At 38.7% G+C, this 125,011-nt stretch overlaps 1 protein-coding gene across 7 annotated transcripts; it reads left to right on the forward strand.

Moving 5' to 3' along the window:
• The first annotated feature begins 17,100 nt into the window (after positions 1-17,100).
• Positions 17,101-111,638, forward strand: COA1 (cytochrome c oxidase assembly factor 1). 7 transcript variants are annotated; one of them, XM_028108876.2, is made up of 7 exons: positions 17,101-17,186; positions 74,653-74,805; positions 100,953-101,004; positions 103,140-103,239; positions 105,303-105,451; positions 109,409-109,485; positions 110,396-111,638. In XM_028108876.2, the coding sequence occupies exons 4-7, from the start codon at positions 103,155-103,157 to the stop codon at positions 110,493-110,495; spliced, it is 411 nt and encodes a 136-aa protein (XP_027964677.2). In that variant the 5' UTR covers positions 17,101-17,186; positions 74,653-74,805; positions 100,953-101,004; positions 103,140-103,154; the 3' UTR covers positions 110,496-111,638. The 7 variants fall into 7 exon arrangements, with proteins under 7 accessions (XP_027964677.2, XP_087874613.1, XP_087874612.1 ...); XM_088018487.1 differs by lacking the exon at positions 74,653-74,805 and adding an exon at positions 86,383-86,579; XM_088018486.1 differs by lacking the exon at positions 74,653-74,805 and adding an exon at positions 86,383-86,546.
• The last annotated feature ends 13,373 nt before the right edge of the window (positions 111,639-125,011 follow it).

Below are 125,011 nucleotides of genomic sequence, written 5' to 3' on the forward strand. Positions count from 1 at the left end.
TCTTTCAAGATTCTCTTATTGTCTTTGCCTTTTGAAAGTTTGATTACAATGTTTCTTGCTGTGGGTCTCTTTGAGTTCATCATACTTGGAGTTCATTGAGTTTCTTGGAAATTTATATTTATGTCTTTCATCAAATTTGGGAAGTTTTCAGCCAGAATTTCTTCAAATATTCCCTCTGCCCCTTTCTCTAGTCTCCTTCTGGGACTTCCATGTTGCGTATATTGTTCTGTTTAATCCATTAGGTTTTGTTCACTTTTCTTTAGTGTTTTTCTCTGTTTCTCATCCTCATTATTTTCAAGTTTGCTAATTCTTTCTTCTGTTTGCTCAAGCCTGTCTTTGAATCCCTCTAGTGAATTTTCCATTTCAGTTATTGTAGTTTTCAGCTCTAGAATTTCTTCTTGGTTTCTTTTTAGGTTTTCTGTCTCTTTAGTGGTGTTTCCATTTTGTTCACATATCATTTTATTTTCTTTATCTGCAGCTTCCTTTAGTTCTCTGAACATATTTAAGACAATTGTTTTAAAGATTTTTCCAGTATATCTACATTTTCAAGGACAATTTCTGTTATATTTTTTCCTTTGAATGAGCCATACTTTCCAATTTCTTTGTATGCCTTATGATTTTTTTGTGTGTGCAACACTGATCATTTGAATCTAATAGTGTGGCAATGCTGGAAATCAGATCCTCCCCCTTCCCTAGGGCTTGCTGATTTTAGTTATTTTTATTATTTTTTAAAATTTTCATAGGTTGCTTTGTGGTGAGGATCAGGCTGAGGTGTAAATTTAAGGTCTTCTCAGGTCTTTTTTGAGGCTTTTCGTAGAAATGTGCAACCACTTTCTAATTTTCCCATAGACGCTGTTGTTTTTTATGCCCTAGTCTTTAATGTCTGGCCCCCCCAAAAGGGAAAAGGCAAAAGAGGAATGGGGGGAAAGGTATTGGCCCTATAATTCCCCTGAAAGTCACTTCAGTTGAGGTGGACAGGGCTTGCAACAATGAAGGGAATTGCAACAATAACGGCTACCCACCTCTTAGTCTGAACTTCTGTGATTTTAATAGGCAATCAGTGATCAGAGTACAGATATTTTGCAGACAGACTCCTGGCTTCTGCAAGCTGCACATAAGCTGCTACAGGGACACATGACTAGCTGCCTGCCATGTGGCTGGGGATAGGGGATGGGGAGCTACTACAATGCTAAGAGCTGAAATTAGCACAATTTACCAAATCCAAGTCTTCCCCTGTATGTTGCAAGCCTTCATCAGACTCTAGAATTCCAAAAATAGTTGCCTCAGACAGATTCTGCCAGTGCACTTATTGTCCAAGTGGGGAAACTGATTTCTGATTCTTCCTATTCTACCATCTTCCAAGAATCAGGACTCTGGCCAATAAGGTTGACTGTTTTTTTTTTTTTTCCCTCAACAAAGAGTTCTTATCCTTAACCCAAGACCTAAACAGCCTGCTTAACTAAATGAGGTTTTCATTCAGTGTGGAAAGAGAAGGCAAGCCTCTTTATCTTGGCTTTAAATTTTTATCCCCAGCCCATACCTGTCTCCTGAACTCCATACTATTCTATCCAGCTCTCTACTTAATATCACCTCTTGGATATCTAAAATATGTGTCAATCACAACATGTCCTAATCTGTGCCCCTGAATTTTCCTCCCAAATTCATCCTTCCCATATTATCACCACGTCATTGGCAACTTCCGCCTTCCAATTGATGTTATCCTTGACTCACCTTTCTTTTTTATCCCACATTCATGGGTCAGGAAGTTCTTCTGGCTGGATCTTCCTAGCATATTTAGAATCTGATTACCCTTATCCATACCTCCATCATCTTTCACTTGAGTCACTGAAGTCTCTTCTCTGGCCTTCCTGCATTTTATCCCCATGCAAGACAAGAATGACCTTGAAAAAAAATGAAAGATCATGTCCCTTCTTTGCTCAAACCCTCCAGTGGTTTCCCATTTAATTCGGGGGTAGAAGCCAAAACACTTAAAAGGCCCTACAAGGCCTTACATGATCTGCTTCTCTGTTACTCCTGTAGTCTCATCTACTAACTATGACCCTCCCCTTGGATTACTCTGGTTCAGTCACTCTGGACTTCATGCTCTTCCTTGAACAACACAGGCAGGCTTCTGCTGTAAGGCCTTTGCACTGGCTGATCCCTCTCAGGAATGCATGGCTGATTCCCACTCTTTCTGATCTTTGCTCAAATTTCACCTCAGTGAGAACTACTCTGACCTCTCTATTCAAAATTATCACCTGCCCTTCTCCCGACTTCCTTAGTTTGCTATACTTCTTCCCATAGCACTTACACCTTCTAATGTATTCTATTATTTATTTATGATGCTTATTGTTTATTGGCTATCTCTTCTATCCACCTTAATACTTCCTCTTGTGTCATGATATACCCTTTCTTAAAAAAAATAACTGCATAAAAAGGATGCCATATTTTCACTGGCAAGGCCTCGGTCACTCTGAATGCAAGAACACTTTAAATAAACTATGTGGAGAAGAGGTGTTTCCCCACAACAGAATCCTGAACTCTGTTACTAGAAGGAGAGATGCTGGCTAAGCAAAACCCACAGATATTCACTTGCTGAGTCAGACTAGCATACCCAGAGAAACTTTGAAAAAGCCTCATGAGAGGGGCCACATGTGTCCTCGAATATAGAGTGTAAGGATGGAACCACTAACACCCTAACTTTCTGGAAATGATATGTTATAAATGTGTTAGTTTGGGGCACCTGAGTGGCTCAGTCGTTAAGCGTCTGCCTTCGGCTCAGGTCATGATCCCAGGGTCCTGGGACTGAGCCCCACATCGGGCTCCCTGCTTGACAGGGAGCCTTGTCCCTCTCCCACTCCCCCTGCTTGTGTTCTTGCTCTCACTATCTCTCTCTCTGTCAAATAAATAAAATCTTTTAAAATAAAAAAAAGTATTAGTTTACTTAATCCTTGTGAAGTCTGATTTTATGTTCAGTTTCTACTCCTTTTTTGAATAAGAACTTCCCATTGTACAAAATAGTAGCCCTCTCTGGCCGGAAGGACTCTGTAGGTAGGTTGTGGGGACAGTGACAGACTATCTTAGTCCACAAGTAACAGAAGAACCCCACTCAAACATCATTAAACAAATAAGGAGCTATGTTAGAGCTCCAGTGCTGTTTCTCTCTCATTCTCTTTGCACATTTCCCCCCTCTATGAGTAACAGATTTTGTGTAGATTTTGATTAAAACAACAGGATACACTGAATGTAAAATTCTGGGATGAGATCTCCAAGGATATAAGAAGTTATCCAAGTGGAGAGAAGATTTGGTGAAGAAATCTCTGATGAGTTCTTCTTGTGCTGTGAGTTCCCCTTCTTCACATTTGAGAAACACTGCAGCTAGCCTGTTTCCCTCATATCGCGCCTACGGGCAGCAGAGTCTGGCTGGGGAACCAGAATACCAGAGTCAGTACACTTGGAGGACTCTCTGGACTGTTACCTATCTCCCACCAGGGAGAGGCAGGCCTCAGACAGCTGGGGGAGATAAGCCACCTATGTGCTGCTGTGCTGAACTTGGTCAGCATGCATATAGGGTCAGCAGTTCATAGGACACATTTGTGTTTCCCAGGGTCAGGTGTGGGCCATGTACGAGAGACAGTTCTCTTGGGTCCAGTCCAATAAACCTGCCTGAAGGGACAAATGGATCCCCTCAGCAAGAAGTTGGAGGTGAATGTCAGATTTGACCTTGCCTATACAAAGCTTCCTCTAGACTTAGCCCCACCTTTGATAACTTCATTTTAGAGCAGATCAAAACACATTAACTGCAAGCTCCAGCTCCCTCCATTTAAAGTCATCTGAATGCAATTTTAAGGCTCTGTGGCCAGGGGCGCCTGAGTGGCTCAGTCGTTGGGCTGCCTTCTGCTCGGGTCATGGTCCCAGGGTCCTAGGATCGAGTCCCACGTCGGGCTCCCTGCTCTGCGGGGAGCCTGCTTCTCCCTCTCCCACTCCCCCTGCTTGTGTTCCTGCTCTCGCTGTCTCTCTCTCTGTCAAATAAATAAATAAAATCTTTAAAAAAAAAAAAAGGCTCTGTAGCCTATTGGTTAAAACTAGTCCCATGGCTCCATCTAACTGCAGGACAGACTGGAGAATATAGGGGACCAAATGGAATGTTTAGTAGGTCATACTCTGCCATCTAAGGCCAATATTTATTGGGCATATACTGTGAGCACTGGCACTAGGAAAATATGTTAAAGAAATAGTTCTAGATGACAGAGCTTTGAGGGTGTTATAGTTTTGGATCATGTCAGGCAAAATCAGGAGAGTGCAATATCCAGCGTATACTGGCCTGATTATGAACCTTCTAAGATACCACCAGAGGAGGGGGGCACTGCATAAGGTCTTGCATATGTGGGTAGGAGTGATCATCTTGAAAAACATGGGGAATAAATGCAAATGTGACCTTATTTATAGAAACAGGCAGGGAAAATTTGAGGATATGAGAAACATATCTATATATTCTAAAAATTTTGAATGTGAGGAACACACAGCTGGGAAGGATTACCACATTGTCCATTATAACAGTAAAACCCTTATGCCTTTGAAAGAGTTACATATGGATCCCCTTTAAGATTTGGAGGGATTCCTCCTTTCCTGGGAATACTTCTTAGGAAAACTGCCTCCATTTTATGCTATTTAAATTACCTACCCAGAGAAATGGATCAACTACCTGCCTCATCATTTACCTCTCTACCCCTTCAGTTTCTTCCACAACTGACATTGGGCTTTCTTTATTGACTCCTTGTATTGGCCCATATTTTCTTTACTTTCTGCAAAATGGACTGACTAATGCTAAATACTCACAGCTCTAGTATGGCACACCCATTTTTGTACCCACCACCTGGGCAATGTTTACCAAGTAATGAGTGAACTGTTATGGGTCTCAACCCCTAAAAAGGGGGGTATGTTATGTCCCCTAAAAAAGATCTATTGAAGTCTTAACTCCCCGTAGCTCAGAATGTGACCTTATTTGGAGAAAGAGTCTTTAGAGGTATTCAGGTTAAAACTAGGTCACTAGGGTAGGCTCTAATCCAATATCACTGGTGTTCTTATGAAAAAGGGGAATTTGGACACGGAGATAGACATACACAGAGAGAAGACAGCCATGTGAAAGCAAAGAATTGGAGTAATGCATCTATAAGCCAAGGAACACCAGGGATTTCCAGCAAACTATCTGAAGCCAGGAAGGGACAAGGAAAACTACACCCTTTACAGGTTTCATAGAAAAAATGGCCTACTTATACATTTATTTCAGACTTCTAGCCTCCAGAGCAGTAAAACAATAACTTTGTGTGGTTCTAAGTCACCTAGTTTGTGGGAGTTTGTTATGTTAGCCATACAAAGCTAATACAGTTTGTATATGCCAATGCCAATATTAGTTATTATAATGTCATTTAAGTAAATATATAAATATAACAAAGAATTAATATAAAAAGAAGCTATTGTTTCTAAGATTTAAGTTGAATGCTTTAGAAAGACTTGATAGAAGTGAATCTATGTGAGGGGCACCTGGCTGGCTCAGTTGGTAGAACTTATAACTCTTGGTCTCAGGGTCATGAGTTCAAGCCCCATGTTGGGTGTGGAGCCTACTAAATTAAAAAAAAAAAGTAGGAGGAGGAGGAAGAAGAAAGAGGAAAGAGGAAGAAGGAGGAAGAAGAAGAAGGAGAAAGAAGAGAAAAAGGAAAAGAAAGAGAGAGAAGAAAGAAAGAAAGAAAGAAAAAAAGAAAGAAAGAGAAAGAAAGGTCTATGTGAGGTTTGGCACTCCAATTGCTCTGAAAGTATCTTAAAGTTCTCCTTTAAAAAAATAAAAACTAGAAATCTTTCATGATTTTTGGTGTCCTTTATGCAATAAAGATGATATGAAATGCTATACACTCAAATGCCTTGAATCTACAGAAAAGATTGGCAAATACACATTTATGTGTTTTAAGTTAAAGTATCAGAAATATGTGTGTATCATTTTTAAGTAATTCTCCATCTTGACTCTTTGGGTTAATCATTTACATGCAGAATACATGAGTATGAGAGCGTCTACTGTATTGTGGGTGGTTTGAAACTAGATATGAATTTGAACTTGGTTCAGTGAGCCATGCATCTTGTGCAAGCTACAAAATTTTTCCAAGTTTTAGTTACCTCATTTAAAATGAAAATAATAATACTAATGAGCCACAAGTGTTGTGAAATTAAATGATACAATCTACTTAAAGTGTCTAAAAGTATTAGATATTTTTCTTTTGAAAGTGAGGGAAAACCCAATCTACTATGGCTTAAACAAAAAATAGTCTGCAGGAGGAGTTAAGATGGCGGAGGAGCAGGGGGACTCTAAATTTGTCTCATCTCTCGAATACAACTAGTTATCAAGTCATCCTGAACACTGGAGAAATCAATCGGAGATATGAAAAAACAAACGCTGTAAAGTCTACCAGTAGAAAAACAACCACCATTTGGAAGCTGGGAGGTGCAGAGACTCGAATCCAGGGGAGACGAGGGAGCCTGCTTAAGGAGGCTACCACAAAGTATCAGAAGCAGCAGAGTGAAAAACTGGAACTTTCAGAAGTCAGCTACAGTGGGGGATGCGCCTGGCTTAAAGGTGCTCACGTAGTGAAGCAGGGTGGACTCCCAGGTGGGACAGCGTGGTTGGAGGATCTTTGAGGTCGCAAGAACGGGTGGTGCCTGAGTGTGGCAGAATTCCCAGGCATAGAAGCGAGGAAGCTCGAGAACAGCAAGTCTAGGTGCCAGCTTTCTTCTCTGTGATGTCATAAATTGTGAACTGCTGCGCGGTCATGTGATCACTTTCCTGGGAGGGGTACAGCAAAAGGCAGAAGTATAAGACCCCCTCCCTCCCCCAGGGGAAACAATGTGGGTCCCCGCCATGGGAGTCCCTAAAATTTAGAATTTTGAAACTCAGTCCACTGCCTGAAATAAAAACTCTTGGTCACAGGCTGGGTGAACAGAGTTCTGATGGAAACCAGGGAAACAAGAGTGATTGGTCGCTTTTCTGTGAGAGCTCACTGAAGAGTGGGGGGGTGTGTTTTCAGCTCTGGGGCTGGGGGGCCGGGGGGGGGGGGGGTCCAGCCATAGTCATCCTGCTGAAAGCCTTCAGGGAGCAAAACAGCACCACCTACTGGAGTTTGGAGCCACTTACATAGAACCCTTCCTCCCTGTACCCTGGAGGCTTCTATCTACTAGGGCAAGTTCACCTGAGAATCAGCGGCAAAAGGCCCCTCCCCCAGAAGACCAGCACAAACAACCCACTCTCACAAAGTTTACTGATTATAAAGGGCTGCAAAGTTTCAGCTCTTGGGGAAACAGTATATAGCAATCTTTGTATTTTTAATCTTCAGTCTTTTAGTATTTTTTTAGTTACTTTCTTATTTTTTAATTCCTTTTAAAATTCTTTAATTTTAATTTTTATTATTATATACTATATATATTTTACTTTTTGTTTCATTTCATTGTATTTTATTTATATATATGTTTTTCTTTCCTTCTTATTTTGGGATCCAGTTTCTTGTTTTGTTTTTGTGGGGTTTTGTTTTTGTTTTTGTTTTTTTTCTGTTGTCGTTGTTATTGTAGTTATTTCACTTTCTTTCTTCTTTTCTTTTATGGACAAAAATGATGAAATGGAGAAATTCACACCAAAAGAAAGAACAGGAGGTAGTAGTCACTACCATGGATTTAATCAATATGGATATAAGTAAGATGTCTGAACTGTAGAATATAAAACAATGATTATAAAGATACTAGCTGGGCTTTAAAAAAGCATAGGAAACACTAGAGAATCCCTTACTGGAGAAATAAAAGAACTAAAATCTAGTCAAGCTGAAATTTAAAATGCTATTACCAAGATGCAGTCCCAAGTGGAGGCTATAAAAGCAAGGATGAATGAAGCAAATCATAGGAAGAAGAGCAAATCATAGATATAGAAGATAAAATGATAGAAAATAAGGAAGCTGAAAAGAAGGGAGCAAGAAAACTACTGGATCACAAGGAGAGACATACAGAACTCAGTGATGCCATAAAGAGAAATAATATGTGCATAATAGGGGTCACAGAAGATGAGGAGTGGGGGAAAGGATCACAAGGTTTATTTGAACAAATTACAGCTGAGAACTTCCCTAATCTGCGGAAGGAAACAGGCATTCAAGACCAGGAGGCACAGAGAAACCCCCTCAAAATCAATGACAAAAGGTCAACAACTCAATGTAAAATAGTGAAGCTTGGGGCACCTGGGTGGCTCAGTCGTTAAGCTGAACATGAGCATGACCTGCCTTCGGCTCAGGTCATGATCCCAGGGTCCTGGGATCCAGCCCCACATCAGGCTCCCCACTCAGCAGGAAGCCTGCTTCTGCCTCTCCCACTCCCCCTGCGTGTGTTCCCTCTCTCACTGTGTCTCTCTCTGTCAAATAAATACATAAATAAATAATAATCTTAAAAAAATAGTGAAGCTTGCAAATTTCAAAGATAAAGAGAAATCCCTGAAAGTAGCTCAGGACAAGAGGTCCTTAACCTACAAGGGAAGAAACGTAAGGCTGGCAGCAACCTGCCCACAGAGACCTGGCATGCCAGAAAGGACTGGAATGATATATTCAACATGCTAAACAGGAATAATATGTAGCCAAGAATACTTTATTCAGGAAGGCTGTCATTCAGAATAGGAGAGATAAAAAGTTTCCAGAACAAACAAAAGCTAAAGGAATTTGTAAACACTAAACCAACCCTGCAATAAATATTAAAGGAGATCTTTGAGCACAGAGAGAGCCCAAAAGTAACAAAGACCGGAAAGGAACAGAGATAATCTACAGGAACAGTGACTTTATAGGTAATACAATGGCACCAATGTCATTTCTTTCAATAATTACTCTAAATGTAAAGGGACTCAATGCTCTAATCAAAAGACATAGGGTATCAGAATGGATTAAAAAACAAGACCAATTGATATGCTGTTTATAAGAGACTCATTTTATGTTCAAAGACACCTCCAGATTGAAAGTGAGGGGGTGGAAAATGATTTATCATGCCAATGCACATCAAAAGAAAGCTGGAGTAGCCATCGTTATATCAGACAAACTAGATTTTAAACCAAAGACTGTAGTAAGGGATGAAGAAGGACATTATATCATGATAAAGGGGTCTAACCAACAAGAAGATCTAACAGGTGTATTTATGCCCCTAACTTGGGAGCAGACAAATATATAAAGCAATTAATAACAAAATTAGAGAAACTCATTGATAATAATGCAATAATAGTAGGGGACTTTAATACCCACTCAAACCAATGGACAGATCATCTAAGCAGAAGATCAACAAGGAAACAAGGGCTTTGATGCCACCTGGACCAGATGGACTTCACAAATATATTCAGAGCGTTTTATCCTAAAGCAGCAGAATATACATTCTCCTTGAGTGCACATGGAACATTCTCCAGAAGAGATCACATACTGGGTCAAAATCAGGTCTCAACCAGTACAAAAAGACTGAGATCATTCCCTGCGTATTTTCAGACCACAATGCTTTGAAACTGGAACTCACAAGAGGAAACTTGGAAAGAACTCAAATACATGGAGGCTAAAGAGCATCCTACTAAAGAATGAATGGGTCAACCAGGAAATTAAAGAATAATTAAAAAAATACATGGAAGCAAATGAAAATGAAAACGCAACAGTTCAAACCTCTGGGATGCAGCAAAGGTGGTCCTAAGAGGGAAGTATATAGCAATACAGGCCTTTCTCAATGAGTAAGAAAAATCTCAAATAAACAAAGTTACCTTACTCCTAAAGGAGCAGGAAAATGAATAGCAAGTGAAGACTAAACCCAGCAGGAGAAGAGAAATACTAAATATTAGAGCAGAAAACAATGATATAGAAATTAAAAAAACAAAAACAACAACAACAAAAAACAACCAGTAGAACAGATCAATGAACCTAGGAGCTAGTTCTTTAAAAGAGTTGGTAAGATTGACAAACCCCTAGCCAGACATATCAAAAAGAAGAAAAGATCCAAATAAACAAAATCATGAATGAAAGAGGAAAGATCACAACCAACACTGCAGAAATATAAACAATTATAAGAGAATATTATGAGCAATTATATGCCAACAAATTAGGCAACCTGGAAGAACTGGATGCATTCCTAGAAACATATAAATTACCAAAACTGAAACAGGAAGCAATAGAAAACCTGAATAGATGCATAACCAGCAAAGAAATTGAATCAGTAATCAAAAATCTCCCAAAAAACAAGAGTCCAGGGCCAGATGGCCTCACAGCAGAATTCTAAATTCATTCTATGAGGCCAGCAATATCTTGATCATCCAAACCAGACAAAGACCCCACCAAAAAGGAGAATTACAGACCAATCTGATGAACATGGATGTAAAAGTTCTCGCCAAGATACTAGCTAATAGAATCCAACAGTATATTAAAAGGATTATTGACCACGACCAAGTGGGATTTATTCCTGGGCTACAAGGGTGCTTAAATATCCACAAATCAGTCAATGTGATACACCACATTAATACAAGAAAGGAGAGGAAGTATATGATACTCTCAATAGATGCAGAAAGAGCACTTGACAAAATACAGCATCCACCATGTAGGGATAGGGGGAATATATCTCAATATCATAAAAGCCATATATAAAAGACCCATCGCAAATATCATCTTCAACAGGGAAAAACAGAGCTTTTGCCCTAAGGTCAGGCACATGACAGGGATGTTCACTCTCACCAATGTTGTTCAACATAAAACTGGAAGTCCTAGCCTCAGCAATCAGACAACAAAAAGAAATAAAAGGCATCCAAATTGGCAAAGAAGAAGTCAAACTCTCACTCTTCACAAACAAGATACTCTATATGGAAAACCCAAAAGACTCCACCCCAAATTGCTAGAACTCATACGGGAAATCAGCAAATTTGCAGGATGTAAAATCAATGCACAGAAGTTCAGTTGCATTTCTATACACTAACAATGAGGCAGACAAAAGAGAAATCAAGGCATCGATCCCATTTACATTTGCACCAAAACCCAGAAAATACCTAGGAATAAACCTAACCAAAGAGGTGAAGGACCTGTGCTCTGAAAACTACAGGACACTTATGCAAGAAATTGAGGAAAACACAAAGAAATGGAAAAACATTCCATGCTCATGAATTGGAAGAACAAATATTGTTAAAACATCTATGCTACCCAAAGCAATCTACACATTCAGTGCAATCCCTACCAAAATACCATCGACATTTTTCACAGAGCTGGAACAAACAATCCTAAAATTTGTATGGAAACACAAAAGACCCTGAATAGCAAAGGAATGTTGAAAAAGAAAAACCAAAGGTGGTGGTATCATAATTCAGGACTTCAAGCTGTTTTACAAAGCTGTATCATCAAGACAGTATGGTACTGGCATAAAAACAGACACATAGATCAGTGGAACAGAATAGAGAACCCAGAAATGAACCCTCAACTCTATGGTCAACTAATTTTCATCAAAGCAGGAAAAAATATCCAGTGGAGGGGCACCTGGGTGGCTCAGTCAGTTAAGTTTCCGACTCTTGGTTTTGGCTCAGGTCACGATCTCGGGGTTGTGAGATCGAGCCCCATATCAGGCTCCACACTCAGTGTGGAGTCTGCTTCAGATTCTCTCTTTCTCTAAAATAAATAAATAAAATCTTTTGAAAAAAAAAATCCAGTGGAAAAAAAGACAGTCTCTTCAACAAATGGTGTTGGTACTACTGGACAATCACATGCAGAAGAATGAAACTGGACCACTTTCCTACACCATACACAAAAATAAATTCAAAATGGTTGAAAGACATAGATGTGAGACAGGAAACCATCAAAATCTGAGAGGAGAACACAGTCAGCAATGTCTTTGACCTCAGTTGTAACAATTTCTTACTAGACACATCTCCAAAGGCAAGGGGAAACAAAAGCAAAAATGAACTATTGGGACTTCATCAAGATAAAAAGTTTCTGCACAGCGGAGGAAGCAATCAACAAAACTAAAAGGTGACTATAAAAAACTTACTAAACTCAACACCAAGAAAATAAATAATCCTATTACAAAATGGGCAGAAGACATGAACTGATATTTCTCCAAAAAGACATAAAATGGCTAACAGACAAATGGAAAAATGCTCAACATCACTCTGCATCAGGGAAATACAAATCAAAAGCACAATGAGATACTACCTCACACCATACATGGCTGTATTTAACAAGTCAGGAAACAACAGATGTTGGCAAGGATGCAGAGAAAGGTGAACTGTCTTACACTGTTGGTGGGAATGCAAACTGGTGCAGTCACTCTGGAAAACAGTATGAAGTTTCCTCAAAAAGTTAAAAATAGAGCTACCTTACAACCCAGCAATTGCACTACTAGGTATTTATCTAAAGGATATAAAAATATTAATTCAAAGGGTCATATACACCCCCAATGTTTATAGTAGCATTATCCACCTTAGCCAAATTATGGAAAAAGCCCTAATATCCATCAAATGATGAATGGATAAAGAAGATATGGTATGTATATGTGTGTGTTTTTATATTTATATATATAAGTAAATATAATGGAATATATATATGTACACACACACACACACACACACACAATGGAGTATTACTGAGCCATCAAAAAGAATGAAATCTTGCCACTTGCAATGATGTTGATGGAATTAGAGTGTATTATGCTAAGTGAAATAAATCTGAGAAGAACACCACATGAAATAAATCTGAGAAAAATACCATATGATTTCACTCCTCTGCAGAATTTAAGAAACAAAACAGTTGGGGGCACCTGGGTGGTTCAGTCAGTTAAGCATCTGACTCTTGATTTCAGGTCAGGTCGTGATCTTAGGGTCACTAATGAATCATTGAACACTACATGAAAACCTAATGATGTACTGTATGTTTCCTAATTGAACTTAATAAAAAACAAAACAAACAAAATAAAGCAAGAACTGGGGTTTGCCCTCAAGCAAAAAGCTGTACAAATGGGAAACTCACTGTGTCCCATTTCTTTTCTTTCTTTCTCTCTCTCTTTTTTTTTTTTTACAAAAGCATTAACTCTTCTCCAGTATATACCTTCTTGTGCTGTTCTTTCATTATCTTCAGGTAGTTATTTTTTTCTACTTGGCCCAGAGTTTGCAGTTTTTACCTGTAGGAGGGTTGCTCCAATAGGAAGTACTCAGTTATTACTAGAGGCAGAATCCCTTTTCTTTTTCACTAATGCCTATAGGATCTGCGCTGATTTCTTTTCTCTCATTCCTGATATTGGTTAATTTGTGTCCCCCCCACCTCTTTTTTTTGAGTGATCAGATCTTTAGCTAGACGTTTAGTAATTTTATCTTTTAAAAGAAGCACATTTTCTATTCAATTAATTTCCAGAAGTATCTTTATTTCCTTTGTCCCTAGTTTTGTTTTTTTCCCCCTAATTTCTTAAAGTGGAAGCTTAAATAATTTAGATTTTCCTTTTTTCTAATATAGACATATAAAGTAATAATTTTTCCCTCTAAGCACCACTTGCCCTGTGTTCTACACTTTTGGATATGTTTTTATTTTTATTCAGTTCAAGATATTTGATCAAGATGTGATCAAGAAGAAATCAAGATGTGATTTCTTCTTTAACCCATAGTCTATTTAAAAATATGTTGTTTAGGGTGCCCGGGTGGCTCAGTTGGTTAAGCGTCTGCCTTCGGCTCAGGTCATGATCCCAGGGTCCTGGGATAGAGCCCCACATCTGGCTCCCTGCTCAGTGGGGAGTCTGCTTCTCCCTCTGCTTCCTCCTGTTCATGTTCTCTTTCAAAAAAGTAAAAAAAGTCTTTAAAAAAATATGTTGTTTAATTTCAAAATATTTGGAGTTTTCCTCATACCTGTTGACTTCTAATTTAATTGTTATGTATTATATATATTATAATTATGTTATTCTAATTTATGTTATATAATTGTACTGCAGTCACATAACATATTGCGTGATTTTAATCTATGTAAATTTATTGAGATTTGTTTTATGAACCCAGGCACATACTTAACGGGCACTTCTAGAGATACCCCATTAAAAGTAGAATAAGACAAAGAAGCCTACTGTCTTCACTATTTATTAAATATTTTTATTGGAAATAACTAGCCAATACAATTAGATATGAGAAATTAGAGGTATAAAACTTGGGAAGGATTAAGGTAAAATTTTATCTCAATGACATGATTGTAATCACAGAAAATCTAAAAGAATCAACTCCAAACAATAAAACAACTTAGTAAGGTAGTAGAATATTAATATGCAGAAAATGATACTTCCGTGTAGATAAACAACTACCATACATAGTAACTCTATTCTGATTTGATAGTTCTAGGCGGCTGCTGAGAGATAGACTAGATATGCTGGATTTGACCCTGTTGCTGTTGGTGCATTTCTCAAAGTAGCCATTTCATTTGCCCACATTGACAGCACTATAGTCAACCCCTCCTCATCTCTCTTCCTCCTACCCCTGCCCTGGCTCCTTGGAAGTTAAGAGGTAGCAAAACAGATCCTTTCCTTAAATATATAGGAAAGAGAGAGAAAGTATCACATAGGATACTTGGGGCTGTAAGAAGTAGAATTCTTGTCTCAAGCTGACTTAACAATAATAACTAATATTTTTGCGCACTTACAACATCATCAGTGCTACCTAACCTCATTTAATCTTCATATAATCTCTATCAGGAAATAAGGAAACATATTAGGTATCCCCCCAAGAACTTCATTAACAAGAGCGCTCCAGGTTTGAAATGACATTAAACTTGACTAGTCTGGTTATGGAACATATCAAATTTAGGTGACCCATTGATACTGAGACTACTTTTTGGAGGAAAGGTACTTGGACTTCAAACTTGACATTAAAAAAGTAAATGATGATAGTAATAGTGGTGATGATGATGTGGGAAACAAAGGCAGAAGAAAAATTAATTTCCTTACTACTTGTTGCCCATTGACAAAGCCTTGAAACAGGCAGAGTGACATGCCTCTAGGGACTAACCTGCCTGGATGTTGACACTTTGCTAAGGGCAAAATGCAATCTTAGCCTGACCCCTAGGACCCTGTAGGTCTTCTATATCATAAAAATTCCTTTGGAAACTTCCTTTATCTTTACTCCCCAAGATACATGTTAGCAATCATCCCCCAAGCATATGACCCAGGGATATACATCTGAATGGTCTCATGACTAAAGTTTTTTTTAAAAGATTTTATTTATTTATTTGACAGAGAGAGACACAGTTCGAGAGGGAACACAAGCAGGGGGAGCGGGAGAGGGAGAAGCAGGCTTCCCATGGAGCAGGGAGCCCGATGCGGGGCTGTATCCCAGGACCCTGGGATCATGACCTGAGCCGAAGGCAGACGCTTAACGACTGAGCCACCCAGGTGCCCCGCCTAAGGTTTTATAAGACAGTAATAAATGACCTTTTCCCAACAATAAGTAACCCCCTCAAGGTCCTGGAAACCTTGTTTCCAAAATTCCTTAGAGACTTATGCTATCCCTAACCCCTTCCCAACTTGAAGGTATATCATCACCACCCCTTACCAACCCCATTGCAGCTTTCTGCCCACAGGTCCCTGTCCATGTACTTTATTTTTTTTTTAAATTTTTTATTGTTATGTTAATCACCATATATTACATCATTAGTTTTTTGGTGCAGTGTTCCATGATTCATTGTTTGTTCATAACACCCAGTGCTCCATGCAGAACGTGCCCTCCTCAATACCCATCACCAGGCTAACCCATCCCCCTCCCCCCTCCCCTCTAGAACCCTCAGTTTGTTTTTCAGAGTCCATCATCTCTCATGGTTCGTCTCCCCCTCTGACATACTCCCCTTTTCTTCCTCTCCTGTTATCTTCTTCTTTTTTTTTCTTAAAATATGTTGCGTTATTTGTTTCAGAAGTACAGATCTGTGATTCAACAGTCTTGCACAATTCACAGCGCTCACCGTAGCACATACCCTCCCCAATGTCTATCACCCAGCCACCCCATCCCTCCCACCCCCAACCACTCCAGTAACACTCAGTTTGTTTCCTGAGATTAAGAATTCCTCATATCAATGAGGTCATGTGATACATGTTGTCCATATACTTTAATACCGGCTGGTCGGCCGGTCCTGACGCTCTAGACCTGCGAGGAGGACGCACCTTTTTGCACCAAAGACCTCTAAAGAATTCTTTCTTGGGCGCCTGGGTGGCTCAGCTGGTTAAGCAACTGCCTTCGGCTCAGGTCATGATCCTGGACACCCGGGATCGAGCCCCGCATCGGGCTCCCTGCGAGTCGGCTTCTCCCTCTGACCCTAACCCGTCTCAGGTGCTCTCTCTCATTCTCTCTCTCAAATAAATAAATAAAATAATTCTTTCTTGGCTGTTGACTTAGAACTCTAACAACTTTCCTACATCAGTGACAACAGTGGAATGTTCAAAGTGAGAATAAGGGTAACTAATCCTTACTGATTACTTACCAAGTGCCAGACCCTACCTAAGTGCTTTACATCCTTATAATAAATGTTGAGATTAATTCTATTATTCATTTTACTACTTAACTCAAGTAATTTACATTTTTTTTTCCTTCGTACCCTTGCATTCCCTGGAGCACAGTAGGCATTTAATAAGTATTTGGTGAATAAAAGGAAATTTAATGTTGCCAAATTTCTCAGCCGAATGGGGCAACACGGACTTCAGAGCCAGAATGGGACTCAGATGGCGGGTGGTTTCAAGTCCTTGGAGGTCCGCCAAAACGCCAGATCCCTACCAGGAGCCATATAAGCCGGTGGTTTAAATTTCCTCGACTAGCGCTGCTGGACTGAACTGTATGCTGGGGGCTTAACGGGACGCAGAAAACAGAAAGAGGGGATCTGAGGAGACGACACCATTCCCGGTGCGAGTCTGAGCGTCCGGGAAGCTGGGGCCACCAACCCTCACCCCCACCAAGGACTCTCAGCCCGGGACTCGGGTTTGGTGCACCAGTGCGCGGAGCCCGGCGGCCGGCCGGTCCTGACGCTCTAGACGCGAGGAGGACGCACCGGAAGTCTCCACTGCTCTTCGCCGGCGTGGGGGCCTGCGGACCTTTCCGGCCCTCTCTGCTGCCTCCGGAAGGAGAGCACACGCGTTCCGCGGCTAGTTGCCGGGATCCCGGACAGGTTAGGTTCCGCGTGGGTCCAAACGTCCCGGTCTCTTTTACCCTTGGAAATGTTTGTTCCCACAGTCTGGGCGGCTGCGTTTGCGCTCCGTGTGGGCTGCTGCCAGGGTAATGTCCTCAGGGATTACCTCCCGGCGGCTTGCGCCGTCGCCCGGTTGCGACCTCCCCGCTGGTTGCTTGGTGCCTGGGGGCCCTTGGTGGTCTCAGCGCCGCGGGCGGCTACAAGGTGCTTCCTCCCTCCCCGGGGTTATGAGGCCGTGAGTAGCTAACCGTGACCTTGCCCTGCAGTCCGTTTTGAGCGTTCCTAAGGTCATAGTGGTTTTTGTCCCCATCACACTTGCCCTCCATACAGGGTCCTGACGGTAGAAATGATCTTTATTGTTAGGGACGGCACATATGTGCCTGTATGAGTGTCAGTCGGGGTGTTGTGTATAATATTAAAAATCCATAAAGATTCTTATATTTGAATACTCGCTTCTTGAATCTTTCTCCTTCTTACCTGTGGGTTATTGCTCCACGTTTAAGGCGTCTTATTGCTCAGTTTCACCTTTGTGTAGAAGTAACGACTCTCCTTCAACTTTGCACATACAAAACACAGATCTGATTGTGTTATTCTCAGGCTCAAAATCTTACTGGCCTTCCCGGTGACTCAGGATAATACAAATGCCTTAGCCCGGCTTCCAGACCTTTCAATGTCTTGCTAATGCTGAGTGTTTCAGTCAACTGCTTTCCTGGAAAACACCTACACATACAGCCTGTATGCTCCAGCAATGCCAACATGCAGTAATTTCATCACTTTGGATATGACAAAGTTTTACAATGGCTTACCTACCTTTTGAAGTTTATTTTTCCGTTCTGTCAAAATGTATTGAATTCCTAATATTCCCAGGCACTGTTTTAGGAGCTATGGTATATGCTATGGATATACCACCATTTATTTATCCGTCGGTTGGCTGGTAGACATTTGAGTTTTGGCCGTTATGAATAATGCTGCTACGAACATTCATGTACAGGTTTTTGTGTGAACATCATTTTTTTTTTAAATTTATACATTCAATTAGCCAACATACAGTAACATCATTAGTTTTGATGTAGTGCTTAGTGATTCCTTAGTTACGGATAACACCCAGTGCTCATCAGATCACGTGGTCTTAATGCCCAGCCCCCAGTTACCCCATCCCCCCACCCCCTCCCTTTCCACAACCCTCAGTTTGTTTCCTGGAGTCCAGCGTCTCTCATGGTTTGTCTCCCTCTTTGATTTCTTCCCGTTCAGTTTTCCCTCCCTTCCCCTGTGGTCCTCTGTGCTTCATGTATTCATTTCTCTTGGGTACATACCTAAGATTAGCATCGCTGGGTAATAGGGTAATTCTGTTTCACATTTTGAGGAACTGCCTGACTATTTTTCAAAGCAGCTATACCGTGTTATATTCCCATCAGCAGTATACGAAGGTTCTGATTTCTTCATATCGTTGCCAACACTTGTCACCACCTGTTTTTTATTCTTAATTCTAGCCATCCTATGTGACGTGATGAGCACTCGGTGTTATACGCAACTGATAAATTATTGAATACTACATCTGAAATTAAGTATGTACTATATGTTGGCTAATTGAGTTTAAGTTAAAAAAAATTCTAGTGGTTAAAAAAAAAATTCTAGCCATCCTAGTGGGTGCGAACTGTGTCTCGTTTTGGTTTGCATTTCCTTGATGGCTAATGATGTTGAGCATCTTCTCATGTGCTGTGGGCCATTTGTATATATGCCTGTTCATATCCTTTGCCCATTTTTAAAATTAGATTATCTTTTCATCATGGAATCGTAAGAGTTCCTTTTTTTTTTTAAAGATTTTATTTTTAAGTAATCTCTACAATGTGAGACTCAAACTCATAACCCCGAGATCAAGAGTTGCATGCTTTACCGACTGAGCCAGCCAGGGGCCCCTGTAAGGGTTCTTTATATATTTGAGGTACAAGTCATTTATTAGGTGTATGACAGTCTTGTACATTATGATATAATTCCTTTAAATGAAAAGCACATGAGGTTAATTTTTACTGTTCTTGGAGACCAGGTTATAGATCTGTGGGGGTAATTCAGAGAGTCAATTGAACAACAACTTTAATGTGTAGAAGACCAGGCCCCGGAAAACGTGCTATGAAGAACCTGTGAACAGCATTTTAAGAGTTGAAAAATGAAGCAGGGGGAAACAGTTTATATAATTTGTCTATCCCTTATTGAGTTTTGTTTTTTCCTTATTGATTGGTAGGAATTCTTTGTGTAGAGAATTGACTGTTCTCATTGACTGTTAGATATGTGGCAGGTATTTTTGGTCTGTTTGCCTGTTAACTTTGTTTTGTATCTTTTACTCTACTAATGTTTTGCATTTTTGTGTTGTCGGGGCTGTCAATCTTTTCCTAGAAAAGGCCTCCAGGTGGCAGTTTGGGATACTGTTCTTAAATTATAGGGATTATATAAACTGACACTGGTTAATGTGATGTCTGAGTCCCTGGTACTGTATTTAACTTAACAGCTTTCATTGTTTCAGACACTGGTGCTTCCCTATCTCTCTGCCTTGAAAAATACACTATAATCTACTTTAGCTTTGTTGGTTCATTTGATTTTATATTTCAAACATACTTCTAGAAGCTATTCCCATATTCTCTTATTTAGATTTCTGAGAGCCATATTGGACAGTTGGTCATCAAATGGTGGGTACTTACCTCATACCAGCAGAAGTTTATTTAAGGATTTTATGTATGCAGAGCTTGAATGTAACTATGCTGGTCCTATAGCGATTGGGGCATGCTGGAGATAGTAGTTTTATAAAATCCTATTAAAATTATTTTCATATTTTTCTCATTTCATTGGATTTAAGGTAGTGGAAAAAAGTATTTTTAGGATCTCTGAACATTTTGAGAAACTGAGGAAAGCTATATAACAAAGCTCCCTAGAAAAAGTTGCATCTCTATTTTACATACAATGTCAAAGCCTTCATTATTACCCTTTGGCCTGATTTGTTAGGATGACTCTTATATTTCTTGACTCAGTGTTTGTTTGCCTCAGGGTTTTTTTTAAATTGTGGTAAAATATACATATCATGAAATCTAGCATTTTAAACATTTTTACATGTACAATTCAGTGACCTTGGGTTCATTTATGTTATTGTGCAACCGTCACCACCATCCTCTCCAGAACTTTCATCTTCCAAACTGAAACCCCATTCTCATTAAATAATAACTCCATATTGCCCCTCTCTCCAGTTGTTGGCAACCACCATCGAGTTTTTGTCTCTGAGTTTGACTATTCCAAGTACCTCATATAAGTGGAATCATACAGTATTTGTCCTTTTATATCTGGTTTATTTCATGTAGCATAATGTCTTTAAGGTTTATCCATGTTGTCGTATATTGCAGAATTTCCTTCCCTTTTAAGGCTGAATAATATCCCACTGTATGTGTATATCACATTTTGTTTACCTATTAGTTGATAGACATTTGGGTTGTTTCTGTCTTTTCGCTTTTATGAATAGTGGTGTTATGAGCATTGGTACACAGATACCTGTTTTGTTCTTTGGGTGTGTACCCAGAAGTGGAATTACTGGATCATAGAGTAATTCTCTGTTTAATTTTTTTGAGGAACTGCACATACATTTCAGTGTTTTTTGTCATTCACATAAAATATGAAATTTAAAAGAATGGTATAATTCAGACATATATTGTCATGTTTACCTTTCTATCAATATAAATTCAAAGAGCCATCTCCTAATCGAAGGGATGTAGAAGTTTTTGTCTTAGGACATGGGGCTCTTTATTAAAATTATTAGAATTATTAAAATTATTAGAATTCAGACTAAATGAAAGGTTTACCCCGATAGTTTCTCAAATCCTAAACTTCTTTATAATTCATGCTCTTGTTTATCTTAATTCTATGTTTTTAATGTTTTTGGGCAAGTTACCCATCCCAGCAGACTCTAAAATGGAGGTGATTTTGCACACTTGTATAGTTGCAAAGATCTGGATTACTCTCTTATTATTCCGTTGCTCTAGATGGGTACTTTGGCAATTACTCTGGTATGCTATGAATACTGCTGCTTTTGACAGGTGAGTTTTCCTCCCCCAGTACAAAAATATCCATGATATTTATTAGCGAAGAATGAGAAGTTGCTATTTACTGTGGGGTATGGGCTGTAACAATGATGAGGGAATACTATGGAGTTTGTGAAAAATGTTGCAGTTGGAGGAGGGGGTATTATTACTGTAGCTGTGTAATATAGTTTGAAATCTGAGATTGTGATACCTCCAGCTTTATTCTTTGTCCAGACTGCTTTGGCTATTCAGGGCCTTTTGTGGTTCCATAAAAATTTTGGGATTATTTGTTCTAGTTCTGTGAAAAATATTGTTGGTATTTTGATATGGATTGCGTTGAATCTGTAGATTGCATTGGGTAGTATGGACATTTTAACAATAATTCTTCCAATCCATGAACATGGAATATCTTTTCATTTATTTGTGTCATCTTCAATTTCATTCACCTGTTTCTTACAGTTTTCAGAATACAGGTCTTTCAGTCCTTTGGATAAATTTATTCCTTGGCCTCAGCATTTTATCTTTATGATGAATTGTAAATGGGATTTTTTTCCCTTAATTTCTCTTTGTGCTAGTTTATTATTAGTACACAGAAATGCAACAGATTTTTGTATATTAGTTTTGTGTTCTGGAATTTTACTGAATTCCTTTATTCTAATAGTTTTTTTGGTGTAGTCTTTATGGTTTTCTATATGTAGTATTATATCAATTGCTAATAATGACAGTTTTACTTTTTCTTTACCAATTTGAATGCCTTTTATTTATTTTTCTTGCCTAATTACTGTAACTAGGACCTCTAATGCTACGTTATATGAAAGTGGTAGGAGTAGGCATCCCTGTCTTGCTATCGATCTTAGAGAAAGCTTTTAGCTTTCACCATTGAGTATGGTATTAGCAGTGTGTGTTTTTCAGAAATGGACTTTATTATGTTGAGGCATGTTCCCTTTATACCCACTTTGTTGAAAGTTTTTACCGTGAATGGATGTTGAATTTTGTCACATGCTTTTTTTGCTTCTGTTGAGATGATCATATGATATTTGCCTTTCATTTTCTTAATGTGATGTATCATGGTTGATTTATTTGGGGATATTGGACCATCCTTACATCCCTGGAACAAATCCCACTTGATCATGGTGAATAATCCTTTTAATGTGTTGTTGAATTCAGCTTACTAATATTTTGTTGAGAATATTTGTATCCTCTTCATCAAGGATATTGTTTGCAATTTTTTTCCTTTTTTTTTTTTGTGCTGTCTTTGGTTTTGGTATAAGGGTAATGCTGGCCTTAAAAATGAATTTGGAACCATTTCTTCATCTTTGAATTTTTGGAATAATTTGATCTTTAAGTGTTTAGTAGAATTCACAGTGAAGCTGTCTGGTCCTGGACTTTTATTTATTGGGAGTTTTTTGAATCCTGTTACTAATAATCAATCTGTTTAGATTTTTTATTTCTTCCTGATTCCATTTTGGAAAAATGTATGTTTTTAGAGATTTAATAATTTCTTCTAGGTTGTCCAGTTTGTCGGCATATAATTATTTATAGTAGTCTCATGATCCTTTGTGTTTCTGTGGTGTGGGTTATAGCTTCTATTTCATTTCTGATTTTATTTTAGTCCTCTTTTTTTCTTGATGAGTCTGGCTAAAGGTTTATCAATTTGTCTTTTCAAAGAACCAACTCTTGGTTTCATTGTTCTTTTCTATTGTTTTTTAGAGTCTTTACTTCATTTATTTTCAATACAGTCTTTATTATTTGCTTCCTTCTACTAACTTTGGGCTTTGTTTATTCTTTTTCTATGTTCTTTATGTGTACAGTTAGATTGTTTATTTGAATTTTTTCTTGTTTCTTGAGATGGGCCAGGCCTGTATTGCTATAAACTTCCCTCTTAGTACTGCTTTTGCTGCATTCCAAAGATTTTGAACCATTGTGTTTCCATTTCCATTTTATTTCATGTTTAGCCTACATGTGTTTGTGTTTTTTCCAGTTTTCTTCTTTTAATTGATTTCTAGTTTCATACTGTTGTGGTCAAAAAAGATGCTTGAGTTATCTCAGTCTTCTTAAATGTTGAGATTTGTTTTGTGGCATAACATGTGATCAATCCTGGAAAATGTTCCATGTGCATTTTAAAAGAATGATGAGTCTTGTTTTTTATCCATTCAGTCACCCTTTGTCTTTTAATGGAAAATTTTAGATCATTTATATTTAAAGCGATGATTGACATAGGTATGTACTCATTGCTATTTTAATTGTTTTGTGGCTATTTTGATTGTTTTCTGGCTATTTTTAGTTCTTCTGTTCCTTTCTTCTTCTCTTGCTCTCTTCCTCTGTAATTTAACGAGTTTCTTTAGTGGTATGCTTTGATTCCTTTCGCATTATCTTCTGTGTATCTACTATTTTTGCTTAGTGGTTACCATGAAGCTTACATATAAAAACATATTTATGACAGTCTATCTTAAGTTGATTAACAAATTTAAATGCATTCTAAAGCTCCACATTTTCTCTTTCTGCCATGATTTATGTTTTTGATTATACATTTTACATCGGTTTATTTTATGTACTCTTTAATTATTGTAATTAGTTATTTTTACTATTTTTGTCTTTTAACTTTCACACTAACTTTATAAGTAATAATCTTCTGCCTTTACTACATATTTACTTTTCTCAGTGAGATTAATACTTTCATATGTTTTCTTCTGAAATTAATGCCCTTTGTTTTCAGCTTAAAGAAATCTTTTTAACATTTGTTGTAAGTCCAGCTTCGTGGCAATGGACTCTTTTAGCTTTTGTTTGGCTGGAAGACTTTTTATCTTTCCTTCAATTCTGAATGATAACTTTTCTGGGTAGAGTATTCTTGGTTGGAAATGTTTTTCTTTTACCACTTTGAGCATATTGTGGCACTTCTTGCTGGCCTACAAAGTTCCTGATGCAAAATCTGCTGATACTCTTATGGGGATTCCCTGTTGTATAATGAATTATTTTTCTTTTGCTCCTTTTAGATTCTCTTCTTGTCTTTAACTTTTGACATTTTCATTATAATATATCTTGATGTGGTGGATCTCTGGGTTTATTTTATTTGAAACTCTCTATGCTTCATGGATCTGGATGTCTCTTTCCTCAGGTTGCATAAGTTTTCCCCTATTATTTTTTCAAGTAAATTTTCTGTCCCTTTCACTCTTCTGTTTTCTTTCTGGGTCCCTTACAATGCAAATGCTAGTCTACTTGATGTTTTCCCAGAAATCCCTTAAGGTATCTGTATATTTTTTCATTATTTTTTTCTTTTTGCTGCTCTTAGTGGGTAGTTCCTCTGCCTTGTCTGCAAGTTGATTGGTCCTTTCTTTTTCTTCATCTAGTTTGTTGTTAAACCCCTGTAGTATTGTTTCAGTTTAATTATTGTATTCTTTAATTCTTTGACTTCTTTTTGGAATTTTCCTATATTTTCTACCTCTGTTAAAATTCTCACTGTGTTCGTCCATTCTTCTGAATTTGGCGAGCATCTTTATGACCTTTATGATCTTAACTTTGAACCCTTTATCAAGTGAATTACTTATCTCTGTTTTTATTAAGTTTTATTTTCTGCAGTCTTCTTTCATTTGGAGCATATTCATCTGTTTCTTCCTTTTGCTTGCTTAACCCTCTGTGTTGGTTTCTACACATTAGACGAAACAGCTACTTCTCTCAGTATTGAAGTGTCGGCCTTGTGTAAGAGATGAACCTTATTGTTCAGCTTTTGCCCTAGGTCATAGTTGTCTCTCAAACCTTTCTGATTGCCCAAGTAGCCCCTTTTATTTTTAGTAGCTCCCAGTAGTTGAGGGTGTCTAAGACTAGTGTGCCAAAGGGGAGGACCTCAGTCAGCACCTAGATTCAGGTGATTGATTGGAAGCCAGACCCTCAAGCAACAGCTTTTAAAGTATGCAAATTCATATATATATATAGAGAGAGAGAGAGTGTGTGTGTGTGTGTGTGTGTGTGTGAGTGTGAGTGTCAGTCCCGTGGGACCACTAATGTAAGCCCTGCTGGCTACCAGAGCCAGGCAGTCTGGAGGTGTCCCCTTGCCAAGAGTCACAAAAAGCAGGACTCAGATGAATGTAAACTTTCCGGGAAATACTAGTGAGCTGTAGCAAGGCATAGGGAGAGTGTAAAAATGGTATCCTCCAATTTGTTTCTTAAGAGTACTTGTGTAGCCTTCAGATGTGTGCCAAACCTGAAGCTCCAGGACCACCACATAGGCCTTTCATGAAAAGGAAAGGGGTATGTTTCAGTTTTCTGTCTGGGTAGTGTCCTGGGGGTGGTAGCCTGCCAAAATATGTTTCCAATTATTATGGTCCTATGGGACCCAGGAAATGCAAGCTCCCATTGCCACCAGAGCCAGGCAATCAGCAAATATCTCCTGGGAGTCAGATGCAAAAATCAGGGGCCAGACTCTTTACTAATAGTTTTTATCAAGTGTGGTGGGCAAGAAAGTAAAATCAACACAGTTCCTTTTCATGTTCTTTCAGAAATTCGCAAATCTCCTTACAAACTTGGTTAGGAATAAAAACATTTTGTTAGTGATGTTTTCCAACAGGTGGCAGTGTGGTACTATAGTAGGGCATAATAATAAAGACTGTACTGCTGCTGCTGCTTTTTTTTTTCTTTTAAAAGTTTTATTTATTTGAGAGAGAGACAGCGAGAGAAAGCATGAGCAGTGAGGAGAGGGAGAAGCAGGTCCCCTGCTGAGCAGGAAGCCCGACTCAGGGCTTGATCCCAGGACCCTGGAATCATGACCTGAGCCGAAGGCAGATGCTTAACAGGCTGAGCCACCCAGGCATCACTGTAATGCTGCTTATCAGCTGGAAAATAATCGCTTTAAGCTTTTACTTCAGAAAAACAATTAAGAATTTTTTAATACAAGTTTTTATTTTAATTCCAGTTAGTTACATACAGTGCTGTATTAGTTTTAGGTATTCAACAGTTCCATACATCGCCCTGTGCTCATCTTAACAAGTGCGCTCCTTGATCCCCATCACCTATTCAACCCACCCCCCACCAACCTCCCCTCTGGTAACCATCAGTTTGTTCTCTATAATTGAGTTTGTTTCTTGCCTTGTCTCTCCCTCTCCCTCTCTTATTTGTTTCTCTTTGCTTGTTTGTTTTGTTTCTTAAATTCTACATATGAGTGAAATCATGTGGTATTTGTCTTTCTCTGACTGACTTATTTCACTTGGCATTATACTCTATAGCTTCATCCATGTTGTTACAGATGGGAAGACCTTACTCTTTTTTATGGCTGAATAGTTTTTTATTGTTTATTATATATATATATATATATGTACACACACACACGCGCGTGCGCGCACGCACACACCACATCTTCTTTATCCATCAACTGATGGACACGTGGGCTGCTTCCACATCTTGGCTATTGTAAATAATTCTGCTATAAACATTGGGGTGCATGTATCCCTTTGAACTAGTGTTCTTCTGTTCTACCCCAGTAATATGATTGCTGGATTTTTAACTTTTTGAGGAACCTCCATACTGTTTTCCAGAGTGGCTGCACCAGTTTGCATTCCCACCAACAGTGTAGGAGGGTTCCCCTTTCTCTGCATCCCCGCCACATCTGTCATTTCTTGACTTGTTAATTTTAGCCATTCTGACAGGTGTGTGGTGATACCTCGTTGTACTTTTGATTTTTATTTCCTTGTTGATGAGTGATGTTGAGCACCGTTTCTTGAGTCTGTTGGCTCTCTGTATATCTTCTTTAGAGAAACATCTGTTGATATCTTCTGTTCATTTTTAAATTGCATTATTTGTTTTTTGGGTGTTGCATTTTATATTAGTTCTTTATTTGTTTTGAATACTAGCCCTTATTTGGATATGTCGTTTGCAAATATCTTCTCCCATTCAGTAGGTCGCCTTTTAATTCTGTTGATTGTTTTCTTCACTGTGTAGAAGCTTTTTAATTTGATGTAGTTCCAATAGTTTATTTTTGCTTTTGTTTCCCTTGCCTCAGGAGACACATCTTGAAAGAAATTGCGACAGCTCATGTCAAAGGATTTACTGCCTGTGTTCTCTTCTAGGATTTTTATGGTTTCAGGTCTCACATTTAGGTCGTTAATCCATTTTGAATTTACTTTTATGTCTGGTTTAAGAAAATGTGCCAGTTTCATTCTTTTGCATGTTGCTGTCCAGTTTTCACAACAACATTTGTTGAAGAGAATCTTTTTCCCATTGGATATTCTTTTATGCATTGTTGAAGATTAATTGACTGTAGAGTTGTGGGTTATTTCTGGATTTTCTATTCTGTTCTATTGATCTATGCGTCTTTTTTTGTGTGCCAGTACCATACTGTTTTGATTACTACAGCTCTGAAATATAACTTGAAGTCCGGAATTGTGATGCCTCCAGCTTTGCTTTTCTTTTTTAAGATTGCTTTGCTTTGGCTGTTTGGGGTCTTTTGTGGTTCCATACAAATTTGTTCTAATTCTGTGAAAAATGTTTTGGTATTTTGATAGGGATTGCATTAAATACGTAGATTGCTTTGGGTAGTATAGACATTTTAACAATATTTGTTCTTCTGATCCGTGAGCATGGAATGTCTTTCCATTTCTTTGTGTGGTCTTGAATTTTTTTCATCAGTGTTGTTTAGTTTTCAGACTACAGGTCTTTTATCTCTTTGGTTAGGTTCATTCGTAGGTATCTTACTATTTTTGATGCAGTTGTAAATGTGATTGTTTTCTTAGTTTCTCCTCCTTCTGCTTCATTATTGGTGTATAGAAATGCAACAGGTTTCTGTATGTTGATTTTGTATCCTGCAGCTTTACTGAGTTTGTTTATCAGTTCTAGCACTTTTTTGGTAGAGTCTTTAGGGTTTTCTCTATATAGTACCGTGTTATCTGCAAAGAGTGGACATTTGCTTTCTTCCTTACTGATTTGAATTCCTCTTATTTCTTTTTGTGTTCTGATTGCTGTGGCAAGGACTTCCACTACTATGTTGAATAAAAGTGGCGAGAGTGGACATCCTTGTCTTGTTCCTGACCTTAGAGGAAAAGCTCTTAGTTATTCCCCATTAAGGATGGTGTTTGCTGTGGGTTTTTCATATATGGCCTTTATTATGTTGAGGTATATGTTCCCTATAAAGCTACTTTATTGAGGGTTTTTATCATGAATGGGTGTAGAAAAACAGGAATTAAAATTTAACTCTGAAATCCTTTTTTTGGGGGGGATCTATTCCAAAACTTATCTTACTCTTATAATATCCCTAGCAAAACAATCTGTGGATAAAAGTCTTCCTCCATACTCACAAAAGTTGCGTTAACTTTTTTTAAAAAAGTGTTTTAAGCTTTTATTCAATTCAACAAATTTTAAAAAGGCATTAAGTTAAATATTTCTAGAGGTTACCAAAAATCTCTAAATTATGTCTTCACTTAAAACAGAATCAGTGTTATTTAAACCACTGTCACCTTTTTATATTCATAATTTTTTTCTCCAAAAGTAGAATAAGGTTTAATTTTAAAAAGATATAATCATTTCAATGAGTATAGCTTCATCACAGTTCATGATTTATACTTATTAAGCTAATATATAGTAAAGAAATTCATTTCTATCAAACACAAACAAAAAACCCCATACAATAGATAGTTTCAGTATTCATGGTGAGTGTAGGACTTGCGACAAAGTCTCCCTTTCAAAGGTCAGTGCATCTGGAATGTTTAACCTAAAATTATCCTTGATTATCAAAAAAACAAAGCAAAAGATGATATTTTAAAAAGGAAAATGAGTTTCAAAGTCAAAGTGACTCTTCCCCTCATTTCAAAAACAGAATTTTTGCAAAATGTAAAATTATGTACATACCAAATGTCAGGTTACATAGATAGAAAAAAAGCTGCACACCTTAACTAAATAAACTTGAAAAAAAAACTTTACAGACCTAAAATGAATTCATGCAGATTTTTAAAAATTACAACTATTCTACCTCCTTGTCTGCTTCATTATTATATGTATTTCCTAATATATATTTAGCAAAAATGATAATGCTTTCACGATACAGAAAATATAAAGCAAGATCATTTTTATCAATAATTTAAAGGAGGAGGAAAAAACCCTAAGGTATAACCCTACAGAGCAGCAAAGCAAACTGTGAAGTGAAGAGTGACCATGATGTTCTCAAAGTAGAAATATGTGACTTTCATTTAAACATAAATAGCAGGCTGCCAGGGTGCCAGCTGGCTCAGTCAGAAGAGCATGCAACTCTTGATCTTGGTGTCATGAGTTGGAGACCCACGAGTTAACTTTTTTTTAAACGTTAGCTTTTTGTGGCAAGAATAACTCCAGTGTTATGAATGAATCTGTGTCATAGATTCTTATCCATGGGACTTAGATGTTTTATATTCTAGCCTTCTCTATCACATGTAGGAACCCTGTTCATAATATCCCTCACCGTTGGTGGTGTTAATTAATCAACAGATGGAGCATATGCAGAAGAAAGAGATTTTGATTGCCAGCATCCTGAGTTTGAAGATTTAATGGAGATTTTCAGTGAGAAATGATGAAGTGGAGCTTGTGAGACATTCACACTTAGATGACTCATAGGTTTCCAAACCTAACCCACTCAAAAGGGGATGGGATTCTTCTTTTCCTTACTCTTCTGGCAACTTTGGCAGAATATACTTCCCTGGGGCCTGGGACCATCATTTATCCAAATGCTCATACAAAATATCTGGGATCATCTTTAAGACCTCTCAGTGTTCTTTTGATTCCTCTTAGGTAGACTTTCTCAAATGTGGTCATATCTATTTCTATCATCCTAATTCAAACTACTGTTGTCTCTTACCTGGATGCTATTTCCTAATTGGTCTGCCAAAATGTATTAGTAACTCCACTTTATTTTTCACACAAAAGCCATTTAAGAAATACAAAATCTGATCACGTCTCCTGCTTGAGAACCTACTATTACTTATTATTATACTTAGAATAAACCAGAAATATTTAACTTGAACCACAATATTCCTCTTTCCCAAGCCTACCCTGTGATCTCTCTGCTTATTGCTGCAGCCTCATATCATGCCAGTTGTCCCTTGTTCAATGTGCTCCATCCTCTCCACTGTTCCCTTTGTTCTTGATTGGAGGAAATGAGGGGAATAGATGCAGGGAGACTTGTTTTTAAGCCAACCTCCATTTTAGGTAAAGAAAAGGAGGCTTAGTAACATATTAAAATTTGTGGCTCATAGGACATTTTTATAGCAATCAGCAGCCCATCGCTATGCCACTTTTCAACTTTTCAGATTAAACGTGGGGATAAATACACACCTGAGTGCTGATTCTGCATGGGGGAAGAAATTATATTCCAACTGAGAAAAGGAAAATTAGCACTAGCAGTCATTACCTGTTCTATTTCAAGTGTGGATAGTCTTTTTATATTTGGTGGCTTTCTCTCAGTTTGCTCAAAATGATGTTTTGTAATTTCATCCTTCTAGCATTTAATTGTGCATTAATTTTATCTTTCGTATGTGTTAGCCTTGCCTTAGCAACCAGTGGTACCATACAACCATCTAGGTCCTAGATGCTATTAATGGCATCCTGAATAAATGAGAGTTGGTTGGTCTGTTCTATCGTAAGACAGTTGATTTCTTTTTAGGATATTTCTATTTTTTAAGAAGTTATTTTCTATCTTGTACAGATCTCTAGCCTGTGGTTTTCTCATGCTGATTATAGTTTTTCTTGGAGGCATATAGAGAAAGCCTAACTTCTCTTTCCCATTAGCTCTTTAGCTGTTGAAGTAGCTATGATAGCTTCCAGAATATATATATATATTTTGGTAAACATCCTCAGCTTCTTCAGCTGTTTATAGTCTGTTCACTGTTCTGGGCACTTTGTACTGATTATTCTCTAGGTCGGTGTTTGAAAGTTTGATTTGGGGACCATGTGCTTCAGAATCACTTAAGATTCTTGTTAAAAATGAAGATTTCTATGGGATTATGATGGTAGATTGACTTTTCTAATCTTGTTCCCCATTAAAACCCCACTAAATCTATAGTAAAACCCCAAAGGACAAGAACATTAGGAAAGGAGGCAGTAACAATACAATTTGGAAAAGTGAGAAGCCCAAGAATAAGTGGAAATTAACAGACATCAAAGACGGGTGCCTGGGTGGCTCAGTTGGTTGGGCGACTGCCTTCGGCTCAGGTCATGATCCTGGGGTCCCGGGATCGAGTCCCGCATCGGGCTCCCTGCTCGGCAGGGAGTCTGCTTCTCCCTCTGACCCTCCCCCCTCTCATGTGCTCTCTCTCTGTCTCATTCTTTCTCTCAAATAAATAAATAAAATCTCAAAAAAAAAAAAAGACACCAAAGACTCATGAATCCTAAGTTAGCAGAAGGAAAAACTGAAACCTTTCATAATTACCCTATAAATCCACAGAAACCTCAAGAACTGGCAATGCCAGCTATGTCTGGAAATTGGGATACAAGGGAGACAAAATAAGGAAGACTGGGTGACTGTGGCTGAGAGGTAATTCTCCCAACGGATGATGTTCACCCTGGGACAAATTCTGGAGATTCAGAGCAGATGACCTCTGGATAAAGTAGCATTTCCATATGAGAAGGCATTCCTAGGATTTCTCAGGAAATTTGCGTATTAGTTCAGTTTCAGATTCTGAGAAAGTCATTAAGAAGTCAGGAAAACAGGAAAGACTTTAAATTTTACCGAGACTCAAAGCTCAGCAAGCAGTATCATTGGGTATATTGATTCTAGGAGCTCTCCTGATACCAAGTGGAGAACAGGAGCGGGAGCTGCTGACAAAATGAGTAGAAAGTAAAGGTTCATGTTTCTGGGCACTGAGATTGGACCTGCTAGCAGGAAAGCACCATGATCTCATCAGTCAGCCTTACTCACAGTTTTTGCCGCCTTATAAACATGTTTTCATGCTTTCTTGCTAACAATGAGTTACTCTTACAAATTCAGTATTAAGTTTATATGCATAGTGTGCTTTGTGTAAAGCCTGTGAGCCAGTGTTCCAAGAATAACAAGTTTGGGAGCAAAAGAAATCTGTAAGTTGGCAGTTACAACATGTTATTCTGGGTAATACTGTTAACCTTGCTCTGAGATCTCAACGTTGTGTATATAAATATTAATAATTAATATTTATAGAATATCTAGTAGTGTTTGCTTGTGTTTTCATGTTCAGACTTCACTATAGCCTATAGATTTGTTTTTGTTTTTTTTGGGTAAATATTTTGCAAAGGAGTTGAAGAACGAAGAAGGTATGAATGTTTTTGTGGAATACTCTAATATGAAATGAAAACTTAATTTAGAATCTGAATTAGTGAAAGCAATATTGGTTTCAAAGGCAAAAGCCAAAGCAGACAAAATAGTTTATTATTTAAAAAAGTGAAGGAGCTTATATTAAGTAACCTGTACCCTAACACTCAACTTGATGCTTTTTGATGCACTCTGAATTTCACCAATGTCAAGACAAAATAAATGAAAATTTTTGCCATCTGAAAAAAATTTTTTTGACATCTGGAATATCTGTTATGAAAGACTATTGAACAGGACAAGTAATGCATGCTACGTTTTAAAATTTCACTTGAAGAATGCTAACTTTTAAAAATTAGTATTTCAGTTTTTACAAGGATTTTTATTTGGCATTTATATTTCTTTTTTAAGGTCTTTGATTCTCCCCCCCAGGTTTATTGAGATATAGTTGATATGTAACATTTTGTAAGCTTAAGATGTGTGGTGTGATGTATACAACATATGTGTTTAAGGTATATATTAAGTTCAAGATATGTAATAAATATATTTTGAAATGATTACTATAATAGGGTTAGTTAATACCTCCATCACCTCACATAATTACCAGTTATGTATGGGTGTGTGGTGAGAACACTTGAGATCCTCTTAGCAACTTTCAAATATATAATACAGTATTGTTAACTCTAGTCTCCCTTCTGTACTTAAGATCCCCAGAATTTATTTATCTTATAACTGGAAGTTTGGACCCCTTGACTAACATCTCCCCATTTCACCCACTCCCCAGCCCCTGGCAAACACCATTCTACTTTCTATTTCTATGAGTTTGACTTTTTTAGGTTCCACATGTGTTGATATAATACAGTAAATGTTTTTCTCTAGCTCATTTCACTTCTTTAGCTCGTAATACTCTCAAGGTTTATGGAGAGTTTGGTACACATATATGATATATATATATATATCATATCAGAAATACATATATAACATAAAATATATATCACATATTTTCAATGTGTATATCACACATACGTCGCATGTATGTGCGATATATATATATATATCACATTTTCCTTATCCACCTTATCATTCATTCACTGATGGACACATAGGTTATTTTTGTGTCTTGGCTATTGTGAATAATACTGTAATGAACATGGGAGTGTAGGTATCTCTTCGACATAGTGATTTTATTTCCTTTGGATATATACCCAGAGTAAGATTGCTGTATCATATGGTAGTCCTATTTTTAATTTTCTGAGGAATCTCCATACTGTTTTCCATAGTGCTGTACCAGTTTATATTATAAGTGCACACAGATTCACTTTCCCCACATCCTCACCAGCACTTATCTCTTTTTATTTTTTGATAATAACAATTCTAACAGATGTGAGCTTATATTTCGTTGTGGTTTTGATTTCCATTTATTTCTGATTAGGGATGGTGAGTATCTTTTCATGTACCAATTAGCCATTTACATGTTTTCTTTGGAAAAATGTCTATTTAGGTCCTCTGCCCAGGTTTTAATCAGATTCATTGCTTTTTGCTATTCAGTTGTATGAGTTCCTTATGTATTTTGGATATTGATTTTTATCAGATATATCATTTGCAAATATTTTCTTGCCATTCTGTAGATTTCCTTTTCATTCTGTTTCATGTTTTGTTTGTTTGTTGTGCAGAAGCTTTTTAGTTTGATATAGCCCCATTTATTGATTTTTTTTCTTTTGTTGCATTTGGTGTCATATTTTCAAAATCATTGCCAAGACTAAGGTTAAGGAGCTTTTTCCCTTATGGTTTCTTCTAGGAGTTATATGGCTTATTAAAGTCTTATATTTAAGTCTTTACTCCATTTCTGAGTTAATTTTTCTGAGTGATGTAAGATAATGTTCTGATTTCATTCTTTTGCATGTGAATATGATTTTCAACAACATTTATTAAAGAGACCATCTTTTCCGCATTGTGTATTCTTGGCTCCCTGGTCAAATATTAGTTGGCCATATATGCGTGGGTTTATTTCTGGGCTCTCTGTTTTGTTCCACTGGTCTGTGGTTCTATGCCAGTACTATATTGTTTAGATTACTATAACTTTGTATATAGAAATCAGGAAATTTGGTGCCTCCAGATTTGGTTTTCCCTCTCAGGATTGGTTTGACTATTTGGGTCTTTTGATATGATTTTTAGAATTGTTTTTTCCATGTCTGTAAAAAATGCCATTGGAATTTTTATAGGGCTTGCATTAAAACTATAGACGGCATTGGGTAGTGTGGCTGTTTTAACAATATTAAATATTTCAGTTCAGGAACTCAGGGTATATTTCCATTTATTTGTGTCTTCTATATTCTTCACTTGTGTCTTATAGTTTTCAGAATGCAGATCTTTTAGCTTCTTGGTTAAATATAGTATAGTTCTGAGTATTTTATTTTTGATGCTATTATAAAGGAGATTGTTTTCATTATTTCTTTTTTTGGATATTTCATCATGAGTGTATAGAAATGCAATTGAGGTCTTTTGATTTTGTATCTTGTAACTTTACTGAATTTGTTGATTAGTTTTAACAGTTTTTTGGTGTAGTCTTTAGGATTTTATATATGTAAGATCATGTCATCTGCAGAGAGAGACAATTAGTTTTTTCCTTTCTGACTTGGATGCCTTTTATTTCTTTTTTTTGCCTAATTGTTCTGGCTAGGATTTCCAGTATTATGCTGAATATAAATGATGAAAGTGGGCTGCTTGTCTTGTTCCTTATCTTAGAGGAAAACTTTCAGTATTTCACTGTTGAGTATGTTATTAGCTGTTGCATAGTCTTATATTGCCTTTATTACGTTGATGTACATTCTTCTGTACCCCATTTATTGAAGATTTTTTTTTTTTAAGATGTGGAATTTTTGTCACATGCTTTTTCTACATCTGTTGTGATGATCATATGATTTTAAATCCTCATTCTGTTAAGTCACATTTACTGATTTGCAGATGTTTAAGCCATCCTTGCATCTCAGGGATAACTCCCACTTGATCATGGTGTATGACCTTTTACCGAGCTATTGGATTTGGTTTACTAGTAATTGTTTTGAGAATTTTTGCATCCATATTCATCAGGTATATTGGCCTGTAGTCTGTTTTTTTTTTTTTATAGTGTCCTTATCTGGCTTTGGTATCAGGATCATGTTGGCCTCCTGAAATAAAAAGGCCTTTTTTTTCTGTTGTTTGCAAGACTTTAAGAAGGATGGGTGTTCATTCTTTTCCAAATGTTTGGTAGAATTCACTAGTGAAATCAGCTGATCCTGGCTTGTTGTTGTTAGGAGTTTTTTGGTTAGTGCTTCAGTCTCTGAATTATTCATTTTCAGTTTGTTGAGGTTTTCTTTGTTCATGATTCAGGCTTGGTAGGTTGTATGTTTCTAGGGATTTGTGCGTTTCATCCAGGTTATCCAACTTGTTGGCCTATAATTTGTTGGTTGTATACTTTAATAGTAGTTTCTTTTGATCATTTCTATTCATGTGGCATCAGATTTAATATCTCCTGTTTAATTTCTGATTTTATTTATTTGAGTCTTATTTTTTCTGAGTCTGCTCAAGGATTGTGGATTTTGTTTATTTTTTGAAAAAACGAACTCAGTTTTGTTGGTCTTTCTTTGTTTTTCTGGTCTCAATTTTATTTATTTCTGCTCTCATCTTTGTTATTTCTTTCCTTCTGCCAACGTTAGGCTTAGTTTTATCTCTTTCTAGTTTCTTGAGGTGTAAGGTTAGGTTGTTTACTTTTGAGATCTTTATTTTTTGTTAAGGTAGGCTTTTATTGCTATAACTTTCCATCTTATAACTGCGTTTATCACATCTCATGAATTTGGTATGTTGTGTTTCCTTTTCATCTGTTTCAGGATATTTTTTGATTTCCCTTTTGACTTCTTTTGTGAGTTATTGGTTGTTTAGGGATGTATTGTTTAATTCCCACACATTTGTGAATTTTCCAATTTTTCTCCTGTAATTGATTTCTGGTTTCATGCAATTTTGGTCAGAAAAGATATTTGCTGTGATTTCAATCTTGTTAAATTTTCTAAGACTTGTTTTTTGACCAGTCGTATGATCGGTCTTGGAGTGTATTTTGTATGTACTTGAAAAGAATGTGTCCTCTGATGCCTTTGAATGGAATGTTCTAGGAATGTCTATTAGGTCCATTTCGTCTAATGTGTAGTTCAAGTCCAAGTTTTCCATGCTGATTTTCTGAGTAAGCTATCCATTGTTGAAAGTGAGCGCCTGGGTGGCTCGGTCGGTTAAGCGGCTGCCTTTGGCCTGGGTCCTGGCAAGTCCCACATCGGGCTCCTTGCTCAGCAGGGAGCCTGCTTCTCCCTCTCTCTCCCTGTGCTTGTGCTCTCTCTGTCAAATAAATAAAATCTTTAAAAAAAAAAAGAAAAGTGAGGTATTGAAGTCCCCTGCTATTATTCTATTTTTATTTATTTATCCCTTCATATGTGTTAGTATTTGCTTAGTATGTAGATGCTTCAGTGTTGGGCATATCTATATCTACATCTACATCTACACGTATTTATGATTGATCTATCCTCTGGTGAATTGATCCCTTTAATATTATAACCTTTCATCCCTTGTTTCAACTTTTGAATGAAAGTGTATCTTCTCTGAAATAAATATAGCTACTCTTGCTCCCTTGGTTTCTATTTGTAAGGAATATCTTTTTTATTCCTTAATTTTTTTGCCTATGTAAGTACCTAAATCTGAAGTTTGCCTTTTGTATATATCACATAGTTGGGCCTTGTTTTTATCTGCTTTGCCATGCTATGCCTTTTGGATGCAAAGTAGTTATTAATAGGTAAGGAATATTAATGTGATTTTATTGTTTTTTGGCTGTTTTATAGTGTTCTCATTCTTCTCTTGCTATCTTCCTTTGGGAAATGATTTTTCTGTAGCTTTGATTTCCTTCTCTTTCTGCTATAAGTTTTTGCTTCTTAGTTACCATGAGAGTTACATAAAATATCTTATAGCTGTAATAGTCTATTTTATGCTGATAACAACTTAATTTTGAACATATACAAAAACTAGCATTTTATCCCTTTGTCTTTTGTTTTTGATGTCACCATTTATAACTAACTTACAAATTACTATAGTTGTAGTTATTTTTTATATTTTTGTCCTTTAACTTTTATTTAAAAATTAAATAGTTACTACATCCACATATTACAGTGTTAGAATATTCTACGTTTGAGTTATACTCACGGGTATATGTTTTCATTTTACTAATTAGTATCCTTTCATTTCAATTTTTAGAACTCCTTTCAACATTTTTTGTAAGGCAGGTGTGGTGGTGATGAACTCTTTCAGCTTTTGTTTGTCCAGGAATGTCTTTATCTCCTTCATTTCTGAAGGACAACTTTACTGGGTAACATATTTTTGATTGTAAGTTTTTTTCTTTTAGTACCTTGAATATACCATACTACTCCTTCTTGGCCTATAAGATTTTTACTGAGAAATTTGTTGATAGCCTTGTGAAGTTTCCCTTGTAAGTGGGATTTTTTTTCCTTCTTTTGTTTTTACAGTTCTTTCTCTTTGATTTGAGACAGATTTATTTTAATGTGTCTTGGAGAAGGTCATTTAGGATTGAACTTGGATGTCTGAATTTTTCCTCAGATTTGGGAAATTCTCAGCTATTATTTCTTTAAGCTTTCTGTCCTTTCCCCCTCTTATCTCCTTTTGGGACTGCAGTACTACCTAGATAATTTCTTTTAATGGTATCCTGTAGTTCACATGGGCAGTCTTCACTGTCATTCTTTTTATTTTTTCTACTTCTACTGATAATTTCAAAAGTCCTGCTTTCTGTTTCACAAATTCTTCCTCTGTTTGATCCGTTCTCCTATTGATATTCTCTATTGTAATTTTCATTTCATTTACTATATTCTTCACCTTCAGAATTTGTTTTTTTTATGATTTTTATCTTTCTATAAAGTTCTCATTTTTTTGGTCCATTTCCTGATTTCATTGAATTGTCTTTCTGTATTTTCTTGTAGTTCACTGAGCTTCCTTTAAAAAAATTATATTGAATTCTTATTGGGTAAATTGCTGAGCTCAGTTTCTTTGGGTTTAGTTATTGGAAAATTATTGTATTTCTTTTTATGTTCCTTGATATTCATATTTCTTCATGTCTTGCATTGTTTCTCCAGTCTTTATTCACTGGTTTGGAGAGAGAAATATCTTTTTCAGCCCTGTAAGGGATTTGGTCTTTCTCAGACCTCTTCTATTAATACACTTGCTCCACACTTCTTGCTCCCTCTTGTGGCAGAATTCTTAAGCTTGTATACCTTCTCTCAATCATGCAAAGCTGGACTAGATAATGACAGGTTCCCTTTTACTTTCTCTAGGGTGATGTTGGATGTTTAAGTTTGTGATTTCTCCAGGAGTGGCTTTCTAGGCATGCTCACCAGCAAAAGCTTGTTCTCGCTGTCATAGGGAGTGTGCAGGGTGCTTTCCTCAGTGGTGTGTTTCTATAGGTGAGGTATGTGGAGCACTGGGGGTGCCCATGGATTAGTTGCAGGGATCTGTATGCGAAGCATCCCCAGAAGCTCAAGGGCATGCCTCTTTTTTTTAAATTGAAGAATAATTGATGTACAATATCCGATTACTTTCAGTGTACATAATAGTGATTTGATACTTTCATATGTTACAAAATAATCCCCCCTAAAAATCTAGTTACTATCTGTCAATATACAAAGTTATTACAGTGTCATTGACTGTATTCCTGTGCTGTACTTTTTAACCTCATGACTTACTTTATAACTAGTCAGTTTGTACCTTTTAATCCCCTTCATTTATTTTGTCCTCCCCCCTCTGGTTACCAACAGTATGTTTTCTGTATCTATGAGTCTCTTTGTTCATTTGTTGTGGGCTTATATATATATATATATATTCATACAGTATTGGTCTTTGTCTGACCTATTTCCCTAAGCATCATACCTGCTATGTCCATCCATGTTGTTGCAAATGGCAAGATTTTGTCCCTTCTTGTGGCTGAGTAATATTCCATTGTATGTGTATGCACTTACATATTAATTTATCCACTTGTTTATCCACTTATATATTAATGAGCATTTAAATTACTTCCATATCTTGACAATTTCAAATAATATTTAATGACCATAGGGGTATATATATCTCTCTTTGGATTGTGTTTTCTTTGGACAAATACCTAGAAGTAGAGTTGCTGGATTGTGTGGTGGTTTTATTTTTAATTTTTTGAGGAACCTCCATACTGTTATCCATAATGGCTTCATGAATTACATTCCCAACAGTGGTATGAGGGTTCTCCTTTATCCGTATTTTCGCCAACACTTGTTATTTTTCTCTTTGAAAATAGCCAATCTGAAAGGGTGAAAGCCTAATGACAATTTCATTATGGTTTTGATTTACATTTCCTCGATGATTAATGAGGTTGAGCATCTATTCATGTGCCTGTTGGCTATCTGTGTATCTTCTTTGGAAAATGTCTATTCAAGTTGCCTGTCCATTTTTAAGTTGGATTGTCTGTTTTTTGGGTGTTTAGTTGTATAAGTTCTTTATATATTTCGGGTACTTAACCTTTTATCAGTCATATCATTTGCAAACATTTTCTCCCATTCAATAGATTATCTTTTAGTTCTGTTGATTGTTTCCTTTGCTATGCAGAAGCTTTTTATTTTGATGTAGTCCCAAAAGTTTATTTTTACTTTTGTTTCCTTTGTGTTAGAAGACATATCTAGAAAAATTTTTACAGGTGATGTCAGAGAGATTAATGCCTGTGTTCTTTTCTAGGACTTTTATGGTTTCAAGTCTCACATTTAGATCATCATCAGTCCATTTTGAGTTTATTTTTGTGTATGGTGTAAGAAAATGGTCCAGTTTCATTCTTTTGCATGTAGCTGTCCAGTTTTCCCAACACGATTTGCCTTTTCCCCATTGTGTATTCTTCCCTCCTTTGTCAAAAATTAATTGAACGTGTAATTGTGGGCGTACTTATGGATTTTCTATTCTGTTCTGTTGATCTATGTATCTGTTTTTGTGCCAGTGCCGTACTGTTTTGATTACTGTAATTGTGTAATATAACTTGAAGTCTGGAATTGTGATACCTCCACTTTGTTCGTTTGTTTTTTCAAGATTGCTTTGGCTCTTCAGTCTTTTATGATTCCATACAAATTTTAAGATTGTTTTCTTTCTGTGAAAATACAATTGGCATTTTGATAGGTATTGCATTGAATCAGATTACTTTGGGAGTATGGACATTTTAACAATATTCTTCCAACCTGGACTATGAAATAACTTTCCATTTGTGTGATCTTCACTTTCTTTCATCAATATCTTACCGTTTTCTGTGTACAGGCTTATCTCCTCCATGGCTAAATGTGCTCCTAATTATTTTATTCTTAGTTATGGAATTATAAATGGGATTTTCTTATTTTCTTTTTCTCATAGTTTGATATTAGCATATAGGTATGTGACATATTTTTGTGTATTGATTTTGTATACTGCAGCTTTACTGAATTTGTTTATTTGCTCTAACGATTTTTTTTAGTGGAGTCTTTAGGGTTTTCTTTATATAGTATCATGCCAAGTATTATGCCACATAGTGACAGTTTTAGTTCTTCCTTTCTCATTTGGATGCCTTTTACTTTTTTCTACTGCCTAATTGCTCTGGCTAGTGATTCCAATACTACGTTGAATAAAAGTGGCTAGGGTGGATATCCTCATCTTGTTCCTGATGTTAGGAGGAAAACTTTTCAGTGTTTCACTGAGTATAATGTTAGCTGTCGGCTTGCCATATATGGCCTTTTTTATGTTGAGGTACATTTCCTCTATTCCTACTTTGTTGAGAGTTTTTATCATGAATGGATGCTGAATTTTGTTAATGCTTTTTCTGCATCTATTGTTATAATCATGTCATTTTTATCTTTCATTTTGTTTATGTGGTGTATCACATTGTTTGATTTGTGGACGTTGAACCATCTTTGCATCCTTGAACTAAATCCCACTTGCTCACAGTGTCTGATATGTTTAATGTATTGTTGAATTCAGTTTTTAAATATATTGTTGAGTATATATGCATCCATGTTCATCAAGGATTTGGGCCTCTAATTTTCCGTTCTTGTGGTATCCTTGTCTGCTTTTTGAGGCAGGGCAATTCTGGCCTCATAAAATAAGTTTGGAAGTGTGCCCTCCTCTTCTGTTTTTTAGAAAACTTTAAGAAGGGTTAGTATTATTTTTTCTTAAACATTTTGTAAAATTCACCGGTGAAGCCATCAGGTCCTAGGCTTCTGTTTGTTGGGAAGTTTTAGTTGACTGATTAATCTCCTTACTAATAATTGATTTGTTTAGTTTTCTGTTTCTTCATGTTTCTGTCTTGGTGGGTTGTTTGTTTCTTGGAATTTATCCTTTTCTTCTTGGTTGTCCAATTTGTTGGTGTGTAATTGTTCATAGTATTCTCTTATGACCTTTTGTATTTCTGTGGTATTAGTTGTATCATCTCCTCTTTCATTTTTAAATTTTATTTGATTCCTCTCTCTTTTTCCCTTGAGTCTAGTTTAATGTTCATAAATTTTATATAGCTTATAAAACAAGCTTTTCATTTTATTTATTATTTCTGTTACCTTTTTAACCTCTAATTCAACTCACTTTTGTTCTGATTTTTTAAAATTTCTTTCCTGCTGACTTTGGGCTTCATTTGTTCTTTTTCTAGTGCTTTGAAGTGAATTTTTAGTTTGAGATTTTTCTTATTTTTTGATGTAGGCATTTATTGCTATGAATTTCTCTTTTAGAACTGTTTTTGCTGCATCCCATTGATTTTGGTAAGTTGTATTTCCATTTTCATTTTTCTGTCCATGTATTTTTTGAATTCATTTTGATTTCTTTTTTGACACATTGGTTGTTAAGTAGCATCTTATTTAATCTCTACATATATGTGAATTTTGCAGTTTTCTTGTTACTGATTTGTGGTTTCTTACCATTGTGGCTGGAAAAGATGCTTGGTATGATTTCAGTCTTCTTAAATTTACAAAGACCTGGTTGTGGCCTAACATCTGGTCTATCCTGGAGAATGATTTATCTACATTTGAGAAGAACGTATTTTCTGTTGTTTTGGATGGAGTAATCTGTATCTGTTTGTTAAGTCCATCTAATCTATGTGTTGTTTAAGGAAAATGTTTCCTTAATGATTTTCTCTTGGTGATCTAGCTTTTCATGAAAGTGGGGTATTAAAGTTCTCTACTACTGCTATATTGTCTATTTCTCCTTTAGGTCTGTTAATATTTTCTTTTTATATTTGGGTTCTCTTATGTCACATGCACATTTAACAAATATCATTTCTTTTATTAGGTTAACTGATTTATCGTTATGTAATGACCTTGTCTGGTATTATGGGCTTTATCTTGACATCTAATTTGTCTGATGTAAGTATAGTTACCCTAGATTTCCTTTGGTTTCCATTTGCACGGAATATTTTTTTTCATCTCCTCTTTCAGTCTGTGTGTGCCCTTATACCTGAAATGAGTTTCTTATAGGTAGCATATAGATGGGTCTTTTTTTTTTTTAATCTAGTTAACCAATCTGTGTCTCCTAATGGAAAATTTAGTTCATTTAAATTTAAAGTAATTATTGGTAGGTATATACTTATTGCCATTTTGTTAATTGGTTTTTAGCTATTTGTAGGAACTTCTGTTTATTTATTTTTATTTTATTTTATTATCTTTCATTTTTAAGATTTTATTTTGTTTTTAGTATTAACATATAATGTATTATTTGTTCCAGGGGTACAGGTCTATGATTCATCAGTCTTATGCAATAGACAGTGCTCACCGCAACACATACCCTCCCCAATGTACATCACCCAGCACCCCCATCCCCCCACGCTACTCCCTCCAGCAACTCTCAGTTTGTTTCCTGAGATTAAGAGTCTCTTATGGTTTGTCTCCCTCTCTGGTTTCATCGTTTCATTTTTTCCTCTCTTCCCATGTGATCCTCTGCCTTGTTTCTTAAATTCCATATATCAGAGAGATCATATGATAATTGTCTTTCTCTGAGTGACTTATTTCGCTTAGCATAATACCCTCTAGTTCTATCCATGTCATTGCAAATGGTAAGATTTCATTTTCTTTGATGGCTGCATAGTATTCCATTGTGTGTGTGTGTATATATATATATATATATATATATATATATATATATATATACCACATCTTCTTTATTCACTGATCTGTCGACGGACATCTGAGTTATTTGTGTAGTTTGGCTATTGTGGACATTGCTGCTATAAACATTAGGGTGCAGGTGCCCCTTCGGATCACTACATATGTATCTTTGGGGTAAATACCCAGTAGTGCAATTGCTGAGTCATAGGGTAGCTCTATTTTCAACTTTTTGAGGAAACTCCATACTGTTTTCCTATTGTGGCTACAACAGCTTGCATTCCCACCAACAGTGTAGGAGGGTTCCCCTTTTTCCACATCTTCACCAACATCTGTCATTTCCTGACTTGTTAATTTTAGCCATTCTGACAGGTGTGAGGTGGTATCTCATTGTGGTTTGATTTATATTTCCCTGATGGCAAGTGATGTGGAGCACTTTTTCATGTCTGTTGGCTATTTGGATGTCTTCTTTGCAGAAATGTCTGTTCATGTCTTCTGCCCATTTCTTGATTGGATGATTTGTTTTTTGGGTGTTGAGTTTGAGAAGTTTTTTATAGATTTTGGATACTAGCCCTTTATCTGATATGTCATTTGCAAATATCTTCTCCCATTCTATTGGTTGTTTTTTGGTTTTGTTGACTGTTTCCTTTCCTGTGCAAAAGCTTTTAATCTTGAAGTCCCAATAGTTCATTTTTGCCTTTGTTTTCTTTGCCTTTGGCGAGTGTCTAGGAAGAAAGTGCTACGGCCAAGGTTGGAGAGGTTGCTGCCTGTGTTCTTCTCAAGGATTTTGATGGATTCCTGTCTCAGCTTTAGGTCTTTCATCCATTTTGAGTCTATTTTTGTGTATGGTGTAAGGAAATTGTTCAGTTTCATTCTTGTGCATGTGGCTGTCCAATTTTCCCAACAGCATTTGTTGAAGAGACTTTTTTCCAATGGATATTCTTTCCTGCTTTGTTGAAGATTAGTTGACCATAGAGTTGAGGGTCCCTTTCTGGGTTCTCTATTCTGTTCCATTGATCTATGTGTCTGTTTTTGTGCCAGTACCATACTGTCTTGATGATTACAGCTTTGTAATAGAGCTTGAAGTCTGGAATTGTGATGCCACCAGCTTTGGTTTTCTTTTTCAACATTCATTTGGCTATTTGGGGTCTTCTCTGGTCCCATACAAATTTTAGGATTGTTTAATCCAGGCCTGTGAAAAAGTTGATGGTATTTTGATAGGGATTGCACTGAATGTGTAGATTGCTCTAGGTTGCATAGACATTTTAACAATATTTGTTCTTCCAACCCATGAGCATGGAATGTTTTTCCATTTCTTTATGTCTTCCTCAATTTCTGTCATTAGTATTCTATAGTTTTCTGTACAGATCCTTTGCCTTTTTGGTTAGATTTATTCCTAGGTGTCTTATGGTCTTGGTGCAATTGTAAGTGGGATCAACTCCTTAATTTCTGTCTTTAGTCTCGTTGTTGGTGTATAGAAATGCAACTGATTTCTGTGCATTGATTTTATATCCTGCCACTTTCCAGAATTCCTTTATGAGTTCTAGCAGTTTTGGGGTGGAGTCCTTTGGGTTTTCCACATAAAGTATCATATCATCTGCAAAGAGTGAGAGTTTGATTTCTTCTTTGCCAATTTGAATGCCTTTTATTTCTTTCTGTTGTCTGATTGCTGAGTCTAGGACTTCTAGTACTGTGTTGAACAAGAGTGGTGAGAGTGCGCATCCCTGTTGTGTTCCTGACCTTAAGGGAAAAGCTCTCAGTTTTTCCCCATTGAGAATGATATTTCCTGTGGGCTTTTTATAGATGACTTTTATGATAGTGAGATATGTTTCCTTTATCTCTATACTGTGCAGAGTTTTAATCAAGAAAGGATGCTGTATTTTGTCAAATGCTTTTTCTGCATCTATTGAGAGGATCATATGATTCTTGTCCTTTTTTTTATTAATGTAGTGTATCACATTGATTGATTTGTGGATGTTGAACCAACCTTGCAGCCCAGGAATAAATCCCGCTTGATCGTGGTGAATAATCCTTTTAGTGTACTGTTGGATCCTCTTGGCTAGTATTTTGGTGTGAATTTTTGCATCCGTGTTTATTTGGAATATTTGTCTGTAATTCTCCTTTTTGGTGGGGTCTTTTTCTGGTTTTGGGATCAAGGTAATGCTGGCCTCATAAGAAGAATTTGGAAGTTTTCCTTTCATTTCTGTTTTTTGAAACAGCTTCAGAAGAATAGGTATTCTTTAAATGATTGGTAGAATTCCCCTGGGAAGTCACCTGGCCCTGGGGTATTGTTTGTGGGAGATTTCCTCCTGGTTATGGGGTCTGTTCAGGTTTCTAGATCTTCCTCGTTCAGTTTTGGTAGTTTATATGTCTCTAGGAATGCATTCATTTCTTCCAGACTGTCTAAATTGTTGGCATATACTTGCTCATAATATGTTCTTATAATTGTATTTCTTTTGTGTTGGTTGTGATCTTTCCTCTTCCACTTATGATTTTATTTATTTGGGTCTTTTCTCTTTTCTTTTTGATAAATCTGGCCATGGGGTATATCAATCTTATTAAATTTTTCAAAGAACCAGCTTCTCATTTAGTTGATCTATTCTATTGTTCTTTTGACTTCTATTTCATTGATTTTTGCTCTAATCTCTATTATTTCTTTTCTCCTGCTGGCTTTAGGCTTTCTTTGATGTTCTTCCTCCAGCTCCTTTGGATGTAGAGTTTGGTTGTGTATTTCAGACATTTCTTGTATCTTGAGAAAGGCTTGCAGTGCTATATATTTCCCTCTTAGGACTGCCTTTACTGCATCCCAAAGATTTTGAACAGTTGTGTTTTCATTTTCATCGTTTACATGAATTTTTAAAATTCTTCTTTAACTTCCTGGTTGATCCATTCATTCTTTAGTAGGATGCTCTTTAGCCTCCATGTATTTGAGTTCTTTCCAACTTTCCTCCTGTAATTGAGTTCCAGTTTCAAAGCACTGTGGTCTGGAAATATGCAGGGAATGATCCCAATCTTTTGGTACTCTTTGAGACCTGGCTTGTAACCCAAGATGTGATCTATTCTGGAGAATGTTCCATGTGCACCAGAGAAGAATTCTGTTGCTTTGGGATGGAATGTTCTGAATATATCTGTGAAGTCCATCTGGTCCATTGTGTCATCCAAAACCCTTATTTCCTTGTTGATCTTCTGCTTAGATGATCTGTCCATTTCTGTGAGGGGGATGTTAATGTCCCCTACTATAATTGTATTATTGTTAATGTATTTCTTTGAGTTAGTTATTAATTGGCTTATATAATTAGGTGCTTCCATGTTAAGGGCATAAATTTTTAGGATTCTTAAATCTTGTTGGATACACCCTTTAATTATACTACAGTGTTCTTCTTTATCTCTTATTACTGTCTTTAGTTTAAAATCTAATTTGTCTGGTTTAAGGATTACCACCCCAGCTTTCTTTTGATGCCCATTAGCATGATAAATGGTTTTCCACCCCCTCACTTTCAATCTGGACGTGTCTTTGGGTCTAAAATGAGTCTCTTGCAGACAGCATATCGATGGATCTTGCTTTTTTTATCCAATCTGATATCCTGTGTCTTTTGATTGGGGCTTTTAGCCCATTTACATTCAGGGTAACTATTGAAAGATAGGAATTTAGTGCCATTGTATTGCCTGTAAGGTGACTGTTAATGTGTATTGTCTCTGTTCCTTTCTGGTCTATGTTAATTTTGGGCTCTCTCTTTGCTTAGAGGACCCCTTTTGATATTTTTTGTATGGTTGTTTTAGTGATTATAAATTCTTTTAGTTTCTGTTTGTCCTGGAAGCTTTTTATCACTCCTTCTATTTTCAGTGACAGCCTAGCTGGATAAAGTATTCTTGGCTGCATATTTTTCTCATTTAGTACCCTGAATATATCATGCCAGTCCTTTGTGGCCTGCCAGGTCTCTGTGGGTAGGTCTGCTGCCAACCTAATGTTTTTACCGTTGTAGGTTACAGACCTTTTGTCCCAAGTTGCTTTCAGGATTTTCTCTTTGTCTCTGAGATTTGTAAGTTTTACTATTCGATGTCAGGGTGTTGACCTATTTATTGATTTTGAGGGTGTTTCTCAATGCCTCCTAGATTTTGATGGCTGTTTCCTTCCCCAAATTAGGGAAGTTCTCTGCTGTAATTTGCTCCAAATACCTTTCTTCTTCTGGGATCCCAATTATTCTAATATTGTTTCGCTTTATGGTATCACTTGTCTCTCATACTCTCTCCTCGTGATCCAGTAGTTGTTTATATTTTTCTCAGCTTCTTTATTCTCCATCATTTGGTCTTCTATGTCACTAATTCTCTCTTCTGCCTCATTTATCCTAGCAGTTAGATCCTCCCATGTTTGATTACACCTCATTAATAGCCTTTTTGATTTAGACTTGTTTAGATTTTAGTTCCTTTATTTCTTCAGAAAGGGATGTTTTCTATGCTTTTTTCGAGCCCAGGTAGTATCTTTGTAATCGTTATTCTGATCTCTATTTCCATCATCTTACCAAAGTCCATATTGATTAGGTCCCTGGCAGTCAGTACTGCCTCATGTTCTTTTTTTTCAGGTGAGTCTTTCCGTCTTGTTATTTTGTCCAGAGAAGAATAGATGAATGAGAGAACAAAATACTAAAAGGGCAACATGACCCCAGAGAAATATACACTAAACAAATCAGCAGAGACCCAAAATTGGGAGGGTGGGGGGGAATATGATCGGGCGGGTGAATAGAACAGAGCCATAAACAAGATTTGGGTGTATTTTGGTCTGTTAGAAGAAACTGCATCCCAAAATTTAAAGAAAGAAATATATATATATACACACATACACACACTCACAAATAAGGTTAAATACAATCAAGGGATAGAATATGATTGTAATAATGAAAATTAAAAAATTTCAAAAAAGGAATTGATAGGATGAGAAGTTAGAAAAAGGAAAGAAGAAAATTTTAAAAAAAGGAAAGGAAAACAAAAAGAAAATTAAAAAAAATTAAAATTGAAAGACTAAAGAATCATGGGGAAAAAAGCCATGGATTCTGTGTGCTGTATTCCCCTAGTGCTGGAGTTGTGCCATTCTCATTGATCAAAAAGAAAAAAATAAAGAAATTAAAGGTGAAAGACCAAAGAGTCATGGGAAAAAAAAGCCATGAATTCTATGTGCTGTGTTCCCCTAGCGCTGGTTTTGCAGTTCTCATTGATTGGTAAACTTGGTCTTGGCTGGGTGTTCTTGCTGATCTTCTGGGGGAGGGGCCTGTTGCATTGATTTTTAAATGCTTTTGCGGGAGGCAGAATTGCACTGCCCTTGCCAGGGGGCCAGGCTAAGTAATCTCCTGTTTGCTCTTTGTAGCTTTTGTTCCCTGAAAGCTTTAGAGGAAGAGAATGAAAATGGTGGCCTCCTAATCTCTGGCCTCGGAGGAGCTGAGAGCTGCGACCCCAGGCCTCAGTGAGCCCTCAGAGAAAAGCAGTCAATCACTCCTGTCTCCTCATCTCCGGGGGCACTCTCTGCTCACCCGGCCAGTGATCCAGCGTTTCTATCTCTGGCACACGACCCCGATTGGAGTCTCCAAACCCAGCAGATCCCTTTGGTGCACTCCCGCACCGCTCTTCCCGGGGAGGAAGGGGGGTCTCCCTGGCTCTGCTGCTTGTTGGGTCCCTGCTCAAAGAGTAGTGGCCCGACTGTGCCATGGATCACAGTTTATGGCAACCCTGAGCTGAGAGCCCACTCCTGGGCTCACTCTTTGCAGCCAGCTTCCGTGCTCTGATACCTGGGAGCTCTGCTGTGCTCCGGCACCCCCGGTGTTCCTGTGAACCCAAGGATTTTGAGACCACAGTGTCCCAGCGAGGCTTCCACCCCCCCACTTAGCTGCCAGAGCAACGTCCTTCACCGGAGCAAAAGTTTCGATTTTGTGCTCCTCTGCTCTATCACTTGCTGGTAGCCAGCTGACGGAGGCTTCATCCCCTCGTGGTCTGTCTTCTCATATTTTGCCTCAGATTCATTTCTCCACACCTCCTACCTTGCAGAAAGTGGTCACTTTTCTGTTCACAGTTGTAGGTATTCTTTTTTCGATCTCCTGTTAACAGGTGTGCAGAATGGTTTGATAGCTATCTAGCTGAATTCCTGGGACCAGATGAAGTTGTCTCCTACTCCTCCACCATCTTGGACTGTCTTTTGAAACTTTTAAAAAAGTAGAGGTTTTTTAAACCTCTTAGGTCCTGCCTTCAACACATTTAATTTATGATTTCTAGGAATTTGCAGTAAAATTGTACTCATGGGTAAAAATCATTAGTCTGGTTGAGTCTGTTACTGCCTTGTATTACTGATGTGGCTTGAAGAGTATGGAGTGATGTTGATCTATGTCTTCCATGAATGTAGTTCCTATGTATATAAGAAAATTGTTCTCTTCTGCCCAGTTACACAACCATGGATCATAGTGACCCCTTATCTTTCCATGACCCTATAATACTTAGTTTTAATTTATGTCTATGTTAAAAACTGAATCCCAGGGTTTCTCCTGTCACTCAAATTGAATTGTAAAAAGCATAGAGTAAGATATTACATGGTCTTCATGTGTTAAAGATCTAAACATCTTTTGTTTTTTTCCCTTTAAGCTTAAAGGTGCCAAAATTCAAGGGGGAAAAAGGGCAAAACAAACCAAAACAAAACAAAAAACTCCCAAAAACAAAAGCCAAAAACCAAAGGAAAAAAAAAACCCACCAAAAAACCAAAATCCGGGAAGAAAAAAGCAAGCCTAACAAACAAATCTAGTATTGTTTTCAAAGGTGACTTTGCTGGGGACAGTAATGTCAGAAGTCTCCCGGGTGACTTCCTGCATTCATTTACAGGGAAACCCTGACAGCTGCCTGCTTGTTGTTTTAGTATCACTTATATATTCCCAAGTGGAAAATCTGGTCTTTCAACTCAGTTGTGAAATAAATATCACATGCAATAATAGAAAAGGCTTATCAAGTGAAGGTTTTAGTTATGATCTGATATCTAGTACTTTCTTTTCCTTTTGTAATTTGAGGTAGCACTAATATCTGTTAGAGTTGGAGAGATAAAATGAGATCATTTATGTCAAGCACTTACCACACTGCCTAGTTGCTCAAGAAATATTAGTTCACAGTATATTAGTTCTACGAGCGTGCTTTGCTCAAGCCAGATACCTAAGAATCATCCATGAATTTTTTCTCTCCTTTACCTACCAAAGATCTATTTCATCTTAATAGGCCTTCGAATGGGAGTTAGTCATATCCCATGTTTTATAGCAATTGGATATTAGCAGGTAGTAACTAAATCCTCAGGACACTGAGTTCTCTTGCACCTAATTAGTAGTAAACATTACTGGTTTTCTAGAATTCTAAAAGGATTTTAGTAATTTTCACTTCTACTGGCAAAATTGGTACTGTTAGTAGCAGTTTCATAATAAATTTGCCATCATTGACAGAATTAATTATCTTAACATTACCCATAATAAGTTAAATGGGTATTAAAATAATAATTTATTATTATTTTTATTTGTGTTTATTTTTATTTTTAGGCTTAACATTTCTGCATGTGTGAGTTTATAGGCATGCAGGATATAGTAAAGTGTACAATTTGCCCAAAGACACTGCAGGTTTCATATCTAGACTTTGCAGTTTTATAGCCTCAGACCAGTTGTGTAATTCCTCTAGGCTTGCTTTACCATATATTTTAAGTAGGTTAGTAAGACTTAGTTACACACAGCATTGTCACAGTCATTGATTTTATATGAAATTTATATGAAAATGCAAAAGAGTAAGAAGAGTCAAGGCATTCTTCAAGAACAAAGTAGAATAGCTTATTTGATTAGATATCAATATTTTAATGAAGTTAGAGTAATAAAGACAGTGTTCTTGGTTCAGTAGATCAACCAAACAAAATTAGGTATATAAAAACAAGCACATGTGTATAGACACTTCATTTATGGGAAAGATGACATGTAGAACAGTGGAAACATGGTACCTCAGTAAATGGTGCTAAAGCATTGTGCATATTTATATGGAACAAAGTGAATCAAGTTTTATACCACACCACACCTAAAATAAATTCCTGGTGGATTGTGGACCTACTTGTGAAAGGCAAAACAATAAATATTTTAGGAGACAATATAGAAAAATATTTATGTGACCTTAGAATATAAAAAGTTTTCTTAAATAGGACACAAAAAGGATTTTAACCCTAAAAGGAAAAAATAATAAATTGGATTTTATTAAAATAAAGAATTTCTGTTTATCAGAAATCACTGTAAGAGAGTAAAAGGCAAGCTACTCCTAGAGAGTAGGAGAAGATATTTGTAGCTCTCTGACAAGGAGCTCATAAATTGGATATAAGTAAGACTACAGATTGGTGACAAAAAGACAGCCTAATAGAAAAATGAGTAAGAGACTTGAACAGGTACTTCACCAAAAGGATGTCCAAATGTCCAGTGAAAATAAGAAAAGTTACTTGAGACTGCAAGTCATTAGAGGAATACAAATTAAAACCATGATGGCGTACAACTACTACACACCTGCCAGACTAATAATAATTTGTGGGACTATGGAGCATGAAATTCTCGTACACTGTTAGTAGAATATATATTAGTGTACGACTCTGGTCAACTGGCAGTGTAAATGCTGAATGTATGCATACTCTGTGACCCTGCAATTCATCTCCCCACAGAAATGCTATATATGTGTGTAACCAAGTGGTATGTATATGAATGTTCATGGCAGCATAATTTGGTCTAGCTCCATATGGGAGGGGTATGTGCATCAATATTATAATAGGTAGTAAGTCATTATATGTTTCTACCTTGGGATATTGTACTGTAGTAAAAATGAACAAACTCAGTTCATACGACAAAATGTGTGTATTTAAAACACATAATGTTTAGCATAAGAACCCACGTGCAAAAGAATGCATACTGTATGATTCCAGTGTTTAGAAGTCATAGTAGTTGCCCTTGGAGAGGAGGAAGGGGTTAATGATTAGGCAGAAACAAGAAGTGTCTGATGGGGTGCTGGCAGTGCTCTATTTCTAGTCCTTCATGGTGGTTACATAGATGCTTGCTTTGTTATAACTTAATAAGCTGAGTATTTATTTATGTTTTGTGTTCTTTTCTTTGAGTGTTAAATATCAATAGAAAAATAAGGGAAGAACCACCCGGCTTTATAAAACCCAGCAAATATTCAGTATGAGATTTTCCTTCTGACCTCTCAATATGATTTGTGAATACTTTGCCTATGTCCTTTAATTAATGATTACTTTTGGGCTTGATATTATACTTAAAAATTTAAACTCTTTGAAGATTAGATAGGAACCGTGTTAGCCAGCACACATACGCAAAGTGACTTTGCCCTTGAAAATTCAAATGTTCCAACTTTTTGTGTGACACACAAACAGTATAATTTTTTTAAGGATGATAGAAATGTAATGAAACACTTTCGTGCCACAGTTGTTGCTTTTTTTTAAATTTTCATCAAAGAAAAGTCTTAATTGTAAATAGTTAAAGCTATCATTTTTTTGGGTACTTTTTTCTGTTGTTTTAAGCCTCATTTTAACCCAGGAGGTTTGTTGTTTTATAAAAGTTACATATATTCTCTGTTAAATTTAAAACATTTTAATATATATATTTTCCTCACTGCAAATGGGATATTGTTTTGAAATTTATATTTTCTAATTGTTGATTATTTGCAAGAACATTGTTGATTTTTATGGTTATCATTTATTTGTTTTTTAAGATTTTATTTATTTGACAGAGAGAGACACAGCAAGAGAGGGAACACAAGCAGGGGAAGTGGGGAAGGGAGAAGCAGGCCTCCCGCTGAGCAGGGAGCCCGATGCGGGGCTCCATTCCAGGACCCTGGGATCATGACCTGAGCCAAAGGCGAACGCCCAAGGACTGAGCCACCCAGGCGCCCCTGTGGTTATCATTTACATCACACTTGATTCAACCAGTGTTCCTAGTTATGATTAAAAGGGGATTGAAGTCATCCTTATTGAGCCCTACCTCCACACACACTTTTTAAAATAAGTAAAATTTCTCTCTATTTTCTCCATTAAATTTAAATGACTTTTTTTTTTTTAAGATTTTATTTATTTATTTGACAGAGAGAGAGACAGCGAGAGAGGGAACAGGAACAGGAACAGGTGGAGTGGGAGAGGGAGACGCAGACTCCCTGCTGAGCAAGGAGCCCGATGTGGGGCTCGATCCCAGAACCCCAGGATCATGACCTGAGCCAAAGGCAGATGCTTAACGACTGAGCCACCCAGGCGCCCCTTAAGTGACATTCTTTTCTAGGCTATGCATAAACCTCTGAATAATTAAGATTTTTTTATTTACTCATAGAGTAAATAAAAGGCCCAAACCAGAATTTAAACAGATTCAAGGCATAAACCAGAAAGGAAAATCACTAAAGATTCTAGTATCAGTGCATACCTTTTTAGCTTTTGAGTTGAAATACTCTAGGCACCTATATAAAAAGAGATATTCTTTCCTGTAAAAGATATAAAAGATGAATTTCTTCTTGACCTTTATTGGTTAGTTACTAAAAGACCTTTTTATACTTTGTTCTTTAAAAATAATTTAGTTGTAACGAAGTTTTTTTTTTTTAATGAAAAGGATTCTTCAAAGTAATATAATTGATTTAAGTCTACATAAACTTTTTGGTTTTGTTTGTAGCTTTCTTTTGTAGGAATGAAAACAGGTAAGGTAGACAGGGTATGTCAGCGTAAACTCATTACTGCTGTTGATAAAATGATATGTTAGTCCATATTATAATTTCTTGTGAGGCAAGGGACCCCCCTTAAACCTCTGATGGCCTGAGAACACCTAACTTCTTTACAGAGCATCTAGTAGGGAGGTCTGTGTTCTGGGTGCTATGGCTTCAGTTTTCTTAACTCACTACATTTGTAAAGGTAAAGAATGTTTCCATCCCATTTTTTAAAATTGAACCATTGTGATAAAATGCAGCAAGTCAATGTGAGCTTGAGCATTAAAGTATAAATTTAAAGTTTAAGAGAGAGATATATACGTATGTATATGATATATGTGTGTACACATACACACACCCATATATATATATACACATGTATGTATGTATAGGGATGTCCCTGCATTTTTAGAAAGCTGTTCAGTGCTTCTTTGCCAGTTTTTTTCTGTGATATTACCAGAAATTGAGGCCAAAATTAGATAAAATATGTGTCTAAAGAATTTTTCTGTGAGACAAATCTGGTTACTTCAGAGGCTTGCTTTTTTCATTCTTTATTGTGGGAAATTTCATACATACACAAAGTTGGAGAGCATAAGGTAACAGATACCTGTGTCTTTATGAACCAAATTCAACAATTACCAAAAACTTTAATTTGTAGTGATGTTGGAACATTATTACTGATTTGAAGTTTTAAAAATTACTTTTTTGTGATCCATACTTTATTTTCCAGTTTAAAGATAAATTTGCCACCAAATGATACTAAATATTTAGAGCCTAATTTGGATAAAATCCATCAAAATCAAAGAGCATCCTGGATTTGCTGGCACAGTCTTGATTTTCGTTTCATGAGGGACACTGAAGAGGTAGAAATTAAGTCTTCCCTTGTCCTTTACATGCTTACAAAACTATGTTAAATATATATATATGTTTATACATATATGTGTACACACACACACACACATACACACACACAGGTAAATACATACATACTTATATACTTAACATAGATCTACCAGGTGAAGAATCAAAAGGACTGACTGAAAATGTACCCAAAGTAGTCCCAGGCCTGGGAAGCTGTATATTTGGAAAGTTAGGCTGACTATGACCTTGCCCCAAGAATTCCCCTCCTTCTGCCTAATTTTTCTTTCAACATATTTCTCAAATGCCTCTGGCTATAACTTCTAAGGTAGCTCTCATTCTGAAATGATAGTGTCTGTGATATGCTAATTACATGTTGGGATGTTCATAACATTCTAAATATATGTGGTATTATTTGTAAGATATCAAATAAGCTTCTATAGCGGACCTATGGAATCAACGAAAACATTTCCTCACAGAATTATTTACCATTCCCTTTTTGTGTCTACGTGACAGTGTACTGCCTGTGTGGTAAAGAGAGTCAAGTGGCAGTCTAGGCCGTCTTTCAAGATTGGAAACTGTACTAGAGCAAATATAAAACACACCCCTGCTGATTAGTACTTAGAAAAAAGTCTTCACTTTTTTTTTTTTTTTTTTACAAATAACAGGTTGACTCCGCAATCCCATGGCTCACTTTAAACAGGTATAATTAACTCTGTAATTAATAAAGTGAATAAGAACTTTTAATTAAATCATAATAACTACTTTGGTTATAGCCAAAAGCATGAATTTCTCTTCTTAGAGACATATGAACTAGGCACTCCTCATTGTTGTGCTTCTTGTTAAATTCACCAAGTGACGGGTATATCCCTTTTTTCCGCATTGATCCTAGTTTATCAGAATGCAGGATTTACCTTTAAGGGTGTGTTCTCTTACTAGTAGTGTCTCCATTAATGTCTTCACCTCCCACTCCTATAATTTGACGAAGGCAGTCAAGATATAATTGTAGCTTCCCTAATCCGCCCGTTCTGAGTTTTCCCAAGCCCTAGATGTCTCTGCAGTGCCAAAATAAAGCCCTGGGGAATTTGAAACTTTCTGGTTGACAATTGCAAAACTGTTTATGCTAATATAAAGTGGTGGTGGTGAGGCCTGTGGCTTTCAAATATGCAGATGCTTTCTTAGAATGGATATATCAGCCCTTTTGCAGGTGGATTATATGTGTGATAGAAGTATATGCTTGGCGTGCCCTCCTAGTCATATCTAATTGTAAAGTTTATTTAATCAGTAAAATTGGTAATGGGACTTTAAAGCACATTGAAGCTTCGATTAATGTCCTTGGAAACTAAGTACCCAAGATCATGTGCAAGTATGACACACTACTGATGATTCACACCTCACAGCCACTAACACAATTTATACAAATAATTAGCATAATAGAATTGTTCTCCTGCTATTTGGATATCATTTTTGGCTCATGGCTACCTCCTGCATCAACTCTTTTAACTTTTACTATGGTTATAAAACAGGTTTTGCATTGCGTTTTGTTCTGAGATTCTCAAAGTTTCTATATAAATATTAGTGGGTGGCAAGTATTCAGTGTTTTTCCATTGTATTAAAGTAAGGAAACCACAGCATTGAGAGGTTTGTCACTTATACCAGTCAGCTGGGTTTATGCCCCTGCATTTGTGAATTGTGTCTCAGTTTTCATGTTTGAGATTTTTAAAAACAACTTGTTTTTTTTTTTAATTTAAATTCAGTCAGCCAACATATAGTACATCATGTTTTTTGATGTAATGTTCAGTGATTCATTAGTTGTGTATAATACCCACTGCTCATCACATCATGTGCCTTCCTTAATGCCCATCACCCAGTTACACCATCCCCCCACCCCCTCCCTTTCCACAACCCTCAGTTTGTTTCCGAGTCCAGAGTCTCTCATGGTTTGTCTCCCTCTCTGATTTCTTCCCGTTCAGTTTTCCCTCCCTTCCCCTGTGGTCCTCTGTGCTGTTTCTTACATTCCAGATATGAGTGAAACCATATGATAATTGACTTTCTCTGATTGATTTATTTCACTTAGCATAATACTCTCCAGTTCTATCCATGTCGATGTAAATGGTAAGTATTCATCCTTTCTGATGGCTGAGTAGTATTCCATTGTATGTATGAACCACATCTTCTTTATCCATTCGTCTGTTGAAGGGCATCTCAGCTGCTTCCACAGCTTGGCTATTGAGGACATTGCTGCTGTGAACATTGGGTGCAGGTGTCCCTTCTCTTCACTACATCTGTATCTTTGGGGTAAATACCCAGTAGTGCAATTGCTGGGTCATAGGGTACCTGTATTTTTAACTTCTTTAGGACCTTCCATACTGTTTTCCAGATGGCTGTACCAGCTTGCATTCCCACCAACAGTGTAAGAAGGTTCCCCTTTCTCCACGTCCTTGGCAACATTTGTTGTTCCCTGTCTTGTTAATTTTAGCCATTCTATCTGGTGTAAGGTGGTATCTCATTGTGGTTTTGATTTGCATTGCCGTGATGGCAAGTGATGTGGAGCGTTTTTTCATGTGTCTGTTGGCCATTTGTATGTCTTCTTTGGAGAAGTGTCTGTTTGTGTCTTCTGCCCATTTCTTGACTGGACAATCTTGCTTTTACGAGCAAGTGGGTTGTGTTGAGTCACTGAAATTAATCTAACCTGTGATTTATCTGCAGGCTAAACATTTGTTTTTCATATTGTATGCAATTCCATAACTTTTGTTTTGACCTTGTGAAAGTCAGTTTTCCTAAAGATTATGCTTTAGTGTTCTAGGATTTTCATCCTGTATTAATCTAGTTAACAGGGGATCATAAGGAAAAGTTTTCTAGAATTCAACTTACACAGGCTGGTTTTGGTAAAGGACTGAGAAAACAGAGGAGGTATCACTGGTTCTGTTATAATTGAGAAACCCAACTCTCTAAATGAAAAAGCAGGTATCTCCCTTTACATTAGTCACCTGTACCAACTGGTGATTTAAGAAGCTTACTTGAATCTTAGTGCCTATTGCCGTATTTGCTTCAGATTGCATTTCCACTTCACAGCCCTCACTGAGGGCAGTGTATTTATGCGGTACTGTTTACAGATGATTAATATTGAAGTAGAAATGTGCTGCTTTAAGAAAAAGGAAGCCGAGGTGGAGTAGTGTGATGGCAAGCAAGCCTCTTTTTGTGGAGTTCCAGAATTTTCAGAAAATCCCTGACAACAACCATTCATTTCAGGTAGAAGAAGCTAAGGTGGCCATTGTTTCTTATGAAGTTTGGAAAGTGTGGGATTTTAATCATATAATTTTTCTTAGAATGTAATACGCTTGATTAAAATTATGACTATTTTAAGACTTCAGAGAATAACTTAACAAATACCCATGTACCTATCATCTATTTCTGTCAAGTCCTGATCTTTTCCCCATACTTGCTAGGCTTTTCTCTTTTAAGAAATAAAACAAAACTGATGCTGTTGATATATTCTGTATAATCTTCCCCTGAATCTATTTTTCTGTCTTCTTCCTTTCTTCATCAGAGGTAACTACTGTCCTGATATATTTTGTTATGTATGAATATAGTCATACATAAGATAGCCTCATTTTCCATGTTTTCAATAATATATATTCATAGGAACATACTGTAATATATATCATTCTGCAACTTGCTTTTCATTAGGTTACCACTGTGGTTTTTAACTACAGGCATGTTGATATTTGTAGGTTGGTCATTTATTTTACCTGTTATATAGTATTCCATTATATTTATTATAATTTATACATTTCCTGTTGGTAGATACTTAGATTTCTGGTTGTTCTGCTTTTACATACAATATGGCAGTGGTTATTCTTGTAGTATGTGTAAGATAATTGCTCTAGGCCCTAGAGTCTAGCATTTTTATGCAGATGTGCAGTTGCTGGACTGAAGGGTATATGCAGCTTCAGCTTTACTATATATTGCCAAATAGTTCTGTAAAGTACTCACATTAATTTATACTCCCACCATTGGTGTATAAAAGTTTTTGTTCCATATTCTGATCATTCTTGGTTTTATCAAACAGATTGCAGGCAGAGGGAAAAACAAATGAGAAGACTTTCATGTGTGGCAAGGAGATGAGGTGAGAGAATTAATAGGGAGGCTCCTAAGCCATTGTAAAGACTTTGTCTTTTACCTTGGGTGTGATTACTATCTGAAATGTGAAGGTTTTTAACAGAGGAGTGATGTAATCTTATTTAGGTTTTGAAAGGATCACTGTGGTTGCTGTATGAAGAGGACAGTATAAGAGAGGCTAAAGGAGAAAGCAAGGAGACTAATTAGGAGGCTGTTGTTACAATTCAGGCAAGAGATGATGGTGACTTAGTCCAGGGTGTAGATGAAGGTGGTGAACAATGTTCACCGTCTAGATATATTTTGAAAGTAGAATGAACAAGATATGCTGATGTATTAGATGTGGAATGTGAGAGAAAAAATACAGAGTTTTGGGCCTGGACAACTGGAAGTCTAGAGTTGCCATTCATTGAAAGGGTTCTGTGGGAGAAGCAGGTTTAGGAAGGAGGGACAAATCAGGAATTCGATTTTGAACAAGCAAGTTCTAGGTGCAGCCCTAGCATTCAGGCTAAGATGTTGACTAGGCAGGTAGATTCAAGAGTCTAGAATACAAAGAAATCTGAACGAGAAGTATGGATATCAGCATAGAGGAGTGGTTTAAAGCCGTGAGATTGGGTGAAGGAATGAGGGCAGAGATAGAAGTCCAAGAAGATCCCTGGGCCAGTCCAGCGTTTACAGGTCAGGAGAATGGGGTTTACCGACAAGAGAGAGTGCTCAGTAAGGAGGAGGAGAACCAAGAGTGAGTAGTGTCCTGGAAGCCTAGTGTAGAAACTGTTTCAAAGGAGAATTGGTTGGGCGCCTGGGTGGCTCAGATGGTTGGGCGTCTGCCTTCGGCTCAGGTCATGATCCCAGGGTTCTGGGATCGAGTCCCACATCGGGCTCCCTGCTCCTTGGGAGCCTGCTTCTCTCTCTCTCTCTCTCTCCTCCTCTGTCTCTCATGAATAAATAAATAAAATCTTTAAAAAAAAAAAAAAGGAGAATTGGTTGGCGATGTTGAATATGCCCAGATCAAGTAAGATAAGTGCTGAGACTTGACCTTTAGTTTTAACAATATGGAAGGCATTAATGACTTCCATAGAAGCTGTCTCTGTGCAGTAGTAAGGAGATAAAGGCTAACATGGAGTGCTTGCAAGAAAGAATGGGAAGACAGGGATGGAAGATAACAAAAATAGATACCTCTTTTGAGGAATTTCTTCCCTAAAGGGAGTAGAAAAATGAGACCATTGCTGGAAGAAGATACAGGATTAAGAGTTTTTTCAAAGATAGGAGTTAGTATAGCGTGTTTGATGCTGATATGAATAGTGTAATAAAATAGTATAATAAAGGAAATTGATGATGCGTAAGAGAGAGGGGTGAATTGCTGGAATGAGGTTGAGTAGATGAAAGGAGATGGAGGGATACAATGGAGGGACTGGTCTTAGTAGGAACACAGACCATTCATCCATAATGGCAAAGGGAAGGCAAGAGTACTTTGGCACAAATGTAGATAAACGGATAGATTTTGATTGCTTTTATTTTTTAAATGAACTGGGAAGCAAGATCATCTGCTGAGCCCAAGGATGGGGAAGGAGATACAGAAGTAAAATACAGGAAAACGTATGACCTGATAACTCAGGAGACTAGAGAACCTGGTCAGTGATTACAAGGCCACACCACCTGTGCCAATAAGGTGGCGAATAGGATTTATCTAGGATTGGGATTTGCCTGGTAATCATGATAGGGGAATTAGTTGAGGGTGTATTCAAAGGAGGGGGATTATAATAATGGACCATGGACTCTAAGTTGGGTGAAGGACAGTGCAAAGGTGATAGGACCAATGGATTATAGAGCTGAGGTTTAAAAATATTAGAGTAAAGATATTTGAAGAGGTGAGTTGAAAAGATAGAGGCCGGCTGGGTAGTGGGAAGCTGGAAATTGAGATTGTGCAGGGGTTCAAGTTACTAGTGAGGAGTTCTAGAGCATGACTAAGAACGAGTAGCTGAGGTCAAGGGAAGGAGTGTGCCCTGAGAGGAGAGGAGGATGTCAAGGATCATTTATGTGGATATTGAAATCATCATGCATTTTGTTTCTAGGAATTTACCGATTTCTTCTAGGCTGTCAGATTTGTTGGCATATAATTGTGCATAGTAGTCACGAGTCTTTGTTATATCTGTGGAATCAGTTGTAATGTCTCTTTCATCTGATTTTATGTGAGTCCTCTTGTTTTTATTCTTGGTGAGTCTAGCTAAAGGTTTGTCAATTTTGTTGATCTTTTCAAAGAACCGGCTCTTAGTTCCTTGGTCTTTGCCATTTTCTTTTTCGTCTCTATTTCATTTATTTATGCTCAGATCTTTGTCATTTCCTTCCTTCTACTAACTTTGGGTTTCATTTGTTTTTCTTTTTCTAGTTCTTTGAGGTGTAATGTTTGCTTGTTTATTTGGGATTTTCCTTTTTTCTTGAGGTCAGCATTTATTGCTTAGAACTGCTTGTGCTGCTTCCCATAAATATTTATTTTTTTTAAAGATTTATGTATTTTAGAGAGAGAGAGAGAGAGAGGGAGGGCATGAGCAGAGGGTGGGGCAGAGAGAGAGGGAGGCAAGGAGACTCCCTGCTGAGCAGGGAGCCCGACATGAGGCTTGAGATCATGACCTAGCTGAAACCAAGAGTCAGACGCTTAACTGACTGAGCCACCCAGGCGCCCTGCATCCCATAAATTTTAGCATCGTTTCTCTGTTTTCATTTGTCTCAAGGTATTTTTTTTTGACTTCTTAGATCATCATGCATTTTGATAAGAGCAGGGTTGGAGAGAGTCATGGCCAGGAACTAAAATATTTAAGGAATGATCTTGGAGGTGTCATGTCGATGACTGCAGCAAGCATTAGGGATGGTGATGATAATTTGGTCTGAAAATTTGAGATTGAAAGCTAGAATTTTAGGGAGGCAGGTGAGACAGTAGTTTGGAAGTAGCAAAAAGAAATAAGAACACCTACCCTGTCTCCAGGCCTAATGTGAAGAGGAGTATGAGAATGAAGACAGTCAGGACTGGAGAGGGTTGCAGGGATAGCCAGGTTTCAGTTGGCAGTGGCTTTCAACCCTGGCTGTGCATTAAAATCATCAGGGAGGGCTTGTGAACATACTATTTCCTTGGTCCCAGCCCCCAGAGATACTGACTCAGACAGTCTGGGGTGGAGCTCAAGCTTAAGTAAATTTTTTTAACTCCCAGGTGATTGTATGTACAGCCAGGGTTGTGTCCCAAGCAGGAATGTTCTGAGAAAAGGATGAGTAATTGAGGATGACAGATGTGTTTCTGAGGGCATAGGCAAAGGGTTTGGGAGTTCAAGAGGGGTGGGGCATTTTTAAATGTTTATTGGCCCTTTGAATTTCTGTGAATTACCTATTTATACCCATGAATCTTTTATTCTGTTGGTAAATGTTTGATTTTTGTTTTGGTTTGAACTTTTTATTGAAGTATTACATGAATACTGAAAAGTATGCCCCTGCACATATTGTGGAATGAGCACCAAGAAACAGAACATTACTAACATCTAGAAACCATACTTATGCCCCTGTTATATTAACTATCTCTTCACTGGGGGAGATTTATTTATTAAAAAGGCTCTTATGTTGCCTGTCTTGAGTAGCAAAAAAGATTTCATATCAACGTGTACTGGCCTTAGGTTATAGGGTAAACCAAAATAGAAACGGCCATGATTTTTTCTCTTTTCTTCTCAAAGTACATAGAATACATAGAAGAGGGCTTGCAAAAATCCAAGAAAACCTTTTTTTTTTTTTTTTTCATCTGAAAACTGGTTGCCTGGCAATGCATTGTAGTTGGAGACACTGTGGTCTTTTGTGCTGCTTCTTCATTAGCTCTTTTCCTCTTTGACTGGAAATCAGTTGTTTTGGCAAGTGGAAACATGTTCTAAGTGCTAGGGCCTCACCCAGTTGGCCTAGACAGTTTGGGTCTTCCATACCTACCTGATTGTACTGAGTCTAGAGTTTAGGGTTTAGGGATTGTACTGAGTCTAGAGTTTAGGGTTACAGCTGTAAATCAGGTTTGAGTCAGGGAAGACCCCTGAGGAACGGTCATTATGTTTTTGTTTTTTTTTAAGAAGTAAAATATATTGAATGAATGTAAATGGCCAGAGTCTGCTTTTAGCATTTGCAACTATTCATTTCCAGTATTTTGACCCCTGCTGAAAAAAAAAAAAAGGAAAGACTGGATTTTTGATATGTAGAATGTGCAACACAATGAACTTAATTTTTCATTTCTTAACAGAAAGCTGGGAAACAAAAAGCTGGTAGGATTTTTTTTTTTTTTTTAAAGATTTTATTTATTCATTTGACAGAGAGAGACACAGCGAGAGAGGGAACACAAGCAGGGGGAGTGGGAGAGGGAGAAGCAGGCTTCCCGCGGAGCGGGGAGCCCGATGCGGGGTTGGATCCCGGGACCCTGGGACCATGACCTGAGCCAAAGGCAGACGCTTTAACGACTGAGCCACCCAGGCGCCCCAAAAAGCTGGTAGGATATTATGATGATGACTTTTTATTACTGTCAGGAGCAGGAAATACCAATTTCTTTTATTTTGGTTATTCCTTTAGCATCTGTTGAATAAAGTTAATTGAAAGTAACATCATAAATATTAAAGACTACTGGAAAAAAACGGTGAAGGCAAAAGTACTCCTTGCTTGAGACACTTGGCTGGCTCAGTCGGTAGAGCATGTGGCTCTTGATCTCAGGGTTGTGAATTCGAGTCCATGTTGAGTGTAAAGATTACTTTAAAATCTTAAAAAAAGTACTGCTTGTTTGATTTTACATTGTACCACATTCTCTAAAATTCTTTGAAGTTTAGATGAGTACAATATCAGAATATTGTTATGAAGAAATACATCAGTAACTTACTAAGTTTCATGGGTGGAGTATTTTCTTACTCTCGTCAGTTTCCTTGTCCTGTACTACTTGCAGAATAGTGACAGCTCAAGTGCTCTGGGCTGTTGTACAACAGTGAATGGAGACGGCCTAGGGCATTGAGTGGTCCTATGACCAGTCTTCCCAACTCTAGGCTACATTGTCCTAGGTAGGCATTTGGCCTTTAAAAAAAGTCATTTGAATAAAGAGATCAGTGGTTGCCAGGTGTTAGCAAGAGGTAAGGATGAATAGGCAAAGCTCAGAGGACTTTTGTAGTAGTGAAAATATTCTGTATGGTACTGTAATGGTGGATACATGTTATACATTTGTTAAAACCCATAGAGTGTATAACATCAAGAGTAAACAATTTAACTGTGGACTTTGGATGATAATGATTTGTCACTGTAGATGTTTATTGATTATAATAAATGGCCCACTCTGGTACAGGATGTTGATAGTAGGGAAGGCTAAATGTGAAGGAGGCTACTCAGGGACACTTGGGATCTCTCTGTACTTTCTGCTCAATTTCTCTGTGAAACTAAAACTTCTCTAAAAATAAAGTTTACTATTAAATAAACAAGTAATTTGCAGGATTTTTATGACGTTGCAATATTTAACAATACTTTTTAACATAAATCTATTCCCTTATCCATCATAAGGCTTTCACTTGATAGTATATGCCCATTTCTTAGTGTTTGCCATCAATGAATATGAAAAATAACTAGCTGTCATCCTCTCAAATGTTAGAATCTTTTGTGTTACTGATGAGCAAATCTAGGCTTTTAAAGATTGTGGGGATTTAGGGCTCCAGTTTCTAAATGTCTAATTCACTGTCACCAGAACCACAACTTTTATTCCATGCTTGCTCTATGAATACTCTATTCCTAAATTTAGCTATAATGTCCTTAAAGTGTTGGCTCTCTATAGTTTTCTTTTACATATTCACTATTTAGAACATACAATCATTTATAAAAAACTGTAGCTCTCTTCTTAATGTGTAAATTACTCAGATAAACTTATTTCTGAATTCTTAAAGCTACCTTACTAATGTTTAAGTGTAATTGAGGCCAAAAAGTAGACGTAAAGATTATTACTTTAGAGGGGATTTCCCTTTGTTTTTAGGTCGACTGTAATTTTTTAAACTTTTCAGTGTTCCTCTGGTAAATTTATATAGATTGGTTAATAATTATACTCAATTCTTTCTGAAAAAAAAAGTCTAGGTACTATCTCTAGGGATTTAGTTATATTAAATACATTAAATTGCTGTAATCAATAAGTATTCAGGCACCTGGGTGGCTCAGTCATTAAGCGTCTGCCTTCGGCTCAGGTCATGATCCTGGGGTCTTGGGATCGAGCCCCGAATCGGGCTCCCTGCTCAGCGGCAAGCCTGCTTCTCCCTCTCCCACTCCCCCTGCTTGTGTTCCCTCTTTCATTATCTCTGTCTGTCAAATAAACAAATAAAATCTTAAAAAAATAAGTATTCATATATTGACAATAGTCTTGTGTGATAAGGATTAACTGCATAATATATTTCAATACTTTATCATTTTAAAATTAGTATTCTGAGATCATGCGGAATATCCATTCATTTGATTAATTTTTTTGTTCATTTTTAGGGCTGTATTCTGAGGTGTTTATTAATCCACTGGTTACCATTTCATAACTCAAGTTATTCTTCCTGAATGACCTTTCTACTTCCTAGAAACTCCACTTTTCTCATTTCTTCCTGCCCAACACTAAAGAATGGCTAACCTGAAATTTTCTTTCCTTTCTTAATGGCACATAGGTGGTATAGTGGTGAGCATAGCTGCCTTCCTTTCTTAATGGCATATTATCATTTTATGTATTTTGATTATCGGACTCATCCAAATATGTCATCTGTTGGCTGTTTTTACTTAAATGGATTAAGTTGAAAAGTGATGAAAGTGCTACGAGAGTCAGACTTTTCCACATACTTACTGTTTTCAAGGTATCATTTGTTTGGCCTCAAAATTTAAAAGTCTACTTTTCTATTCTTCATTCCCAGTGGAAGATGAAGTGCTGAGCCCTGGTTTCAAATTTAAGGAAAGTAAACTTCTGGTCTTTTTTTCCTTTCTCCCCTATTTCATTACATTGTGGCATTTTGACTTGGAGTATTTTGACTTTTTCTTTTTAGAGGATTATTTAGATCAACTTTTTTATTTTTTAGATGAGGAAAGTAAAGCATGGAAGTTAAGTGACTTGTCTAAGTAAGATCTTGCAGCTAGTGCCAGATTTTGGACTCTGGTATTGAACCCTGACTCTCACTCTGTTTTACCCCTTTTTCTGTTTCCTTTTTCCTTTTTGTGCTTCTGATAGTTGGCACTAAGGTTTCCCAGCCACTCTATTCTGGGCCAATCCAATGTTCAGTAATGTTGGTGTTTCCTTGGCAGCCTTGTCCACACCTCAATATCTATAAAAGTGTGAACTTGGGACCACACTGGCTACCCATATTTTCCCCAATCTGTGCTGTTCCTACCCTTTAACCAACATTGCTTTATCCTTGCAAACCGGTGAAGACAAGGAAGCTGCCAGGGGCACTGTGGTATTCAGAATAATGACCCCTTCCCCAAAGATGTCCATGTCCTAACCCTTGGAACCTCTGAATGTTTGGTTACATGGCAAAGAGGAATGAGGGTTGCTAGTCTGCTGACTGTAAAATACGGAAATTATCTTGGATTAACTTGGTGAATCCAGTGTAATCACAGGGGTCTCTGTGGGAGAGGTAATTGGAAGAGAGAACTACCAAGATAGCAGCATGAGGAGTAGGCCTGCTGTTGCTAGCTTTGAAGATGGAGGAAGCGACCATGAGTCAAGGAGAGTGGATAACCTCTAGGAGCTAGAAAAGGCAAAGAAACAAATTTACCCATAGAGCCCCCAGAAGAGAATGCATCCTACAAATACCTTGATCTTAACCCAGTAAGATTTATGTTAGACTTCTGCTTAACAGAACTATAAGATAATAAATATGTGTTGTTTTAAGCCACCAAGTTTGTGATAATTTGTTACAGTAAGCCTTATACTGCTCCTTAGAAAAAGTCACTCACTTTGGCTTTCCCTTTTCCCGCATGATCTGATCATTTCATTAGCTGTCTTGATTTCCCTTACGCATCCTGGCTTCATGTTTCTCATCTAGATCCTTGGATAAAACAACCCACTATAAGACTGTTCACTCTGAATCAACTATGAATGTCCTTAGGACACACCTTCTCAGTATTTGGCCATTAGCTTTACAAAACACACCAGTGTTAAGAGGTTATATAAAATTGTGAAACTGTTTTGCTATTGGCTGGCTGCTTTTCAGGAATTCAAGGTCAGTACTGATCCAGTACTTCTAACTGCCCTGACCTAACTCTTAAGAGATTGCTTTTGTCACCTTGTGATATTTATCAGGGAAACTACCTTTATGGCTATAAATGAAGCTGCTTGTGGCTTTGCTATTTATGAAAGAGACTCAGTGAGATGCATATCTTGTTTCTTACTTCACAGAGGAGGAAAATGCTGGGCCATAGCCTGGTTACCTATTGTATTGGGCTGACATGCTCAGTAGATTGACGTGCACATTTGACAGCCTGACTTGCCAAGATGTGGCCGACACATGTATTAACTCCTACAAAATCCTTGACTTGATGCAGCACCAAGTTTTTTTCTCATTGCCCAATGGCTGTTGTAAAATTAACTGGTGTTGGGGGCTCAATTTTGCAAAAGCCTCAGTGGGTCACCGTGATATGAATTAGTTTGGACAACTGAATCCCCCAACCTTTTCAAATTAATGTAATTCTTTATGTGGCTGGGAGACTTGAATTCACCAAAACTTTATCTTTTCAAGAAATCTGATTCTATGTTAGGGCCACCAGAAAGGCAGAATTCATAAATCTTTCTGCATTGTTCACTCCATAGCAGGAAAATTTTTTATTGATGAAAGATTTCTTGACCTACTGCAAAATGAGAACCTTACTGAGCCCTCCTTTTTGCACTAAGTCATTTCCCAGGTGGAGAGACAAGGATATTCCATATTTTTGTAAACCTGAGGGACAGTAGTCATTGTCATGGACCAACTAATTTTTTCAGATGGTATATCATTGAATCTTTGTTTTTGTAGTTTTATGGTTTTATTAAAATCTTGTTTTCTTTTTTAATCCATTATTATAATGTTTGTTTTGTAATCATAGTGCTTATACAATTTACATTTAATTATCAGTACGATCAAGTTTAAATCTGCCATCTTGCTCTTTGTTTTCTGCACTTCATCTTCATTCCCCATTTCTTGCTTTTTTTGGATTAATAATTTTTCCGTGATTCCATTCATCTGCATTAATGGGACATTAGCTATTGTTTTATTTTTTAGCAGTTACTCTAAGGTTTACAATATATATCTAACTCTTATCAATTTATCATCAAGTAATATATCATTTCATACACTATACTTCTGTCTATATTTTTTATTCGTTTCAAGGAATTTATTTTATTTTATTTTATGTTGTATACATATGTTTTTCTTTCTTATTTTGGGATCTAGTTTCTTTTAATAAGTAGACCAAAGCACACCCAGGATCTAGTTTTTTGTTTTGTTTTGTTTTGATTTTTGTTTCTTTTTGTTATTGTTTGTTTTTTTTTTCTGTTGTCATTGTTATTATTGTCTTCTCTTTCTCTCTTCTTTTCTTTTCTGGAAAAAATAACAAGATGGAGAAATTCATCCCACAAAAAGAACAAAAGGTAGTACTCACTACCAGGGATTTAATCAATATGGATATAAGTAAGATGTCTGAGCTAAAATTTAAAACAGTGAATATAAAGATACTAGCTAAAAAAGCATAGAAAACACTAGAGACTCCCTTACTGGAGAAATAATAGAACTAAAATGTAGTCGGGCTGAAATTTAAAATGCTGTTACCAAGATGCAGTCCTAAGTGGAGGCTATAGAAGAGAAATAATAAAGAGTAGAGCAGAAATCAGTGATAGAGAAATAAAAGAAAAACAATACAACAATCAACGAAACTAGGAGCTAGTTCTTTGAAAGAATTAGTAAGATTGATAAACCCCTAGCCAGACTTAAAAAGAAAAGAGAAAGGACCCAAATAAATAAAATCATGAACAATAGAGGATAGACCACAACCAACATTAAAGAAAGAGAAAAGATTATAAGAGAATATTGTGAGTAATTATATGTCAACAAATTAGGCAGTCTGGAAGAAATGAATACATTCCTAGAAACATTTAAACTACCAAAACTGAAACAGGAAACAATAGAAAACCTGAATAGACACATAACCAGGAAAGAAATTGAATCAGTAATCAAAACTCTCCCAACAAACAAGAGTCCAGGGCCAGACGACTTCCCAGCAGAATTCTACCAAACATTTAAAGAAAAATCAATACCTATTCTTCTGAAATGTTCCAAAAAACAGAAATGGAAGGAAAACTTCCAGACTCATTCTATGGGGCCAGCATTGCCATGATCCCAAAGCCAGACAAAGACCTCACTAAAAAGAATTGCAGACCAATAGCCCTGAAGAACATGGATGCAAAAGTTCTCACCAAAATACTAGCTAATAGGATCCAACAATACATTAAAAGGATTATTCACCATGGCCACATGGGATTTATTCCTGGGCTGCAAGGGTGATTCAACATCCACAAATCAATATGTTACACAACATTATTAAAAGAAAGGACAAGAACCATATGGTCCTCTCAATAGATGCAGAGAAAGCATTTGACAAAATACAGCATCCTTTCTTGATTGAAACTCTCTGCCATGTAGGGATAGAAGGAACATACCTCAATATCATAAAAGCCATATATGAAAAGCCACAGGGAATATCATCCTCAGTGGGGGAAAAACAGAAGTCAGGAACATGACAGGGATGTCCACTTTCACCATTGTTATTTAACAAAGTACTGGAAGTCCTAGCTAGCCTCAGCAATCAGACAACAAAAAGAAAGAAATGCATCCATATTGGCAAGGAAGAAGTCAAACTTTCACTCTTGATAGATACTCTATGTAGAAAATCCAAAAGACTCCAGCAAAAAATTGCTGGAATTGATACAGCAAGTCAGCAAAGTGGCAGGATATAAAATCAATGCACAGAAATTAGTTGCATTTCTATACACTTAACAGTGTGACTGAAGAAAGAGAAATTAAGGAATCGATCCCATTTACAATTGCACTAAAACCCAAAAGATACTTAGGAATAAACCTAACAAAGAGGTAAAAGATCCATGCTCTAAAGTCTATAGAACATTTATGAAAGAAATTGAGGAAGGCACAAAAAAAACGGAAAAACGTTCCCTGCTCATAGATTGGAAGAACAAATACTGTTAAAACATGTATGCTACTGAAAGCAATCTATGCATTCAATGCAACCCCTATCAAAATACGATCGACATTTTTCACAGAACTGGAAGAAACAATCCTAAAATTTGTATGGAACCAGAAAAAAACCCAAATAGCCAAAGGAATGTTGAAAGAGAAAATCGGAGTGGAAGATGATATTTGCAAATGACTTATCAGATAAATGGCTAGTATCCAGAATCTATAAAGAACTCATCAAACTCAACACCCCAAAAATAAAAAAATCCAGTAAGGAAACAGGCAGAAGAAATGAACAGACATTTCTCCAAAGAAGACATACAAATGGCTAACGAGACATGAAAAAATGTTCACCATCACTCAGCGTCAGGGAAGTACAAATCAAAACCACAATGAGATACCATCTCACAGCAATCAGAATGGCTAAAATTAACAAGTCTGGAAACAATGGATGTTTGGTTGATGCATGGATGGTGTGGTCACCTACAGCAAATATTGGTGAGGATGCGGGAAAGAGGGATCCTCTTATGCTGTTGGTGGGAATGCAAACTTCTGCAACCCCTCTGGAAAACAGTATGGAGATTCCTCAAAATGTTAAAAATAGAGCTACCTTATGACCCAGCTATTGTACTAGTAGGTATTTATCTGAAGGATACAAACTTTTGCTGCATCTCAAAGATTTTGAACTATAGTGTTTACATTTTCATTTGACTCCAGATATTTTTTGATTTCCTCTATCTCTTTGTGAACCCATTGGCTGTTTAGTAACATTTTATTTAGCCCACATGTGTTTGTGCTTCTTCCAGCTTTTTCCTAGTAATTGGTTTTTAGCTAAATACTATTGTGGTTGGAAAAGATGCTTGATATGATTTCAGTCATCTTGCATTAATTGAGATTTGTTTTATGGCCTAACATGTTCCATGTTTACCTTAAAGACTGTGTATTCTGCTGTTTCTGGATGGGATCTTCTTTATTATCTGTTAACCCCAACTGGTTTAATATATCATTCAAAGCCACTGTTTCCTTAATGTGTTACTATCTGGATGATCTATCCCTGATGTAAGTGGGGTGTTAACATCCCTTACTGTTATCGGATTACTGCCAGTTTCTTCCTTTTTATCTGTTAACACATGGATTATATATTTAGGTGCTCCTGTGTTGGGTGCAGAGGTAGTTATAGTTGTAATATTCTCTTATTGAATTGATTCTTTTATCGTTATGTTATGAACTTTTTTGTCTCTTGTTGCAGTCTCTGTTTTAAAGTTTATTTTGTCTGATGTGAGTATTGCTATCCTAGCCTTTTGTTGTTCTGTTTGCATGGAATATCCATCCCTTCACTTCTAATTTGTATATGTCTTTAGGTCTGAAGTGAGTCTCTTGTAGGCAGGCAGCTTATAAATGGATCTTGTTTTTTTTTTTACCCATTCAGTTACCCCATGTATTTTGATTAGAGTATATGGTCCATTTAGATTTAAAGTAATTATTGATAGGTTTGTACTTATTTCCATTTTGTTAATTGTTTTCTGGTCAGTCTTGTAGTTCTTCTTTCCCTTTCTTTGTCTCTTGCTCTCTCCCCCTGTGTTTGATGGCTTTCTTTAGTGTTAATGCTTCGATTTGTTTCTCTTTATTTTTGTGTGTAGTGTAGGTTTTTGGTTTGAGGTTACCGTGAAGGTCGTATATAGCATCTTGTGCATATAGCAGTCTATATTAAGTTGATGGTTGCTTAAGTTTGAATACATTTAGAAGGCCTATATTTTTACTCCCCCCTCCATGTTTTATGTCTATGATGTAATATTTTATACTTTTTAATTTTGTGTATCCCTTGACTAATATTTGTAGATATAATTGATTTTACTTTTTTGTTTTAACCTTAATACTAATTTTGCAAATGGTTGGTACTTTTACTATGTATTTGCTTTTACCACTGAAATTTTTTCCTTTCATAATCTTCTTATTTATAGTTATGGACTTTTCTTTCCACTTAAAGAATTCCCTTTAACATCTCTTGTTAGGGCTGTTTAGTGATGATGAATTCACTTTTAACTTTTGTTTGTTTGGGAAAGTCTTTTATTTTTCTTCAGTTCTGAATGATATCTTTGGCAGGTAGCATTTTTCTTGGCTGAAGTTTGTTTGTTTTTTTTTCCTTTCAATGTTTTGAATATATTGTGCTACTTTCTTCTGGACTGCAATGTTTCTTCTGAAAATTTGCCTGATAGCCTTATGAGGTTTCCCTTGTATGTATTTTCTTTTCTCTGGCTGGTGTTTAGATTATCTCTTTAATTTTTGTCATTTTAACTATTATGTGTCTTGGTGTTGACCTCCTTGGGCTCCTCTTATTCGAGTCTCTCTCTGCTTCCTGGGCCTGGATGTCTCTTTCCTTCCCTAGATTAGGAAAGTTGTCAGATACTATTTCTTCAAATAAATTTTCTGCCTCTTCTCTCTCTCTTCTCCTTCTGGGACCCCAATAAATATGAATGTTACTATTCCTGATGTTGTCACAGAGGTGAACCCTGCCTTCCAGATCACTGATCCATTCTTCTTCATCCTTTAAGCTGCTGTTGATTCCCTCTAGTGTATTTTTCATTTTAGTTATTGTATTCCTTAGTTATAACTGGCTCTTTTTTAGATATTCTCTTTGTTGAATTCTCAGAGTTTACCCACTCTTCTCTGAAGTCCAGTGAGTGTCTATATGACCATTCCTTTGAACTCTTTATTAGGCATATTGCTTTTTTTTTTTTTTTAAGATTTTATTTATTTGACAGAGAGAGACACAGTTGGAGAGGGAACACAAGCAGGGGGAGAGGGAGAGGGAGACGCAGGCTTCCCGCCGAGCAGGGAGCCCGATGCGGGGCTCAATCCCAGGACCCCGGGGTCATGACCTGAGCCAAAGGCAGATGCTTAACGACTGAGCCACCCAGGCGCCCCTGTATCTGTTTTTGTTCTTGTTGTAGACGGCTATATGCAGCCGTACCTAGTCCTGACTAATAGAAACTGGGTGCTAGAAGAGGCCCAAGTTTTTATCCTGGTTGACTGAACAAAGGGTGATGCATTGGGTCAAGAACAAATAAGCTAGGAACTTCTGGAAACAGATAATCCTATTAAACAATTATACACTGACATGGATAAGTCTCTGCAATTAAATTTTTTTTTAAATCATGAAAACATTCAACCTGTATTTGAACCTTTTTTTTTCTTTTGTTTTCCTAGGCGTAAACATTGATCTCATGCTTTAATAACTTTAGGAATTTGATGACTACTCCTACATCATAGTGGAGTTCTGAAGTATCAGGGCTCTTTCTGCTTCATTTTTCTGTTAATGGAGGTATAGGTCTTAATCACAACATTCTTGAGTTACAAAGAAATTTTTAAGTTTGGGGATCCTCACAAGGTAAATTGAAATAAAACATGGAGGAATGCATCACGTGTTGGCACTATTTATGAAGGGCTGTTTTTACTTCGGATTAGGTCTTTTCCCTCAGTCACTAACTGTTAACCTTTATCACATGTTTTGGACTTTCTTTTATTAAAAAATATTTTTATTTATTTGACAGAAAGAGAGAGAGCACAAGCAGGGGGAGCGGCAGGCAGAGAGAGGGAGAAGCAGGTTTTCTGCTGAGCAGAAAGCGTGACATGGGGCTCGATCCCAGGACACTGGGATCACGACCTGAGCCAAAGGCAGACACTTAACTGACTGAGCCACTCAGCCACCCCTGTTTTGAACTTTCATGTCAAAATTATTGTTGAGCACACCTAGGGAAAGTTAAATTCAATTTACATTTTTGGCAATATTTATTATCAAAACTTTTAAATGACAGTAATTTTGGAGTGTAGATTTCACTTTGCTTTTTAATTCTTCAGACTAGTCAAGGAATTTTTAGGGTGCAAGTATATTTTTAATTTATCTTCTCCCTGTGATCTTTCTCCCTCCAGAAAAATATGATGGATTTGTGGTGATAGTTTTAAGCTTACAGCCATCAAGAAAGCATTTAAAATGTCTTTAGGCAAGCTTGTTTTCCCTATCTTCTTGTCTGGTTGTGATAAAAGCTGAGTGTCTCTTTTTATAACTTTTTAAAAATATGTCTTCTTTAGATGCTCGCAAACAAGTTGGAATTTGAATGACCTGTGAAATTTTTCATGGAGATGACTGTCTGGGAAAAGGAAACTCTAGGACAGATTTTGAGCTAGAGCTGATGTAATGCATCCCAGGGAAGCAGTGCTTGGAACTCAGGTAGCTTTAAGCAGGTAAGTTAATAGCAGAGTAAATTTGCCAGAAACAAGCATGTATAAAAGAATAAAAGAAGAGGAAACAGTAAGACCATTGATAACAAAATACAGGGAGCAGGATTCAGGGTCTTTGTGGAAATCCGTGGAGGCCAGAGGCTCTAAAAGCTGAGACTACTTCATTTTTCTTTGATGTGACAGTCTTAAAAAAAACAATAATAAGGCTCAGGCTGGGACCAACATGGAAACTCACTTATATCAGTGGTTTTGTTTGTTTGTTTGTTTGTTTTTTTGATTTTTTTACTATTTGTATTATAGCACAGGGCGGTGTCATATACATGAGGCCTTTTTCTGTGCAAACTGCATTTCATTGAAAACAAAGACAGGCTTGCTTGAAACTGAATTGACAGCTTTGTGGCTGTAAAGATAAATATAGCACTTTTCAGGTAGTGAATTCATGAATAATCAATGAGCCAGCAAAGGACGAAAAGTGGCAGATGGCAGCCTGGTGTGGATTAAGTGTGATTGTCACATTCCCTGCCCCTTTCTCCCTTTTCTAATTTATTGAAGGAAACAAAGCCAGTCTCATGTAGCCAGAACACAGTATCTCTGAAAAAGTCTACTTAGGCAAAGTGTTAACAGGGAAGTTTATTCATGAAATGTCTCCCTACTGCTTGGCTGTTTTAATAGTCTAGCCCAAATTGTTTGTGTTAATTGAAGTTTTATTCGGAATGAAAATTTGACTTGAATTCTTGAAGTAGTTTTTGTTTTTTTTAAATTACTGTTACATCAGTATTTCCAAATAAGTAACACTTATTGCTGATTTGCCAGAATGTTTCTCTAAATAAACCACAAATATATTATAGCTCTGTTTTCATGCCTTCAACTAGTGTATAAAACAGACTAGAGAGAAGGCATTCTTAATTTCCCTTTGTATCAACCAACACTTCTTTGACAATACTGATTTTATTATTTTTAACAAAAAATAACCAGTTTTAATGGAAATTCTTTGGTAAAACTGGAAGTTTCTAGAATAGTGTTCTAAGGAACTGTTAATGGGGAGGTATTTGTTCACAACCCAAGTAATAACTTACCACTTGGAAACATCAGTCTTCCTTCGTGTCTGTTTGCACCTTGCGTTTGTCTGGCTTTGTGCCAAGGATCTGATTCTGAAAGATTTAACATTGGAGGATCTCTAGATTAGCCTGATTCTCCAGTTCCCTCAGGTCCACTCGAGTCTTTCCAAATCCTTTGAAATTGGCAGAGGAATCAGCAGTAAGTTTTGATAAAGTACATGTGGTAGAAAGAATTGCTGTCTGTTTTGAGCGGTTCCTCCCAACTCCCACCAAAAAGGGTTCTGGAAACATGTTCTTAGAATTGTAGGTTCCCATATGAACATGAAATATAGCAATTTTTAGAAATCTGTTAAAGGGCTTTTAATATTAAGGAATCAGCAGAGCAGTAAATTAATTATTTTATTCTAGTGGTACAGGTGAGCCACTGATTAGCATCTGGCTTTATTCAAATTCATTGTAAGATTACTTGATAAGATTTTTCAGGTAAATTCTCTTCAACTGTGTACCAGTAGCACTCCCTCCCCCATGTGTCATTGACTTTCCCCATGTGACATCATCCCCCTGTAATTCAGAGTAGTGAATGGTCATGAAATATTTAGCAGGTAATTTGTTAAATCTAGGAATTGGATTAAGTTTGTTATTAGTTTACTTTTACAATACAAATTAAGGGTAGACTTACACTTAATTTTATAATAGTGTTTCGACTTGTTTCCTTGAGCATGGGAGAAGGAGATGGTGTTACTGTGAATGCACTTACTTATTCTATAGCCTGGCATGTATTTGTGCATTTAAATGTCATGTGGCATGTGTGTTGGAGAAGAAAAAAATATGAAGGGCTACTCTTGTGTAAACGGTGTTGAAGAAAAACAAAGTGTAATATCTGTTGAAAAATAAATTTGGCCTATAACCTTTAACCTTTAAAATTACCTTCAACCAAGCATCTCCATCAGTTTATCAGCAGTTTAGAAAATGCCTAATACTTATGCCATGGTTCAGCTATGGAAAGCACAGACTGGGGGCGCCTGGGTGGCTCCATCGTGAAGCGTCTGCCTTCGGCTCAGGTCATGATTCTGGGTCCTGGGATCGAGCCCCGCGTCGGGCTCCCTGCTCGGCGGGAAGCCTGCTTCTCCCTCTCCCACTCCCCCTGCTTGTGTTCCCTCTCTCGCTGTGTCTCTCTCTGTCAAATAAATAAATAAAATCTTTAAAAAAAAAAAAAAGCACAAACTGGGTTGGAATGTGAGTGGTCATGGGAAGCCTGCCCTTAAAAATCCTGAAGATAAGCCCTATTACTGAATTGTGTATATTTACTCCCTCTGTGACTAACTCAGTAAAGCCTATTCATCAAGGAAATCTTGTCCTTGACTCAGGTCCATTTGTCACAAATCATACACTTCAACTTTAGGATTACGTCAGCCTGGAATTATGAACAAAGCATGTTGCTATGTTCATGCTTTTATAACACAAAGAGTGGCTTATCATCAAATTGCCTACGGTAGTATCACCAGCAGTTTTATGTATTTAGGGTAATTTCTGCCAACTCTTCCTGAAAGCTATTGAGCTTTCACTGTGGAACAAGAAATAAAGAATCCCTGTTGTGTATTAAAATGCTTAATTTGCCAAACATTGTATTATGCTGAACCCAAAACAAGTTAATACAGTTTCTGCTTGTGGATAAACACAGAGTATTGTTAGGAAGATGTAACACACATGAGACAGAAGAAAAGCTTACCCAGAGCTGAATTTTAAGAGTAGTTTTGATTTTTATCAAAAACCATCTTAGTCGTTGGAGGTTTATAATCTATAAAACAGAAGTGATAGGGCTACCATTGGGTGGGGGAGGAGGAAGGCACATTTAAAAAATCTATTTAAGAAGCCATTATTGAACCTCTTTTTTGTTTCAGAAGCTCTTTGATAGTCACTGGGGTTACAAACCTGATGATACCCCCAAGATACTCAGATGTATAGGATGACGCAAGCAGCTCTCAACTGCCTTGCCCTTTAACAGAGTACAGATTGTTTTTGTGATATCTCCATTATTCTTTATAGCAGAACTGTTGGGGCTTTATAGTTCATAGGCCCAGAGAGATTAAATGAAGAATTGAGTAGGTATTTAGTCCGACTGCTGTGTTTCTGCAGTATCTTTGGGACATGCTAACTAACCAAATGAGAAATTAGCTAAACTATTAATAAGCCATGCAGAGGTGCACAAGGGACCTTTAGAATATATCCTGTCTTGGTCTTCGAGTGACTTTGCTGGGATAAAATGGTGCAGCAAAGCCATTTAGTAGTTTGATAATATTTAAAAAATGAGATATTTATTTTTCTTTATATTATGACAGATATTTAAGCGCATAATGTGCATGAGACATTGTATTTATTGACTATTCTATTTGGTTCTGTTGTCACTCTTAGTAATTTAAGCATGCTTAATGCAGAAGATTTGAAAGTACAGGTAAATATGGAGATCCAGAAAAAGTTAACTCTGCCTCTCATCACCTAGAAGTTGTGAACATTTTTATCTATTTCCTCAGGTTCCTTTTTATCCTTAAAAAATAGGTCCTATTTTATACAGACCATGATTGAATTCTATTATGTAGGAACTTTCCCCTCACATTGAATATAGTTAATATTTCTTGGTTATTATATGTTTGGCTCAGAGGTAATATAGTATTATTTTATATTTTTATTTTTAAAGATTTTTCTTTATTTATTCATGAGCAAGAGAGAGGCAGAGGGAGAAGCAGGCTCTCCGCGGAGGAGGGAGCCCGATGTGGGGCTTGATCCCAGGACCCCGGGATTATGACCTGAGCTGAAGGCAGCTGCTTAACCGACTGAGCCACCCAGGCTCCCCTGTTTTATATTTTAAAAATATGTTTTTCATATACATTAAAATACACGCAAAAGAACCTATGTATCACATATATAAGTCACGGATTTCTATGAATGGATCACCTAATGTAAGAACAATGTGAGAACCTAGAATACTATCGAAGAGTGGCAGAATATGCCACCTAAGGATATGCCACTGTGGCGTAAGGATTATTTTTAGCTAAAGGCACTTGAAAAACAGCAGGTACAAAGAAGCCTGCTCTGACCTTCCAAATGAAAGATGCCCTCCCTGTGCAGGGAGCAAACATTCTTATCACCAAAGTCAGGAGTCGAGACTGAGTATTCTGTACAAAGAGACCTTGTTAAAATAATTCCTATTTTCCTTTATGTTTGCCATATATCTTAGGTATTTTATAAGATTTGTATGCTTTTCTCCTGTTAATCTGTCTTTTAACTAGTCAGTTTAATTCTCAGGCCCAGCTCAAGACTCTAAGATGGTAGAGGTAAAATTTTACCTCCCCATCAGAAATACTACTGTCCTCAATTTTATCTTTTTTTTTTTTGCCTTTTAAATTTTTATTATTTTACCTTATTTTTTAATTTAATTTAATTTTTTAGGATTTTTTTCCTTGAAGAATAATTGACATACAGTGTTGTACTAGTTCAGGTGTATAACAGTGATTTACTATTTATATACATTACAAAATGGTCACTACAGTATCTCATTATCGTCTGTCACTATACAGAGTTCTTACAATATTATTAACTATATTCCCTATGCTGTACATTACTTCCTGTGTTTATTTTATAACTGGAATATTGTACCTCTTAATCTTCTTCACCAGTTTGGTCTGTCACCACCACCACCACCTCTCCCCCACTCCAGCCAACACCATCATTTTGTTCTCTATGAGTGTGTTTCTGTTTTGTTTGTTCATTTGTTTCATTCTTTGGATTCTACATGTAAATGAAATCATACAGCATTTGTCTTTCTCTGTCTGACTTATTTCACTTAGCATAACACCCTCTAGGTCAATTCATATTGTTGTGAATGGCAAGATTTCATTCCTTTTTATGGCTGAGTAATGTTCTGTTGTGTGAATTTACCACATCTTCTTTACCTATTTATCCATCAGTGGACACCTAGGTTGCTGCCATACCTTGCCTATTGTAAATAATGCTACAGTGAACATAGGGGTGCCTATATCTTGTTGCATTAGTGCTTTCATTTTCTTTGGATAAATACCCAGAAGAGGAATTGCTGGATTGTATGGTATTTTCTACTTTTAATTTTTTGAGGAACCTGCATACTGTTTTCCATAGTGGCTGCACCAGTTTACATTCTCACTAACAGTGCATGTGTGTCTCTTTTCTCCACATTCTCACCAACACTTGTTATTTATTTGTTTATTTATTTGATGGTAGCCATCCTGACAGATGTGAGGTGATATCTCATTGAGGTTTTGATTTGCATTTCCCTGATGATTAGTGATGTTGGGTATTGTTTTATGTGTCTGTAGGCCATCTCCATGTCTTTGGAAAAATGTCTGTTCAGGTCCACTGCCCATTTTTTAATTGGATTGTTTGTTTTTTTTTTAACATTGGGATGTATGAGTTTTTTTAATATATTTTGGATGTTATTTCCTTATCAGATATATCATTTGCAAATAGGTTGCTTTTTCATTTTGTTGATGATTTCTTTTGCTGTGCAATAAACTTTTTAGTTTAATGTAGCCCCTTTTAATGTTCTTGCCTGAGGAGACATATCTGAAAAAATGTTGCTAAGATCGGTGTCAAAGAGTTAACTACTATATTTTCTTCTAGGAGTTTTATGATATCAGGTCTTTAATCCATTTGGGGTTTATTTATGTATATGGTATAAGAAACTAGTCCAGTTTGATTCTTTTGCTTTTAACAGTCCAGTTTTCCCAACACCATTTATTGAGGAGACTGCCCCATCTTATAGGAGGAGTGTTCAGATTTTCACTGAGGAGTATGATATTAGCTATGTGTTTGTCATATGTTGCTTTTATTATGTTGAGGCATGTTTCCTCTATACCCACTTTGTTGAGAGTTTTTATCATAAATTTATGTTGCATTTTGTCAAATGCTGTTTTGTCTGCATCTATTCAGATGATCGTATGGTTTTTGTCTTTGATTTTGTTAATGGGGTGAATTACATTGATTGATTTGTGGATATTGAACTATCCTTGCATCCCTGGAATAAATCCCACTTGATCATGGTATATAATCCTTTTGATTTTTTTTTTAAATTCATTTTGCTTATATTTTGTTAAGGATTTTTGCATCTATGTTCATCAGGGATATTGGTCTGTAATTTTCTTTTTTTTTGTAGTGTTTTTGTCTTGGTTAGTATCAAGGTAATGCTGGCCTCATAGAATGTATTTAGAATCATTCCTTCTTAAATTTTTTGGAATAGTTTGAGAAGGATAGTTATTAACTTTTCTTTAAATGTTTGGTAGAATTTACCTGTGAAGCTGTCTGGTCCTAGACTTGTTTGCTATATATTATTTGACTCTATATTTTGGGTACTAATTCTGGGCTCTCTGTTCTGTTTTCTTGGTCTGTGTGTCTATTTCCTTACCAAACCATATTGTTTTGGTTACTATAGATCTGTAATACAGTTTGAAATCAGGAAATATAATTTCTCTTTTTTTGTTCTTCTCAGGATTGCTTTGACTATTCAAGGTCTTACGCGTTTCCACACAAATTTTAAGATTGTGTTTTCTGTTTCTGTGAAGAATGCCATTGGGATTTTGATAGTGATTAAGTTGAATGTATAGATGGCTTTGTGTAGTATGGACAATTAATGATATTAATTATTTCAGTTCATGAATATGGGATGTCTTTCTATTTGTTTCTTTGATTTCTTTTAAGAAAGTCTTACAGTTTTCATTTTATAGCTCTTTCCCTTCTTTGCTAAATTTATTTTTTGGTATTTTGGTTTTTTTTAAAGCTATTGTTAATGGGATAGGTTTTTTTTTTTTTTGGTTGTTTAATTATTAGTGCGAAATGTAACTGGTTTTCTATGTTGATTTTATACCCTGAAACTCACTGAATTTTTAACTAGTTCCAAAAGTTTTGGGGTTGAATCTTTGCAGTTTTCTATATAAAAAAATCATGTTATCTGCAAATAACAACAATTTTACTTCTTCTTTTTTGACTTAGATGCTTTTTATTTCCTTTTCTTGCCTAATTGTTCTGTCTAGGTCTCCTAGTAATATGTGGAATATGACTGGTTATAAGTGGGCATCCTTGTCTTGTTCCTGATCTTAGGAGAAAAGCTTTCTGTTTTTCACTTTTGAGTATGATGGTAGCTGTGGGTTTGTTGTATATGGCCTTTATTATGTTGAGGTGTGTGCTTTCTATAACCAATCTGTTGAGCATTTTTATCATGAAAGGATGTTGTATTTTGTGAAATACTTCTTCTACATCTATTATGATCATGTGACTTTTATCTTTCATCCATTAATGTGATGTATTACACTTACTGATTTTCATATGCTGAATCCATCCTTGCATCCAGGGATAAATCCTTCTTGGTCATAGTGTATAATCCATTTAACATGTTCTTAAATTCAGTTTGCTAATATTTTGTTGAGAATTTTTCATGTATATTCACTGGGGTATTGGTCTACAGTTTTCTTGTAGTACCCTTATGCGGCTTTGGAATCACAGTAATACTGGCTTTATAGAATGAGATTTGAAGTGTTCCCTCCTCTTCAGTTTTTTGGAAGAGTTTGAGAAGGGTTGACATTAATTTTTCTTTCTTTCTGGTAGAATTTTGCCAGTTAAGCCATCTGGTCCTGGGGTTTTCTGTTTTGGGAGGTTTGTGATTGCTTATTCAATCTCTTTACTCATAATGGGTCTGTTCAGATTTTTTTTTTCTTTCTGATTCATTCTTGGTAGATTATGTGTTTCTAGAAAATTTTATTTCTTTTATAGTATAATTTTTTGGTATATAATTGTGGAAGTCTTTATGATCATATATATTTCTGTAATATCAGTTGTAAGATTTCCTCTGCATTTCTAATTTTATTTATTTGAGTCTTCTCTTGGTTGGTTATTCTGCTAGTTTTGTCAATTTTGTTTACCTCGTAGAGAAACCAGCTTGTAGTATTATTGTGCCTTTCTATTGTTATATTTGTTTCAGTTTCATTTATTTCTGCTCTGATCTTTGTTATTTCTTTCCTTCTGCTAACATGGGCTTTGTTGTTCTTGTAATTCCTTGAGGTATACAGTTAGGTTGTTTATTTGGGAGCTTTTTCTTAATATAGCATTTATTGCTATAAACCTCCCAATTACAACTGCTTTTGCTGCATTCCATAAGTGTAGTATGTTTACTTTTTCTTTTTTTTTATTATTATGTTATTTTAATCACCATACAGCACATCATTAGGTTTTTGATGTAGTGTTCCATGATTCATTGTTATGGTTACTTTTTCATTTGTTTCAAGTTAATTTTTTTTTATTATTATTACCACCCATTTGTTCTGCAGGAGTGTGTTGTTTAATTTCCACACATTTGTGAATTTTCCAGGTTTCCTCCTTTCATTGACTTTCAGTTTCATAGCATTATGGTCAGATTGGTACGATTTCAATCTTTTTAAAATACGGTAAGAATTGTTTTGTGACCTAACATATAATCCATTTTTGAGGATGTCCCATGTGCCTATGAAAAGAAGGTATATGCTGCTGCTGTTGGATGGTATGTTCTGTAAATGTCTGGTAGGTCCATTTGCTCTAAAGTATAGTTTGAGTCCCAAGTTTCCCAATTAATTTACTGTCTGGATCATCTATCCATTGTAAAGTGGGATTATAAAGTCCCCTACTATTATTGCATTGTTGTCTACTTCATCCTTCATATCTGTTATATATGTCTTGTGTATTAGGTACTCCAGTGTTGAGTGCATATGTATATATTTAAAGTTGTTATATCTTCTTGATTAAATGACCTCTTTATCATTATATAATGATCTTTGTTTCTTTTTACAGTTTTTTTTTTTTTTAAAGATTTTATTTATTTATTAGACAGAGAGAGACAGCGAGAGAGAGAACACAAGCAGGGGGAGTGGGAGAGGGAGAAGCAGGCTTCCCGCTGAGCAGGGAGCCCGATGCGGGGCTCAATCCCAGGACCCCGGGATCATGACCTGAGCTGAAGGCAGATGCTTAATGACTGAGCCACCCAGGCGCCCGTCTTTTTACAGTTTTGACTTAAAGTTAATTTTGTGTGATAATAAAGGTTAGCTATCTGTTCTTTTTTGGTTTCCATTTGTGTGAAATATCTTTTTCCATCTTTTCACATTGAGACTATGTGTGTCCTTAAGTACTAAGGAGTGTGTGGTAGGCAGCATATAGTTGTGTCTTACTTTTATGCATATAGCCACTGTATTCCTTTGATTGGAGAATTTAACCCATTTATATTTAAAGTAATAACTGTAGGCAGTTATTAATAATGCCATCTTACTAATTTTTTTCTGGTTATTTGTAGTTCCTTTGTTCCTTTCTTTCTCTCTTGTTGTCTTTCTTCTGAATTGATAACTTTCTGTAGTGGTATATTTTGGCTCCCTTTATTAAATCTTTTAGCTATGTAGGTTTTTGCTTGTGATTTCCATGAGCCTTCCATAATATATCTTTTTTTTTTTTTTAAATTCAACTTAGTTAATGTATAGTGTATTATTAGTTTCAGAGGTAGAATTTAGTGATTCATCAGTTGCATATAACACCCAGTGCTCATTACAGCAAGTGCCCTCCTTAATGCCCCTTACCCAATTACCCCATTCCCCCACCCACCACCCCTCCAGCAACCCTCAGTTTGTTCCCTGTAGTTAAGAGTCTTTCATGGTTTGCCTCCCTCTCTGTTTTTATCTTATTTTTCTTTCCCTTCCCCTATGTTCATCTGTTTTGTTTCTTAAATTCCACACGAGTGAAATCATATGGTATTTGTCTTTCTCTGACTTATTTTACTTAGTGTAATACCCTTTAGTTCCATCCACGTCATTGCAGATGGCGAAATTTCATTCTTTTTGATGGCTGAGTAATATTCCATTGTATATATACACCACCTCTTCTTTATTCATCTGTTGAAGGACATCTGGGCTTCCATAATATATTTTACAGATATTTATCAGTCTATTTTAAACGTTGCAACATAATTTCAATTGCATACAAAAAGCTTTACCCTTTTACTCCCCTTACATTTTGTTTTTTTGTTTTGATTTACATCTTTTCATATTGTGTATCTATTAACAAATTATTATACCTCTAGTTGTTTTTAATACTTCTGTCCTTTATACTGGAGTTAAGTGATTTACAAACCACTGTATTACACTATTGGAGTTTTCTGAATTTGACTGTAAACTTTACTGTGTGTTTCATGTTATTACTTAGCATCCTGACTTTTTAGTTTGAAAATCTTGTTCATGGGCGCCTGGGTGGCTCAGTTGTTAAGCGTCTGCCTTCAGCTCAGGTCATGATCCCAGGGTCCTTGGATCGAGCCCCGCATCGGGCTCCCTGCTGGGCGGGAAGCCTGCTTCTCCCTCTCCCACTCCCCCTACTTGGGTTCCTGCTCTCGCTGTCTCTTTCTCTGTCAAATAAATAAAATCTTTAAAAAAAAAAAAAAGAAAGAAAATCTTGTTCAACATTATTGGTAATGTAGATCTCAGGATAAGTAACTCCCTCAGCTTTTCTTTTGTCTGAGAACATCTTTACCTCTCCTTCTTCTGAAGGAAGCTTTGCTGGAAAAAGTATTCTTGGTCGGCAGTCTTTTTTTTTTTTCTTTCAGCACTTTGAGTATATCATCCTGTTTCTCTCTCCAAGTTAAAAATTTTGGCTTAGAAAGCCACTAATATCCTGTGGGGTTCCTTTGTAAGTGACAAGCATCTTTTCTCTTGCTGCTCTCAGTATTCTCTCTTTGTGTCCTAATTTTGAACACTGTATTATAATGTGTCTTTGAGAAGATATCTTTGCATTGAATTGTTTAGCGATCTGTGAGCTTCATGAACTTAGATGTCCAAATCTCTCTCCACTTTGGAAAGTTTTTAGCCATTATATCTTTAAAAAAACTTTCTGCTCTTTCTTCCTCTCTTTTTCTCTGGACTTCCAATTTATTTATTTCTTTATATGAGAGAGCACGGCAGTGAGTGAGCATGAGCAGGGGTCAGGGAGCAGAGGGAGAGGGAGCAGCAAACTCCCCGCTGAGCAGGGAGCCTGACATGGGGCTTGATCCCAGGACCGTGGGGTAATGACCTGAGCCAAAGGCAGATGCTTAACATACTGAGCCACCCAGGAGCCCCCATATACATCATTTATTTCTCTTAATGGCGTCCCATACATTCTGCATGCTTTCTTCATTCTTTTTCACTCTCTTTTTATTCCACTGATTGGATAATTTCAAATGATTTATCATTGAGTATACTGATTCTTCTGTGAGTCTGTTGCTGAAGGTATTGAATTTGTCATTTCAGCCACTTCTTAAGCTCCCAAATTTCTGTTTCATTCTTTTTTATATTTTTCATCTCTGTGGTGTTCTCATTTTGTTCTTGTATTGTTTTCCTGATTTTATTAAGTTGTTTATCTGTGTTTTCTTATAGCTGACTGTAACAGTTTTTAAAAAGGTTTTGTAAGGCAATTTCTTTTTTTTAATATATTTTTTGATTTATTTATTTGAAAGAGACAGCAAGAGTGGGAGACGGAACACAAGCAGGGGGAGTGAGAGAGGGAGAAGCAGACTTCCAACTGAGCAGGGAGCCCGATGTGGGACTCAATCCCAGGACCCTGGGATCATGACCTGAGCTGAAGGCAGATGCTTGACGATGGAGCCACCCAGGCGCCCCTGTAAGGCAATTTCTTTATCTTCATTTTGAGGAGGTCAGTTACTGGAAGTTTATTGTGATCTTTTTGTGGTGTCATGTCTCCTTGTTTCTTTGTTTTGTTTTGTTTTTTAATAGTTTTAATTTAAATTCCAGTTAGTTAACATACAGTGTAATATTAGTTTCAGGTGTCCAATTTAGTGATTCAGCACTTCCATACAACACCTGGTGCTCATCACAACAAGTATACTCCTTAATTCCCATCACCTCTTTAAACCACCCTCCCCACCTCCCCTCTGGTAACCATCAGTTTGTTCTCTGTAGTTAAGAATCTGTTTCTTGGGGCACCTGGGTGGCTCAGTTGGTTAAGTGTCTGCCTTTGGCTTAGTTCATGATCTTAGGGTCCTGGGATCGAGCCCATGTCAGGCTCTCTGCTCAGCAGTGAGTCTGCTTCTCCCTCTCCCTCTGTGATTTCTCTTGTTTTCGCGGTCTCTGAAAAAAAAAATCTTAAAAAAAAAGGAATCTGTTTCTTGGTTTGCCTCTCTCTTTTTTCCCCCAGTGATTGTTGTTTTGTTACTTAAATTCCACATATGAGTGAAATCATATGGTATTTGTCTTTCTCTGACTTAGCATAATACTCTCCATCCATCCATGTCATTGCAAATGGCAAGATTTCATTCTTTTTTTATGGATGAAAATATTCCATTATATACATATACCACATTTCTTTATCCATTCATGAGTCAGTGGGCATTTGGGCTCTTTCCATAATTTGGCTATTGGTAATGCTGCTGTAGACATCAGTGTGCATGTGTCCCTTCGAATGAGTATTTTTGTATACTTTGGGCAAATACCCAGTAGTGCAGTTGCTGGGTCATAGGGTAGCTCTATTTTTAACTTCTTGAGGAACTTCCATGCTGTTCTCCAGAGTGGCTGCACCAGCTTGCATTCCCACCAACAGTGTAAGAAGGTTCCCCTTTCTCTGCATCCCCGCCAACATCTGTTGTTTCCTGTGTTAATTTTAGCCATTCTGACAGGTTCGTGAGGTGATATCTCAGTGTAGTTTTGATTTGTATTTCCCCGATGATGGCTGATACTGAGCATCTTTTCATGTGTCTGTTGGTCATCTGGATGTTTTCTTTGGAAAAACGTCTATTCGTATCCTTTGCCCATTTTTCAGTAATTTCCTTGTTTCTTTGTGATTGCTGTAGTTATCTGTGTTTTTGAAGAAGCAGTCACTTCTTCCACATCTTATGGACTGACTTCAGAAGGGGAGACCTTCACCTGGAGATGGGGCACATCGGAGTGTGCTGTGAACCTGGGTCTAGTGGTGCAGGGGTTTGTGGCAACTCTGGGCTAGGGGGTATGCGGTAACTTGTCAGCTCAAGCAGCAGGTTTCCACTACATCAACAACTGATACCCTTGGTTAGAGGTAGATGGGGTCCTCAGTTTCTACAGGGGCTGTTGAGGTCCTCAGTGGCACCTCGAGGTACAATCTGTAGGTACCAGGGCAGGCAGTGTTGGGGCCTGGAGTTGGTTGGCTGTGGGGGGTGGCTGCGGGGGCCTGTGTGGGTAGGGTCAGTGGCAGATACATGTGCAGTGACAAGGCCAGGGGTTCAGCAGCAGGGTGTGGAGCCAAGTCTAGAGAACTGGCTGTCAGTATTTCCTTGTGAGTCTGCAGGGGCTAGCCGCTTTGGGTGCCCGTATCAGGTCAAGGCCAGCAGCTATAGGAGTCTGTCTTAAGTATGCATGATGGTGCAGGCTGACGACAGGAGTCACAGGGCCTGCTCTGGGGGCCGGAGTAGCTTCAGGGACCTGGACCGTCACTGTACACTTGTGTGGCTTCTGGGGCTTGCTGCAAGCACACACAGGATGTTGGAGGCCTTTGATAGGTTGGGGCCGGCAGCTCGCAGGTGCACAGCTGGGGGGTCTAGCTGCGTGTATGTCGAGCTGTGCAGGCCAATGACTGGAGTCAGAGCCGTATGTTTCCTTTTATTGATTTTCACACGTTACAGACGTTTGTTTGTTTGTTTGTTTAGATAGGTAGGCAGGTTAGTTTTTTGTAAGCCACTGCACACAGGCAGCTATGGGGTCCTTAAGTGCTGGCTTGCACATGTGTGGCTGCAAGGGTTAGCCATGGGTACTTGCACAGAGGTGAAGATCTGCTGCAGGGGCCTAGGCTGGCGGTTGTTTTACGGTAGCCAGAGCTAGCTGCCAGGTCAGATCCTGGTCTCCAGCGGGAAGGTGGGCCAGGAAGCAAGAAAGGACTGCAGGCAGTTGTCTGTGAATGTGAAAACCTGTGGATGAAAATCTCCGAGGCAGGATCTGGAGGGACCCATTGTAGCTGTGGCAGCTGTTGGTTTTCTCAGTGGTGAAAGCTTGCTGATGTACTCTATGGAAAAGTCTGCTGGTATTGTCCGAGATGAGGTCCTCATGATGCGAGCTGATGGGGTCCGTAGTACCCACAAGGCCTGTTGTCCTCAGAGGTGAGGACTGCTGGGCTCCTCTGCAGAGCAGGCCACTGGGAACTGTCGCTTCTACTGCATGGCTGCTCTTGGTTGGCCTGCCCCTTTCCTTGTTCTAGCTCTCTCTGTTCATGTCAGCTTTGCTGGTCTCTGGGCAGAGTAACAATGGCACGGGTCCTCTGAAAGGCTGGGGAAGCTAGTGTTCACCTCCCTTTCCTTTTCCTTGCAAAGAGAACTCTGTCCCACGGGAAAGTTCCTCTTGGCACTGAGCAGTGCTGGCCTGGGGGACGGGATGATGTGAGCAAAATGAAACTTTCTTCTTCCCATTTTTGTGCAGTTATTCTCAGGCTTTTTCGGCCACTCTGTTGCTGAAGCCTTTTAAGTTAACTCCTGAGCTCTCCTACAGCTATTTTCATGGGGAGCTGTCTTAACTGTTCCATCTTGGGGAAGGAGACTGGGGTCTCTTACTCTGCCATCTTAGTGATGTCACTGTGTTATATTTTTACCACAATTTTAAAATTAAAAAAAAAAACCCAACTTTGGAGAAGAAAAACATTTTATGTACAGAGAATTATTCAATGTGCAACATCTGGAATTCAGACTTCTCTTGCTCAATATTGTGTTTCTAAGGTTTATTCTCACTTGTTCATATTCATTGCTGTATCATGTGTCATTATATGAATACATGAGGTTGTTTTGTTGTTGTCCATTCTGCCGTTGATGGACATTTTTGTTTGGGGGCTATTATAAATAACGTGGCTATGAATTCTTGTATGTCCTTTCTGATGTATGCATGTATGTTTTTCTATGATACATATATCTTGGAGTAGGATTGCTGAGTTACTGGATATGTAAATGTGCACTTCAGTAGATACTGCCAAACAGTTTTCCGTGGTCCTTTTACTAACTTACATTCCACCAGCAGTATACAAAAGTTCTAGTTGCTTTAAGAGGAGGTATGTAAAGCTCTTACATGTTTAATAAATACATGGTAGCTTTTTTTGTTTTGTTTTTGTGAAGATGATTCCCAGGTAGCTTACTTAGGGCCTGGGGTGGTTCCATCCACCACTGTAGGGAATGCAGGAAGGAGAGCTGGCATAAAGTGGAGAAGGATGGGGGAAGGAGCTTACTTGGGCACATGTGTATTTAATGGAGATTTAGTTTAAAGCACTAAACTAAAGTTGGTTATGCCGTCAGGGATGCCTCACTTAGTTATAGAGATTTGGGAATCATCTTAGTTGATCCAAATTCAAGCCTTTGAGTATGATCTTAGGTGAAATTTAAAGTGGGGGCAGAAGAGAGCATGTGGAGTGTTTTAGTTTACTAGGGCTGTCATAACAAAATGCAACAGATTGGGTGGCTTGAACAAAATATATTCCCTCACATTTCTGGAGGGTAGATATCCAAGATCAAGGTATCATCAGGTTTGGTTTCTTTTGAGCCCTCTTCTCTGCTTCCCGATGGGACACCTCCGTTTGTCTTTGCATGGTCTTTCCTCTGTTTGTCTGCATGTCTCTGTCCAAATTTCCTCTTATAAGGGAGTCATTATCAGATTAGAGCCTCCCATAAAGACCTCCTTGTAACATAATTACCTCTTTAAAGACCTTATCGTCAAATATGGTTATATTCTGAGGTACTGGGCATTAGGGCTTCAACATATGACTGGGGGGCAGAGCACACAATTCGGCCCATAACACAGAATGAGAGACAGTAGAACAGATAGAGGGTATAGATTTCAATAAGGAACTTAAGAGGACTGACCAGAGAGGTAAGAAGAAAACAGTCTGTGAAAATGACGGGAGAGTTTCAGGGAAGGATATTCAACCACAGTCCTGCCAGATTCCATTTCTAATCACTGATACCAAATTGTTTTATTCTCCTATATACTTTCTTTTTCTAAAATGGAGGCTTTTAATAGAAATGCTGAAGTAAATGTTTAATAGGGTTTGCCTTACCATATTCACTTGCAAAATGGTTATGAATCAGAGTCCATTATATAAAGTTTTTGATGCCAGAAAATACTATTTTCTTGTTAGGTTTTCAAATCTGCAAGAGAATGGCCTTGAAATATATATTTTTCAAATAGATAAGACCTCAAGAGTAATCAGATTAGAAATCATGGTTTATTATTTAAAGCTTTCTGCCACAACTCTTTATCATTTCTAAAGTCTAACTGCATGGTAATTTTGAATGCTCAAAATATTATAAGGGAGGTTTAAGGATCATAATGATAAATTCTGTGAAATCACTCGGCCTTGTCCTTCATTGGTTCTCCAATATCCAGTTGGTCAGCAGATCCCCTTAGCTCTGCTTCATACTTCATGTCTTTTTACTTCTTCGCATCTTTGCTGCTACCAGCCTGTCCAAGCTGCCCTCATCTTCAGTGTGGACTACCACAGGAGCTTTTTCACTGGGTTTCCTGCTTCCATTCCTGCCCCTTTTAGAGAAATATTGGGGAAAAAAAGAAGGAAGGGAGGAAGGAAGGAAGAAAGGGAGGGAGGGAGGAAGGAAGGAAGGAAGGAAGGAAAGGCAGGAAGGCAGGCAGGAAGGAAGGAAAGGCAGGCCAGACTATAGCACCCCCTAATTGAAGTCTCTAGCAGCATCTCATTACACTCGGAATCACATCCACTCTCTAGGATACCCTAAAAAGATCTACATGAGGAAGACCCTGCCCACTGGCCGGCCCTCAGCATACTAGCCTGCTTTCCGCTTCCTGAACCCACCAAGTTGGTGGCTGCCTCAGGGCCTTAGCTTGCTTCACTTGCCCCTCCTCTGGTTTTCACATGACTCCTTCAGTCTCAACTCAAATGTTGCCTTGGCAGAGAGGACTTCCCTCACGCCACAGCTAAAATTGCTCTTTCTTCCTTTTATATTCCAGCATGTGTTAACCTTAAAAAGAAACTGCCAGTTATTTTCACCAGCAAAAGATGTTTTTTTCGGGGGGAATAGCCAAGAATTGCCGTATGCGGCCAGGTAAACTATGTCAAAACCATAGGGAAGCCCGGAGAACAGAGAAGTCTTTCACAGAAAGAAATGGCAAATGGGAACTTGGGAAGGCTGTGATAAACCAGGAGTTGGGAGTACGACGGCTCCTCATTGGCTGGGCTGTGGTGGGCGGGATCGGGTGGTGGTGTGGGAGGAAAACCTTTCCTCTTTCCCGCTGGGGTGGTAAAGTGTATCCACCTGCAAGGTCCGTCTCTTCCTCTTGAATTTGCATTTGAGGAAGAGTGATGGGGCAGAAGAGCTACTCCTGCTGAACCTCCTGACCCCATTTTAGTGAGGTTTCCCTTTATTGATTTTCACACGTTACAGACGTTTGTTTGTTTGTTTGTTTAGATAGGTAGGTAGGTTAGTTTTTTGTAAGCCACTGCCGAACTGTTTTTTCAAAGGGGATGTACCATTTTGCATTCTCACCATCAGTGGTTGCTCCACATCCAACATTTGGTGGTGGTAGTGTTTTGGAATTTTGTAGTTGTAGTTAGTAGTTAGTATAGGTGCATAATGGTATCTCATTGTTTTAATTTGTAGTTCCCTGATGACGGATGACATTGACTATCTTTGTGTATGCTTATATGCCTTCTGTACATCTTCTTTTAAGAGCTATTTGTTCAGATTTTTCCCCCAGCTTTTAATTAGGTTTATTTTCCTATTGTTGATTTTTAGGAGTTCTTTGTGTATTTTGGGTAATAGTTCTTTATCATAAAATATGTCTTTTGCAAATATTTTCTCCCAGTCTGTGGCTTGTCCTCTCATTCTCTTGACACTTTATTTTTTCCAATGTATTTATCACTAACTAAATTAATCTTATTATTGTTTATCTCCTCCCACTACAATGTAAGGTCCACAAACCACCTGTCTATGTTGTTCTCTGCTATATTTCCAGCGGCATAGCCTGGTGCCTGGTATTTTGAGTGCAGTTGGCAAATATATGTTGGTTGAATGATTGGACAACAACTTAACCTTTTCAGTTTGTTTTACTCTCTTTTTTAAGATTTTATTTATTTGTTTGAGAGAGAGAGAATGAGCAGGGGGGAGGAGCAGAGGAAGAGGGAGAAGCAGACTCCCTGCTGAGCAGGGACCCCCCCCCCCTCAGTGTAGGACTTGATCCCAGGACCCCGGGGTCATGACCTGAGCTGAAGGCAGACGCTTAACCAACTGAGCCACCTAGGCTCCCCCAACTTGTTTTATTCTTATTGAAAATGGCATTCAGCTGATTTTAAGTTCTTCCATCTTATTTGAAACCTAGTTTAAATTTTACCTAAATCTTAATCTTCAAAATTAAGGATAATAGCCACTTGCAGTAGTGTAAGGTGAATTTCTACTGTGGTTCATATGAATTGGTTTAAGATACATAATTGCTGATCTGTGCTTGCTTTGTCCTCCCAAGAGCTGGACAGATTTATTCTCCAGGAGGTAGTCATAGGACTGGACAGTGGAAACAGGAAAAAATTTATGTCAGTCTCATGAAGCCTTATGAAATGAATGCCACCTGCTAGACACTGAAAAATCTCAGTATGTTCAAATATGTATTCACAGATATGTGTGCACATGTGCACACAAACACTGAACCTTGCAAGGTAAAAAAATTACTCAAAATCTTGGTTCTTTTTGTTGTTGTTCATTGGATTTGTTAAGGATGGAAAATGACATTTTGGTTTCATACTTTTTAATTTTTTTTTATTTTTAGTAGTTTTTGGCTTTATATATTTTAGTGTTATATTATTTGCTACTACTGATCATAGCTGTTATATTTTTGTCTATCTTTGACTCAGTTTAAGCTTTTTGCCTTGAATTCTACTCTTTGAATATTTCCACTCTACTTTGTTTTTGTTTGACTATGCCAAGTCTTCTATTTTTAAGCCTTTCATTGCTTTTTAAATTGTTCTTAAAAATAACGTATATTTTACAGAGTTTTTAAAATCCTTTCAGAAAAGCTTTTAAAGGATGTTTTGGTTTTCTATCCCTGCATAACAAAGCATCTCAAAACTGGTGGCTTCAAACTGGAACCATTTATTATCTGTTGTGATTCATGGATGGTCCTTCTGCTCCATGGGTGTTCTGCCAGTACGGCAGTCATCTGGTGGCTCACCTAGACTAGCATATCTGTGGTTGCTCATTCACATGGCTACTGTGTTGGTGGGGACAGCTGGGCTCAAATGGGATGTTGGGACAATGGGGCATCAATGTCTGTCTTTCTGTCTACCTATCTGTCTGTCTCCATCTAGTCTCAGACCTCTCCTTCACCAAGTGGTCAGTTCACATGGTCTTTTTATGAGGTCTCTCCAGCAGGGTAACCGTACTTCTTATGTGGCAGCTTAGGGCTCCCAAGAGTGCTGAACTGGAAGCTGCCGGGCTTCTTTCAAGCTGAGGCATGGAACTGCCGCAGCATGAATTCTGCCTCATTCTGTTGGGAGAAGTGATGTATAGGGCCAGCCCAGATTCAGGTGACAGGTCTGTGAAGATGAGGAGGTGTGGTTTACTGAGGGCCATCTTTGGAGCCTACCTACCTCACTAGGAGAGTCTAAATCTTTCACATTTATTATGTTAGTTGATAGGATGTTGTTCCTATGGCAAAGGCTTGTTTGAATTTACTTCCCTTAGTGAATTTGATTCATGCTTTTAATTCTATTAATTTCTCTGTCAACATCAAGACAAAAAGCAGTATTTTTACCTCAGTTATGATGAATGAGTCCCTCTGCTTGGTTTTACACACATTTTATGTTTAGTTTTCTGGAATTTTAGGCCATATTATAAATTTGAATATTTTATATATTCTTTTTAAAAAGTGCTAGATGTTTCCATTCATTTGGTAACTGTATAAATAATAATTATTTAGGTCTAACTGGGTTAATTGGCCTCCAAGCATGCTGTCAGTCCAAATATGCCATTATTTCTAGGGAATTTGGGTTTATTTTTTGATAAGGTGTAATGTATCTTCAAATAATGTTTCAGGAACGCTATGAGGGTTATATAATAATATATAATCTCCAAACTTATAGTTCCTCCTGTGTTCACACGGCTTGGCTGTTCTTGGATTTCTTGGGGCACACACGGTCTTTGTTTCTCAGGAAGTCATTGTCAGCTTAAACAAAGGGGTGGGGGAAGTCCCTCATGCCAGGCTGCTTGCCTCTTGATCGGCCTGTTACAAATAAAAGGTTATGGGAACACTATGGAGGTTCCTCAAGAAGTTAAAAATAGAGCTACCCTACGACCCGAGCAATTGCACCACTAGGTATTTACCCCAAAGATACAGATGTAGTAAAAAGAAGGGGCACCTGCACCCCAGTGTTTATAGCAGCAATGTCCACAATAGGCTGTGGAAAGAGCCCACATGTCCACTGACGGAGGACTGGATAAAGAAGATGTGGTATATATATATACACAGTGGAATATTAGCCACCAGAAAGGATGAAATCTTACCATTTATATCGACATGGATGGAACTGGAGCTGAGCAAAATAAGTCAGTCAGAGAAAGACAAGTATCATATCATCTCACTGATATGAGGAATTTGAGAAACAAGACAGAGGATCATAGGGGAAGGGAGGGAAAACTGAAGGGGAAGAAATCAGAGAGGGAGACAAACCATGAGAGACTCTTAACTCTGGGAAACAAACTGAGGGTTGCTGGAGGGGAGGTGGGTAGGGGGTATGGGCCAACTGGGTGGTGGGCATTTAGGAGGGCATGTGATGTGCCAACTGGGTGGTGGGCATTTAGGAGGGCATGTGATGTGCCAACTGGGTGGTGGGCATTTAGGAGGGCATGTGATGTGATGAGCAGAGTGTTACATGCAACTGATGAATCACCTAACTCTGCATCTGAAACTGATGATGTACTTTATGTTGGACGATTGAATTTAAATAAAAAAATAAAAAATAAAAGGTTATGGGAAGATTTTCTGTTAGAAGCATTCAGTTATTCTACGACTTGAAAGCCAAAACTAGGTTAAAAATCTGGCAGTAACATTTTTATGCTTAATTTTTTAAGTGCTTAACTTCATTTTCATTTGTGGACGTGGGTGCTTAAACAACAGAAATTTTTTTTTTTGCACAGTACTGGAGGCTAGAAGTGTAAGATCAAGGTGTTGGCAGGTTTGGTTTCTTCTGAGGCTTCTTTGCTTGGTTTGTAGGTAGCCCTCCTACTGCCTCGTCACTTGGTATTTTTTCTGTGAACGCATCCCTGGTGTCTCTTCCTCTTTTTATAAGGACACCAGTCACATTGGATTAGAGCTCCAGCTTGGTGGCCTCATGTCACCATCATCACCTCTTTGTTGTTGTTGTTGAGGTATAATTGACAAATAAAATCGTAAGATACTTAAAGTGTACATTCCCCCACCAAGTTAATTAATAAATGCATCGCCTCAAGTATTTATCTTTTTTTTTTTTTTTTTGGTGAGAACATTTAAGTTCTTTTAATTTTTTCTTAATCTCATATATTTACTCCCATGCTTTTATCTTTTTGTTCTTTGGTATTAGCCTTTTTGTCTCCTTTATCTCAAGTGTAATACATTCCTTTTTTAAAAGTTTACCTCCTTTTATTTCTTAATTTTGCTATTCATACTTTTTTCTTAAAATCATATTTTTTTCTTATTTTTGTCTTTTTTTTGATTTTGTTTGTTATCCTTTCATTCTAATTTAAATTCCTATTGACTTAATTTTTTCATCTCTCTTTTCTTAGGCATCGATTCTGTCCCTTCTCTTCCCATACCCCTCATGGTTTGATTTTATAAGGGCTGGAAGGATATGTAATCCTCAGGAGGTGGTACCAATGGACAGTGTCATTCAACAAACAGGGAAGATCTGTCTCTCCTCCTCCTCCCATAGTCTCTAAATAGATTTTATATGTCTTTGTTTTGTCTTGAGCCCTAAAATTACAACTTGGGGTATATTGATTAAACCATTTCCCAGGATAGTGATGATTTGCTTGCTTTCTACAGATGGCACATGTGAACTTTTGGATTGGCTTTTGGACGGCACATACCACCTATGTGGGAAGCTGATTTGTTCTGAAACCTATATGGTCTGTAACATGGATTTTGTTACTCAGACAGATGCATGTAATAGCTCTGCTGTGGAACAGATGAGCTGTTTCAGAACCTTTCTTGAGGCTTTTTTCCTAGCTCAGAAAAGGCAAAAATATCTACCCCTCATAGATATTGTATTAGTAGTGCATATAAAATATTCTGCATTGTGCCTGGTATGGTAGTCACTCAGATGTGGGACAAGCCAGGCCAGCCATATGTCATCCAGAGGAAAATAAGTGAGTGTGTAGATTATTTCTGGAGTGGGTCTCCCCTAGCAAAGCCCAGAGTTTGAGGGAACTATGGGATGTTAAGAGTCTTGCTGGGAAGGTCACATGGCTCTGGGTTCATGTCTAGGCTTCTGGCCTTTCTCCACTTCGGCTGTCTGTAATGCCCACATACTAAGGTAAGCATGGTTTTAACAATTTGGGGTTGGTGGTATAGAGGAAAGAATCCCTTTACTACAGAGATTCAGCTCGTAAGACATAACTTGATTTTCAGGAATATACAGTGTGAGAAAAATGCCTGTTAAAAATCAAGGATTTTTATCTGTAGTTTGGTCCATCTTCCTCAGCTGGGTTTTGGGATGATTGTCTCACTGTGAGGGCCTCCTGAGCTGAACTTTTTAAGCTCAGGGATTTTATCTCACGGACTGGCAAATCTCTGCTTGAGGCTCCCACCATCTGACCTGGCCCCTTAGGGACGTCTGCCTCTTGTCCAGTGCCAGAATCCTTGGGAAGAGGAGTCCATTCCATTTACTGCCATAGGCTCTGAATCTCTCAGGATGTGATGGGGGTAGGTGGTGTGTGTGGCATGGAGAGAAGAGCTGTTTCTGGTCTCTGGCTTCCCAGGACTCCCTGTAGGATCACCTGACCACTGACTTTCTGTGCTTTGTTCCTGTAGACCACTGGTTCCTAAGCTTGGTTGCATACTAGGATCACCTGGGCCTGGATCCCACCCCCATGGATTCTGTTTTAATTCATCTGGGGAGTGGCCTGGACATCTGTTTTTGTTTTTTGGGTTTTTTTTTTTTTTTTTTTTTAAAGCTCTTCAGATGAATCTGATGTGCAGCCCAGCTTGATTTGTACCGTACTGCTTTCATGCTTCCCTGGTCAGATCCTGCCTGTGGCTTGAACCCCTTGTTTGCTTCGTTTATCCCCCTCATGATATTTCCTGCAGACCTTCATCGTGTTGGGGGCTCAGAGGGAGGCAGACAGGAGGGCCCTCCAGCCCCGTGCTGGCTTGAGCAGCTCTGTCAGCATCTGTTTCACAGATTGCCCTTTGATTCTAGAAAGGCGTTCTAGAAAGTTTGTAAGCCATTGGGGCCCAAGTCACCCTTTGTGTGTCAGAGCAGAGCTACTAGGACTGCTTTCTGAAGAGAGCTTGCCTGTACTTTGTTCTGCCTTCTTGTGGCTAACCAACTTAATTTTCAAAATGCGTCACAATCCTTGCCTCTTAATTAACTGTAAAGCAAAAAATCTTCCCGTAATCGACTGTGCATTAGTAACTGCATTTGAGTTTCTTGCAGATTTTCACATCAAATTTAAAAATTTCCAGTTCTCAAAAGCTTAGTTCTAGAATGAACAATCCTGGAGGTAGCCTATCATCTATCTCTAGTTCTCTGCCATGCCTTTTTGCATTTTTTGTGTGTGAGGTTGGGGGCTGCTGAACACTTTCTTCAAGATAGTTGATGCGGCAGGTGAATCAGATGAAGCTGAATAAAAGGAGCAGGGGCTGAGTCCCCGTTCTTCCCACCCACCACCACCCCCCCTCGCCCCAGCCCCACTCCCAAATCCTTCACCTTACTTTCACACACAGAAACCAGGTCAGTCATGACTGCCTTATTTCTCCGTTGAGTCAAGGTAGCCCATCAGAGCTTCCCACTTAGACCTCACTGTTGTGGCCACTTGGTTATATTTTTTCTTGGACTGTGATTGTGGCTTTTATTATGGGATGTTATTTAAAAAAAAAAAAAAGGTAGTTCTTTGGAAGTTGTGAACTGTAAAAAAAAAAAAAATCCAGGGATGTTGTTTGCAATACTAGCCCCTTCAGAGACTCTGCTGCTGAGCATGTATGGGAGAGATCTTTCTCAGCCTGGTGTATTAGGAAGTGTATTCCTCCTCAGCTGCTGATTCCCATTATGCCATGGACACTCCAGTCCTTGTAATTGCTCAGACTTCCCTTCCTGCCAAGCAGATAGGAAGCTCTGTGTCAAATCTTTGGCTGCCTTGAAGAAATGTCTAGTGCATGAGAGAATGTAATTTTGTGCACTAACTTTACGTCAACTCTATTTCTTTTCTTAAAATTATTATCAATTTGGCTTAATTTCTTCATTCAGTTTTTTCTTTTCTTGTAAAATACGCATCCTTGTTAGCCCTATCATCCTTTTGAGAATGAGCTCATGTACCAATAAGTAAATAAATATTTTAAGAAACTGCCCTTTTGATATATTCTTCCTACCTCAGTGTTAGCTCTTGACTTTGCTCTCTTCCCTAGGTCTTCTGACTGGTCCTACTGCCTTGGTCCGCCTCCTGTCTGCAGCCCCTCATCTGCGGGGTTGAGCCTAGCAGCTCAGGGTGGATGGGCTCTATTAGCAGGAACTGCCTCCATTTCCCAGCCAATATCCTGTGGCTCAAGCCCCTCCCACTCCCCTGTACTTCTGTAGCTCCATTTTGTTTTGGTTTTGTGTGTGTGTGTGTGTGTGTGTGTGTGTGTGTGTGTGTGTGTGTGTGTGTTTGCTGCTGGGCCTTTGCTCTCCATTTCCACTGATCTGAAGCCCATCTCCCTGCTTTCTCTGCTGAGTCAGTTTCTTCTATGAACCCTTTGCTGATCCCCTCTAGGCAGAGTCCACTGCTTCCTGGATGTCACTTCCTCCCCTGGTGCACATGTCTGGTTGACTAACCAGGCTGTGGCTCGCCTGGAGGCACCTTTGTGCAAATTAGAAAAAGGCACCCGCCCCTTCCTCAAGTCACTTTCTAGAATTTCAACTGTTGGAAAACTGTCTTTTTAATAAATAGCAGTCTAAGATGTTTCACCTGGAAATGGCAGCCTGCGAGGATTGTGCTGCACTGAACTGCACAGTTGAACTTGATGGCCCTTTTGTGAATCATCCAGATTCCCCTCAGCACTGTTTGACCAGAGCAGGCCCTCTGCAGCCATTTGCTAAAGAAAAGAAAGAGTGAAAGTACAAGTACATGCCATGTTTTTATCACAAAAGATAGTAGGAAAGGCCCTGAACATTATGAATATATTCAGAGACATATTTATTTTTTACATTTCAGTGTTTCTGAAATCAGCAGGTATCTTAAAGTCACTGTATCATGGTGGTTCAGAGCACAGATCCTGGGCCAGACTGCCTGGGTCTGAATCCCAGTTCTACCACATAGACAATATGCTGTGACTTTGGGCACTCTGCGTCACCTCTCTGTGCCTCAGTTTACTGATCTGTTAAATAGGGATGATAACCGTAGTTCCTACTTCATGGGGCGATTGGGAGAATTAAAGGAATTACTGTATGTACAGTGCTTAGAATATAGGTGCCAAGCACCTCATAGTGAGAGATATGTGTTACCTATTATCATTATTATTAAAGTCTGTGCACACACTTAATACACTGTTCTTTCTTTTTAACCCTGAGAAACTCTTTAATTCATGGTGTATAGCTTCTATTGATAGTGTCTCATTTTGGTGGGCGGCTGCCTGGCCCCAGGCTTATAAGCACTGTGGTCAAACACCTGCCGCGGGTCCTGCCCTTCCCACACCAGTTTTCTGATTGCTGCAAGAGATACATAGCACACACACAGGAAACAGCAGGCTTTGTTGTCTCTTCTTAATAGGGCAGAAGAGAAAGGGGGGGAAACCAGGGCCCTTTATAGACAAGGCTTGGAAATCAGAGAGAATTGGGTTTGAAGAGTGATTTTAATGTAAAATCTTTATCTAATTGCAGAGCAACTTTCCTTTGATGATTTTCAAGAAAGCTGTGCTGTGAAGTGGCAAAGGTAATGAAATGTTCTGGGGCCATGTTCCCCATTAGAACCCGCCAGAGTATTCTCAAGTTAGACAATAGATGTAAGTTTTCCCTCAGCAATTGTGAGTTTTTCCTGGTCTCTCGTGTCCGCCTGTGACTGTAACTTCACATGAGAGATGGGGTGGCCATTCTCTGCATTGTTTCAGGACACTTTTCCCCCCCATGCCTCCTGCCAACTTTAGAAACTGCAGCCTTGTGGGGAAGTTCTATGTGAGTCACGCTCAGTGCCCCACCCTCCTGAACTGTCCTTCACATTAAGCAAGATCTGGTTCATGCATTTTTTGTTTGGAGATGCTCTGACCATTTTCATTATGAGACAGAATGGCTTTTCCCAGATCACATTGCTGTAATTGACTTACATGCAACTTTGATAAATATTCTTACATGCCACCCAGCACCGTCAAAACTGTCACAGCAATCCTACTACATGTGTCTGGGGTTTCAGCGGCCTTCTCTTAGTTGAATAAAACTGGGTATAAGTAAATTAATACAAGGATCATCTATAGCTTCACCCTCCCTAATTTGATATGTTGATGAAAATCCTTTCCATACATAAACCTCAGTTTGATGTTATTTTTGTGTGGAACTGGTAAACTTTAGCCCTGTCTGAGGGTGTATTTAGTTCTCAGTTCCCAGAAAGAATATCCACATGAGGAACTTTGTGAAGAAGAACAGGCCTTCTTATGGATTCATGTCCCTACAGGTGTCAGAAATGATAAGCAGACTGTAGTTCTTACGCTCTGTATTCTAGAAGGTAAAGGAGGGGATGGTGAGAATATATAGATACCTTGACTCAAAGGTCCAGCTGGCGGAGGACCTAGTATTATGCCCAGTTCTCTTGCACGGCGATGCCTTGGACCCCTGTATGTGCCATCAAAGGTTTTGTCCTAAAGAAGCACATAAAATCGAAGGTTAAATCTTCAAATGGGGACATAAACACTTCATCTTTCCCTTTATATAAACTGGGATTTCTGTCTCCGTCTAGAATCTCATTTCTTTTTGGAGAAATACCAACAAAGACAGAGGAATTTACCTAAATCTCACGGAGGGTGAGGGTGCCCCGATGCAGAGTTCGTGGTCAAAGCAAACTGGAAGCCTACAGAAAGAATCTGACTCATAGGCATTTTGTTGGGGTTTTTTTGTTTTTTTGTTTTTTTTTTTTTTTTTTTTTTAGTTGGTTGTCAACATTTAGAATTAGAACAGTTTCCCATAAAAGACCTCTTGAAATACTGGAAGATCCGTTCAGATTTGGCCCACATTAACCATGGTCAGCTGGAGCCGGGTTGAAGCTGTCCCTTGGCTGGGCCATGCACTCCTCACTTTTCAGTGTCTGCTCTCATTTATGCGACTTGTGTGGTCCTGTGGGCATTTGAATGGTGACCCGGATCGAAGCCAGTGTCCTACTCTGTTTTATGGCCGGGTATCTCACGGCTTCACAGAAAGGCCCTGGCCAGGTGTGAGCAGTGGTTACATGGCCGCCGGGAAGGAGGCTCATGGGGTGCCATTGAGGCCCAGGTGCTGCTCCAAGCCCCACCCAGGCCTTCAGGAGACAGGAGTTAAGGCCAGGGTGGGTGTGGTGTGCTGACTCGGCTGAGCTGGCTCCTCTCCATCTCTTCATTCATCCTGAAAGTCATGACCACAGTTTCCTCATCCAGGGGGTGGGACATTTTTCCAAAATATGAAAGAAAGCAGCCAGTGACCACGCCGGCCCATTCGTAGGCTCATCAGACCAACTATTGCTACAAAAGGATAAGCTTCCTGTTTACCAGCCGGCGTGAGACAAAGTGGTTGTGCTTCCTGGCCACGCAGGACTTGGCACACAGGCTGGGTTCTGTCCGAAAAGACAGCAGGGCTGAATGCTTGCTCTGTGCTCAGCCATCGCCCCCACGGCCTGGGTCCTGGATGTGGGCCACTCTCGGGAGGGCACTTTTGCTTTGGCTCCAGAACCAGGCCTGGCTTTCTGAAAGGAAGCAAACAGGGAAGGTGGCCTCGCCTCCTGCCTGGCTTCCTCTGTAGCTTTCCTTTCTCTGTGGGGCCGCATCCAGGCAAAGGCCCTAGGCAGAAACCTGAATGTAACAATAAATTCATGTCTTTTTTGTTTTCAAGTCTCCAGGAAGCAAAATGCCATGGTCTCTGGGGAAACTGGTCTTTTATTCCAGCGTGGTGGCCAGTGGGACCTGCACCCTTACATATTACCTGATACAAAGTAAGTATCCAGCAAACCAAGCCGCCCCAGGCAGGCTTCCTCCCAGTCTCGCACCCCTGCTCCTCCATCAAAGGCAATACTTCAGATGCTTTCAGCAGATTAGAGAGAGGAGGAGAGGCTGTTTTTAGCAGCCGGCACACCATTCCCGTGGGCTCTAGCTTCCTGCTCATCCTCTGACCCTAGTTTCTCCTGGAGCTCCACGTGCATGTGAAAGGACCAGGCTTCGTTTGCCTCAGAAGCCTTGTAAAAAGCAAGAGGGGCTTTCACTCCAGTGCGCACACACGAGAGATCCCTTCAGATTTCTGAGATGATATAAAGAAGAGAGGGAAGGGGAGTACCAGATGGTTCACAGGTGGGGAAAACTGGCTGTTTCTCAAGTGTTGTCAGCCTGTTTGCCCTGCCGTTCTCTGCTCTTGACTGAGTGGAGGAGGGGACCTTGAGCAAGGGACTGTGGTGAGAGCAGAAAATAAAAGCAGAGTCCAGGATGCAAAATCCGGACAGAAGCCGCTTCCAGCCCCACTGCACCCAGATTTGAATTTGTAAAGATGGGCCACAATTACTGTGGGCAGCCAAGACTTTTAAGGTCATTTCAATGCTATTGGTTGCAAAGCAGCAGCAGTTTTTTTCTAGACTGACTTTCTTTGAAGATCCTTTATGCCTGCCCAGCTTGGCTTCTCACCCTGACTCTGTGCCATTTTCACTTCCTGCCAGGATGTGCGTATCACCAGCAGACCGGCAAAGAGAGCTCAGTGGCCTCTGCGTACATTCTTCCCCACCTTCCTTCGGAGTTGGCCCACAGGTCCCTGAGTCTTGAGGTGGCCTGAGATGTGCACTGTCAGGGATAATTCAGACTGGAACACCTCCGTCTCCTCTCCCCTCTGCCTAAGGGATGGGGACAGGGCACAACTCCATTCTGTGGGTCCGGAGACTGCCAGCCTTCCCCTCCCCCCTGAGGAGGCTGGGGTCGTCCGGTAGAGACAGCTGAATCTCTGCACTGGCTATGTGGCCTCGTTGGGGGGTCTCTCACCTCAGTTATCTGTGTGATGAGGGGTAATATCAGTTACCTGTGCATGAGGTTGTTTTATAATAAAGCTCACAACCTGTGAGGTACTGAGAATTATGAGATGTATGAAATATTGAGAACAGTGTCTAACCATGGAAATCTGGACCCAGCTTCTGCTCCTCCTTTCCCTGTCTTGGCTGGCACCCGTTCACACCTGCAAGCCCCTGCAAGCCCACTGCTGGGAAGCAGCCCAGGAGGAGCCTTCTCCCTGGCATCTCTACGCTCAGGCTGTCTTTCCCTTCTATCACTGGGATGGGGCCTGCAGCAGGGAAGCTCTTGCTTGTGGCCTAACTGCAAGCCCTACTTGGGAAGCCTACCCTACAAGGGCAGCTTGTCTACTTTCCACCTTCAAAGAGATGCTTCCTGGAGTTACTAGTAGCTTTTGGGCCAAGAGGTGTATGTACCTGAGACAGAGAAGTTTAAAAGCTTTACCTACAGGAAATGTTGCCTTAAATCTAAAAACTTTGACAAGTGAGCATTTTCAGTGTCTGTTTCTTGGCCCTGGGGGTTTTTGTTGTTGTTGAAGTTGTGGTCTGTCTGATTTTATGCTGGTTTATCAGGACCTTCATCTGAGTGGAGGGAACAGTGTTTAGAAGTCCAGAGTCATGGGTTTGGGCCCGAGCTCTGCCTCAGACTAGCCGTGTCACTTTGAGCAAGTCATGGAGTCATAGGGCTTTAGAACTGAAAGGAAAGCTAGAGAAGATCCAACCCCTTAGATGAAGAAATGAGGCGGGAAATGAGAGATGGAGAAACTGAGGCACAGAAAGATCAAGTACCTCGCTCACGAGGTACTTATCTGCCACGTTCCCGCAGGTACTGACTTTCTCCCAAATGGATAGCTTACAGTTAACCGTCCCTAATTATTTTTCCATCCAGAAATTTCACACTTGTTTCTGTTTCCATGCTGTACATGAATTGTATCCTCTAACTTTCTACAGAGAGTCTGTCTGACCAAGTTTCAAACAGAAAAGTAAATGTAACAACTGTCTTTCTCCTTTAGAGGCTTTTTCCAAGGCTTCCTATTACCAGCAGGCATTGGAACAGCTGCATGGCCACCCCGAGGCCCTGGAAGCCCTGGGCACTCCCCTCAATGTCCACTATCTCCGCCTCACCGACAAGTACAACTTCGTGGACATTGCCGAAGCCCAGGTAACGTGCTTCCCTTGCAGCCCACGGGCTGGGTGCCTGCGGAAGTCGGGGAGAGGGCTGCCTTCATCCAGGGAGAGTCTTGGAAGGAGCTGGAGTAAGGATTCGGGATGAGAAAATCCACTAAGTAAAGCTGCGACTAGGCATTACTGAGCACCTTCTATAAAAGCAATACGGATAAATTTATTCTCATATATTTGTCTTCCTTTCTGAGGAATCAGTGTGGCGGGGAAGGCGGTGTTCTGGCTCGGGTCACCATCTTGAACTGCCGGTTGTAGGGAAGTGACCATGGTGGGGGGCAACAGCTTCAGCTTTGAACTTGAAGCGCATCTGCAGCCAGTCAGGGCTCGTTCAAGTGTGAGCAACCCTTTAAACTGTAGTTTTCTCATTTACTTGCATTGCTTCCATGGGATGTCAGTCCCATTTTCTCAGTTTTGTCTTGTCTTTTCTAGTTCAGCTGATAAACTCACCTGAATACGAAACGCTCTTACTCTTCTGTTTAACAAACACGTTTTGAGTGCGTGTCAAGTTAAAGGAATGATTCTGGGCTCGGTGGGGAATACAGAGGTGCCGAAGGCTTTCAAGGGCTGTAGTTTAAAACTTCCAAGGAAGGCCGGGTGAAGTAGACGCTGTAGTAGTGGCCCAGGGGGGAGCAGGTAGCAAGCTGGGATATTGGTGTAGAGAAAAGGAGTGCCAGGCTGAGGAGGAGCACGCACGTGAAGGCATGTGGCTGCGTTCCCTGCCGGTGTGAACTCGGCGGAGCTGCAGGCTGCCGGGCAAGGTGCAGGCAGAGGGCATGGGCTGTGCTGCTGGGCCGTGACATCATCGTGGGAAGTGTGCACACTTGATTCTGGGGCCAGCAGAAGCCATGAAGGACTTTAAGGATAAGAGTGAGACGCTCTGATCTAGGGTTTTTTTTTGTTGTTATTGTTGTTTTTAGTAATGTTTTTAATGGGAATAGTTTCATTGGGCTTTTTTTTCTTACAAAAGCCATTCATGCTCAAGATTTTGATAAAAATAGTTGATCTAGCTTGAAAAGAAGGTAAATGCATGCTGATTGACAGTACCCAAGGACCAGGCACAGGGAACTGCCTTTCGGAAAGCAGTGTGGCCATGCAGGTGTGTAGCGGTGAGAGCATGAACCAGAGCTGTGGCTTGGTTCTATCAGGAGAGGGGTGGGTCAGAGGTCACGCTTTAGTGCCCGACAGGGAGGAGTCGACAGATGGCAGTACCACTCCGTGAGAGGAGGAGCCCAGGAGGAGAAAAGGGAGGGGGCGGGCAGATCTAGGGTGCCCACTGCGGGCCACATGGCGTCAGGTCTTTCACACCATGTGGTATGGCTCCTCTGTGTGTCCCCATTGGCCGGATCCCCACAAGCACAAGAACCTGGAAAGGCCAAGGGTGGGGTCTGGCTGTTCACCGTGTGTCCAGCACAGAGCACAGAGCCTGGCTTTGATGCTCAGGAAGGCTGCAGGCACCTCAGCTGAAGGCTGGAGGTTGATGCAGCATCAGTTCTGTGGTCCGGTGCCCTGATGAGTGGTTGACACCATGGGGGCTGTGCTGGGGAAGCTCTGCTGGTCGGGCCCAGCTTCCCCTCTGGCCCAGCATCCTGGCCCACGCCGAGAGTGTGGTGCCGAGAGCACTTCACCCTGGGCTTCCTGCGGACCCATGGTGGTGTTGGCTGTGGTGCTAGCTTTGGGCTTCTGCTGCTTGGTGGACACGGTGGCTCTGGAGTGACAGGAGGTCAGGGTTTGCTGCCCCAGAGCCGCCTGTTACACCAGCTCTTGTTCTTCGGTTTATGGAGCACGTGCGACGTCTTCTCGGCACTCTTTACTTCCTTCCTTTACATCAGCTGTTTGTGTCTACAGCACATGCCGGTTCCTCCCACAGTCCTGTTCGTGGCTCGTGTATTTTGTCCAGAGCTAAGAAGGGCCGGTGGTTCATGAGGTAGTTGTTGTACTGAATGTATGTGCGAAATAGTTACTACCTACCCACATTTTGGTGTAGCGGACGTCCAGCTCTACTCTTTGGCAAGGCCTGGCCGGTGCAGAAGCAAGTCTGTGCAGCGCCTGGTCAGCCCCCAGAGGCGCAGCTGTCTGAAGTGCAGACATTGACCCCTCGTGTTTGCTGCTCTTCATAATCCTACCTGCTTCTGTCCTTCCCCCCACCTTTCTTTTGTTTTCTTTTAGAATGCGGAGATGCTCAGTCGGGGCTCTGTTGCTTAATTTTATTTTATTTTAATTTTTTAAAGCCTTTTTTTTTCTTTTTTCTTTTTAAGGTTTTATTTATTTGACAGAGAGAGACACAGCGAGAGAGGGAACACAAGCAGGGGGAGTGGGAGAGGGAGAAGCAGTCTTCCCGCGGAGCAGGGAGCCCGATGCGGGGCTCAATCCCAGGACCCCGGGATCATGACCTGAGCCGAAGGCAGACCCTTCACCGACTGAGCCCCCCAGGCTTAATTTTATAATCCCGAGAAGAGCTGTGGCTCTGTTCCAAAAGTGGAACCTTGAGGAACTGCCTTAGTGTGATTAGGTGACTGCTTATTCACGTGGGGTATGGAGCCACCATTCCAAAGCCTGTGTCTTCTGTAAAGTGTGTTTACATAAGTGAAAGAGGGAGAAAAAACACAAAAGTTGTGTGTATATACCAAGCAGTTCTTTCTCTTGGCGGCAGTTTGGAGCGGGTGAGATACGCCATCTTTTAGCTTATGAGAGGTCAAAGTACGTACCCCCAAATTTCCTGGTAATAGCTCCTCGTTTTAAACCGTGGATTTTTTTTTCTCTTTTATTATGAAAAGTTTCAAACAGACAGAAAAGATAAAAGAATTCACACTGTGGCACCCATGTAACTGCTACCTGGATTCTACGATCAGAGTTGATCCTTGAATGACACTGATTTGAACTGCATGGGCCCACTTAATACGCAGAGTTGTTTCCATACAGTACAGTACTGTAAATGTATTTGCTCTTCCTTATGGTTTTCTTAACATTTTTTTCCCCTAGCTTACTTTATTGTAAGAATACAGCGTAGAATACATATAACACACAAAGTATGTGTCACTCGACTGTGTATGTTATTAGTAAGGCTTCCAGTCAACAGTAGGCTATTAGTAGTTAAGTTTTGGGAGAGTCACAAGTTAGATGCAGATCTTGAAATCTTGTTCAAGGGTCAGCTGTAATATTTTACTTGATTAGCTTTATCCCATATCTGTTCATCTAGTCTAGTCATATCTCTGTCCATGAATGTATTATTTTCAAACATCCATACACTTCATTTAAGCGCATAAGTAATATATCATTAACCAAAGTTTAATATTCATTTATGGTTCTTTTTTTTTTTTGAGGTAAAACTTGCATTCAGGGAAAGGTACAGATCTGTCTTATTTGATGAATTTTAATAAATGCATACACCTGAGCAACTCGAGCTCCCATCTAGATGTAGACTGTTCGCATCGCCTCCCAGTCCCGCATGCTCTTCCCAACTGATCCTCTCATGTCCCTCAGCCCCCCTAGAGACAGCCACTTTTCTGTTATTTTTCCCCAGCCTAGTTTAGCCTGTTCTGGAACTTGAAATCATGCATTATATACTTTTGGGTAAGGTCTTGCACTTGGCGTGTCTTTGAGATCCGTATTGTTGCACATATCTGTAGTTTGTTCTTTTGTAGCCGGGGTTTTTTGAGTATCATTGTAAGTTCTCAGAGCATTGAGTTTGCACATAAGGTCCCTTTGCCAAATAGGAGGACTGCCATTGACCTCGCCAAACCATCCACAGAGGGGCAGGACATTTGGATGGAGCCAGATGGAAAATCAGGGCAATTCTACAGCTAGGCTCAGTTAGAAAACAACCGATTCTGTGAACGATCATTGGACTTCTTCGGGTTCACTCTAAAAACATCATTTTTTTCATTTCCTTAGAGGACAACAATGTACCCAATTGTATCTCCTATTTTTAACCCCCCAGTTGAAGATTCCTGTCTCTGGACCCAAGTCAGAGGGCCATCTCCATGTCATCTCATCGAGAAATGCTCCCTTTCAGAGGTATCAGCAAGGTGGGTGGGAATGGGGGAGAACTTTCTGATGGAAACAATCCTGATTCCCATTTTCATTTGTAGTGAAATGATTGCAGGAATAGGAATTTGTTTTTCAAAGCTTGAAAAGTTTCACAGCCTGGACACCAAGCCAGTGTGTTGGCTCTTAGCTCAGTGCAGACATTTTATCCAGTACAATCTACTGAATTGTCCTCTCCTTGTATTGCTGACTGGGAAGAACTTTCCAGTTACCGTGGTCTAGATCTACGATAATTGATGCTGTGTTACAGCTTCTAACACTACTGTCTCCCGATCGTTACAAATGACTAAAGTCATGGGTTCCTGTTCCAGAATTATTCATCACATTCTTTATATAAGATCTCCACCCCATTAATTGGCTTTTCTTGTCTGGTTGCCAACAGCTACATTCACTCACTTCCCCCTCCGGAGGCCTCTCTCAGAGATGCTTGCTCTTTAGCCAAGATGCATTTTAATTCCCCAGGACAAAAGGCACAGGCGACCCTCAGGCAACCCCCACCTGCTTCCCCCTGGGCTCGTTGACCCCTGAGCCTGGGATTAATGAAGTTGCTGGCTGAGTTCCAGCCAAGAATCGGAGGTGGATGTGAATTAGGAAATGGGGAATAAGCTGTTCCATCTCTTTCGTGGTGCCCCTTCCATTCTCCTGTCATTCATTCTTTGTTAAACTTGCCGTGACAGCGATGCTGGTGCAACAATGAGAGTCCGTAATACAATGTTTAAAACCTTATGTGAACGTAGTTCCAATATACAATGGTGTTGAAGACTTTTAAGACATTATTCAAAAAACGACTGCTTTCTTCCCCCCCCCCACCCCGCCCCCCGACCATGTCTTTTGCCTTGGTGTATGTGAGTAGGGAGACTATTCTTCTGGTTTCTCTCAGGTGGCACCTTCAGGAGGTCTTCTTAAAGCTTGAGGATGGTCAGCAGATTCCCGTGTTCAAGCTCAGTGGGAACACTGGTCATGAAGTAGAAAAGGAGTAAAGATGATCAGAAAGACTCCGCTTGCTCCAGACACGGCCTTACCCCATCACCACGTGCCCCCGTGACTGGGAGCCAGGTGTCCAGCCGCCAGGGGTGACTGGATGCGCTGGTGTATGGTAATTTGGGTATAATTTTAATTTGACCACAACTACTGTGGGTTTTTTTTTTATCAGAAATGAAAATATTACTCTAAATTTAATTGATAGTTCACTGTCTAAAAACAAAGTACAGAATAAAAGGACTCAGTAAGATATTTGTTAATTTTTGCTAGTTCTCATCTTTCCTTTTTCCTCTCCCCTCCCCCCCCCCGAGTTTTTAGTTCCATCAGTGAGAAGACCCAAGACTTACAAGCACTGAAGGAGAGGTCTTTAATTGTTAACGTTAGAATGCCCTACCCTGAATTCATGTTGCTAAGTAGCTTGTGAACGTTGTCAGTCCCTTGGGAATATTTATTTTTTTTGCTTCACTGTTATTTTATCTTCTTATTTCTGTTTTAGTCACCAACGGTCTGCCTGATGGAAGATTTGCAAAATAACTGCTTTAATCCAAACATTTTAGAAGCTTAAAATATTCATATGTGTACATAGCACATGCAAAACTAACTTAGGAATGGGAGTTTAAAGCTACAGGTCCTTTTCCTTCTGTTTTACAGACAACCCCATATTCGAGAAGCACACCTTTAGGTTTTACCTGTTTTTAGGGAACGGTGTTATGAAGTCAAAGATTTTCCTTCCCTCTGAGCACCGCAGCTGATGAAAACCAGAAATCTGATACCTTTACTTTGAAAAGGCCAGTTTCACCCCTTAATGCGGTTACAATTGCCTACAATAAAGGACATTCATGAGCTCTTTTCCTACACTCTTAATATTCTTTGGAGGGAAGCCTTTTAGAAAATATTGAGCTTAAACATGCTGGGAGAGCATGAGACCTTTAATCGTTGGAAGTTATTTCTATTCTGGAGCTTGTTTCTTTAAAAACATACATTCTTTGAATAGAGTTTAGAGTGAAAAGTGAGTCTTCCCTGAGAGCACTTTTGCCCTGTGTTTGTTGATAGACACTATAATCTGTGCAGTCTTTTAAAGTAAATGGTAACATTGTATACACAGTTTGTGCTGCTTTATTCTTTAAAAGTTACATACTGTTTATTGTCTATGTGTCAGTTTATGTATTGCTCATATCGGATTGTTCTCCAACTTTTACTTCCTTACAGTGTTTGCTTGGTTTTCTTCATGCTGTTGCCAAATCACCGAAAACCAGGGCCTGGGTGGGCCATCTGTTCTGGAGTCAGAGCAAGTGACAGGTTTTGTTTGTGTAGCGTTTGAATTAATTAAGAGACTTTAATCTGACAGGAAATAGTATTAGATCATGAAAAGATGCTTGATTTCTACTTCAAAGTCACCGCCTTGGGTGCTTTTTCCAGTTAAGTTTACTTCCATGTATGTACTTATTACTTTCTCGTATGATTGTGGGACAGGCCAGAACTTGGGTCATTGCAGTAGACAGACCTTGTCTTTCCTTGCTTTGAGCATAGCAATGATGTGTATTTGCAGCCCACTACTTCCTGTATATCCAGTAATCACTGTGACTCAGCCATTGACTCCCATTAACTACCTTGAGGACATCTTGTAATCCACACTGTCATCAGAGGAAAAAGCAACTCTTCCCCATAAGCAGTTTGAGCAAGTGCCCCTTGCATACCCTCAAATAGACAGGAGAGCCCAGGGACTGGAGAAAGGGCTTCACTAGAATTACAAGAATTGTAAAAACCGGGGAAGAGAGAGCACAGCCAACAAATGGTAGTATGACTCCCCCGTGCCTTTCCCCTGCAAGATGTGGCATGCTCTCTCCCCTGGAAGTTGCTTACCAGCTGGCGTGCTGAGTGGGTGGGGAGGGACTGGAGAGTCACAGAGTATTAGGATACTGTGGCAAAAGAGTTTCAAGCCGTGGTGCTGAAGTGATGGAGAAGCGTGTGTTACTGAAGTGGTGATGGAGAAGCATGTGTTACTGTTGAGGAGGAAATCTAGGAGTCTGATGGGCCTTGAGATCTGAGACTTCACACAAGTGCAAAGAGCCAACACAAAAAAGGCCTTAGCGGGAGAAATGTGAGCTGTGCCCCAGAAATAAGATATCCAATTTGGCCAGGGTGGAGGTTAGCTGAAGACATAGTAAAAGAAAGCCCCGGAAAGGTAAGTTGGCCGTGGCATGTGCCAGCGTTAGCATTTTGCATGTGGCTTGTGGCCGTCGTAGATTTTGGAGTAAGCATAGGCTTCTACAGTTCAGGAAGGTTTAAGAGACCATGATGAATGCGTCATGACAGGGCCGGTAGGACTACCAATAAATCACACATTTTACTGTCAGTTATTCCATTGTTCGAGAATTGGCTTCCTCCCCCCTCTCTTTCCTTCAACCATCCCCAGTCCGGGGATTTAATAATACCTGATAAGGTCTTATTACTCCCGGCTTTGGTAAAGTTGCTTACAGCAGAGGTGAAGCTGAAATAAATTACATGTATATGAAACTGCCCGAACTTGACAAATAGTGGTCTCTGGTCTCCGGCCTAGTGGAAAGGTCAAGGGAACGCTCAATAGGCAGCAGCTCGAGGGTTTTCCGGGGGCGACCAGCCTTAGGCCACTTGACTCTTTGGTGTTTTCAGTTAGTCTGTATGAAAAATATGACTAAATACTTACCAAGCGCCTGGCTTACAAGTGAGGCAATGTTTACACTGCTCGTTGGGATTCTTGGGCAAAATCTGGTCCACACGGGAGGCCTGATGACCACAGGGGTCAAGGAGGCGGCGGAAGGATGTTCAGAAAACCTCCAGTCCCCACCCACAGGATTCTCGCCTCCTTAGTAACCTGCTCACAGTCCAGGCTTGTCTTTTGGCCAACTTCAGCAGAGTCGTTCAGTTGTAAGTACTGTCAGGAGCATGTACAGAAAAACTGTGGCATTTTACGATCCCGGGTAGAATAGTGGGAGATGAGAAAACAGGCCTATCAGACAAGGGTATGTATCACAGATCACATGCAGTATTTTAAATGTCTCGTATCACTAAATAATAAGCCTTTGAGGCAGAAATTATTTTTCCTCCACCACATAATACTTAGCTTTTAAATGTAGCTACCACATTAGTGTCAGTCACCTTGCAGTCTTAAGTAGTTATTACTTCCAAGTTAGTTTTATAAAGTGAGAAACTATAGACCAATCTCTCCCATGAATGTTGTTGCAAAATTCAAAGTTTTAGCAAACTGAGTCCAGTGACATATAGTAAGTGATCTATTGTATTATTTTCCACAAAATATTGTGGTGCCTATCCCTTTGCAGTGCCCCCCTTAATGAGAATTTTATATATCCCTGCCCTTGAACTTAGGTGTCACCCTGTGGCTTGTTTTGGCCAATGAATTTGTGAGTGGAAGTGACAGGCAAGACTTCCGAGTAGAAGTTTTAAGCGCCAGCCCTTGGTTCCCCATGTCCTCTTTTCTCTCTTCCCTAAAATCAGTAATGTTCTAGGCTGTAGCTACTCCAGGGGCTTAGGTTCTGGAATGAAGATGATATGTATGTAAAAGAGCTTACGCACGAGACAGGCAGCATGAACGAGAAATAACCATCATAAGCCCCTAAAATCAGGGCCCATTTTTACGTCAGCTTAATCTCGCCTATTGTAATTGTTAACATTGACAAAGAGAGATTTATTTCAGGAATGCAAGATGGTTCAATACATTAATAGAGCTAAGGAGGAAAATTATGATACTTTTGTAGATACGGAAAGGCACTGACATAGTAAAAACAAATGAGAATTGAGAGTTTCTCTCGCACAGGGTAGCGCGTGCGCAGACGCCTATTCCCCAACGCCGGTGTCTGACTCAACTGGAAAACTACCAGAGGTTTTTTCCATTCAAGTCAGAAACAAGATAAGGAATACACTGTATCCACTATTATTTAACATTGTGTTGTATCCAATGTACTTAGGCAAAAAATAAAAAAGCAAGAGGCCTAAAAACCAGGAAGAGTAAAGCAGGTGCTGTTTATGTAGATGAGATGATTATGTATCTGCAAAACCCAAAGAATCTGTGGAAACCTACAGAGTATTTAGTAGAGGATGTAAAATTAATATATAGAAACAATCTTCTTCACATATACAAATAATAACCAGTTAGAAGAAATAATGGCGATCAGACCCTATCTATGGTAGCAAAAACCAAATTATTTAGAAAAAAACTTAGCAAGAAATCTGCCGAATTTACGTGAGAAGTGCTAAAACATTACTGACATATACAAAAGTACAACTGGACAAATGGAAAGACCTACCACATTCATGGATAGCAAGGTTCTTCATCGAAAGATGCCAGTCCTCTCGGAGTAAAATTTAATGGGATATCGATAAAAATAACATTAGGGATTTTTTAAAGTTAGATAAGCTAATTAGTTGTAAACTCATTAGGAAGAATAAGCAAAGGTAGCCAGGAAATCCCTGCAGAGAGCAAGAGCAAGGAGGGAGGGAACATACTTATAAATGAGTAATACAGTACTGACACATGAAGAGACGGTGCAGTGACACAGCATAGAAAATACAGAAGTATATCCAAGTGCACATGGAAACCTGGTTATGATAATAGGTAGCATCCAAGTCAGGGGAGGAGTGGAAGACATCTGAAAAATGATGATAGCTGATAGCTAGATGCAAAAGATAAAAACCTGATCGCTACGCAAAAAGATAACCTCTGATCCGTTGTTCACCATACAAATTCCAATTAGATCAAAGATCTAAATGTAAAAATGAAACCATCTAGATACTAGCAAAAATATAGGTAACTCTTAGAACCTGGAAGTAGAGAAACTTTTCCAGCCACGAGTCACCATCTACAAGGGATAAGGGAAATTAATAAACTTGACTAGATAAAAACAGATTTCTGCATGTCTAGAAATAACAAAAACAAAACAAAAAGCAAGTGATAAACTGGGGGAAATATTTACATTTTTTTAAAAGATGTATTTATTTGAGAGAGGGAGAGTAGGGGTGGTTAGGGGCAGAAGGAGAGGGAGAGAGAATCTCAAGCAGACTCCCCGGCAAGCGCGGAGCCTGAAACGGGGCTCCATCCTGCAACCCCACGTGACCTGAGGGGAAACCAACAGCCAGACACTCAACCAACTGAGCCACCCAGGTGCCCCAATGTTTACAATTTAAATCGCAAAAGTTAAATCCTAATATCCCTAATTTGTAAAGAGCAAAAGTAGAGAAAAACAGTAACCCAGTAGAAAAAGGAGCAAAGGATACTAATGAATTCACAGAAAAGAAATGCAAATGAATTTTAAACATATTAAAAAAAAAATGCTCAACCTCATTCTTAAAAAGAATGCAAATTAAAACTAATGATACCATTTTTCTTCGAGCAAATTGGCAATAATCCCTAAGTTTGAGAACCTACTTTCTTGAAAGGCTGTGAGGAAACAGGCTCTCTTAAATTGCTGGTGGGAATACGAGTCCTGTGGAGGGGAGCTTGACAATATCTAGAAAAATGTTAGGTACCTTCACCATTTGACCCACCAATCCCCTTTCTGAGACTGTATGCTAAAACGAAGCTGGCAAAAATACAAAATGCTATTTACATACTATTATTTAATGAATACAATTTGTAATAGCAAAAAACTATAGTGACAAATCTAACCAAATATAACCAGAATATCCACCAACAAACTTTGAAACCTTTGATACTTTCACATAAATGAGTATATATGTATATGCATATTGTAAATGTGTGTTTATGTTTACATTAGCTTCTACTTTAAAGGAAACAATGGAGGGGCGCCTGGGCAGCTCAGTCGTTAAGGGTCTGCCTTCGGCTCACGTCTGGTCCCAGGGTCCTGGGATCGAGCCCCACGTCGGGCTCCGTGCTCGGCGGGAGGCCTGCTTCTCCCTCTCCCACTCCCCCTGCTTGTGTTCCCTCTCTCGCTCTCTGTCAAATAAATAAATAAAATCTTAAAAAAAATTAAAAAAAACCAATGGAATAATAACTGCCTTAGGGAAAGCAAACAAGGCGATGTAGGTAGGGAACAAGGACAGAAACTATAATTACCTGAATGGACCTTTTTTGGTAGTTTTGTCTTTGAAACCATGTTGTTTTGTTTTGTTTTTATATAATTTAAAAATAAAATTAAATCAGAAAGAAATCTTTAAAATGTTGAAACAAATGAACCTCTAGTGAAGAAATATTTCAAGTGACTTTTAAGACACTTCTGACTCAGCATCCTTGGTGGGATATACTGTAATGGCAAAAAGTAACCCCAAGAAATCTTAAATTACGTTCAGTGGCCTAGTGTTAGCACACATGCATAGGTACATTTTATTCACACACACACACACACACACACACACACACACACACACACACTTGAGACTTCCTCCATTCCACATCTGTAACTTCCATCTCCAACAGAAAGAAACTGGGCTCTCATTATCCTGGTATATTTACAAATTTGCTCAAATCTAGAGCATACAAAGGGAGTAACAGAATTGCTAACTTTAAAAAGCAAAAAACCCCTACTAACTACAGTTTCACTTTTTTTTTTACATTTATAAAGGTAAATTTTACAGTGAGATGCACACATCTTAAAGTGTACAATTCCATGTATTTTTACAAATGCTTGCACTCATGTAATCCATATTCTGTGAAACGGTGATCATTTCCATCGCCCGGGAAAATTCCCTTGGGCTCCCCTCTAGTCAATTTCCTGCTTCTGCTGTGACCCCAGAGAAAGCCACGTATTGATTTTTTCACATAAATTTATTTTTGGTGCTTGAGATTTGCTTTAAAATACCCCACACATCAATGAATCTAGATTACAAAATTGTGATTGTTGAATGTTACTGGTTGATAAGTACATAGGGATTTATTTTACTGTTTTTTCTATTTTTGTGAATTTTTGAAATTGTCAGTTTTTATGTTAAGTAGTATTTCAGCGTTTGTTCAGGGGTAGTCTCCTTTCCTGAATATTAAGGCCACTAAAACTCTCTTTATGCTCTTTCATGAATTCTTACCATAAACCGTGAGTTTTCAAAGGAAGTGATAAGGAATCATAACATCTCAGGCAAAACACCTTTCTTCTCCCCAATATCCACATGACCTGTCCCTCCCTACTTTTCTCATAAAGCAAGTGATTTCATCTAAGTTTGGGTGGACATTATGGCAGGGATTTGCTTTAATATGGTGTTTATACAAAATATTCGAGACATTAGATCAGCAAGATTTACTCAACAGCTCAAAGAAGGAGGCTTTTTTTTTTTAAAGATTTATGTATTTATTTATTTGAAAGAGAGAGAATGAGAGAGAGAGCACATGAGAGGGGGGAGGGTCAGAGGGAGAAGCAGACCCCCCGCTGAGCAGGGAGCCCGATGTGGGACTCGATCCCGGGACTCCAGGATCATGACCTGAGTCGAAGGCAGTCGCTTAACCAACTGAGCCACCCAGGCGCCCAAGAAGGAGGCTTTTACTATGAACCATTTCATTTCTAGTATACTAAAGCCAAACTACTGTCCCAAAAGTTTATATACTTGTTTACCAAAGAATCCCTTATCAAGCTGGGGGGCAGATTTTTTACGTAGGGCAGTTTTTCAGGTCCCAATTTCAGTGAGATGATTTAAATGGAGATAAGAAACAACATAATCAAGGATACTTTAAAAGGAAACATCTAAGAGAATTATCCCACTCTGAAAAGATAACTCTTTAAGGCCGTGAGCATCTCAAAGGGAAAGACAGTGTCGTTTGCAGCTTCTATTAAACTCGTGGGATAAGCAAGACAGCTAAGTTCATGGCAAAATTAAAACTGTTACAACTTCCCTCAGTCCCTAGAAAAGGAACTTGGAAGCAAAGTAGAGTGAAGTACTTGACTGAAATTTTAATACTAAAGATGATCCTGTCGTGTTGGGTTTCTTTATCTAGAAACAAAGAATTCATTGTGGAGAAAACAAAGCAAAAGCTGAAAGCTTTGGGAGCACATCAAGGGTTCTGTAATCGGGACGCATGTTCCAAGGCAGTCCAGGGGCCTTGCTTGGAGACCCATCTGGAAAGCCCTAGTTATTTAAGACCTCACATGGAGCTGGTGGGGAAGTCTTGTAGGATGGTTGTTCGAATCTTGTGTTTTAACCAGCAAACAAGCATTTTTAAAAAATGAAATCACTTAATTTCTCTTCCATTGCTGTATTGGTTGGCCTAAAAGTTACATTACTTGCATTCTAAACCATTCCCCACGTGAAACGAGAAACTTAAGTGTGTTCCCTGAAAAAGAGTCATGAAGTTTTCACTATGTAATATTAAGAAGCAGAAAGAAGGAAAATCTCGGATTTGTCCATTGCCATCCAACTGGGAAAAAAATAATGTGCTCTTTTCTATAATATATTTAATGCACTTCTTGCTAATTTATATCTCGTTTGTGTGGTCCTCATTTAGTTTTTATAGCCCAGTTAGCATCTTTTTTTGCCATTGTACTGATTCTACTAGTAAACCACCTCCCAAATTCTCCCATTTTGCAAATGTACATGTTGACTATAAGAGCATGGTGGCATCAAGATCAGCACAGACTAATCTCAAGCACCATGAAACACCTGTTCTACTGATGGTAGTCCAGGAATTACGGCTTTATGAAAAAGTTGCTCTTGTTGAGTGCAGGCGTTAGCAGATGAGAAGACAAGACTAATTCCTAGTCCTGGTCCTGACACTGACTTTAGTATCTGGTGGGCTCTATATTTGCCCAAGTAAAGACCACTATTGCAAATGTAGCTGAGAGGAAGAAATAATTACAGTATTGTAACCATCACTGTAAATTTTAGCCAGAGATCTTCTTGTGTAACTTGAAAAATTTATAGAGATTTTTAAAACCTTGATTTTACTTTCCTCTTGCTTTAAGGTATGTCATTCCAAGATACGTGCCATTCGAACTTGCAGCAGTTGGAGCACTCCTTTACTCCCGCTGCTCTTGCATACTGTAGTTACCAGGTACGGGAAGGGGCTCCCGGATGTGTCCTTAGGTGTGTGCCTCAGCTCAACAGGAGGGCTTATAAAGGCTCATCTGTGTTAAACAATACTTAAATAGTGCTTCCATTTTATAGACTAAGTGTAAACAAAGCCACTTTCTAGGACATTTTCAGAAAATTCATTATTCAAAACAAAGCTGGAGGCACAAGATGGAGTAGACAGTGCTTCTCCTTGGGGTTCTTCCCACTAAGTACAGCTAAAAGCCCTGGACACATAAAATAAAAATAAGACAATTCTGAAAGATGAAGAGAAGCATGCAGATGGGCTGAGGACCTTGGGAATAACACAGTAGTGGGTTCCCTGGGGTCGGCTGTTGTTGTTTTGGTGGTGGTGGTGGGTTTTTGTTTGTTTGTTTTTGCCTACATATCTCAGGGTGTGAGTAGAATGAGCCACCCAGAAATACCAATGGGAGCAGACAACAAAAGCCAAAAGCCAGCTCTCTCAAGCCAAAGGACCAGAAAAGGCAAAGAACTATAAAGGCAAATAACTTCTAGACAGTAATTGCCCAGTCCTAGCCAAACACCATGGAAAAACCATGGCTTCGGTGCCACCCTGTCAGCAAAGGCCAGGCGGAGAGCCTAGACTTCCTCCCTCGCCTTGCTGTAATGTGGTCTCCCCCACCCAGGCCCCTGTTGGGCTGGGGGTACAGACGTTCTAGTGGGGAGTTGGGACTTTCACTCCTGCCCCATGGTGTCAGTGGAGGCCACATGGGGAGCCTACACTTTTACCCCCCTCCAAAAGGAATAAGCCCTTGCACCCCCATGGTATCAATTAAGCCCATGTTCTCCAGGAAGAAGCAGTAATGCGGCACTCTGTCCCCTGCCTGGTGTCAAAGGAGGCTGAGTGCTGAGCCTGAACCTTCACCTCCATCTGGCAGTAGTGAGGCAATAGAAGTACCCCCACTTGGCCCACCTGTGTGATGCCAGAGACGACGGTCTGCTAAAACAGATTTAAATAAGATACAGAGTCTCACCCAGATGTCCAGTACAAAAAGTCAAACTTTCATACCAAGAACGAGGAAAATCTCACCCCGAATGAGAAGAGAGAGCAGATAACCAACACGGACATGACACAGATGTTGGAATTACCAGCAAGGATATTAAAGCGGCCATCAAGACATTTTAAAAAAACCTTCAAAGAAAAATTATGAACATGCTTGAAACATGAAAAAGTCTCAGCAAAGGAATAGAAGAATCAAATGGAAATTTGAGAGCTGAAAAATAAAAATCTCACTGGATGGGCTGAACAGCAGAGTGGAGGAAAAGAATCAGGGACTCAGAGATAAAATGGAAACGACCCAATATGAATAGAGACAACAGCCCAAAAGTAGTACCTGTGGGTCTGTAGCAAAAAGATCTAACATTCATGTCATCAGAGTCCCAGAAAGAGGAGAGAAGGTAGAGCTAAAGAAGTATTTAAAAAAAATAATGGCTGAAAAGTTTCCAAATTGGCAAAAGGCATAAACCCATCTATGCAAGAAGCAAAGTGAACCCCAAACAGCATAAACCCAAAGAAATCTAGGAAAAGACAATCTTCTGAAACCTAAAGACAAAAAGGCTTGAAAATGGCAACACAGGAACACCACCTTACCAATAAGGGAAAGGTAATTCAGATCATAGATTTCTCCTGGGGAAACCATGGAGGCTTGTGAAATGAACAAACTTTTTCAAGTGCTTTAAGAACTGTCCATTCCGAATACATCTGGTGAAGTTACTTACCCTTCAGGAATAAAAGGGAAATGAAGTCATCCTCACATTACGGCAAACTAAGGTTGTGGCTTAAACAGACCTACCCTGAAAGGACGAAAGGAAGTTCTTAAAACAGAAATGAGTATTTAAAAAAAAAAAAAAGAGTCTTGGAACATCAAGGAGGAACAACTGAAAAGAGCAAAAATACGGGTAAAAATAATAGACTTTCCTTCTGAATTTTCTGAATTGTTCGATGGCAGAAACAAAATGTGTAACATTGTCCGATGTAATACTTTACTCAAACTGGAGAAGTGTTGACCTCACTGATCTTTGTGATAAAACAGTTCTGTATTTTTTTTTTAAGATTTTATTTATTTGAGAGAGGGAGACAGCATGAGAGAGAGAGTGTGTGAGCATGAGCAGGGGGCAAGGGCAGAGGGAGAGGCAGACTCCCCACTGAGCAGGGAGCCCGACGTGGGGCTAAATACATACTAATGTATTTAGTAAAAATAGTTTACTTTTAGTAAATAAAACCTGTATCTTAATAAAATGTATGAGAAGGAATGGAACCAAAGTTGTGAGATTATTCTGCCATGTAACATAAACTGCTCCCCAAAGGACTGTATCAGTATTGGTTTTAAAAAGGAAATATCCCATATTTCAAATACGTTTAGATTACAACAGCCCGGGGTTGGCAGGCAGTTTTCTGTGAAGGGCCCAAGAGTGAGTATTGTAGGCTGTGTAGGTCATAAGATCTCTGTCGCAATGACTCCACCCTGCAGTTTTAGTATGAAAGGAGCCACAGCCAAATAGCAATGAATGGGCACAGCTGTGTTCCAATAAACTTCAGGTAACAAACAGGCAACAAGGGCCACAGTTTGCTCACCTCTGCACTGGCCTAATCTCAGGTTACTCATCCTCCAGTCATTTAAAAAAAAAAAAAAAAAACTACCCAAAGCCAAGTGACACAGAAATAATTTTTAAAAATTGTTGTTATGGACATGAACTAAAACATATCCAAAGGTAGAATCCACTGAGTTTTGTAAAAGCCCTTCACTAGCAGTCAGGAAAGCTCGGTGATTCTAGCCTTTGTTCTGCATGTAGCTGTAACATTTTGGGCAAATCACATTCTTCCTGAGACCCCATTACCTCATCTCTTTAAAAAAAATATTATTTAAGTAATTTCTAACATTTGTCTAAGCGCAGTGAGCTAAAAATGACCACTGGAAGATTAAGTATCAGCTTCCCCTCTCCTGAGAAAAAGAGTATCCAAAACTAGCATCGAGCAACAAAGCACACAGGGATAAAGTTAACAGGATGTGCAAGATCTCTACATTACAATATATAAAACGATGCTGAGAAAAAAATGAAATAAATGGAAACACTATGTTTATAGATTTGGAAGACTCTTCGTTAAAATGTTAAATTCATCTACAGATTTAAGAAATCTCAAGTCAAAATCCCATGAGGCTTTTTTAGGGAGTAATTTTGGTCAAAATTGCCAAGCCAGGCGCCTGGGTGGCTCAGTTGGTTAAGCATCTGCCTTCGGCTCGGGTCATGATCTCAGGGTCCTGGGATCGAGCCCCGCATCGGGCTCCCTGCTCAGCGGGAAGCCTGCTTCTCCCTCTCCCTTTGTGCGCTCTCTCTCTAATAAATAAAGTCTTAAAAAAAAAATTGGCAAGCCAACTCTAAAATTTACTTGGAAATGCAAAGGACCTAGAATAAACAACAATCTTGAAAAGGAAGGAATCGGAAGTCCTATTTTATGTCACATCAAGGCAAAGCTCTGACAGACGTATAAGCAAACAGATTAATGGAACAGAAGAGTGTCCAGAAGTAGGTCCACAGAAATGACTTTACAGAAAAACAGCAAAATGATTCAATGGGGAAAGGAAAATCTGACGAATGGTGCTGGAACAACTGAATATTCTCATGGAAAACAAAGGTCCTTGGCCCCTACCTAACCTCCCCCAGGCAAACAGTAATTCAAAGCGGATCGCAGACCTAAGCATAAAAGCTAAAACTAGAAGGTTAAAAAAAGAAAAAAAGATAATCTTCATGACTTGGGGTAGGTAAGGACTTCTTAAAAGAAGATACAGAAAGCAAAAACTGATAAATTGAACTTCACCAAAATGAAAACCACCTTCTCCTCAAGAGAAAATAGATAAGCCAGAGTGGGAGAAAATACTTAATACATAAATCTGACAAAGGACTTTTATCCAGAATATATAAAGGACTATCAAAAGAATGGTTCAACAAGCACACGAAGGCGTGTTCCTCATTAGTCAGCAGGGAACTCCCAGTGAAGCCAGCGCACGCCCACGAGGGTGGCTACCGTGCATCAGACAGACGGCCAGCCAGAGCTCCAGCATTGCTGGCAGGGATGGAAAATGGTGCAGTCACTCAGGAAAACCGCTGGGGGGTTTCTTACAGAGTTCAGTACACCTCTATCCCATTATGACCCAGCATTCTACTCACTGAATCTGAGAGAAAGGACAGTGTGTCCACAAAAATTCTTGGACAGGAGTATCTAAAGCAGCTTTATTCACAACAGCCCAAACCCGAAACAGCCCAGGGGTCCTCGGACAGAGAGACACGGACACAAACTGCTATGTGCAGAGTATGGCCCTGCAATAAAAAGGCACAAACTACCCATAGAAGCCCCAACGTGGATGAGTCTCAAAAGGATCATGCTGGGGACAAGGCAAACCGTAACAACGGAGCCGAGCTAACAGGGTGCGTGCACCCGCCCGATGCTGTCGAGTGTGGGTGTAGATCTGCACGTCTCCCTCTCCGCAAATTACATCCCCACCTCTCACAACAAAAACAGTAGCTGGAGATTAAGGCTCCTGAGGTTAAGATGAAGGCTTTTAACCTAGTTTTTAAATTCTGCAACTAAATGAAGGTACTAGATGGTAAAGGACCTTGAACAATTTTGACTATTTTTAGTTTCATCAATCCAATTTAAATTCTTACAAGTGTGTGTGAGTTTAAAATGTATTTAGGATTAGTTTGTTAATACCCTGACCAGAGACCTTTCCCCCTACATAAGACGGTCTGCGTTGGTGCCAAGGTCGATCGCGCTTTAGGCTTCGTGGACTGAGCTACTATACACCAGGCGTTACATTACTAGGACTGTAACTCACCTCTTGTCCGACATTCTCTGAGCAACCTTTATGACGTCTTCTCTATTAAATTTTCTTCCAAACTGAGGTCACTTGTAAAAGTTTAGGAGTTTGCGGTATCTCTTAATTAGCACCCGACCTTCCTCTATAACTACAAGGGCGTGGCGTTTTCTCCCACTTTTCATGTGAAAACAACAAAACATTAAAACACAATTTCCCAACTGACTAAAACCACTAATACATTTTGCATATTTCATAAACTTCTCAAGTTAAAATACGACAATGTTGAATTTTATTATTACTAAACGTGGGCTTATAAATTCTATGAGCAAATTCAGTAATACTGGTTTGGTTCTTTGTAAACTTGTTAAAAGAAAACATTAGCAGCATTAGGTAAGTACAGGGCTGCTCGGTAGGTCATTAATGGAAAGATTTTATTTGGCCCAGTTTTGTGGAGGCTCTTCACGCTCTGCCTGTATCATCTAAGTCAGAAAATGTCAGTATGCCTTTACAAGTGCTTACAAAAGCCGCTGAAGAGAAGCACTGCACTGCAGACAGCTAAGTGGCCAGCTAAAAGGAGAGGTCTTTTTTCTTTTTTTAAAACAAATACAGCAATTATCTTAAATGTATTTATTTTGAATGTAATATAAAACGGCTTACAAAAAAATCTAAATGTT

The sequence above is a fragment of the Eumetopias jubatus genome, unplaced genomic scaffold (genome assembly GCF_037043125.1).
Source record: "Eumetopias jubatus isolate StellerSeaLion01/CBP00866 unplaced genomic scaffold, mEumJub1_p1.0 scaffold_14, whole genome shotgun sequence".
NCBI classification, from domain to species: Eukaryota; Metazoa; Chordata; class Mammalia; order Carnivora; family Otariidae; genus Eumetopias; species Eumetopias jubatus.

Coding starts and splice junctions, on each gene's coding strand:
- COA1 (XM_028108876.2), top strand. CDS start 103,155: ATGCCATGGTCTCTGGGGAAACTGGTCTTTTATTCCAGCGTGGTGGCC. Junction 105,452..109,408: donor TGGACATTGCCGAAGCCCAG/GTAACGTGCTTC, acceptor TTAACCCCCCAG/TTGAAGATTCCTGTCTCTGG. Junction 109,486..110,395: donor AGAAATGCTCCCTTTCAGAG/GTATCAGCAAGG, acceptor GGTTTCTCTCAG/GTGGCACCTTCAGGAGGTCT.